Source organism: Cydia strobilella, chromosome 2 (assembly GCF_947568885.1).
Source record: "Cydia strobilella chromosome 2, ilCydStro3.1, whole genome shotgun sequence".
NCBI classification, from domain to species: Eukaryota; Metazoa; Arthropoda; class Insecta; order Lepidoptera; family Tortricidae; genus Cydia; species Cydia strobilella.
In genome coordinates, this window is record NC_086042.1 from 20771409 (window position 1) to 20909001 (window position 137593).

A 137593-nucleotide genomic window follows, 5' to 3' on the forward strand; every position below is an offset into this window, starting at 1 on the left:
TTGTTATTGAAAGTTAACGAGTTCATTAACTGCATTGGTCAGCGAAAAACGGGGCGACGCATAATGGATGTGCGGTTATCAGTGCTGGTAATTTACTGCATGATAATGCTCGTGAATCGTGAAATTACAGAGATAGTGTTGCGCGCTGTGAGTAGGTAGGGCTTTGGTAGCGACGAGGAAGTTTATAAATATGCACAATATCAGTACCTATGATACTTGAAGTGAGTCTTCACTCACTATGCGGATTCCCTATGTTTGTATGCTTAGGTAAACGATAATTTAGGACAACGAATATTTATAGAATTATTCGATTTAGAACCTTCTGATTTAAGTAAGTATCTACACAAAAAGTTTTTTATTAATGGATACGTCACAATTGCAACTTTTAATAGATACCTAAGTTATTTAGTTTTAGGGACACGGTCACAGATGTGATAGGATAAACGTAATAAAAACTTGTAGAATGTGGAGGAACCCATTGGTCACGCCAAGTAGGTATTCGAGGTAAACCGCTAATTTGCCATGCCTACTAAATTGACGCAAAATATTAATAATAGTCAACAAGTATCGTCATTACTTAGTTTATAAATCACAAACACGTCAAGCTATTTCTATGACCTAACTAAGCTCTCATCATTGTTCCCTTACAACAAAACATTTGCATTTTCATATACATTTTTATTTATTTGCTCAACTTTTTTTTATGATGCGTCTAGACATTTCTACCGACATTAATTAGATTCAAACTGATTCCCTAGACACTACAGTGCGTACCACCATTTAAGACTAGATTTTTTTCAATAGGTATGCATAATAAATAAATATATGAAGTCAAGACATAATATAAAATATATAGGTAGGCACTTAGCATAAACAGGCTGAAGATACCTTAGGTGGAATAGGCAGGCAAGGAATAGGCTAATGCCCTGTTACAATACAAGACTCCTGTAACAACTGAAATCATTTCGTCGTTAAAATATTTGGAATGCATAAGAATGGAAGTAACTAGATCACTCCTCGTATCTACGTCGCGTACTAAATACCATGATTAAGATGAGTCACTCGGCAAACAAAATGATTTCCGTCAACTTCCGCCTGACCTTCAATGAGTCAGGGGTTCAAGTCATCAGTCGGTGAAGAACTGAATCACACGTTTTATCGTATATTTTGACGTAATTTTACTAACCGTGCAAGTTTGCACTTTGAATGGTTTTATTTTGATCGCACAATAAATCAATCTGATATAGGTACTTATTTCAATAATTTTGACTATTTATACTTAGCCAGATAGTGGCAATGTGACACAAATCATATTTACAGAAATAGGCGTTAGGTAAGTATAGGTATCTCTAGAACGAGGCTTAAGCCGGTCTACTTTATGCGACCACTTAATATCCATACATGGTCAGAACCACATCATTAAAGTATTTCGTTGTCCATCAGACTAAAGTAATAAGTATATTGAAATAATTTAAATCTTTCTACAAGCAGTGTAGGTAGATTAATATACCTAAAAAAATATTGTCCTATAGATAATATTTTTTTAAATATAAAGTCTAAGAAAGATTCGTGCTTCGCATTATCTGATGTAGATGGCGCTGTATGGCAGTTACTATTAAAACATATGGCGCCTTTTACAGCACCATCATCTTCAGCTGTCAAATTCTAGGGCATTGTTTTTTCTCAGACTACACATCAAATCAATAAAAAAATAATATATTAGAAACTTTTTACAGTATACATATCCGAGTTTCCTCATAGATAAAAAAAAAACAATATTTATTTCAGTATTATATTTAGCAAAGATAGATGTAACTCCGTAATAGATGGATACAATCTAAGGAAAAAACGTGCCTCGAAAATCACGAAAATTTGATTCTCGATCAGATGGCGCCACTAGTTTTGGCCTACTCTCGTACAGAGGGCGTTGACTATTTCGTTTGTTATTTATAATTTTAACGCATACCAGTGCAAGAACATGGGTCAAAATCATATAAAAATAATTAATGCAAATAAAAAAAACATTTATCCACATTTAAATACATTTTAACGTATTTTTATAAATCTTCATTTTTAGTTTTAAAGTATGTCGATAGATGGCAGTGAACTTACAGTGGTTACATGTCGATAGATGGCAGTGAACTTACAGTGGTTACAAAATTTACTATGACAGTACCGCTCTATCTTATTATATCCTCATTGATATTAATAAACATTTAGTAAAATAAAAAAATTGTGAACTTTTAAATGTAACTACTTCTAAAATAAAACTATGAAAACGGATTATATCGCGTATATTGAATTTATAATACATCCCGACGTTTCGAACTCTTTACAAATTCAATATACGCGATATAATCCGTTTTCATAGTTTTATTTCATGAGTAACTATCGCGGTAACCGAAGACAATATTATAACTACTTCTAATCAAAAGCTTTCTGTCTCTTGGACTTAGGTTCAGTCGCCATCAGATATATCAGAGATATCTGAACACGCCTCTATTGTTAACGCGGTAGAGTGCCTTAAGTAATTATTTTATTAGCCATAATAGAGCACACAGTGTCAAACTTTTGAATAGCTTCTGAATTAATTTTGAATGTAATTTTCATTTAATGAGCATTTTCGTGAGATTCAGTGTACATTTTGTACCAACCATAACTATGTGTGAAAATGCCCTTTTGGGTACGTTGCTGACAATTTTTGGGATTACATGCGGGCTTCCTCTAAAAAATTAGCTTATTTTTCTATGAGTTACAAATTCGTTCGTTCGTTACGGTCTTTACATATTATGTGTTAATTAATACTTAACAAATATTAATTTTTGTGCTTACTAATGGAATGGACTTAATGGTACGCTTCTAGGTACCTGTATCTTGGCCTTGGCACCAATTTCTTGAGCCATTAGGTAAAATCAAACAACTTTGATACGCTACTTTTAAATTGACTAGATAAAGTGCTTCATAATACTGTTATTTACTATCTCACTATCTGGTTCTGGAGTGGCGTCCGCGTACCGGAAGACGAACTGCCGGTAGGCCTCCAACGAGATGGAGCGACGACCTGGTGAAAGTCGCGGGAATTCGGTGGTTGCGAGCGGCACAGGATCGGTCGGAGTGGCGAGCCTTGGGGGAGGCCTATGTCCAGCAGTGGACGTCTATCGGCTGACATGATGATGATGATGATGATGATGACTATCTCACTTTCGTATATCTTACATTTGCAAAATGTTAAATTACCTACCGTAAAATTTGCCTATTTTCCTTCAAAATTCGAAATTTATAATATTAAATTGTGGTATGTTGATATATACGGCGATATAAAGTAGACCATTACTACTATCATGCTGTAACACAGGTTGTGCTATAGTTTTTACTAGCTTCGCACGGGTCACCCTTAACAAGTTATACACCTAAACCTTCCTCAAGAACCACTCTATTGATAGGTAAAAACCGTATGAAAACCCGTTCAGTAGTTTTCGAGTTTATCGCGAATATACAGACAGACGCGGTGGGGGACTTTGTTTTATAAGATGTAGAGTTTTAATGTATATATATAAAACCGGCCAAATGCGAGTCGGACTCGTGCACCGAGGGTTCCGTATTTTTTTGTTTTTGTTGTTATAGCGGCAACAGAAATACATTATCTGTGAAAATTTTAACTGTCTAGCTATCACGGTTCATGAGATATAGCCTGGTGACAGACAGACAGACGGACAGCGGAGTCTTAGTAATAGGGTCCCGTTTTTACCCTTTGGGTACGGAACCCTAATAAACTACTGGAACACAATTACCCAGTGGGGAGCAAGGTAGGCACATTTTACTGTAAGTAATACTTTATAAAAGAAAAAATAACAATTCTTAATCGTAAACAATGATATTAAATTTAACAATGCAAAAGATACGTTTTAATACTGTGTATACATTATTTTCCAAATCTAGAATCAAATATACTAGTAAACATAATGAAAAACATCCAGCACCTCGGAGCACGCGTTATACTCGTCAAATAGCGATCGACAGCGTGTCATGAAACTCATATTCAGAGTTCCCTTTAGTGATTGGACAAATATATTACTTATTAGTAATTTTTTTGGTATAAATGCGTTTATATTTTACGCATAATTGCAAATATGTTAATGTTGTCCACTAAAGGGAAAAGCACGAGAACTATGTAGTTATTCACCTCGGAACATTCGGCCGCTCCGCTAGCACAGCGCATGGACCCCTAGATTCGTAACAACAAATGTTAACATGTTCCCTGTCCGGGTGCCCGCTTTTTTCAGGAATCCGCGCTTTCACTATGGGTTCTTATGAAGACAAAGTGGAAGCAGACTTGGACGTGTGACGTTGTCATATCACTTTGTATGGAGACAGTGAACGTGTTGTGAGATCAGCGAGAGTTGTGGCCAATCTAGAGCAGGATCTCTTAGTGAAATAGGCTGGTGGTAGAGCTATGATTTTATTTGGAGCTGTCGTAACTGTCGTTGAGCGGCGGGAGGCTGTGCGCGAGCGTGCTGTCGAGCTTGCGCGCCTCGTGCTCCAGCGTGTACGAGTCCAGCGCCGGGTCCTGCGGAACAATTCACTATTTTACAATAAAGCCAAGGAATTCCTAATACGTAACAAATGACAGACCTTCCACATAGTCTGGCAAGCCAGCTTTGTCAGTACAAACGAAAGAACGACAATTTGAAAATTTTGCATTTCGCGCCTTGTTCTACTTACGGATAAAGTCTTGCCAGAGGATATTTAGATTTTGTAATAGGTCACCCACCAAAGCTTGGTGGGCAACAATTAATCCAACTAAATTACGTAGGTTTTTTTGGTATGTTGTCAGGAATGTTTAATCGTATTTTTCATTTCGGGTTCTGTCCTTCACGGGTGCACGCGTGTGGCAACTCTGTTAAGTAAGTACATAGAGATACTTGCTTTGACCCCCTGCGTACAAACTTCTAGGTAAGAGTAAGTACCTGTAAATATGTCCACTTACGTTTAATAACGCACATTACGTTTAATGACACCGACTTTATATCCATGACAATAGTGTATATTAGTATCTGAATGTTTTCATGCAAAATATATACCTGCGAAACAGTCCGCAGCGAATCGCCAAGCGCGGAGCGGAGACGCTGCACGTCGCGAGCGGCGCGCCCGCTGCGCGCCACGTAGCTTTGCCGCCGCCGAATCTCCGCCGACAGCTGGCTGCGCAACTGAGATGCCTGACACAAATATATTGCTACGCTACAGTTAAACTCACTTAATTTTATGGTATAACTTTACTATGAAAATAATAAGTAAACACTTTCACATCAACTCTGAAATGATATATGTGGCTTTCCACCTCAGAGGGGTCCTGATGCTTCATCTGTAATTAAGGACGTTACTATCAGAATTTCTGTTGAGATATTAGATGGAAACGTCCTTATTGCCCTTGAAGCATAACGACCCTTCTGTATTGGAAAGCCACATATTTACTCTTTGAATTTAATTCCGATAATTAAATCCAATTATTATTATATATATTAATTAACGTGTAATATGAAATATTATTATAAATAAATGAGTATGAGTATGAAATTAGTGCACACAAGTATTATAATCGTTTTAGGCGTTTAAATTGAGTGATACATATTTAAAAGCATTAATTTGGATTAGCTGTGTAATGTTCTGCATCTAGTTGTTCTGCTCATCGCAGATAAATTTGTTTGTTTTTCGGGCCTTGAAACCCTCAACGCTCATAAATTAGTTATTTTCACCTCAGTAGTGAGAACATATTAAAGGTTATGTAATTAGAATTACACAGAATAATACAAATAAAAAGTATGAAGTGGCAGTTCATGGCCTTCACTAAATTAAAAAGCTACTTTGTTTCACTCCCTGGAGTGACGAAAGTAGGCTTGTTCTAGCTGCTGAGGTGAAATGGTTATTTGTGCAACAAGAGAGGAAAGTTGGTTTTTCTTGCGAGTGTTTATTTTGAGACCCGAGAAAGCGAAAGATTCTATAATTGAATCACGAGCGAAGCGAGTGATTTCTAAGGTAGAATCTTGAGCGTAGCGAGGGACTCAAAAACACGAGATGTAAAATAACTTTGCTCTCGTGTTGCACACATAATTTTTCACCTCAGTAGTGAGAACATATTAAAGGTTAAAATGTATTTCGAATTACACAGAATAAACAGAAAAAAAAGTATTATAATATGTACGATACGATACGATACGAGACGAGACGAGACGAGACCGGACCGGACCGGACCGGACCGGACCGGACCGTACCGTACCGTGCCGTGCCGTACCGTACCGTACCATACCATAAAAAAAAATGTAATAAAAGTATGAAGTTCATGGCCTTCACTAATGCTTAATATTTTTAGAACTTAGTTCAATTTAGCAATGTTCCGCTAACTTCGCTTTTAATGCTTATAAGCGTCGCACAGCATAAGTACCTACGTAACGCGTATTTTATGGTAGGCACAGTATTTAGAATCCTGTTTAAGAGGCCTTATTCCTACAAACGAGCGTATTCGGCAAAATGCTTCCTTTTTCATTCAACATTACGACGTAACTATTAGTATTTATTCAAAAACTGTTAACGTTCTTAAATAATCATTTCCTAAACTAGCGGCTGAAATAGTTAAAGGGTGCATTTTCTCTTTTTAAGCCTAAAATAAATGAGTTTTCCTGGGAGTATTTTTCAAAATTTGCAGTGAGAAGTGTCGTTTCGGTTGCCAATTTTGCAGTAAACAAGAATCATTTGGTCCATGAATGATTACAATTCAATTCACCATATCTTGTACGAGGGGCTGAAATGATTGAAGATCAAAGATTCATTTAAAAATATTGATAAAATACCTTCCGAGTTTTCTTCATTTTTTCGGTGAAAACAGGGTCGCATAATATTTTTTTATCGCAAATTGTACTTATATTTTGCCCTCAAAATAATATTATAGCAAACTTTAACTATAAAAAAATCATAACTATAGGACCTATTTTGCCGTAAATTTAAATATTTTTAAAAGACGTATAATTCACGCTGCACGGACGCTCCGCGCTCAGTCTCCGCCGGGCGCGCTTAGGGGACGGACCTGTGCTCGATCGTCAGGCGTTTGTTGCGTTCGTAAACCAGCGAGCTAGTTCCGAGAAATGGTGTATACTGCGATTAGAAAATCTTGATCCTTAGGTGATCAATGTAATCATAGGTGCATTTTATAGCACAAATATTAAATTTTTTCGCCTAGGTGATCGGGTCTGTTCAGGGTGCCTAGCCAAGATGCCAACCTTTTAGGTACCTATAGTTTACATTAAAACCAAATCTGTAGCTGGCCTCTGAATGGGTAGTAAAACCGGGTTCCGTATCTTTCCCTTTCCAGATGACCAAGGTGCCTAGCCAAGATGCCAACCGTTTAGGTACCTAGAATATAATTTACATTAAAACCAAACCTGTAGCTGGCCTCTAAAATGGGTCGTAGAAACGCGTTCCTAGTGTCTTTCGCTTTCTAGATCACCAGGGTGCCTAGCCAAGATGCCAACCGTTTAGGTACCTATAGTTTACATCAAAACCAAATCTGTAGCTGGCCTCTGGATGGGTAGTAGAAACGGGTTCCGTATGTCTTTCCCTTTCCAGATGACCAAGGTGCCTAGCCAAGATGCCAACCGTTTAGGTATCTATAATATAATTTACATTAAAACCAAATCTGTAGCTGGCCTCTAAAATGGGTAGTAGTAACGCGTTCCTTATGTCTTTCGCTTTCCAGATGACCAGGGTGCCTAGCCAAAATGCCAACCGTTTAGGTACCTATAGTTTATATTAAAACCAAATCTGTAGCTGGCCTCTAAAATGGGTCGTAGATACGCGTTCCTTGTGTCTTTCGCTTTCTAGATCACCAGGGTGCCTAGCCAAGATGCCAACCGTTTAGGTACCTATAGTTTACATTAAAACCAAATCTGTAGCTGGCCTCTGGATGGGTAGTAGAAACGGGTTCCGTATGTCTTTCCCTTTCCAGATGACCAAGGTGCCTAGCCAAAATGCCAACCGTTTAGGTATCTATAATATAATTTACATTAAAACCAAATCTGTAGCTGGCCTCTAAAATGGGTAGTAGTAACGCGTTCCTTATGTCTTTCGCTTTCCAGATGACCAGGGTGCCTAGCCAAAATGCCAACCGTTTAGGTACCTATAGTTTATATTAAAACCAAATCTGTAGCTGGCCTCTGAATGGGTAGTAGAAACGGGATCCGTATGTCTTTCCCTTTCCAGGTGGCCAGGGTGTCCAGCCAAGATACCAACTGTTTACGCTCCGTAGCGAACGAAACGCAACCGTCTCTGTCGCACTAATATGGAAGAGTGATAGAGAGAGATTACCCTATCGTTCGCTGCGGAACGAACGACTGGCATCTTGGCTAGGCACCCAGGTTTAGGTACATATAGTTTACATTAAAACCAAATCTATAGCTGGCTACTGTAATGGGTAATAGAAACGCGTTCCGTATGTGTTTCGCTTTGCAGATGACCAGGGTGCCTAGCCAAGATGCCAACTGTTTACGCTCCGTAGCGAACGAATCGCAACCGTCTCTGTCGCACTAATATGGAAGAGTGATAGAGAGAGATTACCCTATCGTTCGCTACGGAACGAACGACTGGCATCTTGGCTAGGTACTCTGATTATATGGAAAGCAAAACACCCATTATATTATTATTATTACCCATTTCAGTGGCCAGCTACAGATTTGGTTTTAAGTGGTTTTAACGTAAACTGTAGGTACTAAACCCGAGTGCCTAGCCAAGATTCCAGTCGTTCGTTCCGAAGCGAACAATAGCGTAATCTCTCTCTATCACTCTTCAATATTAGTGCGACAGAGACAGTTACGTTTCGGTTCCTACGGAGCGTTAACGGTTGGCATCTTGGCTAGGCACCCTGGTCATTTGGAAAGCGAAAGACATACGGATCGCGTTTCTATTACCCATTTCAGAGGCCACCTGCAGATTTGGTTTTAATGTAAACTATAAGTACCTAAACGGTTGGCATCTTGGCTAGGCACCCTGGTCATCTCTGGGTACAAATATGCATATTTTCTTAACATAATAAACTGAAATTACTACTACCATGCATATAAAATAAAATAAAAGAGTGGCTATAACAATAAAAATAATGTTACTTGCTATTGAAATCGACAAAGATCAAGATTATTCTTCTCTGCGTTCAAAACGCATTATAGTTGCCGGCGCTCGCGTACCGCGCGTCAACGCCATCTATTGAGTGTTATTTCGTGAAATCGATGAACGCTCCAGGGAATAAGGGCTCTTAAAGGTTTCTGATGTTATTTCCTGATTCGAACCAGAGTGAATGATATATTTGTATCGAAGTGTGGTCTGTATATTTCCTTAAAATGATGGGCCCCTGTAGGTAATAACAATACGAATTCCTATGTAAACACGTCATAGATCAGAGGTAACGTAACTACCCAGTGCTGTCGGGACTGGGAATTGAATGCCTGGTGGTTTTAATGACATAGATAGGTCACGTTCGGAAAACAATAGGATGATTGATTACAAGTGTGTATTTTTTAAATAAATTCTAGTTAAATAGATAGAAAATGAGCAATTTATCAGAGTAAATTGGACACTTAAAAATATATGGCAATGATAAAAAAATACATTTTAGGTTTTTTTTTAACTTCCAAAACAGGAAAAAATAATGGTACTATTCGATTCCTTACATTTTATTTTATAAAAGACTAGCGACCCGCCCCGGCTTCGCACGGGTAGTTCAACTAATTTAAACAAAACCTTTACAAATTATACATATAAACCTTCCTCTTGAATCACTATCTATTAAAAAAACCGCATCAAAATCCGTTGCGTAGTTTCAAAGATCTAAGCATACATATATTATGTTTGTACTAACCCTAGATTTAAGTATTAGTATGTATGTTACTAACACATTATGGACTTATTTGTTCGAAATAAATTATTATTGATTGATTGATATAGGGACAGACGGATGGACAGACAGCGGAAAGCGACTTTGTTTTATACTATGTAGTGATTGTAAGGCAACTATATAGGTACATAAACGCAATATTTTACCGACAAGATCGCAATTTCCTTGTTTTCCATACTTCAAGACGGCTTCTCGGCAATAGTGACGTCACAATTGCTTGTATATGTGTGAGGATAGTACGATTGTCAGACTTTAACTATCATTTCTGACTTTTGTATTGCTTTAAGAGTCCCCGGCAAGCTCGGCCTAATTTCACCTTCCCATACAAACGGAGAGTCGTTCTCATTTTAAAACTACGTGTTGGATTGTAACGAAACTTTGCATATACAATGACATGAGGTATATCTAGGTCTGTAATTAGTTCATATAGCTCCAGTTTATAAAACAAACGAAATAGAGCGAAAACAAGTTTGAATGAATACCTTAAATTTGCTGTATTTTTTTTTACTAGGGTAACTGTACTGTATTTTTTTTAAATGAAGCTACATAAACTAATTACAAACCTAGATATACCTTATTCTATTGTAAGTAGAAACTTTCAGAGCAATCTAGCTAGTCGTTTTAAAATGAGAGTGTAACTACGTTTGTATGGAGAACCGAGCTTGCTGCGGAGTGCGGACTCTTAATGCAATGGGTGCCATATAGACATTTGATCCTCAAAACAAACCTGATCGATTACCATTAACCTTTTGGACGCCAATGGCGGCTATATCGGCACCGCAGGTCCAACGCCAATGACTGATTTATCGGTCAAAGATCACAGAGCAACATAGACCTTCGTGCATGTGCATAAAGTTCAATTTCAGTTTTGACACTTCGGCGACTCGGCGTCCGCGTGACAGCTTTAGTGTTTGACACGGCGTCGAAAAGGTTAATAAATACTTGTCATCCAGCCTATAGAATACTTATAGGCATTAAATGTAGTAACAGTTTCCATGAAGCTCTGTTTTATATCGTAGCTAGTAGCGTGTTCTATAAAATCAAAAACGAAACTACTTCACCTGTGGTTCTTACATTTTGCAAACCTTTTTCGGACGTAGGACGACAACGTATTTAAAAGGCAAAATATTGACTTAACTCTGGGTGTTTGAACCCTTTGACCGCCATAGTCTACAACTGACGCGCGCGGCTACAGTGTAATATAGACCTTCATGCATTCCAATTAGGTTTACGATAGGCGATAGGAATATTTAATAAGCGTGGCGTGAAGGCGACGAAGCTGCCGCGAAGAGTTAATGGCGTTTGTGAATGTACCTGGTTCTCGAGCCTGATGATCTGCTGCCGGTGACTGGCCTCCCTCGCTTCCAGGAGGCGCTCGGCTTGCAGGGCAGCCTGTCGGTAGTGATCGATATCTTCGCGCCGGTGCGGCGATGCCGTGGACAGGTCACTGAGGTAGCGAGTTCGCGCCAATTTCAGTTCTGCCTCCTAAAACATTAGGTATATCAAGACAAGGTTCAGTGGAAAATGTAACTTTTAAGACAAGTTTTCATTGCAGACTAGACTATTCTTTGTATTCACACCACTCATAATTAAAACAAGCCAAAACTAGATGGGTTTGTTACGGCCATCTCACAGCTCAACGATTAGCTCAGATTTTTTTCCATTGCATAAAATGCCGTTTTCGAATAAAAGGATAGTCAGGTACTAGTCTTATCGTGTTATAAAATAAATTTCGGTTGTATACTGTAGGGGGCAGCACAGGAGCCCCCTACTTATTGGCGCGAAGTGTAAATGTCAAGTTTAAGTTTCCAATGTAGCCCACAAGGTGCCAGAACCTACAATGCACAAGAAAACGTACGTGAACTGTAGAGGGCAGCACTTGCTTTGGCGTCAAGTGTCAATGTACAGTTTATATTTCCGATTCAGGCTTCAAGATGGCAGATACAAAGCGCACGGAAGGGCACGCACTATTAAGAGCCGACAAATCACGCTAAGCGCTCAGATTCGAGTCCTTGTAGCGCATCGAGTCTAGTTGAACCGGGACCTAATCAAAAATAATATTTCCGCCATGGATTCACCTTATCAGCAAGCTCCTTCTCCATGCGCCGAATCTTCATCTTGAGCTCTCTGTTCTCAAGCTCCAGCAAGGTTAAGTCGGCGCGGAAACTCTTGTCGTTGCATCCCGCGCTCAGATTAGAGTCCCTGTAGCGCATCGAGTCTTTAGTTGAATCGGGACCTAAAAGTGATGTTGGTCAGAAAAATAAACAGGGTTGACATATCGTAAGACTTCAGCTAACCCATGGGGTACACACTTATGAAATATGTATGTGGAAATTGCAACAAATATTCCCTTACAGTTATACAGGGTGGCTAAAAAATAAGTGCATTACCGTGGCCAGGGAGGTTTTCGGATTAAACTGAGTAACTTTTACTATGGGACCAACCACGAAATCGCGAAAATAAAAATTACCCTCCCATAGAATAGGGTTCATCCATTAATTACGTCACACGAATTCCGAGGTTTTTTTACCACTTCCCCCTCCTTGTCACACTTGGTCACATTTGGCAAACCCCTCCCCCCCCCTGGTGTGACGTCACATTTTTTCAATGAAATCGCCAAATCGAATTAAGTGTTATTAATATTTTTGACAAGAGAAATATTAATAATTTTATAACCCAAAACAGATTAGGAAAGAACATTAAACGATTAAAAACGATTATCGTTCCAAAAATTTGTTATTTAACTGTCCAGCGAAAAACATAATTTAAATAAGTTAAAGTGACGTCACAAAGTTTGTGACTCCCCCTTCCCCCTTGTCACAACCTGTCACATTTTCTTGACCATTGACATTGTAACGCTAGTCTTAAAACTCGAAATAAGCAGCAGTAACGTGTCAAAGTGGCGCGCGGACCTGTCTATGGGTCCAGGAAAACGCATAAGTGTAAAGTATATGCTACTAATAATAACCGGAGTCCAAATCCGAGTAGTAGACAGTCTTCTCGGTCCTGTCGTGGCTCTTGCTGCGAAGTGCCGAAGTCCTGTTCAGGCGGCGATCTGCCTCCACCTTACGGACTGTCTCTTGGAGAGCATCGTTCTGAACAACAAATTATTAGGTTAAAGCTTTTTCTATTGCATTGCAAGACATCGTAAATGTATTAATAGATCGTATTTTTTTTAAATTACCTACCTACATATGAAAAGGAAATTTCTGATATCCTATAATTATTATGCATGATTTGGTATGTTTTACCCTATTTATTGATTTTCCTGCTATTAAGTGATATTAATATGTAGTTGAAAAGAACTACAGTACTACCTACTTTAATTTATGAATTATTTAGTTCCATAGTCCAGCATATGGACATGGTAGAAAAAGGCATAACTAGAGAAGGTTAAAACTGTTAAAACAAGATGATCAATGTTTTGAAAATCTCAGATTTCAATCTGCCGTATCTTGAAAATTGACCGCGTGGTTCCCAAGAACACTCATATACCTATCTCTTATATTGTCTGTTGATATCCCTTCACAGCCCTATTTAGATTTCTAACTGCCTGCCCGTTTTTTTCCATCTGTATTAATCAGAAAGGGATGAGTAGTTTATCTCGTGCATGAGATACTGTCGCGACGCAATCGTGTTAAGCTTGCTGTATACATATGTATATATAAACGCTTGCCTTGGCCTTCAGTTCGTTACGCTCGCGCTGCAACGCGTGCAGTTCTCGCTCGAGCTCGCTGTCGGCGCTGTCCTTTCCGTCCCAAGTCGTCATACGTAGCTGCGACTCCAAGCCTGACCTGCTCACAAAATGCACATCATTTTTATTTCGCTGAGCGGTCTTGTGCCATCCATACGGCTGTCGGCGTAGGTAAAGTACCTACTAAAAATGAACGAGCCAGCCCTCTGACCACCGATGGAGCAGATGAGCCATTGTTTACCATTTATTCTTGTTTGTAATACATAGTATGGTTTTTATTATACATGTTTGTAATTGTATGGTTTGATGAAAATCAAATGCAAACCACTTTTAATCGAAAAATACCAGTAAATTCACTTTTCGACAATCTGATATGCACTATATGTATACCTTTGCACTTCCACGTTGGCTAGTTGCGTCGTAAGCCTGTGCACTTGATCCTCCAGTGTGCAGTTCAATCTCTTTAGCTCGCTTAGCGCTGACTTCGCGCTTTCTAACTTCTCGCTCAGTACGCGTCGCTCGTTCTCGCAATTGGCTGAAATAAATTAGGTAAGTCATGCTAGGATACCGCACACAGTTTCTTTCCGCGTTCTCATCCTTTTTGCTATCATAATATATGCTTAGTCCTAGTTACATTTATCAAATTGAATGAATAGAGAAGAGTCTAAGATATGAGACTTAATCTTAAAGGGGCTCACTGATTACCAGTCCGCCGGACGATATCGGCCTGTCAGTTGTTCGGAACTGTCAAATTTTTGTTTTAACTGTCAGGCTAATATCGTTGGGCGGACTAATAATCAGTGGGCCCCTTTAAGATTAAGTCTTATATGTCCTAAAGGGGCCGACTAATTATCAGTCCGCCGGACGATATCAGCCTGTCAGTTAGAACAAAAATTTGACAGTTCCGAACTGACAGGCCGATATCGTCAGGCGGACTGATAGTCAGTGGGCCCCTTTAGTCAGCTCCGCTTTGTACTCGGTTTCGCGTACTTTTCACAGCGATAGTGACAAACCTACATTGAACCCTTTATAGAAGCGCAACAATCTAAAAGGGCTTTAGAACAGGGTAAAACTTGGCCTCGATAATAAGCATGGCTGGGTTGCTCAACTCAGCTCTAAGTTCGCTCTCGGCAGAGGCAGCCTTTTGAAATGAAATGAAATTCTTTATTTTCAGGCAACTATTAGCCCATAGATAATTACCTTAAAACTAGCATACATATTATTATAAAATATATCTTAAAAACAAAAACACACAATTATGGCTGCGATGCAGTTCGCAACTCCGGTCTTGACACTTCGGCCAGAAGTCCTCATTGGTGAAGGTCGCTAGATGTTCAGTCGGAACGCTCACCACAAAATAATTAAAATTCACACTGTGTCGAGATTCCAACTTCACGACCCTCAGGATGAATCCGGACTTGACTCGTACGTACTTTACGAGCTCCTCGACCTGCGTAAGGTAGTGTTACCGGGACACATACAGCAGCGTCGTTGGTGTTGCAAGACACCAACCTGCCTGTCTTTTGAAGCGACGTGGACAGCTGTCTTATAACTAAAGCTAAAGACAAAGGAAAACTTACCGATGTTCTTCTGAATCTGTCTCAATTTGTCCACCGCATTCTGCTCGTTGTTTTTTGCCTCGTTGAGCATGCGCTGAGTCTTGCTCAGCTCCGCTCTGAGCTCGCTCTCGGCAGAGGCGGCCTTTTGAAGCGACGTGGACAGCTGCTCGACCGTGCCCTTCAGTGAAGTGCATCGGTCTTCTAGTGAGGCTATGGTGCGAGCGTAACCTTCACAGCGCTCTTGGAGTTTCTGGGAAATGGATTACGTTGCAGATTTAAAATGCATAAGAATATACAGTGCGTTACTAGCGATTTAAGGTTCAGGTAGACCAGTAACGAATTAAACGTTCGGAAATTAAATCTCTGAGCATTTATTTTTGCCTGCGTAATGACAAGCCGCCCCCGCCCCTTAGAAATCTTGGCTAATGAGGGCTACTGTTTTTGTGGTCACCAGTTGGCGCACTGTAGATGTAGGTCCAGAAAAACAGATCTCAAAATTCTTCTACGCTTATTTTTATAAAATTAATACGTTCTAATATACACTAAGGTATTTTAGCGTCTAAAGAGATCTACTGGGCCTTACTGAAAATCAGCGTCGCGGAGTGTGCCATGTTGGCTCACACCGTGACACCAAGCTGAGTAAGGACCATTTAGCGCAACCTCATTCTGTGTATATTTCTAGTTTTAGTGTTATGTTATGTTGTGCTAATAAATGCTTTTTCTTTCTTCTTTTTTTTCTTTCTAAATTGCCATTTTTTCAAACTGTTTAATTTTGCATATATTTTATTTGGCACTTTTTTTAAACCACTAACATTTATTGAGGTATATCTATTGTTTACCATGATTAGTCAAAGATGGACAAAGATTTACCACAATTATGAGTAAGGAGCAGGGACCGGACAACCCTTTCCGCGATAAAACCCTTTCAATGGGCGACACTTAAACACGGCTAACACATTGAAAGACTTTCCCTTTTAAACTGCAAGCCCATTCATACCCTTACCTTTGACTAACCCTTATTGAAAAGCTAACCAAATATAAGGCTAGCTCTTAATAAGGGTTACCCTTATCTTTAAGCGCTTTTTATAAAGGTTTCCCTTTGCGTGAAAGAGACAGGATTAGTATATATCTACGGTAGTGTATGAAAAGGAAAGAAAATACGTGCCTAGTCAAAGAACGCCGCCGTCGCCGCCGACGATCGCTCGGATTCGAAGTAATGTGTGCTTTATGAACAAGGTAGACGACTTAAATTAGCACGCTTATATGCTAAAAGGGAAGCCCTTTATAAGGCTAACCCTTATAAGCAATATGCAAGGTGTTGGTGAGCGGATGATAAGGGTTTTGTAAGGGTATTTGGGCTACCGATTACTCAAATGTGGTAGCTTTATATAAGGGTTTTTAAAACCAAAACAAAGGGTTTCGTCTGGCAAAGGGTATGGTGAGTTAAGCCTTATGCAATACCCTTATAAAACCCCGATAAGGGATAGCGGGCCGGTCCCTGGTAAGGAGTGAAAATTCCCGATAAAAAAAGCTTGAAACCCCCAAAACTTCTATGGATATGGATATGGACATTTTGAAAGACCTCCATCTACACTAGCGCCCCTAGCGGCGAAATTAAACGCGCCCTCATTCGGACACGTTGTCACTTGTTTTTGCCCGCAGGCCGCTCATCTATTTTTGTTCGAAATTTGAATAGTCGTTGTAAATAGATGTACCCCTGTTTAGGCTTTTTGTGGTCAAAACTCGTTTACCTTGAGCGCCTGGTCGCGGTCCCTCGCCGCGACGGCCGCGCGCTGCACGTCGCCCTCCAGCTGCGCGCGCCGCACGTCTAGCCGCGCCGCGCGCCCTGACAACATCCCCAGCATTTACCTTGAGCGCCTGGTCGCGGTCCCTCGCCGCGACGGCCGCGCGCTGCACGTCGCCCTCCAGCTGCGCGCGCCGCACGTCTAGCCGCGCCGCGCGCCCTGACAACATCCCCAGCATTTACCTTGAGCGCCTGGTCGCGGTCCCTCGCCGCGACGGCCGCGCGCTGCACGTCGCCCTCCAGCTGCGCGCGCCGCACGTCTAGCCGCGCCGCGCGCCCTGACAACATCCCCAGCATTTACCTTGAGCGCCTGGTCGCGGTCCCTCGCCGCGACGGCCGCGCGCTGCACGTCGCCCTCCAGCTGCGCGCGCCGCACGTCTAGCCGCGCCGCGCGCCCTGACAACATCCCCAGCATTTACCTTGAGCGCCTGGTCGCGGTCCCTCGCCGCGACGGCCGCGCGCTGCACGTCGCCCTCCAGCTGCGCGCGCCGCACGTCTAGCCGCGCCGCGCGCCCTGACAACATCCCCAGCATTTACCTTGAGCGCCTGGTCGCGGTCCCTCGCCGCGACGGCCGCGCGCTGCACGTCGCCCTCCAGCTGCGCGCGCCGCACGTCCAGCCGCGCCGCGCGCCCTGACAACATCCCCAGCATTTTTGTCACAACCCTACGTTTCATGTTTAGTATAACGGGGGTTATAAGACTAAAACATGACATCATTTTAACATCATGTTTATTAAACATGATGTTAAAATATTTTCATTAAGGAAACTGTAAGTCTAGCTTTAAGAAAATTTCCAGTGTTATGTATAACTATAGAAGACTGTTTGTTTCTTAAATAAATAAATAAAATAATAAAACCACAGAATAACTAATAGTATGTTGTACTACCGTACAGAAAATTCACTCGTTCACAAAAGCCAGATTTAGGTATAAAATTATGCCTACACTCGCCGCTTGCAAGCAAAATTGAAACGTATAACCGCGCACGAACCGTGAATCTTCTTTGCGCGCCGCAGTTTTATGACCGAGCTGCGAGTGTCGGCACGGGGTTGTCACTAGACAAGTTTTTGTACCTATACCTACTGATTTATTATTTAAGATAAATATGTAGGAATTACAAACGTTGATTCTGTAAACATACAATTTTTAGCCGGAGATAGTATGTCTGATTCTCACGGAAGTAGGTATGCCACAGAAGTACTTATTCCTTTGAAAATATGTCGGTCAATATAGTTCGGAATTTAAAAAAAAAAGTTTTTTCTGCTTCCTTGTTCTTCCGTTTATTCAGACATCCGTAAACAGAACATTATATTTTATACAGATTAGATCGCGATTTAGGTTTCGAAGCCATTGCGTATTTACAATTTTGCGCGAGCGCCACGTGACACGACTATCATGCGAGCCGAGCGGCAGCCCACTGCCATACTCCTTCCCGGGCGGTGCGCCGGCCAAATATACCTAAACTGCGCAGTGACACCACCCTGCTAAAACCACGACCCGAATGGAAGCGGAAGAGCCAAAAAAATTTTCACTTCAGCAGCTCGAACAAGGGTACTTTGCTACTTAAAAACAGTGAGCAAAATCGCATTTTGCTCACTGAGTGAGACAAATTGACATCAAGACACCCTTATATTCAAATGTCATTTCAACATGCGGGGCCTAATACAAGTTCGAAATGCTTGGATTCTATTCTCTGTCCCTTTCACGTCGTTAACAAAAAGAAAGAGACAAAAAAGTTAAAAAGTTCAGTTTATAATAGATCCCCGAAAATCGTCAGAACGCAGCGTTCAAAACACGTATGAGTATGAATTTGGTATGAATTCTCAATAAATAATTAATGAAAATGAAGTTTAAAATTTGATAAAAACACAATATTTTGCGTATTTTATTTTACAATGATTATCACGCAAAATAAAGAATTCTACTTTTAGCAATCTTTGCTATACTAGACTTATAAACTCTAATCTTTACTATAGTTGACAAATGATACTTCCTAAAAGATACTTCCCTCCCCTCTCAATTCCATTTTCATCACGTAATTACAGAAAGAATAGCTTTCTATTGCGAGCTGGTAAAAGTCTAAATGAACTAACGAAAGAGTGTGATATTGACGTTTTTAATAGTAACATCACAACTATAAGACGGATTCTGGCAAACAAATGACCTAAGTGAGCGAGTCGTATGCGATAGCATATTCATAATAATATCACTGTATCGATTGATGTATTTTATTAATAAGTTTTGTTTTTCTTAGCTCAGTATATTAAGAGTATTGAATTGTGGGTATTTGATAAGTAGGTATTCACATTTTGAAATTAGTATTAGTTGAATACGTTGTAAAATTTTAGTGCTAACCACCAATTATGTGTTAACTTGTTGCTATTGGTGGGAACCTATAATTGGCTTTTTGTTATTTACTTATATAACTATTGTATAATTGATAGCTGTTGGTTCTTCGAAAATAAATAAATAAATAAATATCCGTATCCGCAATTCGGACCGTATCTTACAAAGCTTTTTTTTTTACAAAAAAAAGTTGTCGATTGAAGTGTCAATTGATATTCGTTATTTCCATAGACATAGTATAGTAGTTATAGACATGAAACCGAGCGACCAGGGGTAAGAAAAAGACATATTCATGTATTGACAGGTTAATGTATGGCAGCATAATCCTTTTTCTCTTTCACTCTTATAAATTTCGGTATTTCGCCATGGCCTCCTACCTATGCTGACCTGCTATAACCCGACCATGAAAAAAAACCCGGTCGGTGATAAGGACAAAGTATGGCACTATTTTCTCTTTCCTCTTATAGGAATCGCAATAAGACTATCTTTCTCTATCAAAGAGTGCCAGGCCCTTGGTTATTTCCATATTATTTTACTGAAATTTATTTCGTTTTGATTTTTTTGTATGCGGTAATAAAACTTAACTGTTAGTTAGAATATAGAACTTAAGAAAACAGGAGTGAAGTGATTTAGAAGGATTACATTTTTCAGGTTATCTAAGTTACGTTTTCAGGTAAAAAGTTGTGTGTACTACACGAGATCAAAGTTATTTACATCCTTGTTCTAGATGGACCTTATCATACGATTCGCTGTCACCACATTCCATTTTACTTTGACCAAACTAACTTTACTGGTACTATTAACAGTAGTTAATTAGTGATAGTACCTTCAGCCGCTGCCAGCGCCTCCCTCAGTTGGCCGACTTCTTGCACGCGCTCCGCTAACTGTACGCGCAAATTCTCGCCTTTGTTCTGCAAAAACCACTCCAGTTATGAACTTCTAAAACTACATATTCGAATTGAATGTGTTTTTAAAATTATACATACACTCCAACAATAAAAAAATACGAAATTTTTACATATCGATCTTATATTTATCGAGCGATAAAGATTGAAACAACTTTAATTTGACATTACTAAAATTCATCATTTACTAATTAACTGCTACTTGCATTATTACTCAAGATTTACCTCGTTCTGAACCTTCTCTTCGGTAACGGAGCTAAGCGTGGCTTCTAGGCTCGTGATCTTGTCCCTTAGGTTGCTGATCTCCACAGTTTTAGACTGGACTGATTCATTCTGAAAACATTTTAATTTATCAATCTCTTTACCATATAATAGTTTTAGCTAGTTGAGATATTAGTGACTGAAGCTCGGTCGAATTTAATTGAAAAACAAAATATAGTAAAGTTCAGTTGACCGTGACAGTTTTCCCGTTTACATTTGTGATCACTCTTGCCTTACAGTACCTAACTTATGATGTTTTTAATCGGTTTACCAGTCCAGTAAGCTGCGCGTCCTTCTGTCCCAGCATGTTCTGCAAGCGAGCCTTCTCTTCCTGCACTGTGCGGAGGTTGGAAGTAATCGACTGCAACTTGTTGTCGCCCTTGCCTTGCTGCTCGCTCGCGTCTTTGAGTTGCTTCTTCAAGGCGGCTACTTGAGTTTTATAGTCATCCTATTACAGTGATATAATTTTTTAATTTATTAAAAATTAAGTACAATCGGGGACATTCCCGGTGAACCACTTCAGAATGTCATACATGTCGGCGGCCGATCGTAAAATCAGGCAGATCATGAAATTCCTAGACATATCGTGAATCGTGAAAATATTTGTCTCGTTCCCTGAGTCGACGGAGCCCCGCTTTTCTGGACAGTTTACCCTTCGGGCATCTGAAGCAACGAACCTACCCTACCTATCTATTGGTTTAATATGGCTAGTAACACTACCATCAAAACTTTACTATCGGCCTGATTTTACGGTCGGCCGCCGAAATACATATGTTGAAAAAAAGAAAGAAGGAGAGAACAACAGCTACAGAAAATATCCCTTGACATGACCAAATAATTCTCTTTGACATGACTAAAGTACACTAGAAACAGTCACTCTAGTGTTTCGATAACGAATGTGAGTAACTTACCTTCTCCCGTTCAATCTGGCAGACTTCGTGCATCAGGTTGCGCACGCCCTTCTTGACGAGCTCGGGATCCACGTCGATGATTTCGTTGCGGTCTTCGGAGTGGTCGCGACCTGTGAATCGTACGTTCTACATAAATAATTGATACTGGATCGCGTAAAAACTTACGTTTCTTTATGGCCTGACGTTTCGAACGTGGTTACGTTCGTGGTCACAGGCAGACTGACACAGTGGAATGAGGGACAGGGGATTTCGTCTTCGTGGAATCTCAGTGATTAGCAAATGTAAGGGGGGAAAAACATCCCATCACATACCATCGGATGGCGTGAGTGTTGTGTGTAGGCAAAGTGACAATCCTAGCGTACAAGTTAATAATCAAGATCAAATGCAAATGCTGTTGATACAATTCCTCGCCAGTCTGCCTGTGACCACGAACGTAACGTTAGCTCAAGCAAGTGTCGCTTATGCGCAAAAAACGACAGCTGAGCTTTTTTCATTTTCGTTGTCTCTCTTAGTGGCAAATGAGCTTTTTTCGAACCGTCAACTAAGTCCACAAACGATCTTCGTGTCTATCCGATCCGAGGAAGTGGAAGAGTTGCGCCGCGTCGGGCACCGGGTACGGGTTCCCTTACCCGACGACCACGCAGCGCATACTCAGATCGTCAAAGGGCGCGAGAGTGCACGCTCGTGACTCTCGGAGCGTGCGTTCCGTGGCCTCGACATCGCAGTTCGTGTACAAGAGTACCTCGGTGCGGGCTGTAGCGGCGCGCCGGGCTGGCGAGGCGGCGGCGTGCGGCGGCGTGCACGGAGCCGTCGGGCTGCACGCCGCACACGCGCCGCAGAGTGTGCGCGATGGACGACAGCTTGGCCTCGGCCTCGCGCTTGCCGTGCTCGCACTGTGCCAAGGACGCCTCCAGCGCGCGGCAGCGCCCTTCGCTGCCGCCGAGACGGGCCTGCACACGATTTCACATTCGACAAATATTCATCAAAATTACGGGCGTGAAAATCGGGTCAATAAAATCATGTAAAATGGAAAGTGTGATTTATAAAAAAATACCTTTAACTCCTGGATCTGCTGTGTCGCGTCGGCTAGACACACTTCAAGATTATGTTTAAGTTCCTCGAGACGACGCTCCTTGGACCGGCAGTCTTCCAAACGTAGAACGAGTTCCTAGAAATAGTTGAAATTATAGAAATCTGGTTTGAAATCTCGGAAATAATTGATAATTTTTACACGAAATACGCGGCGAAGTCGGCGCGCGCGGCCCCGAGCTGCGCCTCGAACTCGGCGCCGTGTGTAAACACTTACACCTGGTCCCTGGCGCGGCAGGCCTCCTCGAGCTCGGCGCCGCGCTGCCGGCCGGCGGCGAGGTCGGCGCGCGCGGCCCCGAGCAGCGCCTCGAGCTCGGCGCCGTGTGTAAGTACCTGGTCCCTGGCGCGGCAGGCCTCCTCGAGCTCGGCGCCGCGCTGCCGGCCGGCGGCGAGGTCGGCGCGCGCGGCCCCGAGCAGCGCCTCGAGCTCGGCGCCGTGTGTAAGTACCTGGTCCCTGGCGCGGCAGGCCTCCTCGAGCTCGGCGCCGCGCTGCCGGCCGGCGGCGAGGTCGGCGCGCGCGGCCCCGAGCAGCGCCTCGAGCTCGGCGCCGTGTGTAAGTACCTGGTCCCTGGCGCGGCAGGCCTCCTCGAGCTCGGCGCCGCGCTGCCGGCCGGCGGCGAGGTCGGCGCGCGCGGCCCCGAGCAGCGCCTCGAGCTCGGCGCCGTGTGTAAGTACCTGGTCCCTGGCGCGGCAGGCCTCCTCGAGCTCGGCGCCGCGCTGCCGGCCGGCGGCGAGGTCGGCGCGCGCGGCCCCGAGCAGCGCCTCGAGCTCGGCGCCGTGTGTAAGTACCTGGTCCCTGGCGCGGCAGGCCTCCTCGAGCTCGGCGCCGCGCTGCCGGCCGGCGGCGAGGTCGGCGCGCGCGGCCCCGAGCAGCGCCTCGAGCTCGGCGCCGTGTGTAAGTACCTGGTCCCTGGCGCGGCAGGCCTCCTCGAGCTCGGCGCCGCGCTGCCGGCCGGCGGCGAGGTCGGCGCGCGCGGCCCCGAGCAGCGCCTCGAGCTCGGCGCCGTGTGTAAGTACCTGGTCCCTGGCGCGGCAGGCCTCCTCGAGCTCGGCGCCGCGCTGCCGGCCGGCGGCGAGGTCGGCGCGCGCGGCCCCGAGCAGCGCCTCGAGCTCGGCGCCGTGTGTAAGTACCTGGTCCCTGGCGCGGCAGGCCTCCTCGAGCTCGGCGCCGCGCTGCCGGCCGGCGGCGAGGTCGGCGCGCGCGGCCCCGAGCAGCGCCTCGAGCTCGGCGCCGTGTGTAAGTACCTGGTCCCTGGCGCGGCAGGCCTCCTCGAGCTCGGCGCCGCGCTGCCGGCCGGCGGCGAGGTCGGCGCGCGCGGCCCCGAGCAGCGCCTCGAGCTCGGCGCCGTGTGTAAGTACCTGGTCCCTGGCGCGGCAGGCCTCCTCGAGCTCGGCGCCGCGCTGCCGGCCGGCGGCGAGGTCGGCGCGCGCGGCCCCGAGCAGCGCCTCGAGCTCGGCGCCGTGTGTAAGTACCTGGTCCCTGGCGCGGCAGGCCTCCTCGAGCTCGGCGCCGCGCTGCCGGCCGGCGGCGAGGTCGGCGCGCGCGGCCCCGAGCAGCGCCTCGAGCTCGGCGCCGTGTGTAAGTACCTGGTCCCTGGCGCGGCAGGCCTCCTCGAGCTCGGCGCCGCGCTGCCGGCCGGCGGCGAGGTCGGCGCGCGCGGCCCCGAGCAGCGCCTCGAGCTCGGCGCCGTGTCGGCGCGCCGCCGCCGCCTCGTTACCCGTCCTCTCCCGCTCCTCGCCCTCGTTCTGAAGTCTACGAAAATAAAAAGGTGACCGAAAGCAGTCTACTGCGGATCTTACTATACTACTAAATGCGTCCATTATTTTCGGACCCCAAGGTCAATCTCTAGGGGGAGAGCATAAATAAGTTTCTCCGAGAACCAGTTTTTGAAGGAGTAGCACAAGTACTCGCAAAAGCGTCTCAAATCATTTTTAGGCTTCACATATTGGCTCAGCCTGACAAGCGCGTAGGGCGCCCGTAATCAGCGGGATATAATGTGTACATATGCGCGTGTCCAATGTATTTATCATCGCGTTTAAAATGTAACATACTAGAACGATAAACTTCCCTTCTCTCGTTTCCACAAGTCGCATCTGCAAACTAAGAAGAAACAACCGTATGTACCTGGACTGAAGCTCCTTTATGTCATGGTTGGCTTGCTCCAGCGCGACGCGTTCTCTCTTCAACTGCGCCTCGGTAGCTCTCAACTCTCGTGTCACATGTTCCCCGCCCGTTTCAGATTCCTTCAGCATATTCTGAAGGCGTGAGAGCTCCAGCTCCAAGGATGATCGGTTTTCTTCGAGCGCTGGAAGATAAAGAATGTGTGATACGTGAAGTTCAACGTCTCTAATCACTCAAGCTGGCTCGGTACTTTAAACGCCCGAGAATGGTAACGCAAACAACGATATGAAGATAAGATTAATCTGCAAAGTTAAGACCTTAGTCTTCGGTTGACGCTGGGTGGGCAAAAAAAAGAACAAAGACCAAGAAAGATAGATTTATACTCAATTGTAGGTCAAAAGACGGGACGAGAGATCCCCAGGTGAATTCATCCAAGGGATTGGAAAAACAGTGGGGATAAATTACAGGAAAAAGGCATAGAAAAAGAGTGGACAGCGTACATGTCAAATGCTGGAAAAGGACAACACTCACTGAGTGCCCACTGGCCACACTGTGCACTGCCTCGTCGCGCGCGCGCCGCCTCGCGCCGATCGTGCTCGGCGCGCTTCACGTGCTCGCGCAGCTCGCGGCAGCTGCTGTTGTACTTGTCGCGCTCGGCCGCGCAGTCGCCGAGCTGGAGAGGGACAACAAGACAAACACTCACTGGCCACGCTGTGCACGGCCTCGTCGCGCGCGCGCCGCCTCGCGCCGATCGTGCTCGGCGCGCTTCACGTGCTCGCGCAGCTCGCGGCAGCTGCTGTTGTACTTGTCGCGCTCGGCCGCGCAGTCGCCGAGCTGGAGAGGGACAACAAGACAAACACTCACTGGCCACGCTGTGCACGGCCTCGTCGCGCGCGCGCGCCGCCTCGCGCCGATCGTGCTCGGCGCGCTTCACGTGCTCGCGCAGCTCGCGGCAGCTGCTGTTGTACTTGTCGCGCTCGGCCGCGCAGTCGCCGAGCTGGAGAGGGACAACAAGACAAACACTCACTGGCCACGCTGTGCACGGCCTCGTCGCGCGCGCGCGCCGCCTCGCGCCGATCGTGCTCGGCGCGCTTCACGTGCTCGCGCAGCTCGCGGCAGCTGCTGTTGTACTTGTCGCGCTCGGCCGCGCAGTCGCCGAGCTGGAGAGGGACAACAAGACAAACACTCACTGGCCACGCTGTGCACGGCCTCGTCGCGCGCGCGCGCCGCCTCGCGCCGATCGTGCTCGGCGCGCTTCACGTGCTCGCGCAGCTCGCGGCAGCTGCTGTTGTACTTGTCGCGCTCGGCCGCGCAGTCGCCGAGCTGGAGAGGGACAACAAGACAAACACTCACTGGCCACGCTGTGCACGGCCTCGTCGCGCGCGCGCGCCGCCTCGCGCCGATCGTGCTCGGCGCGCTTCACGTGCTCGCGCAGCTCGCGGCAGCTGCTGTTGTACTTGTCGCGCTCGGCCGCGCAGTCGCCGAGCTGGAGAGGGACAACAAGACAAACACTCACTGGCCACGCTGTGCACGGCCTCGTCGCGCGCGCGCGCCGCCTCGCGCCGATCGTGCTCGGCGCGCTTCACGTGCTCGCGCAGCTCGCGGCAGCTGCTGTTGTACTTGTCGCGCTCGGCCGCGCAGTCGCCGAGCTGGAGAGGGACAACAAGACAAACACTCACTGGCCACGCTGTGCACGGCCTCGTCGCGCGCGCGCGCCGCCTCGCGCCGATCGTGCTCGGCGCGCTTCACGTGCTCGCGCAGCTCGCGGCAGCTGCTGTTGTACTTGTCGCGCTCGGCCGCGCAGTCGCCGAGCTGGAGAGGGACAACAAGACAAACACTCACTGGCCACGCTGTGCACGGCCTCGTCGCGCGCGCGCGCCGCCTCGCGCCGATCGTGCTCGGCGCGCTTCACGTGCTCGCGCAGCTCGCGGCAGCTGCTGTTGTACTTGTCGCGCTCGGCCGCGCAGTCGCCGAGCTGGAGAGGTACAACAAGACAAACACTCACTGGCCACGCTGTGCACGGCCTCGTCGCGCGCGCGCGCCGCCTCGCGCCGATCGTGCTCGGCGCGCTTCACGTGCTCGCGCAGCTCGCGGCAGCTGCTGTTGTACTTGTCGCGCTCGGCCGCGCAGTTGCTGAGCTGGCGGCGCACGTCGGTCAGCTCCTTGCGGAGACTTTCGGACTCGTTTTCCACTGAAATATAAAACACACGTATCTAATACCTGCAGACTTTCATCAACTGTCTATTTTGAAGGATGGCAAAGAGTCACTTCTAATATTTTTCAAGTAGATTTTTTTTTTTTTTTTAGAATTTGACACTTTCCTACCAGTGGAATATTAAATGTTACTGAACTGATTTTGAATAGCAATGCGAATGCAGCGATTAGCAATTTCTTTTTTTTTTTTTTTTATTATTTATTGAGAAACAAACAGTCTTAAAGTAAACATAAGCAACTTAGCTAATAGCTACAAATTGATTTTTTATAGACCTATAGTTTCCTAATTCACATATCGAGGTACAATTAAAAAGTAATGATAAGTAGTGCAAACTTGTAGTACCTAGTAGTTGTACATAATCAAAACAATAGTATACCAACTAATACAATAGCATATAAATGCATAAACAAGAGAAAAGACTTATACTTACACTTTTCACTTACTTAGACTTAAAATTACTAAGATTACAAGTACTTACTATCGGGTTGCTTGCAACATTTCACCCTTATTTTAATAAAGAATATACAGTTCTTTTAAACAAGCCTAATGAACTGCTAAACAAATCTGCGTCCATACACTTTTCATTGTACTGCCTACACGCGCGCCCAATATACGAATGCCGTGCGTGTTTTGTTCTGCTGTTAGGAATGCTAAATAATGCCTTAGTGCGACAACTACGTTCTCTCGTTCTACGTTCAACTACGTTTCTCTACTAAACAACTGAATGTGGTAAGGGTAATGAATAACAAATGAGAAGTGAACTGTAAAAATTGCTTTAAAAGTGTTTTTTTTTTACATAAGTAACTGCTGTACTACTGCTGGTACTTATACTCACGTTCTTTCAGCTTCCTAATAGTATCCTGCAGCTGCGTGTACGCGTTGTCATACTTGTCTTCAGCCAACGAGAGCTGCGCGCGAACCTCCTGGCACTCGCGGTTGCTCGCCTCCTTCTCTAGGTGAAGTTCCTTGATGCGGTTCTCGAAGCGGGCGCAGTCATCTTCTGCTGCCGCCCTGAAGCAAGAAAATGAGAAGTTGTTCGAGAAGGTTTTTAAGGAACGTAACTTCGAAAAGGACGAAATTTAGGGAAGTTATCTTAAATACAGCGAGCTGTCTATAAGCTTCAGCGCTAGCTATTCTTAGTGACCTTTTGGAAGTTTATGCGTAGCGAGCTCGTATTTCAACCGGTTGATGTATCTAGATACTACTGGCCGAAGTACGAAGAACTGGCGCTACTATCTGTTCTGAGGACGCGCTACACGTCCCCTAAGTTCTATATCATACTCTACGAGTACAACTTATTTGAAGTCTGAGAGATCTCGTCTTTCGACCGATGTGTCCGCGGAAGATCGCGGACCTCTTGCCTCCTTGTCGCGCTCGCCAACCTCTTAGTCGGAGCGGCGTCTTGCTTCACGCACTCTCGTTTGTTCTAGGAAAAATGTTAAACTCGCTTTATATCCCTGAAGTTTCTATCATACTCCACAACTTACTTGGCCTCCTCAAGGCGAGTCCTTAGCGCAGCCAGCTCATCTTTCAACTGGTTGATGTGTCCGCGGTCCTGGTCAGAGCGCGCAGCAGCGTCTCGCTTCACGCGTTCTAGTTTGTTCTGAGAACAATCTACAACACGCTTCGCTTCTTCTAGGCGTTCTAGCAGTGCTTGTTGCTCTTGGTGAGCTGAAATAGACGAGATTGATTAGAAATCAATTAGGGGTCTAAAAACACAGTTATTAGAAATGTATAAAGCACTTTAAACAACTATTTTGCAAAGAGAATTTCGAAAGTCAAAATGGAAAAACCGGCGATCGGACCACGATCTGAAGTCCAAATTCTGCGTGCTTAGTGTCCTTACTTTACAACTTATCTCAGGCGGTTGGTAAAGAAGTTGCGCGGTGAGTTTTTAGAAGGAGGGACTAAACCTAGTTTGTATAAGTTCCTACTTATTACATTTTTACTTAACACAGTAAAAATCTACTTCATGCAGCCAAGCCCTCAACCAGTCCGTAGCTGACAACAATAACTTCTTAATAAAACCTCCTCAGTTAAACAATAGACCTACAACTGACAATGTTATACTGACCCATAATCAAAGCCTGTTGTTTGTCGCTCTCGGCTCGCAACATCGCTTCATCGTGCTGCAGTATAAGCTGATCGCGTTGTGTCAGTAGCTTTTTCTCTCGCTCGCGCGCGCCCGCCTCGCAAGCTTCCTTCTCGCTCGTTAGCGCTGCTATCGTTTGGGATAGCTTTTGCTCGAGAGTTTGACGAAGTTGTTCCTGTAAGGTGTAATTGTTTCATACATTTTGGCTGGTCTGATGTTGATATTTGTATGGTTCCATAGTAAAAGTTGTTCGGTGACTATAAAAATATCTTGTATGTATAGTGTTTTTATTAATATTGAACTCTAACAAAATTTTGGTGGTTTGGTAAAAAATGCCCACCTTTTACCAGTGGTAACTACTGGGAAAAATAATTCCCAGTAGTTACCACCAACTCGTTTTGGTGGTACCTACTGGAATTTTTCTTTCCCAGTACTTTCCAGTTGTAAAAGGTGGGAATAAAATTCCCAGTAATTACCACTGATAACAACTTGGTGGTAACTCATATTAACATTCGTCGACCGACCCAGTGAACGACCTAGTGTGACGGCACGATATGATGTTTCATTCCGTTCGCCTATTCAGCTGTCTGTGAAATAGACGTATAAATTTAATGTTATTCCAATCGTCACCTTTTCTTCCTTAAGCTTGGTGATGTTCTCGGCCGTCGTGCGGTTGATGTTGGTTATGATGCTCTGGTACTCGGCTTCTTTTTTCCCGGACGACTGCTGCATGGAGCTCTTCGTTTCGCGGAGCTTGCGCTCGCTGCTCTCCAGTTCTTTGGTGAGACGAGCTATTTGACCTGGGGTACGAGAGGAATTATTAACGTTTGCGGTTTTAAAATTACTCGCCTAAAGCAGAAAGGAGTTAGCTTTTTTAAGTCAAACAGAGGTTGGACCAAGAAAAGAAGTACTGTTAAAATGAAGAAGAATCGGGTCATGAAAACAGATTAAAAAATTATCTTAGGTTTAAGCAGAAAAAGCATTAATTTACTTTCATATGTCAGCATCGATTTTTTCAATCCAATATTTAAAAACAAACATACATTGTGGCACACAAATCGTTACAAACAAACCTTTGTTCAAAAAACTACAATACCAATAATAATTAAACAACAATTTAGCCAATGCCCTTTACTTCAATTAATTTTAATTGGCTGGTTTTAATGTACAGGTCGTAAATGTGAACCCATTTAAAAAACTGGTCGCGCTCAGAACGCTATTTGTGGTGCCCGCGAGCGTTCTATCTAGTAGTTAAATGATCAGAGTTCAAAGCACGTGTTTTACACCAACCTTTGTGATTCTCCTGCTGAACCATCGCGTCCTGCAGTTCGCGGTCGAGTTTAGCTCGACGCGCCTCCGCGTCGTCCAACATATTCGCCGTGTCGAAGAGTACGGCCTCCAACGCATCTTTCTCGGCGCGGACGCTGGCTAACTGCTCTTGTAGATGCTGCTTGTCTTTGTCCAGACTGTCTATGACTATCTGCCAATGTAATTAGGATTGTAACAGATAACATAGTTTAACTTAGATTAAGAACTCCGGACCTATGATAATGAGAGCAACGAAACCGCTCAATTTGCTAAATAATCCTTATTTCTAGATCCGGGCGTCAGACGCCTGTTCATCGGTGGAGGTCACAATGACAGGCCATCCAAACTTTTCTGTTGGAATAAAGGAATGCCAAGACAATCCCAAAATTGTCTCATTCATAAGGCCGGTCCTCCTATATTTTAGCAATAGATTACGCGATAGCGATGAATAACGTTAAACATCACCTGGCAATTCCGCTATGAATACAAATTTCAAGCCTGACGAATGAGGCCTAACTATTTTCATATCTTTCAATTTATATGCAGTAAATACGCCTCCGTGTCCCTCTAGTATCTGCGCACCGGGTACATTAAATACGCCTCAGGGCCCCTCTACTACTTGCGCTATCAGCACGCTAAATATGCCATCGAGCCCCTCTACAACTAGCGATACAGGGATCGAACCAGTAAATACGCCTCTGTGCCCCTCTACCATTTGCGAACCGGGTACATTAAATACGCCTCAGGGTCCCTCTACTACTAGAGTCAATTATCAAGGCTCGCCGGCGTCGAGTGGCAGCCCTCAATTAGATGCCCTAAAAAATACAGTAAGTGCGCCACCAACATCTCAAATCGTCCACGCTCAAGGCTCTGAAGATGCGGCAAGTCCACCAAAAGCGTCAATGAATAGCAGCCCTCAATTAGATGCCCTAAAAAGTGCAGTAAGTCCGCCACCAACCTCTCAAAGCGTCCACACTCAAGGCTCAGAAGATGCGGCAAGTCCGCCACCAGCGTCGTCAAATGGCAGCCCTCAATTAGATGCCCTAAAAAATGCAGTAAGTCCGCCACCAGCATCTCAAAGCGTCCACGCTCAAGGCTCAGGTGCGGCAAGTCCGCCACCAGCGTCGTCGAATGGCAGCCCTCAATTGCGAGTAGGCTCAAATAATGCAGCCAGTCCGCCTCCAGCAAACATCGACGACCAAGGCTTGTCATTCACTCATACCAATGTCACTTATCGTCGTCGGCCGGTATTGCCGTCAGACGCGTCCTGCTCGTCACCTGAATCTTGCTACTTGAATAAAAGCCTACAATCCGAAATGGACCTTATGAATGACAGTGTCTACAGTATGCCAGAGTTTTCGATAGATAATGAGGAAATTGAAACTTTGAAAAATCAAGTACAAGGTTTACAATGCGAATTACAAAGTGCTCATGAAGAAATATGTACGTTATCATCAGAAAATAATGCATTACGCATACAATTAGAAACACTTGTGAAGAAAAATAACACATATAAAAAAGTCACTCTTTCACTTACCAGTCCAACCTCAATTAATAAGAGCAGGAGAAGCAGTACACCGGTAAAAAAAAACACATCGTTGACCAGCATAAAGCACAATACACATACCAATTTAAAACCCACTCCGTCACCTCAGCCTGCCAAACAACCAGCGAGCTGCAGGACCACCACTGATCATATAACCGATGGAAAGAGCTACGCTAACGCACTCAAGAATAAAGTATGCGCACGGATACCCAATGTAATTAAGCCCAAACTGTGCATTTTAGGTACTGAAACAAATCACAACACGTTAACTATCATGAAATCTAATTACGAAAACTATGACTGGTATCATCACTGTATACAGGGCGCTGGAGTATTAACACTATTAAAAAATATTGAGACTAGACTAAAAAGTTACACTCAGAACGATTACTGTGTTCTGCTTATCGGAAAACATGATTTTTTAACTACAGCCAACTACATAAAAATCGTTCATGATATTAAAATGAAATTAGAACGAATAAAACACACGAATGTCATTATAATTTCGCCTACTTACATATGTGGAGCACAATTATATAACTGTCGAGTAAAGTGGTTTAACCATCTTCTACACCAAAACACTGTTCACTTCGAACGTGTTTATTTTATCGACTCGAACTTAGACCTTAATTACACAATGTTTTCATCCTATACAGGGAAGATTAAATATAACGGATTAAGACACATCCACAGAAACATAAGACAATTGATACACGAGGACTTCGGAAATAAGAACATCGCGACATCGCCCACTCCTGCAACCGTGGTATCTACTACACAGCCTACGAGAAGACCCTATACGCAGACCATGACTCCTACTGCTCATGCTTCGTTACAGAGAGACGGCACAACGGTCAAAGAGTCTTATACGCAGACGACCCCCAGGACCCCCCTGAAATTAAAAACAAATCAGGATTTTTTTTCTATACCTCCATCTACGTATTGCATCAGAACATAGCGGGTTTAATAAACAAAGCAGATGCGTTGTCAGTACATTTAGATGCATTTGAAGGGAAACAAAGACCTATTGATGTAATATGCATTTCTGAACACTTTATGATGGAGGAGTTAGGGGACCTGCTAACTATACCGAACTTTAAACTAGCGTCTTCTTTTTACCGCGACCAGCGTAGGGGCGGCGCCTGTATACTGGTTAGATTGCAACAAGAGTATAATGAATTAACCGATGTAAAAAAACTATCCGTAACAGGTTTAATGGAATGTTGTGCAATTGAATTGGTACGTCATAAAATTATTATAATATGTATGTATAGACCTCCGCAGTCAAACGTTACTATTTTCTTTGAACACCTTGACAAATTACTTAAAAAAATATGCAATAGTACAAGTAAAAGAGTAGTATTATGCGGTGATTTAAATATTAATATTTTATGTCGTAATAAAAACTCCCTAGAACTTGAAAACCTTCTATTAAGCTATAACCTTCAATTAGAAATAAGGGAACCGACTAGAATATGTAGTAACACATGTCTAGATAACTTCGCAGGCAATATTAAAGGATGTAAGGCAGAAGTTATAGACCTTGGTTTGTCGGACCATACTGCTCAATTACTAAAATGCCCAGTAAGGAAAACTTGCTCCATTAGCACGTGGCGTATTCCTAAACGTGATTTTAGTTCAGAAAATATAGAAATGTTTAAAAAATGTCTTGGTAGTCTGTCTTTTTCTGAAGTAGCGGAATTGAGCAATGTAAACATGGCCTTTGATTCGTTTCTGGATACGTTTTCTTGTTTTTACAACGTATGTTTCCCAATGATGAGTATAAAACTTAAATCTACTCGAAAATTGAAGTGGATATCTCATGGCATCAAGATATGTAGTAAAAAGAGAAGGTCTATGTTATGGGAATACCGTTTATGCCCCACCGCCCAGAATAGAGATAGGTTTAAATTATATAATGCTAGATTTAAGAAAATTTTGACTCTAACGCAACGCTCACAAAATGATCACTTCATTAAATCTGCGAGTAATAAATCCAAGGCAACGTGGCAAGTAATAAATAAAACCAAGCAACAGTTACCTAAGGAACCGATTCAAAAAATTGTTAGAAATGATGATACTATTGTTACAGATCCAACAGACATAGCAAATGAGTTCAATAACTTTTTTACTGATCATACACCATCAGAAGGCACAGCTCGACGAAAATATGACATAAATGTAAACTGCATTCAGTCTATGTACATGAAACCAACTGTCCCTCATGACATCTTCACAATAATTAAGTCTTTGAAAAACACTAACAGTGTCGGACATGACAACATATGCACTAAAGTTGTAAAGGAAGTTGCGCATGTAATTGCTGTCCCTCTTACCTATATTATTAATTTATGTATTGCAACTGGAGTGTATCCCGATAACTTAAAAACTGTTATTGTAAAGCCATTACATAAAAAAGGTGAAAAAACAGATATAAAAAATTACAGACCGATTGCACTGGCAACTATTTTCTCAAAAATCTTTGAAAAAGTTATATACGAGGCACTACCTACCTCCTACCTGGAGTTACCTAGATAAATTTAAACTTTTTGCAACAGAACAAAAAGGTTTCCGAAAACAGAAGACAGTAGATATGGCCATATTTGACCTTGTACAACCCATCATAGAGGCTATGGATAGACGTAATTATATTTGTGCAGTTTTCATGGACATGACCAAGGCCTTTGATTACGTAGACCATACGATTCTCTTAAAAAAACTTAATGCGTATGTGTTAAGACCTATCTTAACAAGTAGCAGATAAGTAGGTATTAGCATACCTAAGTACCTAATACGAGGAAATGTGTTGGACTTATTCAGGTCATACTTAAGTAACAGGGATCAATATACAGAGCTCACTCAAATTTGTTTAAGAACTAAGCATCAAAAGTCTTTTCAATCAAATAAACGTAAAATAAAGTATGGCGTGCCGCAAGGAAGCGTTCTTGGCCCTTTGCTGTTTTTACTTTATATCAATGACCTTCCACGAAACGTCAAATATCCCATGGTCCTGTTCGCTGATGACAGTACCGTTATAATAGAATGTAAGGATATTTATAAGTATGAGTCCGAAATTAATAATACAATTGATGACATAGTTAAATGGCTTAATATAAATAATTTATTGATAAATCTAAATAAGACTAAATTATCCATTTCTACCAACGGATAATACCTCCTCCAATTTGCTGCAAATATGAAGGTCAATGTATAGTCTGTTACCGACACAAAGTTTTTAGGAGTACAAATTGATGAAAACTTATCTTGGAAAGCCCATACGGAGGAAATGTGCAAAAAACTTAGTCAGTATGCCTACGCCCTACATATATTAGCCAAAAAAGCAAGCCCTCACGCAGTCTTAGTAGCATATCATGGCTTTGTAGCTTCAAAGTTGCGGTATGGTATTATCTTTTGGGGAAATTCCACAAATAGAGAATTAGTTTTTAAGGCACAAAAGAGGTGCATTAGAGCAATGTGTGGAATCAAAACACCCGACAGTTGCGTACCGTATTTCAGAGAATTAAAAATTTTGACGATGCCCTCGCTTTTCATTTTTGAAGTAATAATGTTTGTAAAAAACAATGCAAGTTTGTTCAAAAAACATGCTGATATCTCTCATAGAAATCTGAGAAACAAGCATATACACAATCTTTGCACAATTCCTGCAAAAACATCATTGTTGCGAAAAAGTACACGCTTTTTCGCAACAATGATGTTTTTGCAAATTAAATCTAAATAAGACTAAATTATCCATTTCTACCAACGGATAATACCTCCTCCAATTTGCTGCAAATATGAAGGTCAATGTATAGAGTCTGTTACCGACACAAAGTTTTTAGGAGTACAAATTGATGAAAACTTATCTTGGAAAGCCCATACGGAGGAAATGTGCAAAAAACTTAGTCAGTATGCCTACGCCCTACATATATTAGCCAAAAAAGCAAGCCCTCACGCAGTCTTAGTAGCATATCATGGCTTTGTAGCTTCAAAGTTGCGGTATGGTATTATCTTTTGGGGAAATTCCACAAATAGAGAATTAGTTTTTAAGGCACAAAAGAGGTGCATTAGAGCAATGTGTGGAATCAAAACACCCGACAGTTGCGTACCGTATTTCAGAGAATTAAAAATTTTGACGATGCCCTCGCTTTTCATTTTTGAAGTAATAATGTTTGTAAAAAACAATGCAAGTTTGTTCAAAAAACATGCTGATATCTCTCATAGAAATCTGAGAAACAAGCATATACACAATCTTTGCACAATTCCTGCAAAAACATCATTGTTGCGAAAAAGCGTGTACTACTTGGCCAGTAAAATATATAGTAAGTTGCCGACTAATTTTAAGTCACTAAGTATACTAGAATTAAAAAATAAGCTAATGACATTATTGATTCATAAATGCTATTATTCCATTGCAGATTATTTAAATGATGACTTAGAATGATGTGTATTATGACAATTTTTTTTATATTTTTAATAGGCATCTAATATTAATAATAATAATCTATATTTTATATTTTGACATCTACAATTCTTATAAACTATGTACCTGATATTCATTATTGATTTGTCATAGCTGTAAGTAGGATTACAAACTCGTACTTGTTGAGCATGATAGTTTATAGTTTCTAGTATTAAGTTCAATGTTTTTGTACGCCGTTTGGTAAAATATAGTGAAACTGTACATAATTATATAAACTGACCACCACTGTAATTGTACCTATATTTACAAACAAAACACTTACTTACTTACTTACTTACTTACTTACTACACATTATAAATTTTTCTTCTCCCAATATTTAGCAAGACATTTGCGTAATTCACAGTCCAGCCTCCGCACTCCTAAGTCCTCCTTAGGGCCACCCCACACTAGCGTCGGCGTCTAGACAACTCTATGGCTGATGCTCGACGCAACGTTTGCGCAACTGCGCAGCGACGCCATTCCATAGCGCTGACTAGACAGTAAGACGCCGACTCTCAAAAGACGCTTGTGTGGGGTGGCCTTTATTCACCTGTTTCTCCTCGGCGTCCTTGACGTGGTCCTCGAGGGTACGGTTGAGTCGGCCGATAGTCTCACTGGCCTGTTCGAGTCGCTGTTGCAGTCGCATGATTTCTTCGTTGAGCGACTCCTTCTTGCGCACCACTGCCGTCAGCTGTGAGCTTAGCTCGCCGCGTTCTCTGTTTTAAACGTCCATATTAGATACCTACCTACACATAAAACGAGTTTTGTTTTATGACTAGGCTTGCACTCAATAACAATTAGGAACGGAGTTTTTTTAACCCATAAACGCCTGAGACAGTTTCCGCAGTTTAGCTATGTAGATAAAGCTATACTTACTGACATATAGGGACCACGCGACTTGGAGTGTGACACCTTCTAAGCTTAATTGAAAACTTAAACTTTTTACTTCACTCCAATGCGCAGATGCTGCCACATAAATACTGTTCACCCGCACCATGCGCATTGGAGAGACAGAAACGTTGTGTCCTAATTAGGTAACTTCGTATCGACACTTCGCACCAATAAACAGTGGGCAGCTGTGCTACACTCTACAGTGCCCGCACAAATGGTGTGTTAGGAGTGCTAATCCCAGCTGCGTAGATGACTTTCTATATTGAATGTATAGTCTTGTCTTACCGGACCACCTGCCGCAGCTCCAGTTCGACCTTCTCCCTGTCCTGGTCCAAGAACTGGATCTTCTCGTGCAAGGACGACTTGTCAGCTTCGAGTTCCATACGCGTCTGCTCGGCCGCGAGCAGCTCCTTGCGCAGAGAGTTCAGATCGCCCAGTTGTTCCGAGGACTGATTCGATAGGGAGGATTTTTCGTCTTCAAGCTATAGAGAATTTAAAAGACAGAATTAAATTATATTTGTTCCTAATCTCTTTGGGTAACGTTCGTTAAATGGTTGACTTGTTATGGTAAGTTATAGTTGGTTAAGCAAATCTTGTCAGTAGAAAAAAGACCCGAAATTAAAATTTTCTATGGGACGATATCCCTTCGCGCCTACATTTTTTATTAAATTTGCCCCCTTTTTTTACTGTCAAGATTTGCTTGACCGACTATAATTGTATTTTATAATGTGTCAATGAGTTTTTTTTATAAATTTTTGACAGATGATAAGATAGAGTCAGACGATGTTAACTCGGCAACGATTTTTATTAGCACAGACTGTGCAAATGTTATTTTAAATGTCAACTTCTATTAAATTATGGCTTTTATAGTAACACTTGCTTGGTCTGACTCTATTACCGTTCTATAAAACTATTTAAAAGATAATACAAAATTTGAACCTTAAATATATGATAGTAAGAAAATGTCATCTGGTAATTTAAGATTGTATTATAAGATACCTACTACTGACAAAGGTATCACAATATTACTGGATTAAACTTACGTGTTTGACTTCTTCATGCAATTTCTTCTTATCCGTTTCAAGATTTCTTATAGCCGCTTGCAACTTATCTACCAGATCTTGCAGGTCACCTCTCTCTAGTAGCGTTCTCTCAAGCTCTACTTCCAAGTCATCTGAAAAAAGACAGTTTTCTCTCAAATTTGAAGGTCGCGGGAATTCGATGGATGCGAGCGGCACAGGATCGGTCGGAGTGGCGAGCCTTGGGGGAGGCCTATGTCCAGCAGTGGACGTCTGTTGGCTGACATGATGATGATGACTCTCAAATTTTACAATAACAATAAATATTGAAATATTATCGATATCGATATTTGATTATAAAACTCCTGTGAGACTCGAATATATTAAAATTATTTTAAATTTCGAAGTCGAATAAACGCTCAACATGATTCGATCCAACACACACGCGCGACACACGTGCTCCATGAAAAAGATCCTCGAAAATTGGATCGTGACATGTCGAGCGTTTATTCGACTTAATAATACGTGAGTAACCCGTTTAAAATAATTTGATTATATCGATACTTGAATTAGATAAGCGGCGCATGCCTAGAGAACTAAATGTTAAATTTAAGATAAATAAAACTTTTATTATCGACAGTTTTTAACCCAATTGAGCTTAGTTTCCTTACTCCTGTGCTTCTCCACCTGCGACATGATGGAGTCCGCCTCTATCTTCTGCTGCTCCAAGGTCGCGCGCCAGCGAGCTCTTGTGGAGCTCCTCACGAACGGTCACCAGTTCCGAACATAGCCGAGAAGAAGGCTCTATGACACTACATGATAGTTGAGGTTATGTTTCCTTACTCCTGTGCTTCTCCACCTGCGACATGATGGAGTCCGCTTCTATCTTCTGCTGCTCCAGCAGGTCGCGCCCCAGCGAGGTCTTGTTGAGCTCCTCACGAACGGTCACCAGTTCCGAACATAGCCGAGAAGAAGGCTCTATGACACTACATGATAGTTGAGGTTATGTTTCCTTACTCCTGTGCTTCTCCACCTGCGACATGATGGAGTCCGCTTCTATCTTCTGCTGCTCCAGCAGGTCGCGCCCCAGCGAGGTCTTGTTGAGCTCCTCACGAACGGTCACCAGTTCCGAACATAGCCGAGAAGAAGGCTCTATGACACTACATGATAGTTGAGGTTATGTTTCCTTACTCCTGTGCTTCTCCACCTGCGACATGATGGAGTCCGCCTCTATCTTCTGCTGCTCCAAGGTCGCGCGCCAGCGAGCTCTTGTGGAGCTCCTCACGAACGGTCACCAGTTCCGAACATAGCCGAGAAGAAGGCTCTATGACACTACATGATAGTTGAGGTTATGTTTCCTTACTCCTGTGCTTCTCCACCTGCGACATGATGGAGTCCGTTTCTATCTTCTGCTGCTCCAGCAGGTCGCGCCCCAGCGAGGTCTTGTTGAGCTCCTCACGAACGGTCACCAGTTCTGAACGCAGCCGAGATGAACGTTCCTCTTCAGCCCTATAAATAAATAAAGATACTAGGACAATCTTACACAGATCGACCACAATCACCAAACTAAAGCAAAGCTTGTTGAGTGCTAGGTGACGATATATCTACTTATATAGATAAATACATACTGAGATACATAGATAACATCCATAACTCAGGAACAAATATTTGTGATAAACACGCAAATAAATGCCCTTACCAGGATTCAAACCCGGGACCTCCTGTTTCGTAGGCAGAGTCGCTAGCGACAAGGCTAGGAGGCCGTTAATAATCACAATCGTTTATTTCGAACATCGAAGCTCATACATGTACTCGTGGCTATCAAGCTTTCCACTCTGGTTCTGGTCCGTACCCTGCGTAGGGCATCATGTTTTATAGAAATATTGTTTTCCTATACAATGTTCCTGTACGTGGCGTAGGTGTCAACTGCAGGGGTCCACACATCAGGGATCTTCTGTATATGACAAGCAAGAAACAAACGCATCTCAGTAAATTCGGATACAAATATTTCGTGCTTTATCGATAAAATATATGATAAAATACAGTGGAGCCCGCTTTCGTGCGTTGTTATTTAAGACTCACATAAATCACAGTCTTTAACTACACTCATAGACAAATTTAGAGGAACGCAAAAAAAAAAGTTTAATTACTAATTTTGAAATTACTTTAGGTGCTGTAATCCAGTACTTACTTGAACCTTTTTTTTAGCGTTCCTCTAAATTTGTCCATGAGTGTATTTATATTCGCTACTTTAAGCCTTTAAGCTTTTTTAGGCAGATGTAATTCCAAACTTGAACTGACCTGAATATGGACTCTCGATTGGTAGACTCGGGGTGCAAATATTCCACTTACAAGTTAAAATTACGCTTATATTATTTTATGAGGGATCTCACCTAGATATATTAGAATTGATTCCAAACATAAACAGACCAATCAATATAGACTCTCGGTTGGTAGACTCGCGGTGCAAATATTCCAACTTAGAAGTTAAAACTACGCTTATCCGTCTCAAGCGCGTTGATTCTTTGAAGCTTTTCGTAATCTAAAATGATTGATTCCACCTGTATATATGTTAGAATTGATTCCAAACATAATCCGACCTCAATATGGACTCTCGGTTGGTAGACTCGCGGTGTAGATGGTCCAACTCCGAGTTCAGATTTCGCTTGTCGGTCTCTAGCGTTTCGATCGTCTTCTCTAAACGCGCGTTGATTTTTTGAAGCTTTTCGTAGTCTGACGTCAATGACTCCACCTGTATAATACAAAAACAAAACAATGTGAGAACAATAAATGTAAAATAAACCACCGGCAGTCGATAGTCTAAGAGAATAAATGTGTAATAAATCTATTATTAAGTGTTTTTGTGTTCATATCTTCATTCCTACTTTGTTATTAAAAAATACACGTACGAGCTGGGGATAGAGTATATGACCCCGCCTGCATACAAGAGCACTTAAACAGTGACTCGTCAGAAATATTTTTTGATATGGAGATTTGAGACTTTCATTCAAATAGTTATCATTAGTAATTAAATTCTGCCAAGAAGATCCCGGCTCCCGTGGCGAAATGCCTAGACAACGCTAGGTAGATGATGATGAATAATTATTTTCAGTCCTTAAATAAAACATACCATGGCATTTATCTCTACGCGGTTCCTCTCGAGGTTGTTTTTGTCAATGCGCAGAGACTCCACAGACTTCTGCAGCGACTCCTTGTCTTGTACCAGCTGGTTTAGGTCCGTGTTCGCCTGATCCAGGTTAGCTGCCGAAATACGAACAATAAATACCTAATAAGTTAAAACACTGATTGTGTTTTATTGTCAGAATGATTACTACTTACTACTTAGTCTAGCCATAAATTCCGTTTTAACGTAAATTACACATAACAACTATAAATTAAAAGTTATTGAAACTAATTTTATAGGTATATCAAATAGACAAACCAATGACGCATTTAAAAAAACATAATGATTATTTTTGTCATCTCTTGCGTATTTACGTGCTTTTTAACATCTCGTGTGCCGGGTTTTTTTTTTTCAAATAGTTTCCTCGTACGCGGATCCGCGTTCCGGCATACAAGGGCTTAATGGAGCAACGAAGTGCCCTAAAAATACGTACGTATTTCACCACCTCCGTCGGGAATTAGTACCTCCGTAGCTTAATTTTTTTTCTTTAACAAACTATTTGTATGTATTGCGTAGAGCAGGCCTTGTTCTCTAAGATACATAACTTTTTTTATTCAGTGGATCAAACATTGACTTGCCGAGAGTCGGTTAGTTGCCTCTATAACCTTGGTAAATTAATCCATAGTCAGGTTTGGGAAGTAAGAGCTAGGTTACGTCTTTTAGGTATGAGCTTTAACAAAATGTCAATCTTTTATCATGGAATACGGTGTTGCAAATAGGTTAAACTTAAGCGTCTATTACGGTATTTTGTTACACTCGTGCACGTGTATTCACTAAAATGGATAAATTTTTCGCAAAAATTGGAGTTAGTGACCCTTTTATCTGGGCCTGCTCACAAAACCATAAAATACACGAGATGACAGTCTCGCATCACTTTGTTAACTACATCTGCCGCTTCCTTAGATCTGTATAATAAGGAATGCGGAAAATTGTAAAAAATTTAGTCACTTCAATATTTTTTTTCAGAACAAGAATGTCATATTTCCGCAAAAAATGGTGCGTAAATTAGGCCCTCTTCGCTCGCTCCTTAAAAGGCATGGCAGGCCTGCAAGGCATTAAGGTGAGGGTTGGCAACATGGACTAATTATAAGGCATTTTTTATTCGTTATTAGTCCCTTTATTAGGTATATACACTTTATTAAATGACTTTAAAATTATAGTCTCTAGAGACAATTAATATTGTAACAGAATTTTTGGCTAGACTAGGTAAGAAGATTGGGCGGAATATGTACCTAATACTATCATTAGTTCCTTTGCCAAACTGGTTCTTCTATTACTTTTACTATGATTTAAGTAGCAGTAAGAATGCACACAAGCACTATACTTATACAAGGCCCTATATTCCCAATAAGCTCCATACTTTATGTAGCACTTGGCGTAGTCCGACTCTAGTCAGATTTCCTAATGACGCTTAGTTTTTGCAGCATTCATCGCATTTTAAACTATAATTTTATTAAACGATAGCTGAAGGAATTAAAAACTCGTACCGATTTGGTGATAAAATGAGTACTCTCTCGTTGGTATTTTTCTCTCTCTTTTAATCATCACTCCACTATCAATCATCGTTTTTGAGTTCGGTCATATCCAACCACTTTTGTAAATGTTAGGGTACCTTGCAGATCGTGCACCTTGTTCTCCAGCGTGAGTATGTTGGCGTCGGCGGCCTCGCAGTGCTTGCGGCTCGTCGACAGTTGCTCCCGCGTGTTCTGGAGTTTCACCTGAGAACAACGTGTTATGATTATGATGCCTCTTAATTCTCAAAAAAATAAGACGTGGTTTGCGGTGAACCTAACAATTGCTTTGTATTCATAAGTACGCTGTGTACGTGAATTGGCCAAAAAGAAAATGGAAACACTATACCTGCAGCTCGTGTATTTGTATCTGGTACTTGTGCAGGGCGGCCTGCACGGCCGAGATGGTGCTCTCCGCGAACGCTGTCGCGTTGGCCGCCTGCGACACTCCTCGACGCGGGGACCTGCTGCTGTCATTACAAACATCGGTTTTTAGGGTTCCGTACCCAAAGGGTAAAAACGGGACCATATTACTAGGACACCGCTGTCACCAGGCTGTATCTCATGAACCGTGATATATTGATAATTTTCACAGATGATGTATTTCTGTTGCCGCTATAACAACAAATACTAGAAACAGAATAAAATAAATATTTAAGTGGAGCTCCCATACAACAAACGTGATTTTTTTGCCGTTTTTTGCGTAATGGTACGGAACCCTTAGTGCGCGGGTCCGACTCGCACGGTTTTTAATATTTATTTAATCAAGTTTAACATTAGGGTCATTCCAGCGAAAACGACACCACATGTGAAAAATTCATAAACTGTTTTACATTGAAATCTAGAGTTAAGTTCATGAACCATATTTTTAGTAATCAATAAGTTTGATTCGAATTTTAGTCGTGTTTGCATTTTAATCATTTTTGAACGTGCCTATAGTAGTAGTTCGTGCTGTCACAAGGTGCTGTCCCACCCGTCACAAGCTATGATAGGCATTTTTTTTTATAAATTTCATTGCATAATTATACATGTAGTTACCAAATTCAGACAATCTCAGAAACAATATATAACTAGTAGTTCGCCCCGCACTGAGAACTAGCGGTTCACCAAAAAGTTAGATCAATTGAATGCACCTACCCTACCTAGTCGGCAATGGGTCGAAAACCGCGTGCGATTTATTGCAAGGTCTGTGGAGCCATAGTGAGCCCTTGACTGATGGATTTAAGTCACGATAGAGATTAAAATAAACTGTAGGTATCGGTGGTAAGTCATAATCCTTCTTGTCAAATGTTAATACCTACAAAAAAACAAGTTAAGAAGTACAAAACGGAGACCATTCCAAACGAAGACGCAAATTCGCTCCAGTTTTGCCTCACTGGCATTATTATGGCACCCTTTGGAGTTTAGACTTAATACCTTTTAACTGATTTTAATCCCATTTTAAACACTGATACTTAAATACCTATCAGCCATATGAAGATGTTGCGACGGCACATCAGCCTCGGAGTCCTGTATGAGCGCTCGAGCCACTTCTTCCAACGCGGATCGCATGGCGTTCGCTTCGGAACACATAGCTTCCGCAACCTCGTAACGTTCCTCCTGTAAACCGGTCAAAATATAAGTCCTTCAACACAAACTGCCATTGTGCTGACAGTCCACACGGAGCATGATCTGAAGACATATTAAGTTTCTTATTTAACCGTGTGCGGAGCGTTATCGTGAACCTTGTTGGAATGCGCGAAAGTTGAAATTGGGCTGTAGCCGCGCGCGTCAGTTGACGTCTTTGGCAGTCAAAGAGTCAAGGGAACAATGTCATGCGCTGGTGTAAACCGTATCTTATCACTGTGCAGACACTCACCAATCCCTGCAGCTCCCCTAGCAGCCGTTGTATGCGCGCGTCTCGCTCGCGCAGCTCGGCTTGCGCCGCGTCGCGCTGTGACGTCACTTCACGCAAATCTATTCGCAAAGTCTCCACTGTTATGTTCGGTGTTAACGTCACGCCTGGCGTTGAGTGGTGCTCGGTTTGAGGCTATACAGAAAATAGTACCATATTAGTATTAAAGAGTGGGATTTACTGAGTTTCCTCAAGAGCACTCGCGTTGCCAATAAAAACCGGACAAGTGCAAGTCGGACTCGCGTTCCAAGGGTTCCGTACATTACATAATTTAAACAATGTATTTTTATATGAAATGTGTTTAAAAAACCCGTAGGGGTCGGATCAAAAACTAAGTAATTAAGTCCGACTCACGCTTGACTGCACATTTCTAATAGGTTTTCCTATGATCTAATTTGTGTATTTTTTTCAAATTTTTTGACCCAGTAGTTTCGGAGATAAAGGGGGGGATGGTAATTTTTTTGCCTATTTTCTTGAATAACTTCTAAACTGTTTATCATAAAATTATAAAAAAAACTATATTGATAAACTTTATTTTTTAATTTTCTCAATTAACCCCCTTCAGTGGCCCCCGTGTTTAAAATTCATTTGTTTACGTTACATGTCCGTCTTTGGGTCACAAACTTACATATGTATACCAAATTTCAACTTAATTGGTACAGTAGTTTCGGAGAAAATAGGCTGTGACAGACGGACAGACGGACAGACAGACAGACAGACGCACGAGTGATCCTATAAGGGTTCAGTTTTTTTCCTTTTGAGGTACGGAACCCTAAAAAGACATAAATGGTAAATTATAGACATAACAACAGTTATATTTATCCATATAACAGGAGTAACAGATGCCTTAAGTTATGCAAAGAAACTTAAGTGGAAGTGGGCAGGCCATACAGCAAGACTAACAAGAGACAGACAAGAGATGAACATTGAAATTCACGAAACGGAGAGGCCCCCCTGGCAAAAGAGGCCATGGCAGACCACGGATGCGTTGGGAGAAAGACTTGGGCGATTAAAAGCCGTTTTTCACTCGATGCAGATCGCGCTCCGTGGTCGAGTGTAACTCATAGAAGAAGAAACAAGGGGAGGTAAGAAGAAAGAGACGGTTACTCCCACTCCCTGAGCATACGCATTAATAATGTATCCACTCAGCGTGCCCACAAGCTCACGTTTAGCCGACTCGAAGTCATTCTTCACTCGATACAGATCGCGCTCTGTGGTCGAGTGAAGCTTGGAGAAGAGACAAAAGACAGATAGGTAACAGGAAAAAGACATTTACCCTTACTCCCTGTGCATACGCATTAATAGCGTACCCACTCAGCGTGCCGACAAGCTCGCGCGTGGCCGACTCGAAGTCAGTCTTCACTCGATACAGGTCGCGCTCCGTGGTCGACTGTAACTCGGAGAAGAACCGCTTCACGGAGACCACCTCGCGCCAGAGGCTAAGCAGACGGTTGTGCTCGCTGGTGTAGTAGTCGTTGAATGCCTGAAACAGGTAAACAAAGTTACAATTTTACAACTGGCAACACTGGGCAAAAGGCCATTGGTATAGTCGTTCGATTTGTAGCTGGCCCCAAACGGCTATCACATCAATGTTGCATTTTAAATTTGTGACTTGTCACTTCATAAAACAGGGGTCATGTGTATGCCTGTAAGTGTAAGCTGTTCAACTAGAAATAATGAGTTTATACAGTGGCATTATAAACAATGGTTTTACGAGTAGTTTGGTTATAATAGAATGCAGAATATAATGTGTAGTACCAACTAGGGAATGCTCCTGGGACTGACTGTATGACGAGAAAACCGTAAGATGATTTTTATCACATTAATTGTCCAGATTTGTCAAGTGCATGATAATACTAAAAAAGCTACTGGTGTGATGAAATTCCATAAGTTCATTAATTTAAAATCAAACCACAACTGATTAAATTGGATAACTAACCTGTTCCTCATCTTTCCACTCGTCCTCTTTGACAGTCATCTCGTCCCGGAGAGCCTCCCAGTCGTTGGTGAGCTTCTGCAAGTCATTAGTTAATGCCTCATTCAGCTGGTGGGACTCCTCTAGCTGATCTCGGAGCAGGTTATTCTGGTTCACCAGCTTTTCACACCTAAACAAGAATGCAAGTCTTACAACAACATAATATATATTATATATTACATGTACTGTTGCAAAACTATTAGCTTAGCACTTTAATTTTCCTGATTGTACATTTGCTACTGATCAGTTCAATAAATGAATGCAGTAGTAGCCAAATACAATCATTAGTTATTTCCTCAAAACTGAGGACCACAACATTTATCATTCATTCTCTAGTAGGGGGACGATCCCCGAGGCGTGAGGCCTCTTACATTACTATCAACTAATGAACAATTGAACATGCTTATGTTGAAATGAGAGATGGGCCGAATATTTGGTAATTATTCGGTATTCGGCATATTTTTCAATGTTCTTATTCGGCCGAATACTTCAGTTCGCAATGCCGAATATTTACCAAATAAACAACTTTTTTTAAGGGTGTCCGCTAACTGGAGCGGGTGCACTTCGCGATCAGAGGGCCTACCACGAAGACCGAAATTGCGGGCATCTTTCTGCGGGTGACAGAGAAAGATGCCCGCAATTTGTGAACTTCGGTGTTCACAGTAGGCCCTCAGGTATGAGACGGTTCTGTTTCTTTTACAAAAATTTCCCAGTTGGTTGGAAAGGGAAGGATTAAAAACACGTGATGAGTGCAGACCACGGGCCTGTATGAACTTGTTTTTAGCATTTTAGGCAGTTTTAGCCCAACCGAATATTCGGTTCGGTATGAGCTGAAACGAATATTCGGCCGAATATTTGTATTCGGCAAAGTCCATATTCGGCCCATCTCTAGTTGAGATATATATAATAACTTCAGGACATGTCTATTTTAAAGGATAAAAACTATTAAGTAACAACACATTCATTTAACTCCCGGCCCTCTCCCAATTTGTGATGCATTTGTCATTGCTATTGGCAAAACTTCACTTGAGCAGAGCCTCCCTCGCTATCCTCTCATTCAGTCCGCAACAAACTTACTTGCATTTCTCCTCATCCAACCGCCTCAGAGCCGTTTCCAGATCAGCGATGCGCTCGTCCCGGCGAGTGTCCGAGCTAGAAGCGGACGGCAGAGCGGCCGCCGCGATGGCGGACGCAGGCTTCGCGCGGTAGCTGTCGCTGCGTGGCGTCGTCTCCTGCATCTGCTGCTCCAGCTCTGAGCAGCGCTGCTTGTATTGTAGCACCTGCAGACCAAATTACAAAAAAAACTATGGGTGGTGTTAAATACATCGACTCACATTGGAGATTTTAAGTATTTCGTACTTATTTGTACTCGACATTAAAGAAGTTATTCGAACTATGGCAGCACTGCTGTGATTCTATATAAAAATTAGTTTTAGTAATGTTAAGTTTATAAGAATTTATTTTGTTTAATAAATTCAACACTTACTTGATTTTAGCGTAAGTTTTATGAAGATAATAGATCATAGTTGTTAAATTAATAATTACAACGTGAGGTAAGTATATAAAGCAATTTTCCGAAATAAATGAAAAAAACATATATCTGTTTTAGCTTAGCAAGTAGAATCAAAACAAAACATGAAAACGATTAAACGATGAAAACAAACATAGCTTTGTAAAACGTCAACGTGACGTTTTAATAGCTGTCAAGACTGTACGTTCGGAAATAAATACAACAAACATTTATACAAAAATGATACAAAATATAAAATAAATCTCGAAATTTTAACAGTCGTATTAGGAACCAAAAACATTCTTCATTATTATTTAATATAGTTTTATAAATATAGAGCCGGTCAAACAACTTTGCTAGTAGAAAAAGGCGTGAAATTCAAATTTTCTATGGAACGATTTCCCTTCGCGCCAACATTTTTTAAATTTGCCGCTTTTTTCTACTGACGGAAATGGCTTGACCACGAATTAATGGCTTGGCAGACTTTACCTTTGCTTGGAGTCTCGATACCAACGCTGCCTGCCCTTGCTGCGCGCGGCGGTATGCATCAAGCCGACGCCTATGGTCCGCTGTTTCGCCGGCCAAACGAGCGCGAAGCTCATCATTCTGACGGCGCAAGTCACTGCTTACGCTGCCGCCTGGGGAATCCATCTCAGGTGGACTCTCTAGCGATTTCTGAACGAAACATAATGACGCCTGCTGTAAAATAATAGCAATCTCTCTTTTCTTGTATAATTTATTATGCAGGCGTAATTATTTGCTTATATATCTATGATTAATTGATTATGTTCACCATCAATGGTGTAACTAGGCGGGGGCGAAGTGGGCACTCGCCCAAGGTCTCACACTTAAGGGGGCCTCGCCTCGCGGAAGCTAACTCTTTTTAGGGTTCCGTACCCAAAGGGTAAATAAAAAAGGGACCCTATTACTACTGTCCGCTGACTCCGCTGTTTGTCTGTTTGTCCGTCTGTCACCAAGATGTATCTCATGAACCGTGATAGCTAGACAGTTGAAATTTTCACACATGATGTATTTCTGTTGCCGCTATAACAACAAATACTAAAAACAGAATAAAATTAAATATTTAAGGGGGGCTCCCATACAACAAACGTGATTTTCTGCAGTGTTTTGCGTAATGGTACGGAAGGAACCCTTTTGTTTTTATTATCTTGGGAATAGGTACACATTGAAAGAAAAGGCCATCACAGATGCGACTTCGCCTACGGCTGGATTTAGTTTACGCTACGCCACTGTTCACCATATTACTTTAACTGCATCTATAAAAACTTCTAAAATACTCTAAGAACAAATTAAATTATTTTCTATGAAAATATTTTAGTTTTGTGGTTTTTCAAGTAGACACACTACTATTTAAACTATAAACTTCTAAAATGTTAGTAAGCAATTTTTTTCTCACCTCCCTTTTTAATCGCTGATGTGGGAGCGTCCCAGTCCTCCTCGCCACCGGAGCCCGAGCGCTCCGTGGCGTTGTCAAACCTTCCCTCGCAGGCAACTGAATAACAAACAAGACATTACCTTTATAATCGCGTGTCGAAACCTAGCTTCAACCCGAATTAAAAGGCTTTTAATTACCAAAAACGTCACTTCCTTTTTTATCTTCCTTTTGTGTTTTACTTCAAAAAACAAATGCCGGGATTTATACTCGTAAGACATTTTTGGACAAGAAACGTTTTCAGCCAAGGTTTTTGATGGCGTTATGATGGAGCCGTAGCGTAGTCTGTAAATGCGCTATCCCGGAAGTTAGCGGGGGTTTGTAAGGCAAGGCGGTCGCCACGGCTATCGGGCGAGCCATCTAATTACTGCCCGCCCACTGCAGTTACACCGTGGTAAACCCCATACTTCATACTGTACCGGCATAAGGTGAATAAACCTGTCTCTCTTCAGCACGGAATTTATCGCTACGTTGGCAATTTTAACACGTAGAGAAGGGTAGGTAGGTCAGTATTTAGATTGTTATTGACTATTGCAGTGTGATGGCTTATAATGTACAGTGTGGAGAAAATGTATGGTCCATGGAGGGAAAGTGCCTTATTAAAACCTTAAGTTGGCTCATTATACTTAAAGGTGACATTATTTTATTTTTAAAAAGAAACAAATTGAGAAAAAAGACATATATATATTACTTCGTAAAGACCGGCCTTACGAGCACTATGAATTGGTGTAAACCATTGGTGTAAACAAAGTATAAGCGTATGCATACAATTCCGACCGAACACCGACGCCTTTCCACTGCGCAATTCGCCACACGACTAAGCGCGCTGGTGTAACTAAATGCGATTTTGACTAAGTAATATCTATACGTTAAACGCAGAAAATGGCGGACACCTCGCGGACAGAATTTGTTCTCGATCGCCTGTCTAGTACGTACATATAAGTCATTGGGGCGGATAGCTTCATCAGGCGACACATGAAAGGGGGCTCCAGCCTCCAGCGTGACATCAACAGGCTTGGCGATTTTGGCAAAAACCCACTCAACGCCACTGAACTTAAAAGCCCGCAGCAAGCTCGGCCGAATTTCACCTTCCTATTCAAACGTAGGTTCGTTCTCATTTTAAAACTACGTGTTGGATTGTAAACTTTGCACATACTATGACAGGTTTATCTATCCCTGCAAATAATTTATATAGCTCCAGCTTATAAAACAAACGAAATAGATCAAAAACAAGTTTTGTATGAAAAACTTAATTTCTATGTTTTTTTACTATGGTATCTGAAGCTACATAAACTAATTACAGGCATAAATATACGTTATCCTATTGTAAGGATAAAGTTTCTATTAATGTGATTGATTGATCTCCAACTAAGAGTATCATTAAAAGAAATTAATTAGGAGCAAATTTAAGTCTTTTCTGATTGTAAACAACTGAAATGAGGGCACATTAGGCGGCTTTTGACTTCGTAAACAACGTCATTTACGTAACAGGTCAATTACCCAGCAAAATACTATACCTAATGACTGGGTGAATGCAATTGTCTTAACCTTGCTCGGCACGCTATGCTAATAGAGGTCAATACAACAGTACCTATTAACTGCATCACTACATAGTATAAAACAAAGTCGCTTTCCGCTGTCTGTATGTCTGTCCCTATGTATGCTTAGATCTTTAAAACTACGCAACGGATGTTGATGCGGTTTTTTTTTAATAGAATGAGTGATTCAAGAAGGTTTATATGTACAATTTGTAAAGGTTTTGTGTAAATTAGTTAACTACCCGTGCGAAGCCGGGGCGGGTCGCTAGTAGGTAATAAATAATACCTTAATAAGACAAAGAGGATAGGCCCAGATAGCATTAGGTACTTGTACTTTTAATTATTGTACCTACCTAAGCATTAAATTGAGAGCATTAAAAATGGAAAAACTGCAAATAAATAGACCTATTTAATTTTAGGGTTCCGTACCCAAAGGGTAAAAACGGGATCCTATTACTTAGACTCCGCCGCTGTCCGTCCGTCCGTCTGTCACCAGGCTGTATCTCATGAACCGTGATAGCTAGACTGCTGAAATTTTCACAGATGATGTATTTCTATTGCCGCTACAATAACACATACTAAAAACAGAATAAAATAAATATTTCAGTGGGGCTCCCATACAACAAACGTGTTTTTTTGCCGTTTATTGCGTAATGAGTGTACTGACGGAACCCTTAGTGCGCGAATCTGACTCGCACTTGGCCGGTTTTTTTCCGTTAACAAGCCTTCATGTATGACTCATGGTTGGCAGAACGATCCTAAGGGGCTACATACCGCGAAAACCGAAATTCGCAAATTGCGGGGATCTTTCTCTTTTACTCCAATGAAGGCGTAATTAGAGAGACAGAGACAGATGCCCGCAATTTGCGAACTTCGATTTTCGCGGTTATAGCCCTGGTCCGGGACGACGCGTCCGACACTTCGTTTTCTTTCGAAAGCATCATTGATGATCAACGACATATTGAACGACATAAATAAAAGTTTCGTACGGCTCGGCTCGGACCCGGACCGTTCTAGCGTAAGTCATCCTTTAATCGTTAAGCAGTGAATTTTCCGGCAATACAGACCGCATTTCATGTTATTTTTCACATCATCTATTCGGAAAAGGGCTTTTTCTTCCCTGCTAGGAGGGATCAAAGTAGTAGTCTAATCCGTTCGTATAAAAATACCGCAAATCGATGTACAGGTTAGCCGTTTGGCACACACATACTAGAGGCCAAAACAAAATTTTTGACCCGCAGTTCCTAAAAAAATTTCGCTGCGGGGGAGTGGTAAAACATTATTTTTTTTGTATGGAAAAAACATTTTTTTTTTTCAAAACCTATCGAGTGTGGTATCATACGAAAGGGCTTTTTGAGGCGATTCTAAAAATATATCACATCATTACATTTCGGGCATTTTTTTTAATTAAAACAAAAAGAATTTTCGAAACATACCAAGTTTGGGCTCCTCCAGACACGATATGGCTGATTTTTTTTAGTACAATATACCACAAATGATACGTGATATCCTCATGTCTAACCCCAAGAAAGCAATTTTGAAAATAATATCATTAGCATTTTTTTTTTAATTATTCAATTTTACAAAGTGACACAGTTCTACTTCAATACCTATTTCACGAGACTTATTCAACTATACTGCAGATACAGTACATATTAATCATAAAATGATACGTAATATCCATATATCGAACGAGAAATACCTCTTTAACCCTTTAACTGCGCCTTTCATCAGTTGGTATAGTTTGTTTAGTTTTTGACACAAAATATCAAGATTGTATCCTTCAGATACGATATACCCTATCGATTTTTCTTTGTACAATATACCACAAATGATACGTAATATCTTATTATCTAACCCCAAGAAAGCAATTTTGAAAATAATTTCATTTAGATTTTTTTTTTTCTCAATATTGTAATATTGAAAAATTATACACATGAAATAGTTATTTGTTATACAAGGGTGCAAAGTTGTATTTTACCCGCGAGTGTGTAATTGAAACACGAGCAAGCGAAAGGATTCTATAGTTGAATCCTTCTAAAATAGAATCCTGAGCGTAGCGAGTGGTTTCAACACACGAGAAGTAAAATACATTTGCACCCGTGAGTAACACAAAACTTTTCCCCTCACTATAGCGAGGAAAGTGCAACATCCACACGCGTTAGATCATCTTCATCAATGGACTCACAATTTTTTTTACGATAGTACGATATTATAGCAGAAAACTCTGGAAGTTGTGTATTTTTACGTGTCGTAGTCGGCGAGAAAATTTTTGTTGACAATGTTAACATTTCTGACAATGCGTTTTGAAATTGCATCGACTCAACTTGTGCGTTCAGAATTACATTCAACATCATTTAAAAAAACAAATGTTTCTTATGGAATTTAAGGTTTATGACTTAAAATAATTAAATAAAGCTAAATTTGGTATTTTTTATTAAATTCTCAAACCATTTATTTAATGATAATTAATATCGAATGAACCATTATTATGAGCGTTTTACGTTTTGTTATCTGTCAAAAGCTACTTAAACACGCTCCATCCAAGGTCAAATTACTTTCCCCACTAGTGGAAAAAATGCGTTTTTCCCCGCTTGTTTTATAGGATAAAAGACGGCTTTCCTAGCTAGTGAGGGGAAAAATATTTTAAAAAAATTCTTAAATAGATTATTTTCAAAATTGCTGTCTTGGGGTTAGATATCAAGATATTACGTATTATTTATGGTATATTGTACAAAAAAAAATCAGTAAGGTACATATATCGTATCTGAAGGATACAATCTTGATATTTTGTGTCAAAAACAAAACAAACTATACCAACCGATGAAAAGGCGCAGTTAAAGGGTTAAAGAGGTATTTCCCGTTCGATATATGGATATTACGTATAATTTTATGATTAATATGTACCGTATCTGCAGTACAGTTCCATAAGTCTAGTGAAATAGGTATTGAAGTAGAACTGTGTCACTTGGTAAAATTGAAAAATTAAAAAAAAATTGCTAATGATATTATTTTCAAAATTGCTTTCTTGGGGTTAGACATGAGGATATCACGTATCATTTGTGGTATATTGTACAAAAAAAAATCAGCCATATCGTGTCTGGAGGAGCCCAAACTTGGTATGTTTCGAAAATTCTTTTTGTTTTAATTTAAAAAAAATGCCCGAAATGTAATGATGTGATATATTTTTAGAATCGCCTCAAAAAGCCCTTTCGTATGATACCACACTCGATAGGTTTTGGAAAAAAAAATTTTTTTTGATACAAAAAAAATAATGTTTTACCACCCCCCGCAGCGAAATTTTTTTAGGAACTGCGGGTCAAAAATTTTGTTTTGGCCTGTAGTATGTGCGTGCCAAACGGCTAACCTGTACATCGATTTGCGGTATTCCTTTGAAATTGGGGTCGAGCGGCTTCCGCTATAGCACTTTTCTATTCTAGGAAAGTTTATTGCCAATGTAAAATATTAACATAATGAAATATGAAAATAGTAAGTAATTGCACATAATTGTTTACAATTTGTTTTTAATCAATTACGTGCATACAATTTCTAAGTTTAAATATAATTTTGTAACAATAATATCCTCTTGTGTTGTGAAAAGCAGTAGGTACCTATGTGTCACATTAGCAAAATTATTTCCACCTTTGGCGTAAACACTTTAATCCCTCAGGATTCGCCCACGCCATAAATATGTAATTTTGCTTCCTTGAGACACAATCTACTAAAATCGCCATCACAGTTACTTTCCAAAGAACAAATAGGTACCTACGTAATTTATGCTTATTCGTATTGCATTTCTCACTAGTATATTCAAGTCTGAAAAGAAGTGTTGAACTGTTAATTTAATACACTTTTTTGCTAGCTCACCTGTTTAGTGTTGTCCGCAATGATTCACCAGCACTACGCGGTCGCCTAGCAACGCAATCAGCGTAGCGTTGTCCCTAACAACAACAAACGTTCATCGCAACCACAATGCAATATCAAATAATATACACTTAAATAATTCTAGAGATGCCTGAAACCGCTAATTACGTACGACTTGCTTTTTAGCCTAAGGTTAATTTAACATTCACCACTTGCCTACTTGAGAAGCGTTATTCAACTTGTTTAATGATAATTAATGACACGACGATTATTATAGTTACATTTGTTAAGTGTATAATTTCAATATTCCAGATGCATGATTATCTTGTTCATTTCTATAGGTATATATCACAGGCAGTAAGTACAAGATTTGATGTCTGAATATTCAAAGTATTTTTAGAAGTTAAAATCATTAGGTACTTTTGCTGAGTACCTACCACTCCTACCAGCATAACTAAATAAGGCTATGTGTTACATATTTCTAAAGTAACTGAACACATTTTAAACCACACTCCCGTGTATGATACCTGCGGGGTAAACAGCTGTACTGATTAAATATTTAGTCACTGTGTGATGAGGGTGCCACCGTTTCGCTTCGGCGGTCACCCTTTAACGCTTGCAATGTGCTGATAACAATATCAGTAGTTTTTATTGATTTAACAAACCATCAGTCTTATGCAATGCATAATGCCATTGATTTTCTTAACCAGAAGTTGAAAGGTACAAAGTACTTACAGTAAAAATATTTTGGTGCTTCGGCGAACTGTCAGCGTGCTTAATAGTTATTACCCAATTAAGTTAATTGTAGATACTTACGTAAGTAGTGTAGGTAGAGTTTATTAGCAGATACTTTTCTGGATATTAGAGTATTTTCTGGTGTATCTATGGGAATAGGTGCATTCATAAAAATCATTCCCATATACATAATTATTATATACATTATATGTAGGGTATACTAGTCAGATGACAACCAAAACTCACTAATTGCATAAAAATTATTAAACAAAAATTAGAGATGGCGCTGCCAATCAATACTGTTAGAAGTATTAGAACAAATTAAATTATTTACGGAAAATACTTTAATTCTCTCTCGCTAGCTCGAAATCACATGGATGATTCAGTTAGAAGGTCGAACCATACTGTTCTACCTTAGGGATGGCCAGGGGGCGCCTTAACCTTCAGTAACAAGTGCATATACTTGGAAAATTTCGACCTATGCCGCTGTGGCCCAGTGGCCGAATGGCACAGGTACCTGCCGCGACACGATATAGGAAGAAGGTAGCTCTTATCAAGGTAGTTTCTGGCGATATATATAATTAAAAAGAATGTTCTGATGTGTACAGTACATAATTCATTACATAGATAGATAGATAGAGAGATTTATTATTCCAAAATTATACATACAATTTATACAGTTTCCTGCAAAACTGTTGTTCACAGTTTGCCTGCAGGACTTGCTATGCTACTTAACGATAAGACCGCCTGTTGTTACCTACACCGTTAAATTCCAATGTATTCTCTGTAACCTTTATTTTGTAGTGTGCAATAAAGTATTTTATTATTATTATTCTCTTTATTTATTATTTTTCTTATGTTAGGTTTTTTATAATATGCATATAAAAGTAAAATATAAAAACACTTACAAAACAATACAAAATACATATAAACAAATTATAAAAAACCTAACCTAGGGTGCCGCCAGCAGCGGGGCAGGGCCCAAGCTGCCGGTGGTCAGGGCCGCAGAGAGAGGAACCGGCGGACTATCCGCGCCGTGTCCAAGATCACCGCCTTCTGCATCTGACCCTTGATCCAACCACCTAGCGAGAGTCTCTCAAGGTGTTGGTCGAGACTCTTCGCTATGAGACCGTTCGCTGAAACGACTATCGGGACAATGATCGTCGAATCAACATCCCACATGGCGGTTATCTCGTGAGCCAAGTCTAGGTACTTACTGGACTTGTCCTTCTCGGCTTTCACGAGATTCTCATCATGGGGGATGGCGATGTCGACGAGCACGGCCCGGCGCTGCGATCGATCTATTATCACAATGTCAGGCTTATTGGCTACAATAGTCCTGTCAGTGATGATAGATCGATCCCAATAGAGCGTGGCACGACCATTCTCGAGAACTGGCACAGGTAAAAACTTGTAGTACGGTACTTCGCGGTCCACAAGGCCGTATAGAAGAGCAAGCTGCTGGTGAATAATCCTGGCTACGAGATTATGTCTGTGCAAGTACTCGCCGTTAGCAAGATGAGAACAACCGGAAATGATATGCCTGAGTGACTCTCCGGGACGGCGGCATGCCCGACAAATGTCGACCGTACCGTCCTTCAGGATATATTTCCGATAGTTGTTCGTCATCATAACTTCGTCCGCAATTGCACAGGCAAAACCCTCGGTTTCTCCGAAGAGGTCCCCGAATCGTAACCAGTTCACCGATGCGAGCAGGTCTACATCAGGTCCATGAGGGCCTTGTAGAACCGTTCGTGTAGCACCTTACTCTCCCATACCGCCCTGCGGTCCGCAGCACTTTGTACCACAGGTTTGTGCCAGTTCTCGTTTGCCAAGGAGAGCGGCGTGAAGTTCCTGTCCACTGCCACCACATCACGATGCACACCACACTCGTTGTTAAGGAAATAATTCCTGAGATTGCACACCTCGCGGTTGTGGAGATCTTTGGCGTTAAGGAAGCCTCGACCTCCACACTTCCGTGAGATGTACAATCTCATAACAGACGAGCGTGGGTGTAGCATACGGTGTGTGGTGAGCATTAGACGGACCCTCCGATCCAGGGCGTCCAGCTCGGTCTGAGTCCACCTTAGTATGCCAAAGGAGTATATGAGTATGGACATTACCCAGGCGTTGAAGGCGCGCACTTTGTTGCCTCCTGACAAAAGACTGTTAAGGACTTTTGTGAGCCGACTGAAAAAGCGCTCCTTCACCGACCGTCTAATACCCTCGCCCTCAATACCCAACGACTGTGACATACCAAGGTATTTATAGGTTTCTGATTCAGAGATAGATCTGAAAGACATTGTCTCAGAAAGTTGTAAATTTGTTGAATTTACAACCTCCCCCAGCTGTACATGCATAACCGCACACTTATCGACACCAAACTCCATTCTGATGGCGGTACTGAAAACTTCTGTGGTTTTCAATAGCACCATCAAGTCTTGGTTATTTGGCGCAAATAGCTTGAGGTCATCCAAATGACTTCACCCTCTCTCCGAAGCTGGCAACCTAACCCTGAATCCTTCAGCAGGGTGCTGAGGGGATTCAGAGCTAGGCAGAACCACAGGGGACTCAGACTGTCACCCTGAAATATTCCTCGCTCGATCCTTATAAACTCCTGCGGGCCAGGGCGGTCATCTCCACCTCCTGGTTGACGAAGGACTGTGATCCACTGCCTCATACACGCACTTAGGAAGGATATTAAAGCTTATTATTATTATTATTATTTGTATCTCCTTGGATATCACGGGCCTATGCATCCCGGTCTTTTGATAGGCTTGCGTAGGGATATAGATCCAACACGTAGAGGCCCCTTGGAGAGCTTTATTAATGTCATGTAGAACGCCTGCTGGAACCCGTTCACAGGCGCAACAATAGACACCCATGAACCGGTCGCAGCAGGCATTGGGACTATCGTTGAAAAAGTGAACAGTATACCGGTCTATGGATTGAAGTTTGGGTGGACAACGAGACTGGGCTATTATAAAGAAGTCCGGACACCTGCCATAACAATGTTAAAACACGTTATCGAGGCAGGCGGTGTCTTGCCGCTGACTAGATGGGCCCCTGAAACTGCCGTCGTGAAGACGACCAGGAGCAACACCGGTGTGAGCGGCTCAGGGGTGTCGAGAGGCGTGCGCCGCTTTCTACCCAATGGCTGTTACCAGCCACTGTGCCAACTCGCGTCTTATGCATCTTTCACTTCCACCCCTGGAGCATATAGCTCTTACGACTCCCCTCTGGACGGCCAATGAAGGCAAGCCAGAGCTGAGAGTCCTGCGGGTCCCCTTGGGGTCCACTCCGACCGACGAAGACACGCCGGAGACGGAGACCCTGACCGACTCTCTGGAGCACTCGGGTCCGTGGGGTCGTCACTCCCCAACAGCTCGCCACAAGCTGCCCTGCGGGCTTATTATTAATATTATTAACTTATTGCTTATGAAATAAAACTATGAAAACGCATTATATCGCGTATATTGAATTTATAATACATCCCGACGTTTCGAACCCTTTACAGCGTTCGTGGTCAACGGGTGACTGAGGAAAAATTACAAAATGCAAAAATACCCACATACTAAAATAATGAACAATCATAGACTATAAACTTTAAGGCTGTTTGTACATGCAAAATCGGTTCATAAGGCTAGTTATACACTACGCGATAAAAACACTACGCCGGCTCCAACCCTACACCACGGACCCGAGAAGATTTAATTCCCTCCTAAATTGTAGGAGGGTATCCCAGGGGGTTTTTTTTTATCGCGTATATATATATATATATGTTTTTACTTGAAAATAATTGTAGTGTATAACTAGCCTTATGAACCGATTTTGCATGTACAACCAGCCTTAAAGTTTATAGTCTATGATTGTTCATTATTTTAGTATGTGGGTATTTTTGCATTTTGTAATTTTTCCTCAGTCACCCGTTGACCACGAATTAGATATGCTTGGCGTACACGCCTTCTAATTCACTCCCACCTCGAAGTCACTTCAACAAAGTCGCTTGCGTCAAACATTTCGGGTCGTTGACCGATTGCACGTTTCGTGATAAACACTAAAATTGAAACCTAGTTCACAAAGCTTGTCCCCAGCCTAACTTAACCCTGACATTCGTAACAGTTTTGCGTAATCGTGGGTCAGACTTAAAATGGTAATTTGAAATGATGCGCCCTGTAAGCGTTGTCTACAATAGTGGTATTAGTGACGACTGATAAGTTTTCGTTATCTTCGTATTCATTTCTAAATAACATTTTGTAGCGTCTTGCGTTTGCCGCCTGCTAATGAATCAAACACTAATGGGATTGAACGTTAAATTCACAATATTATACATCCATTTAATCATAGGAAAGACCGGGGCTGGAATTAACAGGGGTATCTACTAACAAAAGCCTTTTTTTCAAACACTGCAAACGCTTCGCATCGATGCGTCAAATGATTCCCCATAAATGTGAACTAGGTACCGGTTAAGGGGTTCTACTAACCGAGATGACTTTAATTCCACCCTAGCAGCCGGCTTCGAAAAACAAGAGCTGTGTTGATCAAGTTTTGTCACTCACCAACCACATAGAAGCCGGATTCCAAAAACACCTCAAGTCTAGCGTAGTGTTCATCGATCTCACGGCTGCCTACGACACAGTCTGGAGACATTGGTTTGTTTGTTAAAAATCCCGCGCTGCCGGTTCATGACGAGTTCTGCCATCCACCTCCCCAGCGATTAAAATCCCGAACTCCACCCTGTTCTGCAGTCCAGACTCTGTCCCCGTTTAACCGACCCGACAAAAAAAACCAAAAGGGTTTGACATCCCTCGCAAACTTTGGTGTCGCCTAAATAGGCTGAGAACCGGGCATGGCCGCTGTAATTCGCTAACATACAAATGAGGTGGGAAAGATTCTCCACTGCGAATGCGCCTGCGGTCGAAACGAGCTTTGATCTGTTCTTGGTAGGTATGTGCTCGAACTGACGTTCGATAAGTGCCAACGTGCCTAAGAAATAATTAGTCGTTATAAGTTCTATGTAGAGCCCAAGCGCGAATTGGTTTGCATTGATTGGCTTAATGTTGATCGTATCGTAAGAGCTAGCTGACATCTAGTGTTGTAGTGTAATTTGGAAGGTACTCCAGTTCGTCCCCTCGGTGTTCAATTTATATGTAGACGTTGAGGGTTTCTTTACTTTTTTCTGCTTTAAAAACTAGTTTGAAAGAATGGGAAAGTGAAAAACAATAAAAATGCTATTACAGTACATATGGTGCAACTTTCTCGCACTAGTGCGTAAAGTGCACTTTTTGTGCATATGTCGAAAGTTTAAAGGGCCATATGTACTGTAAAACGTTGTTCGATACACGTGCGAATAGGTAATTCGCAACTCGTGTCGAATTTCCTCTTTTCCGCACTTGTATCGAAAATAACTATTAACTATTAAAATTTGATTAATATGAAAGTTTCTTTTTTTTCTCGCAAGTGTGTTGAAAAAGTCGTATGAAACGCGTGTGCATTGGTCATTACACACATCGGCTTTCTTATTGCGCGCTCGCTAACAGCTCGCGCGCACAATATCGCCTCGTGTGTAGTGACCAACTTAGCACACTTGTATCATAATGTACTATTACGGTACAAATACGGTGCTACTTTACCGCACTAGTGCGATAATTAGCACATTACGTAACTATGTTGAAAAAAAAAAACAAAAAAAAATGTTGAAAATAAAAAGGGCCATATGTACTGTAAAACGTTGTACGATATACATATTATGTGCGAATAGCGAATATGTGTAATTCGCAACTCGTGTCGATTTAAAACACTCCCTTCGCTTCGGTCGTGTTTTAATTTATCGCCACTCTAATGTACTATTATTTAATTGGAATGCATATTCTTTTCAATTCCCGACATTTTCAGGACAGCCCTATAAGGGTCGGTTGCACCAAACTATTTGTCATCGTTAGAGTTCGGTAAATTTTATTGTATGGAAAGTTTCATAGTAAACCGCCGCGGCGCGCTGGGTGACGTTGATCGATCTGTTAAGTGCGGATGGTGCAACTGGCACTAGTAAGTCTTCTGCAGCTAAAGTTTATTCTAAATCCAATGCAAATGCGGTGTTTAGAGTAGAGTGCCTAACGAGCATCAGACGATAGTCCAGTATTATAAACACGTTGATATTATTGTGACGGAAGGGCCTAATATGCTCTTGGCCGATTTTTAGGGTTCCGTACCCAAAGGGTAAAAACGGGACCCTATTACTAAGACTCCCCTGTGACCTGTTCGTCAGTTGAAATTTTCATAGATGACGTATTTCTGTTGCCGCTATAACAACAAATACTTACTTACTTACTTACTTCGCTGGCTCAACGACCCGAAGTGGATCTTGGCCTCCGATACTAGATTTCGCCATTCGTTCCTATCCTGTGCGATCCGACGCCATTCAGCCGCCTGGACACAACAACAAATCTAAACCAGTATAATAAATATTTAAGTGGGGCTACTGGTACGGAACCCTCCGTGCGCGAGTCACTCGTACTGGGCCGGTTTTTTTTGTTTGTTTAATGCTTGGGTGGTTGCGCTAGTTTATTTAGGCCCCGTTATTTAAAAAAAATTACTGAAGTTATGGAGCCTGAAAAATATTGTAACTATTTAGCTTGGCACCGCATTTTTAGTGTTTCTTCATCTGTCTGGCCAAACTGTCACTAAAAAAAATTGCACTTCGGTTAAGTTTCAAGTTCCAAGGTCTGGATGTAAGCTATCAAGATTTGAGGAGTTGGACCTCATGGAACCCATCATCAGAACTAGACCTTAACACAAAATGTTCCTTCAGAACTTACTTGTGCTTAACAAATATAACGAAGATGACTTAAATCGCCAAAATTGAAATATGCGTTGTTAAAGAGTCCCGTTCTGGTCATCATCAGTAGTTCCACTTCATCAACTGGTAATGTTTTAGATGAAAGTGCTTGGTTTGTTGATGAAAATACTAAAACCGGTATATGTATGCTTATAAGATTTGAAGAGTTCCCTAGATTCCTAATGGATCCCTTCATCAAAACTGGGTTTTTACAAAAACGGGACCAACTAGGGGCTATATACATTCAAACAAAAAATAATCTTCCAAATCGGCTCAGCAATGACGGAGATCTGAGGTAACATACATACAAAAATTCCTCCTTTTTTTGAAGTCGGTTAAAAACACCCATTACTCACTCAGGAAAAAATATTTGTGTTCACACAAATAAATGCCCTTACCGGGATTCGAACCCAGGACCAGGACCATCGGCTTCAGAGGCAGGGTCACTAGGTCCAGATGGAAAGAAAGGTATTTATTATTTAGATAATGCATACCATGTGGTACTGCTTATCTAAATGACTATTACGTCAAATATTAGGTCTAGAAACGATATGGATTAGATGTGTCAGTGTCAAAAGTGACGTTTTTATTTGAAGAAAGACCTAATATTTGACGTATCTTAAAGTTCGAATTATGGATGGTATAGAAAGGATCCCAATCTCTTATGGCAGAACTGTTGCAAAAGTGACCGCTTTCAGCTTTAAATAATAGTTCCTAATCTCTCCGGTGGCGCTAGTTAGGCTCTGGGACATGAGTATAACATGTAAGGCAACAAATAACCCGACCAAATTCAGTTGGTTGTTTTTTGTTAGTATTTAGATTTCGGTGTATGGTGGCGCCGCCTAATTACTGTTTTTTGATGGACACTTTTCATACATAGAGATTTGGCTCCTTTATATAGTCTCCATGGTTCGAATCGGGCAGTATTAGTCTTAATCTTCGAGAAAGTTGTTATCAGTCGTTACACTTAGTATTATGAGACCGCATGAGATTAGGTAATTTTTATCAGCCCGCATCGTCTATTCGAGAATCGTACTATAAACATAATAATAAAACTGGCTTGCTTTTAGGGTTCCGCAGTTAACCACGAGGATTGCACGAAGTAGGTATAAGGTACTTATCGTCTCCTTACGTGAATGTGTTTATCACTGCACTTTGATCTCATTATTTTGGTTACCAATACATTTATAATTCCACGGTAACCTTCACGGATAACGAAGTTCAAGGTTAAGTTGACAAATAATTTTAGTTAACAAACTAAAAAGTTTGGAAAGTGGGTCTATACCTATACTCTATATTATGTAAACTTGTTTAAATTTAATAGGTACGTACGCTTTACTTTTTTTACACAAGTCCTTTATAGGTACATTTTGTCAGGATCAATACGCTTTCTCGACTATCATGCGCCATGTTGCGGAATTTCATTGGAACTAATTTCTTACAGTGGCAATAATTTTAATAATAGGTTGTCAGTGTCATTGTAGCGGTTTACTTGAATCATACATAAGTGGAACTTGGGGTGATTCCTTTGAGTCGCCATTTTGTTCCATGTAAATTTGTATTCGTTTCATTATTTATTTCTATACTCGAATTTCTATTCTAATCTTTACCTGGTTTGTATACAATAATAAAACATGACACTGGCTATTATAATAAAAGCCATTAAAAATAAAATAAAATAAATACATAAGTGTTGAATATTAAACAATAAATGACAAAAAATGCCCAATACTATACATAGTCAAGAAAAAGAACGAAATATTGTAAATAATGTTAATAATAAACTGCTGGAAAAGAACCGTTCGGGAAATTAAAATATTTCGCTACGAAACATTTCAATATTAACATCAGAGTTGACAGGTAAACAAATCAAAGTTTCTTTATAGTCTGGTTATTACGACTTGTTTATTGTAGTGCTATGTTATACAAGCGAGGAAATAAATACAGTAACAAAAAACCGGCCAAGTGCGAGTCGGACTCGCGCACCGAGGGTCCCGTAACGTGAGTGAAAGGTAAATTGCGGTTTACGATTTATGACGTATTCAAAAAAACTACTTACTAGATCTCGTTCAAACCAATTTTCGGTGGAAGTTTTCATGGTAATCATATATTTTTTTTAGTTTTATCATTCTCTTATTTTAGAAGTTACAGGGAGGGGGGGACACATTTTACCACTTTGGAAGTGTCTCTCGCGCAAACTATTCAGTTTAGTAAAAATTACATTAGAAACTTCAATATCATTTTTGAAGACGTATCCACGAAAGGGTTTGATGAAAAAAAATTTTTGAGTTTCGGTTCTAAGTATGGGGAACCCCCAAAATTTATTGTTTGTTTTTTATTTTTGTGTGAAAATCATAATGCGGTTCACATAATATATCTACTTACCAAGTTTCAACAGTATAGTTCTTATAGTTTCGGAAAATAGTGGCTGTGACATACGGACAGACAGACAGACAGACAGCCATGACGAATCTATAAGGGTTCCGTTTTTTGCCATTCGGCTACGGAACCCTAAAAATGAGTTTGTGTTAAAAAAACGTGTTTGGAGACGACCAATTTTGTTCATTGACAATGTATCAGAAGAATGAAAGAAGAATGTGTTACCTAAGATGTAAGGTTACGGAATATACCTACCATGTAACATGATCATCATCATCATCAATCATCAACATCGTCATCATCATCATCATGGTGGCTTTTTGGTGATCCAATCTTGGATGTAGGCAGACGCCTGTAGGGAAGACTCTCTTGGATATAGTAACATGATAGACGAAATAATTTTCCAGCTATAGAGCTGAACTGAGCTGATGATCATCTGGTATGTTACGACTAAATTAAATATAAGTATCTGCAGTAATTATAGTCATTAATATAATTTCTAGGTAAATCGTTCGTTTCGAGAAGGTCGTTCGTCCTTCTCAGGAGGAACGACCTAATATCATAGTTCTAACCTAACCTAACCCAATGTTCTGATAGCATTTCCTTTCTGTAAGGGTCACAGTTCTAACCTAACCTAACCCACTTTTCTGATAGCAGTTCGGTTCTGTGAGGATCGCAGTTCAAAAAAAAGTCCAGGTCCAAGTTTGGATCTGGGTTCATAACGAAGAGAATAAATCGCCAAACGTGAACTATGTGTCGTTGAAGAGTTCCATTCTGATCATCATCAACAGTTCCACTTCATCAAATGTCACTTTTTTATGTAAATGCTGGATTTGTTGATGAAAATACAAAAATCACTATATGTATGCCTTTCACATTTGAGGAGTTCCCACAGTTCCTTATGCATCCCATCATCAGACCTCGAGCTTGACAAAAATGTGTCTTGAAAACGTAACTTGCTTAACAAACATAAAAAAGAAGACAAATCGCCAAACGTGAACTATGCGTCGTTAAAGAGTTCCATTCTGATATTTCTGATCATCATCAGCAGCTGCATTTCATCAAATGTCACTTTTTTAAATGGAAATGCTGGATTTGTTGATAAAAATACAAAAATCACTATATGTATGCCTTTCACATTTGAAGAGTTCCCTCGATTCCTCATGGATCCATCATCAGAACTCGAGCTTGACAAAAATGTGTCTTGAAAACCTAACTTGCTTACCAATCATAACGAAGAGGACAAATCGCCAAACGTGAACTATGCGTCATTGAGGAGTTCCGTTTTGATCATCATCAGCAGTTCCACTTCATCAAATGTCACTTTTTTAAATGTAAATGCTTGATTTGTTGATGAAAATACTAAAATCACTATATGTATGCCTTTAACATTTAAGGAGTTCCCTCGATTCCTCATGGATCCCATCATCAGAACTGCGTTTTGACAAAAACGGGACCAATCTGTATGTATATACTTACAATCAAAAAAAGAATTTTCAAAATCGGTCCAGAAATGACGGAGTTATGGAGTACCAAACATAAAAAAAACAACCGAATTGATAACCTCCTCCTTTTGAAATCTTGAAGTCGGTTAAAAAATGACTTAAATCTACATCCAAAGAGTGTCAAAAATATCAAGAAATATGTTGTTTGAGAAAAACTGGGGATTAAATCATTACAAATGAAGATATATTATTATTATTTTTTAAATTTTGTTCATATACGGGTATTACTTTTGAGCTTACTAAACACGTATGTATGTATCTGAAGGATACAACCTTGATATTTTGTGTTAAAAACTAAACAAACTATACCAACTGATAAAAAGGTGCAGTTAAAGGGATAAAGAGTTATTTGTCAAGTGTCTTCAATAAGATTATTGAAGACACTTGTACCTAAGCATATCAAAAAGAAGTACGAAACAGACTATTCCCAACTTTTCAAATACTGTAATTTACTCCCAGTTCAAAATATGTGTAAACTAGCCATACTAACAGAAGAATATCACCATGTTACTAAACTAAAAGAACACAAAAGATGTACAAAACTAAGATGTCTACAGAACCAAAACAAATATTGTATACCCAAATATAACAACATATATGGCACTAGGCTGTACACATATATATTACCTAAAATATTGAATGATCTGCCAGAAGTTGTTTGTGCTAAATATTTAAATGGTAAACATATAAAAAATGTCGTTAAAATGCACTTATTAAAAACTAACGACACAAGCTATGTATACTAAGAATCATATTTATGATAAGATATAGGATATAATATTGTTTTTCTTTATGTTATTCTCGAACTCCCCATCGGCACACAAACCTCCATAAGGTTTTGCCTACGATGGGTCTTGTAATGATCTAAAAAACTGTAATTTGCTTCCTTATTCAATAAATAAAAAAAATAAAAAATCCCGTTCGATATGTGGATATTACGTATCATTTTATGATTAATATGTACCGTATCTGCAGTACAGTTCCATAAGTCTCGTAAAATAGGTATTGAAGTAGAACTCTGCCGTGTCAGACGTATCTCTGCTATCTTTAGATAGCAGAGATACGCCTAACCAGTGCAAAATGAAACTAGACACTATGCTTTATATAATACTTAAACAAAATTTCAAAAAATGTCTAGTTACTGAGATATTTCATGTTTTAAGATAGACGTTTTCGAATTTTTGGACATTGAGTGATGCGTATCTCTTCTAACTCAAGTTAGAATAATTATGCGTAACTCTTCGCAGTTTTTTTACGGCAAACTGGATATCTACTATCTCGAGTTATCATAGTTTCGCGTAACCACACGCAGGTAGTACGGCGATAGGCGGCTCGCGGTGAGGCGGGGCGCGGAGGGAGCGGCTCGTCGCTCCTTGCCACGTGTATTTGTTTATTTGTGTCATTTTCAAGCAAAAGGTACCACATTGTCGCTTATCATAAGGACATTCTGACAGGTTTTTCGTATAAAGATACAAGCAATTTTCGTCCTTATTTTACCTTAATATTTTTACTAGGTATCTTCTAATACCCACAATAAATTTACACCAAACCTGAACCAAAACCTGAGTTCCACTAGGTACAGCCGGGGTTCAGCATCAGCTCTATCTTGGGTAATGCTCTCCCAAGTGCTCATCAAGGCGTGTCGGATGACCAAAACAGCGTTTGCCTACGTTGCACCAAACCTGAGTTCCAATAGGTACAGCCAGGGTTCAGCATCAGCTTTATCTTGGGTACTGCTCCCCCAAGTGCTCATTAAGACGTGTTGGATGACCAAAACAGCGTGTGCCTATGTTACACCAAACCTGAGTTCCACTAGGTACAGCCAGGGTTCAGCATCAGCTCAGCTCTATGTATACTAAAACCTTCTCCAGAATATAACAAACACTTTTCTGAAAACCGCATCAAAATCGGTTCAGCCAAACGCGAGATAATCGCAGACAAACATACGGGTCAAACTGAGAACCTTTTTTTTAAGGCGGTAATTTTTTTTTTGTAACTGACCTGCCGTTAATTCCGCCTTTTACACTTACTGGGATTAAATATTAAATAAAGTACATACAAACAAACACATACATACATACATACATACATACATACATACATACATGCAATACATGCATACGCTATTAAACATAAGGCTCTTTCCACCAATCGATTGATCTACTTTATAACCAATGATGTAAGGACTGATGGAAATCGGGCTCCTTGTATGTAATGTGAGTTAGCACATTATAAAATGGATTATCTTGTGTAGTCTGGTTACGCGTTTTACTAGGAGCACTAATACAACGAACTCTTACAACTTAAGATAAAAGAACTACGCGTGACCACCTCAATATTCCCCATGCCCTGGTTACACGTTTTACTAGAAGTTGATACAATGTAGTCTTCTAACTTTAGATAAACGAAAACCTCAATAAGCCCGCGAGCCGTGGCCACGCGAAATATTATGAGCGCTCATACAACGAACTCATCTAACTTTAAGTTAACATAGTTACGTGCAACCACCAAATATATGAAACAGTGGTTACGCCAAACTATGTTTATGCGTTTATTTCAAAAACTATGTACTTTTACAAGAAAAAAGTAAAGAAATATTATTCTTCACGTCTATTGAAACACAAAACACATATTAAAAATGACAACTCAATAAACTCACGAAATATATGAGTTTATTAGTTTTTCACGCTCACCAAAAACTTTACAGTCTATTTACTCAAAACTGTGTTTTTTGAGATAGCAGAGATACGTCTGACACGGCAGAACTGTGTCAGTTTGTAAAATTGAAAAATTAAAAAAAAAATGTTAATGATATTATTTTCAAAATTGCTTTCTTGGGGTTGGATATGAGGATATCACGTATCCTTTGTGGTATATTATACAAAAAAATCAGCCATATCGTATCTGGAGGAGCCCAAACTTGGTATGTTTCGAAAATTCTTTTTGTTTTAATTAAAAAATATATGGCCGAAATGTAATGATGTGATATATTTTTAGAATCGCCTCAAAAAGCCCTTTCGTATGATACCACACACGGTTTTGGTTTTTTTCCATACAAAAAAATAATGTTTTACCACTCCCCCCGCAGCGAAATTTTGTTTTGGCCTGTAGTATGTGTGTGCCAAACGGCTAACCTGTACATCGATTTGCGGTATTCCTTTGAAATTGGGGTCGAGCGGCTTCCGCTATAGCATTTTTCTATACTAGGAAAGTTTATTGACAGTATAAAATATTAACACAATGAAATATGAAAATAGTAAGTAATTGCACATAATTGATTACAATTTGCTTTTAATCAATTACGTGCATACAATTTCTTTAGTTTAAATATAATTTTGTAACAATAATAACAACATAACAACAATAGTGTAGTGCTCAAACACGGAACAATAGTAGAAGTACCTAATCAATTAACATTGCAAGTACCATTGCGGATGTGTGCCAGATACAGCCTACTTAGTCGCATTTTTTTTTCAGTCCGACTCACGATTAAACCTAAAGGCGCGCCTCTCTCGGACGCTTCTGGAATTAGGTCCTACGCGGTGGTCGGTCGGCCTTCGCAATTAAGATATGTGCTTGGACCATTACTTATTCTGAATCTCCCGCAGCTGAGCCTTCGGCTTCGCTTATAGGCGTGGCCGTGGCGTGCCTCTCCCGGATGCTTCGGCCCTTCGGCCTTCGCATTTAAGAACGTCAGTGGAATTTTCAGGAAGCATGCACAGGTCGGACGCTCCGGGCCTTCGACTCTAGGCGGAGCCACAGTGGATCGAAATGACAAAAAAATGGACATTCGCATAATTTTTTTAAAACCCTATTTTAAAAAATGCTTTTCGGTTGAAAATGATGTAAGGAATAAAAAAATTTATATAAAAATTTTCAAAATAAGGCTTTATTAAAGCAGAAAAAAATAAAATCTTTTTTTTTTTTTGTATGAAACTATAAATAGGTATCTTATTATGAGAAAACCATTACCGATCCCGCTTTCTCACCTTTAGAATATTATTTTCCTACTTAAAAACAGTAGAAAATAGTAAACAGCTTATCTTGGTAGGTGCCCGTTTTTTTTATAGTCCAGTCAAAAGTCGGTAAAAAAACAACATTTTTCATTTTTTTATTTTCAATAGTTTAATGGTATATAAATGATAATTTAGTGTAAATACGACATATTTTTGACATTTTGATAAAGATAAAAACAGTTTTGTACAAGAAAATAGCTAATAATTATATTTAAATACAAACATTTACATACAATTGAATTAAAAAATGTATATTTTATACTTGTTGATACAAACGATTAATTGTGGTGTTCTTAATAACTATGTTAGTAACAAAAAATCCTAAACAGTAAAAATGTACTCTAGAAATCAAACTTTACAAACTTTTCCATGACAGTATAATAGGAATATTATCAAAGCATTGTTTTCAAGAAACTAATTATTTGCTGAGTAAATCTTCATTTTATAGCTAATTGAACCCCCATTTAAACACTTACTCTGGGATTAACCCTTTACGGTAACCTCATTAATGCTAATTAACGAACGATAATGAATATTATCTGAGTAATTAGTATAAATGCATAACTTGCATTATGCCGAGGTTGCTAATGTACCTATTAATTAATTACATATTGTAAATGTTAGTATTTTTAAGTAATAAGTTAGTGAAACGATTTGAACTTTGATTTTATTAACGACATTATTATTTATTAGCATATTGTGAAGGTGATAACTATTTTCCATGTTTTTAACTTAGCGTAATCATTTTACTTAGCAAATGTTATTTTAGTTTATTGTAGTGCCTAATATCTCAAATTATTATGCTAATTTTGATATCAACCGTGAAGTTTTATTGTACAAACGGTAACCATACAATATTTTTGTATAATCTATGAATACACAATCTCACAAGTTTAATACGTTTCATTCATAGGTCACTTACTTTCATGTTTGCTTGTATTTAAAATTTTCATAATTTTCTCGTAAGTATAAAATTATTTTTTCTTTGTCATAGTTATAAAAATGTCAAAAATATGTCGTTTTTACACTAAATTATCATTTATATACCGTTAAAATACTGAAAATAAAAAAAATTAAACACTAAGAAAAATGTTGTTTTTTACTGACTTTTGACTGGACGATAAAAAAAACGGGCACCTACCGAGATAAGCTGTTTACTACTTTCTACTGTTTTTAAGTAGGAGAGTAATATTCTAAAGGTTAGAAAGCGGAATCGGTAATAGTTTTCTTATAATAAGATACCTACGTATTTTTCAGTTTCATAAAAAAAAAACAGATTTTATTTTTTTCTGCTTTAATAAAGCCTTATTTTGAAAAAAATTATATAACATTTTTTATTCCTTACATCATTTTCAACCGAAAAACATTTTTTTAAATAGGGTTTAAAAAAAAGTGCGAATGTCAATTTTTTTGTCATTTCGATCCACTAGGGCTCGGCCTTCGGACATCGAATTCAGACACTTGTACTATTGTCCTTTGTCTGAGCACTGACCTCCCGGAGCCCGATCTTCGGCCACGGTCGCGAGTAGGCACGCGTCTTCGGGACGTTTCGGGCCTTAGGCCCTAAGCGAGTCTCAGCCTTCGGCCTTCGTAATATAGCTGTCTACACCACGTTTCACGTAAACCATTGCGGCTGTGTCCCTATTAAAACAGCCTAACTGCATTTTTGTTCTTAAATCCGAGTAATCCGACTTAAGCCTGACTGTTGATTTTTAATAGGTTTTCCTGTCATCTTTAAGTAAAGAACTATTTTGTGTATTTTTTTCAAAATTTTGAACATAGTCGTTTCGGAAATAATAGGGGGGAGAATAGTCAATTTTTATCCTAAAATTCTCCTATCTAATCCTGAAGAAAAAATTTTATTTTCTCATTTACCCCCCAAAAGCGGCCCCTATATTTAAAATTCATTTGTTGACCTTACATGTCCGTCTTTGGGTCACAGACTTACATATGTGTAACCAAATTTCAACTTAATTGGTCCAGTAGTTTCAAAGCAAATAGGCTGTGACAGACGAACAGACAGACGCACGAGTGATGCTATAAGGCAGGGTCCGGTCCGTGGTATTGACTGCAAAAAGTTCAAGAAACCCTGCTATAAGGGTTCCGTTTTTTCCTTTTGAGGTACGGAACCCTAAAAACTATCTTTATGAGCTTCCTTGGTAAGTGCGTGTTCAGTCAGAACTGGGTCACTAGAACGTAGGCATGTCTTTAATGATAAGCCATTTTCAAAATTTCTAATAAAGGGATGGGACTTATACATAATTTCCAATGTGGATGTTGAGACATGGAAAGAGTAGGTACGAATGTATGTGTATCTATTGTATAGAACTTTACTTTCTAATTTGTTTGTTTTACAGAAAACTATGCACATGCACTTGATTGAAACTCCAATCAAGCAGTGTGGGCGTACTAAGCAGCAAAATACGACTTACGATAAGTACCGCAATATATAAGCTATTATTAAAAATTTAAAGGAAAATTATCAAAACCCGGCTCGTACCAATGAGTTTTTCGGAACTTATGTACGAAATATCATTTGATATTTACCAGTCGCGATGACGGAAAACATCGTGAGGAAACCGGACTAATCCCAACAAGGCCTAGTTTCCCCTCTGGGTTGGAAGGTCAGATGGCAGTCGCTTTCGTAAAAACTAGTGCCTACGCCAATTCTTGGGGTTAGTTGCCAAGCGGACCCCAGGCTCCCATTAGCCGTGGCAAAAATGCCGGGAAAACGCGAGGAAGATGATGATGTACGTTCTCATATTTAATCAATAAGTTCATATATACGTATAAGCTTACATTACTTTTACTTTAAACATTAAAACTGTGGAATTTTATGGGCATGGGCAATTTTGGGCAAGTCAAATAAAATAATCCAATAAACATGTTCTATATGTTACTGGAAACTAAAAACATTAGGTAGGGTACTCTCTCTTTTTTGTCAGTTGAGTAATACTATATGTATAGCAGTTAAGGACAGCTATAAAATATTTAAATAAACAACTCAACCATCAAGTTTCTATTTATCACGAATTCGACCTCTTTGGCTTTTATCGAAATGATAAACGAGCTAAGTAATTAAGTATGATAGTTATACTATCTATAAAAACAAATAAAAAGAAAAGTACGGACGCACTTACTTACAATTATCATGCTACAATAACATTTCACGCAAACTTACCTAAGAATAACGTGCGTCATAAAAAAGACTACAAATTGTGCTGTAAGCTCGATAAGTCGAATCCTTTTTAATACATTTCCATGAATCGAAATCGTTCCTGACGATGCCGTGTTTCCGCGGTTCGTGACATTCTCGCATGTCATCCCGCGAACTTCCCGCTCGTAAATAAACGTTTTATGTCACGTGTCTAAACGGCCATCTTGCTTTACCGGTAAATTTTACCAAACATACGTTTGCCGTCACGATCGGCCATCCCAGGATTCGGTACGTTACCCTACAAGACGCAAAGTTTAGAATCGCGTGATCATGTTTTTGGACTGGCAAAATTTCGTGTACCTATAGGCTTTATAAAAATGGGAGTGCTTGTCTACATATTGATTGTGCCAACTGGTGCTTACCTCCGATCTCGATTCGTCTGCTATCGGTACGAATAGAGTGATTGCTACTTGAATTGTATTGTATCTAGATTTATTTGGTAACGCGAATTGAAACTTCAGCTGTTCCTTCAATAGGTTTTGTTCTTTAATGGCTTGAACAAACTACCGGTTACTAGAAATTGATGGTTTTAACCAACGGTAGGCACTGTATATAGTTAGTGAAACCAAATTGTCAGTAAATAAGAACAAAAAAAGCTATACTCATCCTTTTCTTTTGGGTGCTAGTGTAAGACAAAGATAGTATGATTTTCTCTGTTAACTCGCCAACAAAAGAATTGAGATCTATATAGGTGCCAAGTTCTGTGCTGTGTAGAAAATCTTGAAATTATAAAGGATCTGACTTGGCTAGTTTTTAGAAAAGTAACATAGACAAATATAATAGCCTATACGTAAAAACTAGCCACGACAAATCCTTTATAATTTCAAGATTTTCCACACAGCACAGAATTTGGCACCCATATAGATTTCAAATCTTTTGTCGGCGAGTCAACAACGATACATATTCTTAATATTGAACTTGGCTCTCATTTTACATTTATGTTTTTGTTGGGATATTATTACCATTTGTAGGTACAGAAATTACTATAATATTCATCATGAAAGCAGTTTTGTCCAAGTTGAAAAGGAGACCCTCGCTAACGCGAGGTCAATTGTAAAAAAATATCATCTAGGCCATCTAGAAGTGGGCTAGGTTTTTAATCTATAAGTCTAAATTAATCTAATAATTATTAATATATGTTTTTTTTTCGTCGAATTATCAATAATTTTCAGTTTTCAGATTTTTCCCTCTATAGACACCTATGGGGCCCACTGACTATCAGTCCGCCGGACGATATCGGCCTGTCAGTTAGAACAAAAATTTGACAGTTCCCTACAACTGACAGGCCGATATCGTCCGGCGGACTGATAGTTAGTGGGCCCCTTAATAGTCTACCTTGATGCCAAATTTCAAGTTTGCCAATTTTTAGATTATACCTTTTCCATACTAATTAATAGTTATTTGTTATACAAGAGTGCAAAGTTGTATTTTACTCGCGAGTGTGGAATTGAAACATGAGCAAGCGAAAGGATTCTATAGTTGAACCACGAGCGAAGCGAGTGGTTCTAAAATAGAATCCTGAGCGTAGCGAGTGTTTCAACACACGAGAAGTAAAATACATTTGCACCCGTGTGTAACACAAAACTTTTCCCCTCACTATAGCGAGGAAAGTGCAACATCCACAGGCGTTAGATCATCTTCATCACTGGAATCACTATTTTTTTTACGATATTATAACAGAAAATACTAGAAATTCGATTTTTACGTGAGTCGGTGAGAAGAACAGTAAAAATTTTGTTGACAATGTTGACATTTCTGTTCTGACGTTCAGAAATGTCAACGATGCGTTTTGAAATTGCATCGACTCAACTTGTGCGTTCACAATTATATTTAACATCATTACAAAAAATCTAACGTTTCTTATGGAATTTTAAGGTTTATGACTTAAAATTATTAAATAAAGCTAAATTTGGTATTTTTTATTAGATTCTCAAACTATTTATTTAATGATAATTAATATCGAACGAACCATTATCATGAGCGTTTTACGTTTTGTTATCTGTCAAGCTACTTAAACACGCTCCATCCAAGGTCAAATTACTTTCCCCACTAGTGGATAAAATGCGTTTTTCTCCGCTTGTTTTAAAGGATAATAGACGGCTTTCCGAGATAGTGAGGGGAAAATATTATTTTCAATGTACGCTGCCATCTGTGTGTTTGACGTTGCTCGTCACCCTTTAAACATAACAATCTGGAAGTGGGTTAGGTTTTTGATCTATAAGTCAGTCAGTCACATAAATGCCGGTTTTTAAACGTTAATTTATCAATAACTATTTGAGCTACGTTTATGAAATTTTGTATTTTAGACGAGCTGAGGGGCTTGAATAAATGCGCTAAATTTCATGTGTGTAGGTTAAATAGGTTTCAAGTTGTGAAGGGGTCAAAAGTAGCTCGAAATGGTTCGTGTAATATTACACTTGGCAACTTGGCTAGACACGCGGCAGCGTGTCTAGAATCTAGATCTATCGATTTTTATCTTAGACGGAGGTGCTACGCCGTAGAGCAATACGTAGCACCCTCTACGAACGTCGGTAACATTTGATTCCACTCGTTCGCATACAGCGATTTTAACACTCTACGCAAAGGTATATATAGGTATATTCTTATACTTAAATTCAAGTGCGTCTGTCCGTATTTGGTATTGTAATAGCACCGTAATGAATGAACCGATATTTGAGTGTGTTTTTTTCTAAGCTGTGTTTGGCGGAAATTTGTCAGCAAAAATCTAAATTTTAATAAATGGTTATTGTAGCTATGGTTTCGCTATGTTCGCACTTGACCGTCGTCTCGATATATGTAGGTAGTCACGATTCAAACACAAAAATTAACGCCATCTCATCTCTTGAATTGAAACAATCGCGGATTTGATTCGGCTGTACCGAATTGGTTACACTGAGTATGAGGATTAGATACACCTCCGAGATGTCCAAATCTGCTCATTCTTTATAATTTATTTTTCTTTTGTAAGCCTTTTTCAGTAACTGCACTAATTCAATATTAACTTGGGACGTACAGTACAGACCACCAGTTTGACACTGACATATACGCGTGCGCTAGCGTCTGCGTAACTTGCTTTCTATGAATCTCGCTCACACTCGCATATTAGTGCGAGCGAGATTTATAGAAAGTAAGTTACACAGACGTTAGCGAATATGTCAGTTTGACACTGCTAAGGCAGTCGCGGTAAGGCTATACAAGTTATGTATAGGTTACTATTATTAATAAGATATAAGCACAGATCCCTGTTCATAAAATTACTCAATGTTATTGTACGGACTTATTTCAGTTCGGGCGGTAGGTTATTTGCTCTGACACGCACGGGTGGCACAAGTCTGCTGCTCATTTGAAAAGTTGTGAGTCTGATAATAACATTTATTAGTATGACTTTGCCTTTCTCTAAATAAGAAACAATCAGTACGGACACAGATTAATAAATAGTTACTACGTAACAGATACATCATTCCCATTCAAAAGCGAAAATACCTACGCTATAATAGCCTACAAAATCTTAATAATAATACCTGCTGCTCAGGACGAGAAGAAATATACCATAAGTACGCGCACAAAGAGTCGAGACTGCCTTGCTCGCCGTGCGAGCCACGTGCCAACGCGTCATCGTAAGAATGCGCTAGGGTTGTACTGTTACTTATGTTATTATTGTAATAAAACGAATGTTGCGAATCAACCATATTTTTATTAGTCAATCAAATATTTAAAAACAACACTTATAATACCTGACTCAAAAACTCCTTAATTTACGATTTACCTACTTATGTTCAAAGAAATAAATGATGACAAAATTCATAAAGATAGATTTAAAATACTACTTACCTTTCTTCGTCTCTCGGAAATGAAAAAAAACGACAAATTTTCTTCTTTTTTGACTTACACCCATCTACTGCACAATAATTACGTGGTTTCCGCATTTCGAAGCGTAGGCGCGGGAAACGTGCCGTGCGAGCGCTCAGGCGGGCGTTCGGCGGCCCTCTGTCGGTTGTATCGTCGACGATACGCCGAGCGGTAGGCATATAGCGCGTGGCCTTGAGCGAGTGAAGGAGGCCTGGTACGGATCTGTAGGCCGAGCACATGATTGACTCGACAGTATCTCGCCGCGAGATACCCTACCCTACCCTTCTTTTATTAACTGTATGAATTAAAGGGGGACGGGTAGTCTATATCGCGGCGAGATACTCTCGCGCCAATCATGTGCTAGCCCGGATGGTGGTCGTTCTTGTCTACGTGACAGCGTGATAAAACGGTATCCGTCACTTTCAATCGCGCTCTGTTAAAAAGTGACGGGTAATTTTGTCACGTGCATAAAGGCATCCATGATCTTTCGAATGATCCATGGAACATGGCGGATCGTGCTCCAGACATTTTATTTTATTTATTGCGTTCTGCTGTTTAATGTATAATTTTGATAGCATATTATGCAGTGAATGGCAAACGTGACGGGTGCAGTTAATGAAGAATTCGTCTGGAAATGCGAATAACCGATTCTTGGACATCATTCGGCGGTTCGTGGTCGCGGCCGCCATCATGCTTGGTAGTCTTTGTACTGCTGCTCCAGCTATCACCCAGTGCATCGTGAAGGCCTATTACCGTCATCATCATCATCATCATCATGTCAGCCGATAGACGTCCACTGCTGGACATAGGCCTCCCCCAAGGCTCGCCACTCCGACCGATCCTGTGCCGCTCGCATCCACCGAATTCCCGCGACCTTCACCATATTACCGTACATCATGCATTAATACTTTGTATTGTGAAATGTTTTTCTTATACTTATTCTGTATAGTCAAGGGCATAAATACATTCCCAAAGTTTCAAAAATATATAATGTGTACGCTCTTACACCTCAGACAATAAAGTCGTGTTCACATATTTTTGAGCCATTTGTCTGGATCGATATTTTTCCTTCGGCTGTACTTGACTTTGGCAAAGGCCATAGAGGCTGCCATTTCTCTAATAAATATTCTCTAATAAATGTAAAGCCATCCATAATAGGCCTCTGCAGGCTGCAGGTAACGCTACTGTTGGAACACTTTCCATGCATCAGTGACAATATTCGGAAGTGCCCTGACGACTTTTTATTTTTAATTTAGTAAGGCCTTTTAATTATGGCTTCATTTCATAAATATTTTGCCATTTTAATTTCAAAATGAAAGATATGTCCCGTAGTAGGCATTAAATCAAGTTGTGTAATTGTTCTTATCAAAAACTTTGTCTGAACGCCTATATGTATACCTACTTTAAATCCGGGATCTCTAATCGCACCTTATCACGCAGCATCCCCGTGCCCCGGTCTCGTGTCAAAGTCACGTTCACTGACAAATCACTAACGCTAAATAAGCACTTTGTGCCGGCTTATCACTGGCTTTAATTAGGGAATAGATCACTGTGTCATAAATAATACCTACATCACATAGTACAACCTCGACAAGTCGACATGATTGTCTCAGGCAGGAGGTTTGAAGAAGCTTTTTTTGGATATTTTATTATTTCACGAAATAAAATATGTATGTAAAAGAGAGAGAATGCGGAGCGGTGCTTTAAATACACTCAGCATCAAATAGTTTAGGGACGGCCAAAGTGGACAAATATATTGGGACACACCCTTATTCCTGTGGTAACAAAGGTGTGTTACGAATGTTACGATATATTCGGCCACTTTGGCTATTGAATGCTGAATCTACAACATCTCATTAGATAAGTACAATTAATTAGTTGATCAGTTTTAATTCAAGACACTCTTTCAACATTGCCGCAATGAAATATCTCTGTTACTTCAGTTTGAAAGGTTGAAAATGGTGGAGAAATTAAACCTTTTTAAATTTCTCCACCATTTTCAACCTTTCAACCTGAAGTAACAGAGATATTGGTAATACCTAATGGTACCTACCTACATTAATTAATACTGTAACGTATTACAATACAAACGTAAGATAATAAATGTAATTTATTCATGTTATGTCTCCTACTTCTCCTAGCGTTTGTGACACGAATATAGTGTTTCATTCATCATAATTTCAGGGCTTAGTTACAATTAAAGGATGACTCACGTTAGACCGGGCCGTGTCCGGGCCGGAGCTTCCGGCGCTTTGTTTTCTATGGAAAGCATCACATGATCACCTGTCATGTCATAGAAAAGTAAGCGACGGAAGCTCCGGCCTGGAGACGGCCCGGTCTAACGTGAGTCATCCATAACTGTAATCGGAGAAAAAAAATAGTCCGTTCTAGTCTTATCTAACCGTTGACCCGGTTCTTATCATTTTTCCCTTACTGGCCTTATATTTCAGTGCAATGTCCTTGATTGTGTTCTAAAAATATGCCTTCACATCACATCCGTCGATAACTGCATAAAAGGGAAATCGCATGCAATGTTATCTTAAGCTTTTTTACGTTTTTCGCGACTGTTATTACAAGTGAGTAGAGTGTAATTTGCTTTGAACTTTGTTTCAGATAGTGGTCACTAGAATGTCCCTAAACATAATTATTATCAGCTTTATAGGCAATATAGGAGTAATGACCAGTTTGTCCTAATTTGGTTGTCCGTCATTTAGCGCCTACTTTGTGCTCACTTTATGGAACCCGTGACGTACGTTTAAAGTAGGAAGCACATATTTTTAATACAGTATTTTATGTAAATAATTACTTAAGTTCATTAATTGGATTACACTCACTACTTGGCAAAATACGTTGTACAAAAACCTTATCCATTCTCTTAGGGGCCTTAGGGCAACAAAACCATATAGGATGTGACAAACCCAACCCAACTCATTGATTGATGATGATGATATAATGGATAAACTTTATTGCTACAGGCCCCGCGCTAGCTTAAAGGATGACTCACGTTAGACCGGGCCGTGGCCGGGCCGGAGCTTCCGGCGCTTACTTTTCTACGACATGACAGGTGATCACGTGACACGGCCCGGTCTAACGTGAGTCATCCTTAATCCGGCACTGGCAACGAGTGGTGATAAATTAAAACACGACCGAAGGGAGTGTTTTATACCGATACGAGTTGCGAGTCACCTATACGCACATGTAACGTACAACGTTTTACATACTCCCTTCGGTGGTGTTTTAATTTATCGCCACTCGTTGCCAATTTCCTACTTTTCGCACATGTATCGTAGAAGTTATACAAATTTGTATCAGTCATCTTGTAAACATATGTATTGGCATAAGATACGTTATATATGGTAGACCTTCACCGAGACGTCTGACGGATGAAACTTTTATTTTATGAAAACAAATATGTTCCTAAACATAAATAAATAGGGTTGCGTAAAGAAATATGGTGAAGGCTATTTTTAATAAATTTTTGAAAATATTTTTTTTTCTTCAAATTTCACCGACTTGTCTGACGAACGAAATAAGTTCCAATGGAAAGTATACCTACGACTTAACAACATGAATAAATTAGATAAAAATAGGTCTTTTAAAATAAATAGGGGTTTTAGAAAAACATTTTTTGATTAAGTGAATATTTTCGGAAATAATCGCTCTGAAAAAAAAAAAATGTGTGTGACAATTTTTTTTATCATTTCAACCCTATAGTATGGGGTGTTGTTGGATAGGTCTTTCAAAATAAGTAGGGGTCTTTGAACAAAATTTTTTGATAAAGTAAATCATTTCGGAAATAATTACTTAAAAAGAAAAAAAACACGGTTTCCTTCTTACTTTTGAACCATCCATCCAAAAAATATGAAAAAAATCACAAAAATAGTGCTTAATAAACACATTTGAAAAAATCGTGATCAGTTAAGCCGTTTTTGAGTTGTCGCTAAAAGTCTTCCCTTCTTATTTTATTTAAAAGCCTGGCAACCCTTATTTGTGACCGGATTTTCGCAGCTGCAGCTCAGCAGCACTGTATTTGCAATAAAATTACCATCATTTTGATGTATAATTCAAGCGTCAGACAGATGAGTGCAATTATCGATAAAAACTCACCTGTTTAAACACAGCAACCTCATAATAGTGACCGGAAAAAGATAGGCAACCTAATTTATTCACATTGTACAAGTTGTATATTTTCCAGACGATATAGACGACGTATTTCGTTCGTCAGACAAGTCGGTGAAATTTAAAGAAAAAAAAATATTTTCAAAAATTTATTAAAAAAGCCTTGACCATATTTCTTTAGGCAACCCTATTTATTTATGTTCAGGAAGATATTTTCTTTCATATTATCCGTCAGACGTCTCGGTGGAGGTCGACCATATAGAACATATCTCGATTCTCGTATCTCCTACTATATTATGTACATATACTAATAAATATGATTTCAAGATTACGACTTGCGACCCGGATGCGATATCTGTTTCGTTTATTTCCGCGCATTTTAGACACTAATAATTATAAAATAAACAATAAGGATTAATCAAACAAAAATAAATAAAATATTTTCTTCGGACCGCGATAGTTACTCATGAAATAAAACTCCTACAATTAAGGAGGGAATTAAATCTTCTCGAGTCCGAGGTGTAGGGTTGGAGCCGGCGTAGCTTTATCGCATATATCTTTACTTGAGAATAGTTGTATTGTATAACTAGCCTTATGAACCGATTTTGCATGTACAACCAGGCTTAAAGTTTATAGTTTATGGTTCATTGTTTTGTATGTGGGTATTTTTGCACTTTGTAGTTTTTCCTCAGTCACCCGTTGACCACGAACGCTGTAAAGGGTTCGAAGCGTCGGGATGTATTATAAATTCAATATACGCGATATAATCCGTTTTCATAGTTTGATTTCAAAAATAAACAAAATTGAGAGTTTATTAAGTAATGTTAAAGGACAAGGAAATCCTAATTATTAAATAACCTAATTTAATTACAGCCAGAGAAGACACGGGTGCGGTCACGTAGACAACACAATATCTGTTTACTTCAGACATACTCAATGTCTGAGATTACTTATCTGTTTTAATAATTATATTAAACATTCCGTACAAGGTAGTAGGCGAATAATTCCACAGTAATACCTACTTCTGATTGTATTTTAATCTTTATAGATCAGCATGACTGATACCTGAATGTAATCCATCCGAAGATCTGAACCCTACCTACGGCATACTTGGTTCTTGAACGCTAGAACCAATTTTATTAAACTTCGACTTTGGACATAAAGCACGAAAGATATTTTGATTTTACGCGACACGCGACTGACGAAGAAGGAAGAATTATTGGCGGCTTTATTTTTTATTTTTTTTCAAATCATTAAATCCATGCTTTAAACTTAGTAGGGAAATCATCCAAAATTTCCGTAATCAGTAGCTACTTCGTAAACTGGTAAGTAGATATATATATTTTAAATAAACAAAGGTTTGACTTCAAATGACACAATAAGTTGCATCTCAAAGTTGCACCTTGTTAAAGTTTTACAAATGTACCTATTTGGCCTCTCCTCTCCATACGTGTGATTTGAAATAGATTGAATTCGTCGCTCCTACATAGCCAGCAATTATCTAAAATCGCATGCCATTTTACATACTAATCTGCGGTCGCGTCTAATTACCATCACAATACAAAATAATAAATAGTTTAAGGATGACTCACGTTAGAACGGGCCGTGTCCGGGCCGGAGCTTCCGGCGCTTCGTTTTCTATGGAAAGCATCACGTGATCACCTGTCATGTCATAGAAAAGTAGGCCCGGACACGGCCCGGTCTAACGTGAGTCATCCTTTATTTGCCACCAAATCAGACCACCATTTATTAGCCTTAAGAGGCCGTAGTCGATTTTGGAGCAAAAATTTTAAATTGATAGATTTAGTCGTTGAAATTATACACGTTTTGTTACGTAATATCTAAATAACAAGTATTGGTTTCTATTAGCACGTCTTCTCATCTTGCCTTTTAATAATGAGGTCGCGAGCGTGCGACACCGGAATATATGAAAAGAAGGGGCAGTTTTTAAATATTCATCAAAAAATTATGGTGGTAAATTATACAAATTGATGTAAAAGAATAGTTTCAGCAAATGTTGTAGATTGTTTAAGTATCAAAATTACGTTGAACTTAAGTCGATTTTCAGAGAAATTGTCACTTGTTTTGAAGTAATTTCTGGAGAAAATTAATTTCGTCTAACTTTCATTTACACTACTTCAAAGTCATAATAATAAAAAACTTTTATTAAAAAAAAGATAAACCGACTTCAAAAAGGATGAAATAAAATATTATCCTTTTTAGGGTTCCGTGTTTAAGTATATGCGTTACCAACTGATATGTTTGAAGTCGGTGCCAAGCCAAATTTTAAACCAGGGATTTTGGTGCAATTCAATAAAGATGCGGCTATATAAGTATGTACGTTGGATTACCTAATGCAGCGTACTACGTAGGCGAACAACACGCGAATGCGAAGCGGCGCGGCACGGTGCCTTAATTAATCCTTTGATACCTATATAGAAGTGTCCTACGTGGGCGATCTCGTTGCGAACGCGAACGCATTGGGCCGGCCGCGCCGTGCCGCGTCGCTTCGCTTCGCGTTCGCGAGTGTTCGCCTATGTAAGACGCAGCGTTACACGACGACAATAAACGAACTTCCTGTACACCTCAGAACAGAACACACGGTTGAACCTTCTTGGCGCAGTTCGTACCATGCTTGTCGGCACGTTAGTGTAAATCTAATACGTTTTGTCGTCGTATTTTTTTAAAGAGCATTTCTTACTAATTCTTAAACAGTCATAGCACGCAAGTGTGGGATTGGGACTGAGTTATTTTCTGTCGCTTATCCAGAGGACTACATTTCAAAATATAAAACAATTCAAGGAACCTTCATGCAAAATTTCAGCTAAAGCGGTTCAGTTGTTTAGCCATGAAAAGGTAGCAAAGAGGCAGACATAATTGCTTTCAGGTTTATAACATTTGTACAGTTGTAATGGGATTTATAGACATTAAGCTGATTATTTTTGACTGGTATTGTTACTACTTGGAGTACTTGGCTTGGCACCGACTTCAAACATATCAGTTGGTAACGCATATACTTAAACACGGAACCCTAAAAAGGATAATATTTTATTTCATCCTTTTTGAAGTCGGTTTATCTTTTTTTAAATAAAAGTTTTTATTTTTCCATTTTTAGTTTTAAGACATTATTAAGAGCGTGACGCATGAATGAAAAACATAATCATGTTTATCTGTAAATTCGTAAACTTTATTAAATAATCAGAATTTTCCTCGAGTCCGTCAGGGAAATCATTCCTGTCAGTAAATCCATTCTCCGCCCCGCCACTGACCCAATCCCTCAAACCCCCCGATCACTCAACCTCACAGCACATCAACCCCTGATCACTGAACCCCTCAACCCTAAACCACCAACCCTTCAACCGCCGTTCCCCGACCCCTAACCCCAGACCCCTTAACTCCTAACCCTAACCCCCAATCCCACTCCCAACCCCTCAGTCTCCGACCCATCAACTCACCTCCCCTCAACCCCCAACCTCAAACCCCCCAAACACTAATACCCTCTACCTTCACCTCTCAGGCTCTTTGGTTGTTTCCAACACTACCTACATCAAAAATCATAATACACATACGAGGGAAGTTATCAGTAGCCTTACCACGAGTTTGACATTGATATATTCGCTATCGTGTGCGTAACTTACTGTTTATGCATCTCGCTCGTACTGGCGTATTAGTGTACAAAGTAAGTTACGAAGAATATTTAGTGCCAAACTCGTGGTTAGGCTACAGTTGCACTACATCAAATTGGTGGTTTTGGTGAGGAAATGCTTGAGTTACTTTAGAAAACACCGAAATTACCATACACGTGCCTTTAAAAATTAAGGAGTTCCCTCAATTCCTCACGGATTCCATCATCAGATCAAAACCAAAAATATTACGAAAACACCTTGGAGAGGTAACTTCTTTCAAACAGAAAAAGAATAACTCAAATCGGATCATGGGTGCCGGAGTAATCGCTGAAATCATTATCATCAAAACAATCATCATCATCAGCTCCACTTCATCAAATTGGTGGTTTTCGAGAAAAAATGATCAAGTTGCTTAAGAAAACGACCAAATCACCATACATGTGCCTTTAAAAATTGAGGAGTTCCCTCAATTCCTCATGGATCCCATCATCAGAACAGCACCAGATTAATGTGGAACCACCTTGGAGGTAGTTCCTTTCAAACAAAAAAAGAATTGTTCAAGTCGGACAACGGGTCTCGGAGTAATCGCTGAACATCCTACATTAAAAAAATCATCATCACTACCTTCAAAACAATCATCATCATCAAGTCCACTTCATCAAATTGGTCGTTTTCGAGAGAAAATGCTTAAGTTGCTTATGAAAACACCCAAATCACCATACATGTGCCTTTAAAAAATTGAGGAGTTCCCTCAATTCCTCAGGGATCCCATCATCAGATCAGAACCAGATTAATATGGGACCAACTTGGAAGTAGCTCCTTTCGAACAAAACAATAATGACTCAAATCGGACCACGGGTCTCGGAATAATCGGTGAACATACATAAAAAAAAAAAAAAAAAAAAACAAAATAGCCACAACCGAATACAGAACCTCCTCCTTCTATGAAATTGAAGTCGGTTAAAAATGTAGTCTGATAAACGTCAAGTACAGGATATGTGTAATACAAAATTACCATGTTTAGCCGTCCAAACTTTACGAAATTTACAAATAAGAGCGACAAAATCAGTGCTTTACGCGCGTTTACCTAAACGTCCATCAGAAAAACAAACATTACTAATTTTGTGTCTGTTTTCAAAAAATTGATCTGATAAAAGGTAAGATAAGAAGACGTGCTAATAGAAACCAGTACTTGTTATTTCAATTAGGTAACAAAAGGTGTACAATTTCACCGACTAAATCTATCAATTTTACATTTTTGCGACTAAAATCGACACCGGCCTCTTAATAAGATGGATGTTATAGTCAGCATCAAGTAATAGTTAGATCCACTACTTTTGGTGCTGACTGTACGATTCATTATCAGAAGGCATACGGGAAAAGCACGCACCAAGTAACCTAAAGCCTGTTCCGCCAAGCTACTATTACAAAAAAAAAGTGAAATTTACGTCATCTGATACAAAGATGAGACTGGTGGCAACAGATAGGAATTTATATGTAGCTTCAGAAACCAGTCGTCTGCCAGTTCCTGTATGGCCAGAAGTGCGTCTGCCGGCACTTTAAAGGTACCAAAAAGAGTGGGACTTACATCATATGATACAAAGATGAGACTGAGGGCAACAGATAGCAATTTATATATGTAGGTTCAGAAAACACTCGTCTACCAGCTCCCAAATGGCCGAAAGTGCATCTGCCGACCACTTAGGTACGAAAAAAAGTGGAATTTACGTCATCTGATATAAAGATGAGACTTGTGGCAACATATAGCAATTTTATGTAGATTCAGAAAACACTCGTCTGCCAGCTCCCGAATAATGTCATAGCATAGAATAGAAATATGTACCGGGGTTGTTCACTTCCCAGCACTGCCATGTCAAGCTAACATTAGATGCGATGCCAAACGCAACGCACCATTTCGCCTATCCATCCCCGCTCAAATAACTATCGCAACTTTAATTACCTTCAAAACTTTGGGAAAATAGGTAAATTCAAACAACTAATGTCACGAGGAAAAATTTGATTAAATAAACAAAATCCAGCATTCTCTAAAAATAAGATTATTCTCTATGATAATTTATACCATTAATTAATAGTTACCTAACAACATATATGGCAAAACTTGAACACAAAAAAATTTTCTCTTTGGAAAAATTAAAATTCCTGGCTATTTATCAGACAGATTTTCCTTATTTATTTTAATAAAGAAAAGCTGTCTGATAGAGCCGTATTTAGTTTTGAAAGTAATATTCTCACATTAGCAAATATAGCCTAGGATAAGATCGTAACGTAACAGAAAAGATAGTGAAGGAGTCAAGTGAGTCGCGCACAGTAGTCAGTGATCATATAAGTAGTGATCATTATGGCTGTGTGGAAAATTTAATAATTTAATTTTATGCCAGACGATTGCCATCCCTGAAAATCTTATCTATTGTCAGCTTCATCTGAAATCTAGATTAAATAAAGTATAAGCTAGACTTACCGGCATGATGTGTTCGATGCCCGCGTAGTGTGCCCTCCGCGCCCGCCGCGCGCCGCCCTACTGCCAGCGTGCCCGAGCCACTGTGCCAGCTCACCACCTGGTCCGAAGCCTCCTCGCGTGACTTCAACCCTCACTAGCCTTACAAACCCCAAAATCTACCATTGATTCATACTCACAAGTCTCAAAATTGTCTGCGTCGCGTTATCACGATTTACATTCAGATTTGATGTTTCAGCATTGTCTTCGGTAATAATTGTAGGGATTACTTTGACATTAGTGTTAGTTTCTGTGCCGAATTTGGTTTTCAGGGAATTGATGATGGCGGCTCGGGCGGCCTCAAAATTAGCCCGGGATTGTGCTTTACGCCATCTTTTGAGAATCTTGTCCTTGGGGAGTCGAATTTCTGTAATATTTTTCAGATAATTAACTTATATCATTTTATTAATTTGTGCATGATATTAACGGCGCTTCATAAGATAGCATGATAAGCAGGTACCTATCTCAGAACAAGGACGTGATTTACAAATTTTCAAAAACACAGAGGCACAACCAAATGATATCAAAACGCACCAATTACCTTTAAACGCATGTAAGTACCTGCTCGTATCTCAAACAGTCATCTTCCAAACAACCTACATACATACCTTTCACAGCCGTCCCATCGGTAACTGTAGACTTATCAGTAAGAAACTTTTCTTTTTGACTTTCCCTTTCATTTTTCTCCAAACGCTGATGTTGTTTGAATAAAACAGATTCCTGGTCTGTGCTTCCATAACGATCCCACCACTTTACTCCCGCCGTATCAATGGGAGCCCTCGACCTGGCTGAATGCGGACTCTTTGGTACTTGCATCTTGATTTTTTAAGGTGTAGTAAATATGCTCAGGGAACTGAGTATTTAAAAGTCGTAGCGGTTTTTTAGATCATAATATTCATAACACGGTTGCCAAAATTGTAAGTGTAAGTATACAAATACGAGAGCTCTTGCCCTATGCTATGAATCCTATGATGGTTTGCTTAAGGTGCAGTAGGTTCAGCCACCAGAATTTTTGATAAATTGTAGCGCTTTTTGAGATCACAACACAATACAGTTGCCGAAATTTTTATTAGCAATCTTGAGGCCTTTCTCTAGAAACTTCAGCGATTATAATTCTGAGTTTTTGACTTTCGCTCGATAAAAAAAATCACGAACTAAAATGCATTAAAAAAATTATACTAGGTAATAAATTGAGGTAATGGACTCAGCGATTACCTACTTTTTATTATTATTAAAACACTCAAAAAATTAAAATTTAAAAACATGATATCCGCGGTCCCGAGCACGCACATCCATCTCGCTCACGCTTACGCTCAGTGAGAGTGAGAGAAGAACACGAACCTACTGGGCCTTAAAAAGAAAAACGTGCTCATGTTTTAGACTTTGAAGCAGTCCTCTCACTATGACGCGTTTTGTACAACTGCCTAATTTTATTTTTGGTATACTGATGCTACACTGTAATGCAAGTCATATACCTAGAAGTAATTTACAAATTTTCTTCGTAATGAAAAATGTTTTACCTCTCTTTTTCATCCATAAAAATAAAAGAAACAGAATGACGAATTCCTATTCAACGAATCTGTCTTACAATTTGGAAATAGCTTTACACGGGTGAAAAATAGAAGGTAAATACAATGGCTTTTGTGTCTATTTTCTGTTAGTAGGGCAGTGTAACCTGCAAGTCATTTAAAGGCATTGTATTCATGATTCTTCATTCAACAACAATTTAATATGACTTGCGAAATTGTGTCCATATAAGGTGCCTTTTTTGAGACACAAGTACCCGTACCATGAGTCACTGACAGTGTCAAAACTAACATGTTCGCTAACGTCTACGTATCTTACTTTACTATACATCTCGCTCTCACTAATATGCGATTACGAGCGAGATGCATAGAAAGTAAGTTTACGTTCTCGATAGCGTTTATGTCAGTGCCAAAACGGTGGTAGCCACACAGCTGACACAGTTAAAAATTAATTATGGTTTTTTTTTCACATTTTCCTTCAAAAGTAAATTTTTTTCACCATGAATTTTTTTTTGTGATTCGAGCTCTTTAAAATGATATCCGACTCGACCAAGTAACTAGACTTTGAAATTTTGCCCCTTCTTTATATTGGGCATTTTCCATAATTAATTAAAAAAAATACACTTCAAATGTGTTTGGGTTAGTGTTAAAAAAAAAAATGTTTGGGTTAGCGTTGTTCATATCTATTCCAAATTTTGAAATCGATAGCTTCAGTAGTTCTCGAGATATTTAGCGATGTGACAGACGGACAGAGTCGCACCATAAGGGTTCCTTCTCCTTTTGTACCTTTTTGGTAGGGAACCCTAAAAAGACAGGCAATACCATTGCAAATACCTAACTCTCAATTTGTTTAAAATACCTAATTAACTAGTACCCCATTTTCTATAACCGCATGATGAGGAGTTGGAAAAAATTTGTTGATAAAACTATTTTTTTTGGACTACTTACTGCTTGCCGAGCAGGGTTCCGTCTACTGTGCAGTTTACCCTCTAGTGTTACGTACTTACCTATTATTATTCAAACCTCTTACAAGCCAGTTTCCTTTTTATTTTATTTTTGTTATCAATACAATCTTTATTTTATCTTTGTTTTTCAGGGGGCCTCTTTCTCTTACTCTTTTGTCAGGGGGTCTTAAGGGGCCCACTGACTATCAGTCCGCCGGACGATATCGGCCTGTCAGTTAGAACAAAAATTTGACAGTTCCGAACCACTGACAGGCCGATATCGTCCGGCGGACTGATAGTCAGTGGGCCCCTTTGTAATAGGTAGGTATTTAGATGTGAAGCGCCATAACATAAATATTATCCGCTCTTAAATAATTGCCTCATTTAATTTAAGACACCTCAGGTCATCACCTTGTCTGCACATAAGTAAACCTAATTAACCCATATGTTATCAGTGTCTGATTTACAGCTTACGACCTAAATAATGATGCAATCATATGGAATTAAGTTCCGTGAGCAGGGGTTATCGGAAACATGGATTAATTTAGTGCAAGAAGCGGATATCGGGTACAATAAGCTATTTTATAAACCCTTTATAAATATTTTAAAGATTGATTTATGAAAATGTTGTAGGTATCTATGAAAGTGTTACAATCGGAATACCTATATACCAATAAGCCGGCGAATTCTACGGCGATACCATGTCGGGTGATGGTGATCAAGTGATGCTTTCTATAGATAGGTAACTAAAATGTCGGACGCCTCGACCCGGACCATGACCGTTCGAGCTTTAGATTTACCAGTAGATTTTTGTTGATTACCAAACATGTATTGGCGCGAGCGAGACGCATGATAACTAAACACTAGCGTTTTACTAGGTCTATGTAACTAAATTACATCTGATGTCAGTGTACGTTCAAATTGGCCTGTAATTTCGAATACCTATCGGTTCTATACTAGGAGGATATAACCAACGGAGCCGCCACGTCTGTAATTTGCTGTACAAAAAAGTCTGCCAATTTTTGCGGGGGAGGGGAACAAAGAATATAATACTCACTAGGGAGGGGAACGTCAAATGTATTCGTAACGTCAAAATAGTCATGTCAGATAAACCTTAGTCCTTAGTCCATATATTGTGTATGATCATTAGCCGACTATTTTCGACAGTTTAGTTATATCCTCGTTCTATACGTCTTAGCTGCTACGAAATCTTAAACCTACACAAGTAAATTATTTTAGTAGCTACATATAATACTGGTATATTTTTAAGAAAAACTAAAAAAAAATACAAAAAAATGGTGCCGGTGCATGCTGAATAGGTACTTAAGTAATTGGAAAATTTAAGATTTTTGGTGACTTATCTATTAATTCTCGATCTTTGGATCAGTCACATGATTGATGTAGAGTGTAATTTATTTTTAATATACTAGTAACTGCCCGTGATTTTGTTTTCTTCGGGTTGGTTTTGTAGGTATGTACCTACCTATGTCCCCTTCTTGTCTAAGTAAGTAAGTAACTACCTAATACAATAGAACTAGGACAAAGCCTAAAATCTGTTGAACAGTCCTGAAAGGTATGCAATGTAATAAAACTACTATTCCAATGTTACAGTAGGTATGTAATGTGTTTTTGTGCCATCCGAATCATATCATGTAGAGACCCAAAGGAGCCGACATGGTCTTCTATTAGTTCTATTAGACAAAGGTCCCAAACCCAAACATTATTTTAAAAAAACCGTGACTACCAAACGTAACATAACCTAACAAACATACAAACTGTCGCGTAAAATTGGAAAGTGTGATTATTCTATAACAACTGTCTTATACTTCATAAAAAGTACCTAAATATCACGTGAACTCTCATTATGTTAATTATTCATCCCTATTATCCTGTTTAGGTACTCGTAAGTGAAACGTTAATTGTTAATGTTTATTGGTGTGCAATCAATAATGTAGGTCGCTGTCTGCGCCCAGAACTTTGAACGTCTGGTGGCATTGACTCCGTCCACGCACCGACAGTCTGGTATAATAGCAACTTCGTATTTGTAATTACGTAAAATAACACAGTGAGATAACACAGGAGCAAGGGAGCGGCGAACTTAATTAGACTCGATTAAACCAAACTTAGCGCCTATTTGATTCACCAGTGACGCACCACGCATCTCGTCGTCGTTGTCGTGCCGCCAGATATGTAGTATAAGGCTACACTCTACAATCACGGCTACATTAAAAGCCAGCGTAGGCGAACAACTCGCGAACGCGACGCGATGTGGCGCGGCGGCTGACAAACTGTTGATACGTATAGGTGTGTCCTACTTGAGCAATAGGTGGTTGACACACTGCCGCCGCGTCTCGTTGCGAGACGCGGAGCAACGGACTCGCATGCGGAGACAACGCACCAACGTCCGAGCTTTCTCCGCATCTCCGTCCGGAGCTGCGATGCGCGACGTCCCGCGTCCCGCGTTACTTCCGTCTAGCGTTCATTTCACATTCGAACGTTAAGGTGAAAACAGTTCCTATTTGTCGATAAAATGGAAACGGAACTTATTCAGAACGCTGCGGTGATACTTTCAGTTTGGTTTTTAACCGACTTCAAGATTTCAAAGGAGGAGGTTCTCAATTCGTTGTATGTTTTTTTTTTTTTTTATGTTTGTTACTCCATAACTCCGTCATTTCTGGACCGATTTTGAAAATTCTTTTTTTGATTGTAAGTATATACATACAGATTGGTCCCGTTTTTGTCAAAAAGCAGTTCTGATGATGGGATCCATGAGGAATCGAGGGAACTCCTCAAATGTTAAAGGCATACATATAGTGATTTTAGTATTTTCATCAACAAATCAAGCACTTACATTTAAAAAAGTGACATTTGATGAAGTGGAACTGCTGATGGTGATCAGAACGGGACTCTTCAATGACGCATAGTTCACGTTTGGCGATTTGTCCTCTTCGTTATGTTTGTTAAGCAAGTTAGGTTTTCAAGAAACATTTTTGTCAAGCTCGAGTTCTGATGATGGGATCCATGAGGAATCGAGGGAACTCCTCAAATGTTAAAGGCAAACATATAGTGATTTTAGTATTTTGATCAACAAATCAAGCACTTACATTTAAAAAAGTGACATTTGATAAAGTGGAACTGCTGATGATGATCAGAACGGAACTCTTCAATGACGCATAGTTCACGTTTGGCGATTTGTCCTCTTCGTTATGTTTGTTAAGCAAGTTAGGTTTTCAAGAAACATTTTTGTCAAGCTCGAGTTCTGATGATGGGATCCATGAGGAATCGAGGGAACTCCTCAAATGTGAAAGGCATACATATAGTGATTTTTGTATTTTTATAAACAAATCCAGCACTTCCATTTTAAAAAGTGACATTTGATGAAGTGGAACTGCTGATGATGATCAGAACGGAACTCTTCAATGACGCATAGTTCACGTTTGGCGATTTGTCCTCTTCGTTATGTTTGTTAAGCAAGTTAGGTTTTCAAGAAACATTTGTCAAGCTCGAGTTCTGATGATGGGATCCATGAGGAATCTAGGGAACTCCTCAAATCTGAAAGGCATACATATAGTATTTTTTGTATTTTTATAAACAAATCCAGCACTTCCATTTTAAAAAGTGACATTTGATGAAGTGGAACTGCTGATGATGATCAGAATGGAACTCTTTAATGACGCATAGTTTACGTTTGGCGATTTGTCCTCTTCTTTATGTTTGTTAAGCAACTTAAGTTTTTAAGACATATTTTTGTCAAGCTCGAGTTCTGATGATGAGACCCACGAGGAACCGAGGGAACTCCTCAAATGTGAAAGGCATACATATTGTGATTTTTGTTTTTTTTATCAACAAATCCAGCATTTACATTTAAAAAAGTGACATTTGATGAAATGGAAACTGCTGATAATGATCAGAATGGAACTCTTCAATGACACATAGTTCACGTTTGGCGATTTGTTCTCTTCCTTATGGACCCAGACCTAAACTTGGACCCGGACTCGGACCCGGACCCGGGTCTGAACATGGACCCCAACTCGGACCCGGATCCGGACCGAACTCTGACCCATACTTGGACCCGGACAGCCGGACACGGACCTGGACTCTGATCCGGACCCGGAAATGCTAATAGGTGGGTCACAGAACAGAACTGCTATCAGAAAAGTAGGTTAGGTTAGAGCTGTGACCCTTACAGAAACGAAATGCTATCAGAAAAGTAGGTTAGGTTAGGTTAGAAATGCGACCCTTACAGAAACGAAATGCTACTAGAAAAGTGGATGGTTTTACCTCCTTTTCTACATTATTAGGCAACAGATGCTGTCTTTTTCATTTCATTGTCTGGAATCTAAGAGTGCACCATCAACAATAAGTGAACTTTCAGCGGCATCCCCCATTGAAGTCGGTTTTTTTTTTCTTTAAAATTATATTGATTGTACAATTGTGTCATAAAACGCAGAAGACACTGGGTACATCCCTATTTACAAACCAGACCTATAAATGGGTCTTTTGCTAGAGATTACCAAGATTTAAGGCAATACGAAGAAGTAGTACATTTCGATGCTAGTGCGGAAAGTATGTCATTACTTGTCATTACTTTACTTGAAGAATGACATATCCGCACGTATATCGAACGACGTTTTTTAATACAGTTGCGAAAAAATAAGAAAAGCAAGAAGTAAGGAATGGAATTCGAAACTTTTATATTATTAATTCTGTGACACTGACATCATTGACATTGACATTATGAAGAGGTGTTTTTCTAGCTTTTATTCGACTAGAAAAGATTTTGTTATTATTATTGAACCCACTTTAATGAAAGTTTTTTTTCAAATGCATGTTCTATAAGACAGAAACAATTGTAAATATTAAAACATTGTACTATTATTACCTAAATATCGTTATTTACGATTATTTGTGTATCGTATGTTGCCGTTGCCTTTGAAAACATTCTTGCAGTAAGAAAATACGCCTCTTCTTTGACAGGCGTTCCGTTCCATTCAAATAACTTATTAAGAACGGTTTTTGAACATTAAAAAATAAACGTGTTATAATACTTATAATGATGAAGAGGTAGAGGATAAAATATTAAATATGCATAATTTCGTATTCTTACATTAACAGTAGGTTTTTATGTTGATTACGACGTTTAAATGAAACTAATATTAACACTCATCAATAAGTAGTCATGAATTGGAACAAGTAAACATTAAAAAAAATTGGAAAAGTAAAAAGCACTTTTTCGCGAAAACCAACTTTCCGCACGCTAAACAGCCACGAAAAGTAGCACTTTTTTAGCAACTGTATTAAAAAAAATTTTTTACTGCACCCGTATGTCAACCGCGTCATTTGATTATTTGCTAAGCTAAATTGGAGTGATTATTACTGGCGCAGACACAAATTTTCGACGTTCTATTACAGCGGTAGAAAAACTTTGGCTTACACTTAAGTAAGTAATAATCTACTACTTCAATCTTCAATTATACTTTTATAAGAATTCTTTATATTTAGATTATGTTTAAACCGATACTATAAAACTAAATAGATTTGGAATTAATTTTGGAATTTCAAACATAAACTTATCGAAGTCGATATCCATTGCGCCTACTTCCTTCTTGCACTAAAATCCGTACGGCACTGCGGAGCTCGGTGTGACATACCCTGCGGCACGCACCGCGTCTCCGTCCGAGCGCGCGAGTCGTCGTGCGTCTCGCTACTCCGCGCGTCGAGGCGGAGCCAGTGTGTCGTACCGTCGTACCATGCGACTTTTCTATACAAAATAAAGATTCTACATACAAAGTTAAAAACGCATCGACGGACGCCGCTGCGAGATGCGGAGCAGTGTGACGACCGCCTAAACGCGAAGCGGCGCGGCGGCCCACGCCAAGCGAATTTATCGCGAATGCGAAGCGGCGCGCGGTGGGTATGATGCTAACTTCCCTTCCCTTTTTAACTAACTTATTAAAAGCTTTATGCGCATTTCATGTAAAGTCTTGGCAACACTTTACATGAAATGTTTTTGGTGGGATTTCATATACAGCTAAGGAGCGATGCAGGTTCGACCAATGCTGCATGTAGCGACTATCGAGCCTACCCGCTATCACACTGGATACTGTTGCTACTGTCAAGCACTACGCGTCGCGGCGGCGCGCTTTCTTATTGTAGCAAAGAGTTGTGTTTTGGCTAGTTTTTGACCCACCTCCTTCCCCATGGTGATATTTGGTGATATTTTCAGGACCCCCCCACCCGCCTATCCAATATGACGTGTAATTTTTTTTGTCAACTATAATCACACACAAGGGTGTTGAATTTAAAAAAACTTATGATTTTGTCTTATTCATTAAATACCTGGTCAAGTGCAAGTCGTACATGCGTCCCATGAGCTCCGAACCATGGCACAATTTTTTATATTTATATTTTTCTTTTAAGGCGGTTCCCTGAGCCAGAAGGCGAAAAATCTCCGTATATGATCATATTTTTCTAAGAGACGTTGATATTCGTAGACGTGGAAAAATTATATTCTGTAGTTCTTGATTATATTTATTATCTTTAATTTAAAGCTTCCGATACACGAATTATGACACTTCGCTCGATACAATTAATTCCCAAATTAAATTTTAATCCAACTTTACTCGGTTATTAATTATGTGACACTATAAACAAAAAGAAGAAGAAAAAACAATCTTAACTGAAGTAAATAGTAATTTGACCGCTTTTGAATTTCGATATTGTAAGGCAACGTTTTTAAAATAAATAAGAATCGACAAAATTCGATCAAGATTGACACTTGACGCGCATGGTCTTTCCCGTTCTTTCTTGCGAAATGTGACAGTGTTAGCGGCAAACCGATGGAACGCGACTAAGGTACGCTTGACCAAGATCCAGAGGTGGGCTCGTTTTAGGGGGTATCCATGTGGGGCACCCCACTAAACCCACATTGGTGTTTTCCACAATGTGCCGTTTGGAGAGGCGCCCTGGGATTGCGAACGTAAATTATTCTTATTTTTATTATTCTTCGAGGTGTAGAGCAAAGAATATAATACTCACTAGGAGGTGTAGAGGATTCAACGCGTAGCTCGCTGACCGCCAGATCACGAAGAAATCACGTTTTTTTTCATGGAAGCCGCCTTAATTTTTACTTTGTATTTTTTTTCAAATGTCCCATATAACCGTTATTGAGATAAAGCCCGCTTACAGAAATTGGGCAAGAGTATGGAATTTGACATAGGGTAAGTCTTTCTACTATTATTCTTTAGTCTAGGCGCATACTGTCAGCATAGCTCGCACTGCCACGGCTTCCCGAAGATTACCTCGGCATCTTTAGGTACACCTCCGACTGTTGAAGCAACCTGAAGACTGCCGAAGCTTCCCAGCTTACAGCCAGACAGCCTAGGCGTCTTTAGATAAGTTACTCTGCTGAAGTATCCTGACGACTGTCAAGGTTAGGCTCCTTAGGCATGCCGGAGGTGCCGAGCTGTGCCGCGCTTTCCAAAAAAAAAGCTGGGTTCGAAGAATCTTAGTTCTATTTTGAGTAAGTATGTTGACTGGGCTCGAGAGAAGTGAAGAGATTGTATATATTCGATAAAAGACCGACGGTTCTGTCATTTCTCGATTTCTTCGTGTAGTGTTCCATAAATAAAATAAAATGAAATAAAAAAAGCCTTTATTATTCCAATTTCAATTGTTACATGTCATGCAATATTTTATTATCAATAGTTTACTTTGATCACATTTTTTTATTCTTTTTGAAATCGCATGCCTTTAATATATTTATGTGGTGTTCTAACAAATAATGTTGAATATAATTTATTATTTTAATTCACATTTGTGCAATTACATATTATAATTTTTCATTGTTTATAAATTGTTCATTGAGATATTGAGATGAGTAATTATTAATTAGATATTGTTTTTAAAATTTGAACATTTATTTAGGTGTGGACCCCTCGACGGGTAAAGGCCTCCTCCAGGCATTTCCAATTGTCTCTGTTAGACTCTATTTCCCTCCAATTTTCCCCGGCTATCTCTACGATCTCGTCTTTCCATCTTCCTTTCGGTCTTCCAGATCTGCGGTCTCCGTCTGGCCCTTTCCATGTAGTCACTCTCTTTGTCCACCTGTCATCTTGGTACCTAACTACGTGACCTGCCCACTCTTCCATTTAAGGTCTTGGGCGTAGAATAGAGCGTCGAGTACTTTTGTTTGCCGTCTAAGTTTGCTGTGTCTAATCTTATCTTTTAATTTTATTTTTAACATGCTTCTTTCTAGTGCTCTCTGAGTAGTTAGTATTTTATTTCTGTCTTTTGAGAAGAAGAAGAAGAAAGACATTTATTCCATAAAGCACACATACACAGGACAATACAATGAAAGAAAAAAGATGTTTAAAAAAGGGAATATAAAAATAATAGCAAAAACAAAAACAAAAAACAAAAAATTATTATTATTTACTTTTGCATCAAATAACCATGTTTAGCAGCTAAGGCATGGTATTAGGCACGTATCCATGATTTTTTTTTAACAGATGGGTGTACGTTGGTCTTCATTACCTTTTTAAAGCTCCAGTATTTCTTCCATGTCAGAGCGATTCGTCTATCAACTTCTATTTGGTTCCTGTCCTTGTGGAATGACACTTGCTTGCCGAGGTATATGTAGTCGTCGACGTAGTAGATTGAGGATCCAGCTACGTGAATTGGGTCTTGGGTGTGGTTTGTCATAACTTTCATTTTGTTTACGTTGAGCTCCAATCCGATGTTGCTACTGACAGCTTGAAGTTCCGCCATCATACTTTCTAGCTTTACGGCGTTTTCCGCGAACAAGACGATATCGTCCGCGAAACGAAGGTGGCTGAGATATTTGCCGTCTATGTAGACGCCTTCATTTGACCACGGCAGCTCTTTCATTATGTTTTGGAGGACCGATACGAATAGTTTTGGAGAGAGTGGGTCTCCTTGTCTTACTCCTCTAAGTATATTTATTTTGCTGCCAGTTCGGTCGAGCTTGACTATGCTTGTACTATTTGAGTATATGTTTTTTATTATTCCAGTGTTCCATATTCACGCAAAATTTGCTTATTTGGAAATATTCCCAAAAGCCTTTGTGAAATATTCCTGCTTCACGTCAATACATGAAATTAATGTAATCACTTGTACATACTTCATCATGTAAGACATTGGTAGGTTTGTAGGTAGATGTGTGCTATTTAGACTTAGGTACACCTAATCGTCCTAAGCTCTTTTTGGGATAGTTATAGTAGCACTTGGTAGCACCCATGTAAAATTGTATAAAGCGTTTTGAGCCTAAAAACGATTTTCATACAATTACAACACATTGTTAACGCTAAATACTCTAAATCGCTAAACGTACTACACTTTTAGGCTTGGCCCAATTTAAGAAAAAAACCGGCCAAGTGCGAGTCGGACTCGCACACCGAGGGGTCCGTACTTTTTAGTATTTGTTCTTATAGCGGCAACAGAAATACATCATCTGTGAAAATTTCAACTGTCTAGCTATCACGGTTCATGAGATATAACCTGGTGACAGACAGACGGACAGCGGAGTCTTAGTAATAGGGTCCCGTTTTTACCCTATGGTTACGGAACCCTAAAAAATACACGTCGTACTTCCTTAGAACCCCCCCCCCACCCCCTCCCCCCATGATGATCATTCGTGATTTTTTTCAGACCCCCTCCCGCCCTTACTTCGTAAGTTCGTATGACGTGATTAATGAACGCCCCTTTATTTCTATCGTTTGTAGTTTCGGCTCTGTGTTGATGAATCAGTCAGTCAGTCAGGACACGTAGTGGATTTATATATATATAGATAATAAAATCAAAACACTGTGGACTTCGGGTTGCCTTGACACAGACCTGAATTTCGTCGTATCAGGTCTTATCTGTTGTTTTATCGAGACTCTAGACCCACCTGCCACGAATTAAGAACGTGCTTTTGTTATTTATATTTAAGTGGTGTAAAGAAAGTATGTATGTGCCTACTGTAGTGCTGCTATGTCTTGTCTCTGGCGAATCCCGTAGTATAATCCTAAACTTCTGGGTGTCCTACACTACAAATGGAGACGAGGATTAAAATCGTAAATGATAAAAATATTATGAAAAGGGGAAGGGGACATGATCTCTCCCGATTTGAAATAAGTTATTATGCTAGTATCAGGTATCAGGTACATTATGTTAAAAAAAAACTGAAATGACCGTTTCATTCCCGTTTTTTATCTCTATTCACCGGTTGTCGGCTTAGCTTAGACCCATTAAATAAGTATTTTTATACTTGTGATGATTCAAAGTCCTTGGTACAATCAATTACTTTTATTTTAAGTACTTCATGTTCTTCCTTCAACACTTTCGACACTCAAACAATCTTAACTTAACAAGCAGTAGCCTTCGTACTAAGTGTTACTGGTTCCAGCGCCATAGCGAGAATGATTCCTTTACCCCATATGGTACGTTATATTTATACTTTTTTTTTTATTGGCGGGTAGGAGAGAATAGTTATTTGTTATACAAGGGTGCAAAGTTGTATTTTACCCGCGAGTGTGGAATTGAAACATGAGCAAGCGAAAGGATTCTATAGTTGAACCACGAGCGAAGCGAGTGATTCTAAAATAGAATCCTGAGCGTAGCGAGTGTTTCAACACACGAGAAGTAAAATACATTTGCACCCGTGTGTAACACAAAACTTTTCCCCTCACTATAGCGAGGAAAGTGCAACATCCACAGGCGTTAGATCATCTTCATCACTGGAATCACAAATTTTTTTACGATATTATAACAGAAAACACTAGAAATTCTGATTTTTACGTGAGTCGGTGAGAAGAACAGTAAAAATTTTGTTGACAATGTTGACATTTCTGTTCTGACGTATGAAATGTCAACGATGCGTTTTGAAATTGCATCGACTCAACTTGTGCGTTCAGAATAATATTTAACATCATTACAAAAAATCTAACGTTTCTTATGGAATTTTAAGGTTTATGACTTAAAATTATTAAATAAAGCTAAATTTGGTATTTTTTATTAGATTCTCAAACCATTTATTTAATGATAATTAATATCGAACGAACCATTATCATGAGCGTTTTACGTTTTGTTATCTGTCAAGCTACTTAAACACGCTCCATCCAAGGTCAAATTACTTTCCCCACTAGTGGATAAAATGCGTTTTTCCCCGCTTGTTTTAAAGGATAATAGACGGCTTTCCGAGCTAGTGAGGGGAAAAGGTCATTTTCGCGACTGACAAGAAATATTCGGGTAAACATAAATCACATTTTTAATTGGTCATTTAGTTAGTTATACGTTACATTAGTTTAACGTAACTCAACACAAAATAGTTATCGTTTATTCTTGAAATCTTATAAAATATCACATACTTAGTTGCACTTTGAACTAGATACCCATATTTACTATAATACCTAACCCTATACTTAGTTGAACTTTGAACTAGATACCCATATTTACTAAAATACCCATCTATCTGGCAGCACGTGAATGGATATCGGAAATCGTAATATTATTAGATATCTACCTAAATTATCACGTTAATCGCGACCTTCAAAGGGCCGCCCGTCTGGACTGAAACTGCGCCGTAACCTTATCATCGATTACGGAGAATTATTTAATAGTTTCATGTAAAGCTAATACGATTGTCATTGTAATGTAACATTACCAGTAAACAATTTGTGAGCCAGTCAAAGTATGTTACATTCTATAGGACCTTATCATCTTAATCGTTTTGGTATACCAAAAGCACAAAGAATTTCTTAGTGATTATTAGGTCACTGTGGTGATTCGGGGAACGCTACGCTTATCTAATTAGGGAATTCCTTATGTTGCCCCAATAAGCATATGTACCTTGTATATTAGAGATGCAACGGATAGTTGATTGGCTGGATACTGGATGTTCGGCCTGGCCGGATACCTAATATTCGGCCGGCAGAACTATACCTACATTTCGGTTTTTCAGGTGCGCATTGTGCAGGTTTTGACCTATTTCATACAGGGACCGGACAACCCTTTTTGCGATAAAAGCCTTTCAATGGGCGTCCTTTAACACGGCTAACACATTGAAAGACTTTCCTACCTTACCTTTGACTACCCGTTATTGAAAAGTTTGGCCAAAAATAAGGCTGGCCCGTTAATAAGGGTTACCCTTATCATTAAGAGCTTTTTATAAAGCTTTCCCTTTAATAATGTCGTAGTTCATCCTTGTATGAAAGAGACAGGATTAGTATATACAGGGTGATCAATCCAAATGGGTCAGTATGGAGAAGTCGGAAACTATGAGAGATAGCGAAATCTGTTCTTAGCATGGTTCCTAAGAATTTTAGATTTAATAATAATGACATTCAAACTTTTTTTTTTACTCATACATAACCGGGAATCGAACCTGGTCAATATTCTTTATGTAATCGCGTGTAGTTATTTGTTTGTATAATTGATCCTGAAATTTGAAAAAAATATTAGAAAAAATTGAATGCCATCATCATCTTGACAACGCGAGGTCCCGGCATTTTTACTCGGCTAATGGGAGCCTGGGGTCCGCTTGGCAAACCAATCCCAAGAATTGACGCGGGCACTAATTTTTACGAAATTCGACTGCCATCTGACCTTCCAACCCAGAGAAGAAACTAGGCCTTATTGGGATTAGTCCGGTTTCCTCACAATAGTCACGATGTTGTCACCGAAAAGCGACTGGTAAATATCAAAGATATTTCGTACATAAGTTGAGTCGAAAAACTAATTAGTACGAAGCCGGGATTTGAACCCGCGACCTCCAGATTGCAAGTCGCACGCACCACCAGCGCTGTGAAAAAAATAAAAATAAAAATTACTGAATGCCATTATTATTAAATCTAAATTCGAAACCATGGTTCCTAAGAACAGATGTCGCTATCTCTCATAGTTTCTGACTTCTCCCTACTGACCCATTTGGATTGATCATCCTGTATATCTATCAAAGAAAGAACTCAAATGGGTTAGCTTTATATAAGGGTTTTAAACGCAAAATGAAAGGGTTTCATCTGGCAAATGGTATGGTGAGTTAAGTCTTATGCAAAACCCTTACAAAACCTCTGTAAGGTATAGCGGGCCGGTCCCTGGTTCATTGGGAAGTGTTATAATGTTAACCGTTTGTGAATTAATTGCTGAACAAGAGTTGCAGCTCGATTTTTATTTCTTGCCGGCAACATATTTGTATGCTGCCCAAATGTTTACCGTCTACTTTTTTTTGCAGATCAGTTTTAAAAATGGCTGTACATTTAATTACTTCCCCTTCATATTTACCTGCTGCCAACAATCCTGTATTTTTTATTATGGCTCAAAAACTGAAATTTCCGTCACCCCTTGCAGTTCAAAGCCACCGCGTTTTACGGTAGGTAGGCTCCATTTTGTTGTATAAGTAAATTCTGTGGTACCTACCTAAATAGGTAGGTATAGATACATAGAGTGTTTATAGTTTTAAGTTTATAAAATGTACCTATATGATGTTAATCTATAAGGTATTTGTAATATAATATAGGCCTAGTTGCCTGATTTATATATTTTAATAAAAAATAAAATTTGTAAAAAGGCTGTAAAGGGTTCGAAACGTCGGGATGTATAAATTCAATATACGCGATATAATCCGTCTTCATAGTATTATTTCATAAATAAAATTTCGTTCTGTTAAAGTCGGTGCAGAATTAACTTAGACGAACTTTAACGCGCAAACTAACACCTAGCCATGTTGGCAGACAATGTAATTCCATTTTAAAACAAAACAACAACGCGCAATTCCTGGTATCGTTGATAGAGTCTGTTCAGAAAGAGAAGAGTCGTGGAATTGCGCCCCATACATTCCACGACTCTTCTCTTTCCGCACAGACTAATACTCCTCCGCCGCTCTGTCCCCTATCGTCTAGACTCTAGACTCTAAACGGGCCAAGCAAATAAGAACGCAGACTTGAGGAGTATGTCAAAGGTGAGTAACCGGATATTGCCTACATCTTAATGATTCTGCGAAAGAGTGGAATTTGCTCCCGAAGTATTTTTAGGGTTCCGTACCCATAGGGTAAAAACGGTACCCTATTACTAAGACTCCTCTGTCCGTCTGTCTGTCACCGGGCTGTATCTCATGAACCGTGATAGATAGTTGAAATTTTCACAGATGATGTATTTCTGTTGCCGCTATAACAACAAATACTAAAAAGTATGGAACCCTCGGTAGGCGAGTCCGACTCGCACTTGTCCGGTTTTTTTGATAGGGCCAGGATGCTTCGTTGTTATTATAAATACTTTTATTGTTGAACCGATCAGCTTTATCTATACTAATCTATGGGCATTATCTCTGGCCGTGTTGTAATGAAGTGAAAAAATGGTTACAACGTTTTATGTACCTAAGTAGGTACGTAGGTACATAAACATAACAGTTGCAGTAAAAAATTAAAATATTAAGAACATAATACTTAGATAGAGCCAACTGCATTTCACTTAAAACAAAGGATGATTACACTTAAATTTGGCACTTACATAGTCGTAACAGATTTTCCTTTAAAATTTCGAGAGCTTGAAAGGGACAAAACGGTTTTTGCGCCTTAATTGTATAAAGCGCCCAGCCGTAACTCTAAGAGCGTTTTACACATTGTCCGATCCGATGTCGGATGTCGGAAGGAAGTAAATAAAATATGAGATATATATGTGTTTCTCTGTATTTATTTATTCATTTAATAAACATAATTTTTTGGGTATTAAAGTCGGTAACTATTTTTAGGGTCCCGTACCTCAAAAGGAAAAAACGGAACCCTTATAGGATCACTCGTGCGTCTGTCTGCCTGTCTGTCCGTCTGTAACAGCCCATTTTCTCCAAAACTACTAGACCAATTAATTTAAAATTTGGTACACATATGTAAATTTGTGACCCAAAGACGGACATGTAACGTAAACAAACGAATTTTAAACATGGGGGCCACTTTTGGGGGGTAAATGAGAAAATAAAAATAAAAGTTTTTCAAACTATATCGTGTTACATATCAAACGAAAGAGCTCATTTTGTGAATCTCAAATATATATTTTTTTGTAATTTTAGAATATTTTTTTATTTACGTAGTTAAGTACATAACAACAAATATAAAAACCATTAAAACTACATATAAAGTAAACAAATTAAATCTAAACTAACATTAAAATAAAGAAAGATTTAAAGAAGAGGCAGAGGAAGACCGAGACGTGCGTTTTTAGACCAAGCCAAAGTGAAAATCAACGTAGTGACGTATCAGGAGCTCAAAACAGTGGCAGAAAGAAGAACGGAGTGGCGGTTACTCCACCGACAGGAGCCAGGCTCTTAAGAGTTATGATGATGAACATTAAAATAAAACTACTTAAAAAATAAACTATGTAATATAGAAAAAATACCCACCTATGAAAGGTCCTCCAAGTCTGTCTCCATCAGCGGAAGGGTGCCCATGAGGCTTAAGATTTTTTTAAATAGATGCTTTGCTACGGCTCGTGGCAAGATATCGCGGTACTCGTGAAGTAATGACATACTTTCCGCACTATCATCGAAATGTACTATTATCGTATGGCATTACTGTTACTGGATTTTAATCAAATATTATTCTAGAGATTGATGTTTCGATACTCGATGGCCCTTTCACTGAGGTAAGACTTTACACTCACGCTTTTATTAGGCTTTTACATTACACTCACGTTTCACATAAAAAATACATTGTTAAAAAAAATTTAATGTACGGAACTCATGGAACGCGAATCCACCTCGCACTTGGCCGGTTTTTGATATGGAAAGACAGAAATTACCTAGTAGAAGCGTCAATTGCGCATCGCGTCTTTCACAATATTGGCTCAAAAATCAAAGTCGAATAGGTACCACTTCTCCAATATGTAGCGTACCAAACGTTTGTTAAACCTTTTAGTTTTAGCTAAGCTTAACTATGAATAATTTTTCCACGAGAGAAAGGTGTGATCTTTGGCCGCTCGTCTGTGACGTGACCCGGGCGGAGATACGATATCAAGTGCAGCACAAATAAGTAATGTGCTTCAGACATTATCGACAAAGCAAACATACTGCTCATTACGATGCATATATATTTTATTGCTTTATAGGATAGGAAAACCAAAATTTAGGTAAGTAGGTAGGTACCTAATTAGAAGGAAAAAAACAAAATCTACAAGTTCATATAAAACAAAAAAAATAAAAATAACGGTGGTCTTCTTTGGTGCAGGAACCTTATAGGTACCTTGTATATACATAAATAGAAATATTATTTATTACTTTAGTGCACAATTTCATTCCCACGAAAGCTCACCCGTTTTAAAAAACATAGAAGTTTCAGTTAACAAACACAAAATATCTAAGTAAACAATGGTAAGAACAATAAACTTTTTATTCTCTTCACGTAAACTATAATACAAAAATTGTTCGAGGTAAAACAGGTTCCCTTAGCTTTTCTACCTTTGCGTATATCAAAATTACCAATAATGATTGAATTGTCCGCTATCCGACACTTCAGTTTTCTATACGAGTAGAAAGCATCACGCTGTGTTAGTGCATATTTATTTTCCTTCGTATTTTCACGGACTACATCGTACAAAACGAAGTGTCACAAGCCCCGGCCCGGGCCCGGACCGTTCTAGCGTGAATCATCCTTAAGATTGTTGACAACCTCTTAAAATAAGGTGCTAAAATTAGACATCATTCAAATGAATAATATTGATATTATGACCTTATTTTGCACAAACAGTTACCAGTAGATAATTAATACCTACTCGTACCTATCTAGTAACTTAATTATTATGTTTATTCCCATATCTTTGTAAGGAAAGCGGATGTCTTATCTCTTGCCTAGGTCTATTATTAGACTACTTTTGTAATTATTCTAATCGATGAAGTTTCAAGATACAGATTTCAATTATGACTACCGCAAAAATTCGCGCAAAAAGGGTCCGTACAGCGCCACCTATTTCATCAGCTTGCGGCTCGTACTTTGCACTATGTTATGCGTCTAAAGTGATAATATTCGCTATATTCACCATACCCGCCCACGTGTTTTAATATTTTTTTTGTTATTATTTGGGTGAGATAACTACTTTATTATACTTTATTATACCTATATACTCGTACATGCTTATTACAGCCATTTTAAAGAACTTTGACTGTTTTATCTTACCGGATATATTTTTAATTACGTTTAGCGGGTTCAAACTCCTAATGAGTAATGACACGATGTCTAGCTCTTCCATTCACGCACATCAGCTAATTTAGATCGAGACTTACCCTTAGTACTTATTTCATGCATAGCATGCTGGAACCTAGAACTTAATTATACGAACGTATTTCCACAGGACAGGCGGACCAGTATAAAAACACCAACTTCTGAAAAGCGATTTCATTACATCGCAGATATCTACCACATCTACTAAATTGAAATACTTATAGTAGGTCAACCCGGTCAACCGCTATTGCAGGATTGGTTGCGTCGACTTGCGTGCAATAGTACATTTCGATGCTAGTGCGGAAAGCATGTCGTTACTCCACGAGTACCGAGATATCGGGACGAGTGAAGAATGACATTTCCGCACGTGTATCGAACGACGTTTTTTATTACAGTTGCGAAAAAATAAGAAAAGCAACAAGTAAGGAATGGAATTCGAAACTTTTATATTATTAATTCTGTGACATCATTGACATTATGAAGAGGTGTTTTTCTAGCTTTTATTCGACTAGAATAGATTTTGTTATTATTATTGAACCCACTTCAATAAAAGTTTTTCGTATATTTATAAAAACAATATCGAATGTTGCATTTGGAAACTTAAAACATTCTTGCAGTAAGAAAATACGCCTCTTCTTTGACAGGCGTTCCGTTCCATTCAGACAACTTATTAAGAACGGTTTTACAACATTAAAAAATAAACGTGTTATAATACTTATAATGATGAAGAGGTAAGTAATGAAATATGCATATTTTTCGTATTCTTACATTAACAGTAGGTTTTTATGTTGATTACGACGTTTAAAGGAAACTAATATTAACACTCATCAATAAGTAGTCATGAATTGGAACAAGTAAAAATTTAAAAAAATTGGAAAAGTAAAAAGCACTAGTTCGCGAAAACCAACTTTCCGCACGCTTAACAGCCACGAAAAGTAGCACTTTTTGAGCAACTGTATTAAAAATTAATTTTTCTACTCGTCGAGTATAATCTGTGTATTACAACTTCATATGCAACACTACAACCTTACTCTTTTCATCCGTCTATGGCACTTTCGACTTGAGCATAAGAATATGGATGGTATAGAAAGGATGCCAATCTCTTTAAGGCAGAATTGTTGCAAAAGTGATCGCTTTTAGCTTTAAATAATAGTTCCTAATCTCTCCGGTGGCGCTAGTTAGGCTCTGGGACATAAGGCAATAAATAACCCGACCAAATTACGTAGGTTGTTTTTGGTAGTATTTCGGTGTATGGTGGCGCCGCCTAATTACTGTTTTTTGATGGACACTTTTCATACATAGAGATTTGGCATTTTATCGATACGGTTTAGTCAAGTATAAAAATTTGGAAAATAGAACTTCATACATTTCGATAAAATATTTCTTGTTTAAGGAGACTCCATTCAATGCAAATTAGCCTACTTAAACACGCTGCGTCGCATCTGCTTTGTGATTGGTTGGCCAACAAAAACATTTTATTTTATGTTGGAGTAGAAACAATTGCTTCATAAGTCAGAAACGCGCATGTGACGCCCTTCATGTAGCAACATTCATACCCTACGAAAACCGCTTAGCGTTGCTTGTTAGTCTCCATAGGCAACGGTGGCCAAAATCGAGAAAAAAACTGTCTTAAAATTGAATTTAGCAAGGAGCAGGTACCAGGGCCTCATGAGTTACGAGGAGGTGTCGTTGACCAACCCGCCGGGGGCGCTAGGCCCGGCGGCCGGGGCGCGTACGAATATGAAGGTATCGCGGGCTGCGGCAGCTTGCGTATCTTAGCTGTATACTTTTGGTTTGTTTACCTATATGATTCTACTAGTTGAAAGTATTATTTTTTTGTCTCGTAGAAAAAGTATTGTATACAATAGTGATATAATCAAGCTTTTCAATCTCGTACCTTAACTTAAGCAACTCAGCAAGCTTCGTTGCTTAAACACGGTACTCGACTGAAAAGCTCTCTATTATATCACGATTGTATAAAATACTATTGTGTTATTTTAAGTAAGAAAAAATTAGATACCTACCCACTTAAAAAAGTTTTAGCCCCAAGACGTAAGGTACACTATAATTTTAGTTATTTCAGTTAACATCATTTAATTTGTGAACCTTTTTTTATTGTATTTTTCTTTTGTTGCGGTACATCTTTTGTAATGCATTTTTGTTATTTTTATATGACCTTTTGGTTTCTAAATATAAAAAAAGACTAAGCTACATTCAGTGTTTTCTAAAGTTGTAGATATATCTAACATAGAAGCGCTTTACACTTTGGCGACAGGCGACACACCTCAGTAACAGCAATGAGGATATAATAAGATAGAGCGGTACTGTCATAGTAAATTTTATAACCACTGTAAATTCACTGCCATCTATCGACATACTTTAAAACTAAAAATGAAGATTTAAAAAAATACGTTAAAATGTATTTAAATATGGATAATTTTTTTTTTTTTTTGCATTAATTATTTTTATATGATTTTGACCCACGTTCTTTCACTGGTATGCGTTAAAATTATAAATAACAAACGAAACAGTCAACGCCCTCTATACGAGTGTAGGCCAAAACTAGTGGCGCCATCTGATCGAGAGTCAAATTTTCGTGATTTTCGAAGCACGTTTTTTCCTTAGACTGTATCCATCTAGTAACAGTACTAACAGTTATAAGGCTTGAGCATTAAAGTTTCCCGAGGTTCTAGATAAGGAGATATATAAGTACCTATCTGCAATTTTCGAAATCGTCCCGTTTCCGAAGTTCAAAAACCTAGTTGTCACACCTCGCTGGCCCAAATTATACTAGTGTAGACCTACTATCTACTATCCTAGTGTTTTGTGAATTAGACCGTAAGCTTGTTTCGGATTTGATAACACGATCACATGCACATGCAAGGGGTTATCTTCAAACGATTGCAGCGCTGCGTGATTTCAGCGATTTATCGACAGGCGGTTAATTGTAGCAAAGAGAAATAGATAGTATAGAGGGTTATTGTCATAGACACACGATTAAAACTAAAATTGAAAATGTATAAAATTCAAAGAATGTATATACGTATATATGTATATATATATATATATATATATATATGGATAAATGTTTTGTTCGAACGCCATATGACTTTGGCCCATGTTTTTCACTGATAACTATGTGATAAAATTGTTAAATATCAAACGGTGTCATCAACGCCATCTAGCCGAGTATAGGCCAAAGGTGTGGCGCCATCTATTCGAGAATAACTTTTTCTTGATTTCCGAGGCACGTTTTGTCCTTAGACTTTATTTTATCTAGCTAGACGTAGAGAGAGTATGTATAGACTACAATGTCGATGTGCAGTGCATATATATATAATTTTGGGGATCGACAAATGAATGCAGTCGTCAACAGGCGGGATACTTGTAGGCTTAACGCTTAAAGGCCCATTTACATGGTGCGAGTTTCTCGCACGTTTTGGGGCGAGAAATCGTATGACATTATCGTATGCAATAATCGCCAGGCGAGTATCGTATAATAGTTATTTGTTATACAAGGGTGCAAAGTTGTATTTTACCCGCGAGTGTGGAATTGAAACACGAGCAAGCGAAAGGATTCTATAGTTGAACCACGAGCGAAGCGAGTGGTTCTAAAATAGAATCCTGAGCGTAGCGAGTGTTTTAACACACGAGAGGTAAAATACATTTGCACCCGTGTGTAACACAAAACTTTTCCCCTCACTATAGCGATGAAAGTGCAACATCCACAGGCGTTAGATCATCTTCATCAACTGGAATCACTCATTTTTTTACGATATTATAACAAAAAACTCTGGAAATTCTGTACTTTTACGTGAGAAGTTATTATTTTCGTTGACAATGTTGACATTTATGACGTATGAAATGTCAATGATGCGTTTTGAATTTGCATCGACTTAACTTGTGCGTTCAGAATTATATTTAACATAATTATTAAAAAACAAACGTTTATTATGGAATTTTAAGGTTTATGACTTAAAATCATTAAATAAGGCTAAATCTGGTAGTTTTTATTAGATTCTCAAACCATTTATTTAATGATAATTAATATCGAACGAACCATTATTATGAGAGTTTTACGTTTTGTTATCTGTCAAGCTACTTAAACACGCTCCATCCAAGGTCAAATTACTTTCCCCACTAGTGGATAAAATGCGTTTTTCCCCGCTTGTTTTAAAGGATAAAAGACGGCTTTCCGAGCTAGTGAGGGGAAAAAATGTTTACATTCATGCGAGAAATATAAACTCGCCTACGATTATGTCATTCGATACTCGCATGGAGATTATCGCTTACGATTTCTCGACTCGTCTAAACTCGTTCTCGTATGACATTTTTTCACGTACGTGCGAGTGTCGCACGAATCGGTCCGAACCCGAACCGATTTTTATATGAGTTTTGCCAGTCAACTTACGTGATTAGTTGCTAATCATTTACCACTAGGTATACGTATACCGTAAATATTCGTAATAATATTTCTTGTTTCTCACAATATTTTTACAAGCTTTTATTTAACTTGTAAATGTTTGTTTGTTTGAATATGTTTGTTCTGGTCAAATCTTGCAAATTTAACCCACTTCCCATTATTTGATTGAGCTTAAAATTCCTATACATATGTGAGTTGGGTGACAATGTAATATTATGCTACCATTGAACTGGTCTGATTATGGACACAGGAGGTGGCCATGGGAACTCCATAAAACCTAGATGTGTTTGGGTTCGTTAAAATTCTCTCAATGAGTATTAGTTGTCTGTTAAAGAAAAGTACAGTCAGCGATAATATCTTCTATCAGAAATGTTTTTTTTTTAACAAAAACAAATTAATTTAATGATTTTAATATAATTTAAGTTGCATTTATTTTAATATTTGCTCTTGGAGGGAAATAGTTAGCTGCATTTAAGTACCTATATTCAAAGAAAAAAAATGTTGTGCGTTTTGTAAATGAAAATGTAAAAATAAAATTTAAAACGTATAAAGTACCGACACAATCAGAACAGCCTCTTGCAATGCACTCATGATGACGACTGAAAAGCATATAAACTCGAAATACGATTCTCGCATTTAAGTTTTGTTTACACGGAGACATCCAATCATCAAAGGCGAGGAGATTATCGCCCCTACTTGTATGATATCGTACGTATAGTTTACATTACATGATGCCATATTTTTTCTCGTGCTACGATAATCGCATGGTCGAGGCGAGAAACTCGCACCATGTAAATGGGCCTTAACTCTATTAAGTACTCTCAGCGAGTGTTAATACTTACCTACACGGTGATCCTGAGATTTGGTCTAGGCCCATATTTTAGTCGAAAAAGTGCCGTACGTATTAGCTGCCATGTGTTAGCATGGCTGGTAAAAATTAACGCAGGCCGTCCGGTGCGGTGCATATGGCTATTTTATTACTGGATTTGTGACTTACGGTGATTTTACGTCTGAGCTAACTTTGCCATTCGGCATATCGCCTTATGGTCTGACGACGACGATAATAGTACATTTCGATGCTAGTGCGGAAAGTATGTCATTACTTCACGAGTACCGGGACGAGTGAAGAATGACATTTCCGCACGTGTATCGAACGACGTTTTTTAATACAGTTGAGAAAAAATAAGAAAGCAACAAGTAAGGAATGGAATTCGGAACTTTTATATTATTAATTCTGTGACATCATTGACATTGACATTATGAAGAGGTGTTTTTCTTCTAGCTTTTATTCGACTAGAATAGATTTTGTTATTATTATTGAACCCACTTCAATGAAAGATTTTTTTAAATGCATGTTCTATAAGACAGAAACAATTGTAGATATTAAAACATTGTACTATTATTACCTAAATATCGTTATTTACGTTTTTTTTTTATTTATTATTTATTGAGAAACAAACAGTCTTAAAGTAAACATAAGCAACTTAGCTAATAGCTACAAATTGATTTTTTATAGACCTATAGTTTCCTAATTCACATATCGAGGTACAATTAAAAAGTAATGATAAATAGTGCAAACTTGTAGTACCTAGTAGTTGTACATAATCAAAAATCAAAAAATTATTTGTGTATCGTATATTTATAAAAACAATATCTAATGTTGCCTTTGGAAACTTAAAACATTCTTGCAGTAAGAAAATACGCCTCTTCTTTGACAGGCGTTCCGTTCCATTCAGACAAATTATTAAGAACGGTTTTTCAATATTAAAAAATAAACGTGTTATAATACTTATAATGATGAAGAGGTAAGTAATAAAATATGAAATATGCATATTTTTCGTATTCTTACATCAACAGCAAGTTTTTATGTTGATTACGACGTTTAAAGGAAACTAATATTAACACTCATCAATAAGTAGTCATGAATTGGAACAAGTAAAAATTTAAAAAAATTGGAAAAGTAAAAAGCACTAGTTCGCAAAAACCAACTTTCCGCACGCTAAACAGCCACGAAAAGTAGCAATTTTTGAGCAACTGTATTAAAAAAAAATTCCTGCACTGTTTGGTTTTGTGACATTGCCACTTAGGTACCTATCTTAAATTTATTATAATGTAATATTACCTCGTCCCATGCTGTCACTGTCTCAATTCAAACGGGGGCCTACCCCGTTATTCATAAAACGCGCTAGGGGCCGTGCGCATTGTAGGTTTTGCCATCTGTCTGGCCTAAATCGGAAACTTAAACTTGACATTGACACTTCACGCCAAAGCAGTTGCTGCCCCCTACAGTGTACGCACGCTACCTTACGCGTTGTAGGTTTTGCCATCTGTCTGGCCTAAATTAGAAACTTAATCTTGACATTGACACTTCACGCCAAAGCAGTTGCTGCCCCCCTACAGTGTACGCACGCTTTGTAGGTTTTGCCATCCGTCTGGTCTAAATGGGAAACTTAAACTTGACATTTCCACTTTACGCCAATAAACAAGGGACTCCTGTGCTGCCCACTACAGTTCATGCGCGCTCCCTGTTAGGTAATAATCGTTTGTCTTTTTTTAAATAATAATCTTTGTAATAATCCGAAACTTCACGAATCGTATGGTTACAACAACAACACATGGTTTCAGCAAGACGGGGCCACCTGCCATACAAGTAACGCGACCCTGGAAGTTTTGCGTGAAATGTTTCCTCAAAAATTGATATCGAGGCGAGGTGACATTGCTTGGCCCTGACTTAACTCCGGCAGACTTCTTTTTGTGGGGTTACTTGAAGAGTAAAGTGTACTCCAATAATCCGACAACCACAGCAGAATTAAAGGAGAATATTCGTCAAGAAATCCAATCAATATCTCCGCAACTTCTAACGAAAGTCTTTCAAAATTTACAAGCAAGACTGGAAGAGTGCCGCAACCGCAATTTTTAAAACGTAAAATTTATTTCTTTATCCCAAATTCTAATTATAATTTTTATTTAAAAATATAAAAATTGTTTTTTTTTTTTTAATCACTGGCCCACCCTGTATAACTATATAAGTATGGAGTACGGATTAGTATGAATTTTTTGGTATTTTTATACATTTTAATTTCTTAATTTTATCGTGTGTCGATAGATGGCAGAAAAAATTACTGTGACTACAAAATGTACTATGGCATTAACCCTCTATACTATATATTTTCTTTGACCATGATAAGTCTGCAACGATTTTGATAGCACACGCAGTGCAAGTGTTATATAATAGTACTTTATGTGACTGCTACATAATGAAAGGCATTAATGAAAACTCGAGTGTGGGTTTATGAAACGAACGAAGTGAGTTTCATAATAGAATCACACGAGTGTTTTAATGCCTAATTATGTACAGTTACATACACTGCTTTATCTACACACATATAAACTTTCTATGATATATTCAGTAAACTCATATTACAGCCGACATTGGGGCATGGTTGCTCTCTGGCGGAATTCGCGGATATTAATATTATTAATTAGGTCATGGCGTCTCCGAAATATCTTTATCGCACATTTTACACGAACTTTTTGCTAGAGTTACTTTAAAAACAACAAAACAAATTATTTTTTTACTTACAAACTAATTAAAAGATAAACTGCACGTCAAATGGCGGTAAAAGAAAACTTTTTTCACGCATCCGTAGTTTTTTTTTTAATTCAGACAAACTAGATTGGGGGTCGATTGCCATATCGTTCGATACCAACTAACAAGCGAGATTTGTCAAAATTGTATGCAATTGACATTTCATTTGGAATAAAACGTCATCTGATATTAGAATAGAGGTCAAATGGGTCAAATCAAATTTCTTTGTTTCTCAGAGATGTTCGAAATTTGAATGAAATAATATTATCGAAATCGATGACATTTTCACAGATAAAAAATGTGTGTTACAAAACAGTTTATCTTAATGTTGGCCATTATTTACGGATTTTGACGGCATCGTAGAGGGTTTATTATATGTGTGTAGATAAACGTCATAATTTCATAGAAGTTTGACGTTTAAAATAACACTTGCACTGCGTGTGCTATCATGAACTTGAAATCGTTGCACTTTTCTTGGTCTCTCTATAAGTATTTGGTATTAGCAAAGACTTACTAATAAATAATAATTGTAGAAGAGGTGTAAAGTCTATGATAAAATCGCGCGCTCGAATGGAACAGCCGACCTAGATGGCGCTAATGTTTTGTTGTAAATGTCAACCTATGGCAACTAGAATTAATACCGGGCCGTATAGCGACATCTACTTTAGCTGTCAAATTCAACAGCACGTTTTTTAAACGCTACGAAGTCTTATTTATATTAATAACTCCTTCCTTTTAGGCTTTTTGAGGTAGGTAAGTAAGTATGTAGTTAATTCAATTTTTTGGGTACATAGGTACTTAGGTATTATGGTATTAAATATAGTTTAGATATACCTTTGTCTTAATGCTCACAGCCATTAACTTATGATTGTTTACAAAAACAGGTTTAGATAAATATACAGTCTTAATACCTATTACATGTCTACCACTTTAAATGGCGAGTTGCAGAAACCTGTTCAGTGGAAATGTAAGAAAAAAGGCTTATTCAGCACCTGCCCATTAAGTCGGGAACTGAGACAAAGATAGACACAACCGGTTACATTACAACACAAGGTAAAGGTCCTAACCTAACGTGTAATGTAAGGAATACACTGAAGATAAGTGTTCGTGTGAAATTTGGATAAATGGAATCCTTTTTTTATGATAAATAAAATAAATGGAATCCTTATAAACAATAATAAAAACGACGCTAGATGTCGACTACGAAAATAATAAGCGTTTTGGTAAGAAAACTGATGTATGGAGTGAGCACTCTATGCTCGATGTTATTATAAGAAGGTTAAGAATATCGTATGGAATTTTGTTTTTCGCTCCTAAATCTTATAATACCTAATCAAAAAAACTCAAACGAAGGGGCATAGCTATGGTTAATATACAATAAATTTAATTTTTAACAGGGAGGAAAATTAGGACTACGCTACGTTTGTATGGCAACGCGGTAGTCTACAAAGTCAGTTGCGTTTACGTTCGCTGGTTCCCTACTGCTCACCGGCCTGGATCATACCCACTATTTATAAACAGTTAGCAAGTAATTGGTATAGTGTAGTGCCTTTGAGATAGTAATCTCAGGAATTAGTGAAGCGAGACATTTTTTGCTCAGTAATTGCCGCCGTTAACTCGCTCTGTGGAATATTTCCAACCATGGAGCATGTGAATCCTCTGGAATAATAATATTTAGTACTTATAAGAAGCTTAAGCAGAGGTAGGTCAAGGAGGGAACAGTGGCTCGGAAAAAAATAGCCGGGTACAGTGGCTCATTCAACCTAATTCCAACATGATTAGAGGCTATTTGCTTCCCTGCCAATACAGCAGAAACATTCAGTAATCGAACAAAGTCAATTGGACGAGCAATGGTTATTCTAACGCGTAAGGGTGCTACAACAGTGTATAGCGATATTTGGGCGACTGAGCCACTGTTCCCGCCTTGACCTACCTATACACTGCTAATTAGTTTGTTTATATTATTTAGCTATAGTCAGAATATATAAGGTCGGTTTGCTACATGATTGTCCTATACTTTTATTTAAAAAAAGTTTTGAATAGGAAAGAATCTCATTAGAATCTCACCGGTTTGTTATGGTTTGTTATAATTGTTATTAATAGGTTTTGTATTTACCGACGACGCTGTTTGTTTGTCCCGATTACACTACCTTACGAAGGTCGAGATTGTAAAGTATGTATGTACGAGTCAAGTCCGGGTTCGTCCTGAGGGTCGCGTGAAGTTGGAATCTCGACACAGTGGGAATTTTAATTCGTTTGTGGCGAGCGTTCCGACTGAACATCTAGCGACCTTCACCAAGGAGGCGTTTTGGCCGAAGAGTGTAAAGTTCCGGCGGTTCCGCGGCCCCGCTCTTACTGGTAGATACCGATTGACTGTTAGTACTTTGCCTTATCATTAATTATGCCAACGCAGTAGGTATATACACATATAATATGTATCGCAAAGTGAATGGAATAGTGATTTATAATGACGACCCTTGGAAGCATAAATATGTCGGGCGTAAATAAAATATTGACTTTAGTCGACCGTGTTTTTATTCCTTTATCTTATATACTTACATATTTATATACTTAGTATAACTTAATAATAAACATTTGGTACGGGTATCTACTTAGTAACTTACTAACATATCGTATCGTCCCTGATGGTACCGTCCATCGGTAACGGGGAGAACAACAGACAGGCGCGCCTTTGACACGGCGTCAGCCGAACAGAGATCTCACTCACGACTCTTCAGGTACAGAGTGTCTTAAATTATTGTTATGCCAGCACTGATTTCACTTCAGAGAGGCACATTAGGGGGTGTCTTGCAGGGCTCCGGCGAAGGCGGACGGTGCTCCTCAGGCCGCCGGGAACGATAGTACGCGCAGTATGGCAGCGGGTCCCAGAAAGCGAACAGTGCTTCTCGAGTATCCAACACCGAATCCAGCAGCTTCCCCACAGTAGCTGTGTGCCCACATCGACTCGTCGAAGTTTGGCATAAATAAGGCAGCGATACTCCTACGCGAGCTGCCATCGCAACTATCCTATTCCCGTGCCCGTTTGTCGACACTTCTTCACGTACCAGTCTGAGTGACATGTGACCAGTCATGGGCTTCGACGGTGACAATGATGACACATATTTCTGCACCCACAGGTCGACCTCTTCGTCTTTCTGCGGTACCAGTCCTTTTCTCACGGAATCTACGCGACATGTCACGTTGTTCACCGCTCGGGATTCCTTTAAAGTCGTACAAGTTACAATTCTTTCTCCTTTGGGCTCCTTGATAATAACCCATGGCTTCTCTGCGCTTATCTCGCGTGTAAATCTGAAGTTTGATTTGTCTTCTGGCATAACGAATCGTAGCCGGTCTCTAGCACCTCGCGCTCCGGCACTAGCGATATAATACCGGCCTTCCCTGGAGGCGTAGTTCTCGTACCACGAACGAACATCGTGTTCGCTGGCCACTACCCAAAACTCCGGTGTCGCCAACCCGGCCGCGCGGCACACGCGTATCAACTCCAAAGGGTCATCCAAAGTTACGACGTCACGAGCACTAGGCACGAAACACTGACAGCCCATTACTTCTAGATATGGTTTGGCCAGTGCGTCATAATAAGCCGGGGTCGAGGAACTCACGGGTACATAAAACACCGCAGATTCTCTGTCCACTATCTCACGCAAGGCGCGCGCATAGGCTAACGGGTCCGCCGGGTTGGGTCGTGGAACTGTGTAGAATTTGTTGACGGCTGCGGAATACTTTAGCAAAGTAAATTGGCCCTCTAACTCGAAGGCGACGACTCTTGCCCCCGCTGAGTGGAAATTTCTCGCCAAGTGCAATGCTTGAACAGAACTTCCGCCACTGATTAGGACAGTCCTTTGCTTGGTGGTTTTTTCTGAACGGAGAGCGCGCGCAATCAATTTTATCACTCCTATTGGGCACTGTATGCACTTCCAGAAAATAAACAGCGACGCGGCGATCCAGAGTGTCGGCAATACCACGAGAATTTGTTTCCAAGCCGGGTGTGCGATGATACTTAGCAGAGCGAAGAGCGGACGGAAGAAGAGTCGAGGCCCCCAGGTGAGGGTTCTGATGATGCGGGGTAGCGGCAGCGGGCGCTCCGGAGAAATGGCACGTTCTTCCGGAATAAGCGAGAATGTGGAGGAGAAAGACCGTCGCAGCGCGGTGAAGGGCGGCGGTTGGTGCGAGCAGCGCTTGACGCGCGGAGAGAACACGAGCTCTGTGTTAGAGCGCGCGAGGCGGCTGTACTCAGGCGCGCAGGCAGGCATGGCGGCGGGACTGGCGCGCGCGCTCGCCGCCGCTGCATATAAACTACCTCGTTATCAGCGAGCCCGCCGAGCGCCCGCCGCTCATCTTTGCACCCAATTAACTACTACCTAGATTTGATCGAAAACAAACAAATATACTGAAAAGGAATTAGGATAATGAGTTGATAATTAATTAGGACGCGAATTCGGTGAATGGTGCAAACTGCAAAGGTTTGATATTTAATACTATAACTATTTATTGTTTGTGCGAAGGCGCCGCTAAATGGGCGTAATAATTATCGCTCAATGTTTCTGTAAGCAAGTTATACGAGTTATGGCCAGGTAGAGCACATACACAATTACTTAAGAAGAAGTTTTAATTTCTTTCACTACTAATAAATAACAACTTTAACTACCTATGGTTTTACAATATGATAAAACAACTGGTTCGCTGGCTCAGCCTTGCCTCTTAAACTATATAAATAACAAAATAATTCTAAGACTTAGCACTAAGTATTTAGCATGTACCTACCTGACTTGTAAAATTGTATTTTATGAATAAAGTATTGAATTGAATTGAATAACATTAATTATCTTAAAGTAAATATATTATATAAGTGTGCCATTAATAATAGTTATTTGTTATACAAGGGTGCAAAGTTGTATTTTAACCGCGAGTGTGGAATTGAAACACGAGCAAGCGAAAGGATTCTATAGTTGAACAATGAGCGAAGCGAGTGGTTCTAAAATAGAATCCTGAGCGTAGCGAGTGTTTCAACACACGAGAAGTAAAATACATTTGCACCCGTGTGTAACACAAAACTTTTCCCCTCACTATAGCGAGGAAAGTGCAACATCCACAGGCGTTAGATCATCTTCATCACTGGAATCACTAATTTTTTTAAGATATTATAACAGAAAACACTAGAAATTCTGATATTTACGTGAGCCGGTGAGAAGAACAGTAAAAATTTTGTTGACAATATTGACATTTCTGTTCTGACGTATGAAATGTCAAGGATGCGTTTTGAAATTGCATCGACTCGACTTGTGCGGTCAGAATTATATTTAACATCATTATATTATTTCTAGTTTAGTATTAATTTCGTGTAAGATAAAATGTATATTTTTGACGATGCAAAAGCGATCCAACAGATCCTACTTGAATAAATTGATTTTTATCTTTTATAAAAAAATCTAACGTTTCTTATGGAATTTTAAGCTAAATTGGGTATTTTTTATTAGATTCTCAAACCATTTATTTAATGATATTTAATATCGAACGAACCATTATCATGAGCGTTTTACGTTTTGTTATCTGTCAAGCTACTTAAACACGCTCCATCCAAGGTCAAATTACTTTCCCCACTAGTGGATAAAATGCGTTTTTCCCGCTTGTTTTAAAGGATAAAATACGGCTTTCCGAGCTAGTGAGGGGAAAAATCTATTTTTTATTGTAGGCCAAGCAAGAAGAAGGAAGGGAAATGCGAGGAATACAATATTCGACTCCGTAAATTTCTTTGGACTAGTTAGGAGGTAAACATATCAAAAGTCCCCGGTCGTAGCCCTGGTGCCGCGGGGGAGAGAGGGGTTTAAAGGTTCCATTTTACGGTTTTTCGATTATATCTCGGAAAGTATGCGTCTGAGCGACATGGCCACTTATACAAAATGAAAAGTGATTTATTTTGTTACAAGTTTTGTTAAGTCAAGTTTTTGGATACCTCGTATAGTTTTTGAGATATCCGCTCTTGAAGGTTTATTTGGGGCTCTCAATTTTATTTTGATATCTACATCAATGAAGCTACTAGGCCATGTTTGGTATCATTTTCGTATAAATCGGGAGTGCCAAATTCATTTATGGTATCACATTGACACCATTCCGAAGTAAAAACATATAAACTTTAAACAAATAATTAAGTCCCGAGACAGGACATAAGATAGTTTTTATCTTAAAAATCATACTTCGAAAGTGTGAAATTTGGTGTGAGGGAAATTCAGCTTCTTCGCTGAAGTTGAATTCCTGAGGTTAATACTGTTTAAATTTAGGTTTAATGTCATGTTTGGTATCGCTTTCAACTAAATCAAGCATGAAGATCATCCCAAATATTATTTATATCGGTTCAGCGGTTATTGATTCCCCATACAAACTTCCACCACAGAATAACTAATAGTACTACCGTACAGAAAATTCACTCCTTCACGAAAGTCAGATTTAGGTATAAAATTATACCTATACTCGCCGCCTGCAAGCAAAATTGAAACTTATAACCGCGCACGAACCGTGAATCTTCTTTGCGCGCCGCAGTTTTATGACCGAGCTGCGAGTGTCGGCACGGGGTTGTCACTTGCGGCAGCCCATTGCCATACGCCTGCCCGGGAGGCGCGCCGGGCAAATGTACCTAAACTACGAAGTGACACCCCCTGCTTCCACCCCACTTTTCACACCCTCAAAAGATAATTCATCTCCCATCTCTATACCAAATTCCAACGAAATCGGTTCCGCAGTTTAAGCGTGAAGATTAAAAAAAAAAAAACATTTTTTTAAATTTTGTTTTTACTTGGTCAAGGTGTCAAGGTTGATACCATAAATGAATTCAGCACCCCCAATTTATACGAAAACGATACCAAACCCGGCCTAGCAGCTTCACTGATGTAGCTAATCAAGATAAAAATGAGAGCCCTAAATAAACGTTCAAGAGCGGATATCTCAAAAACTATACAATATATCGAAAAACTTGACTTAATAAAACTTGTAACAAATTAAATCACTTTTCATTTTGTATAAGTGGCCATGTCGCTCATTCGCATAGTTTCCGAGATATAATCGAAAAACCAAAAAATGAAACCATCAAACCCCCTCTCCCTGCCAGCACCATGGTTACGGCCGGGGACTTTTGATATGTTCACCCCCTAACTAGTCCAAACAAAGCTACGAAGTCAAAAATTGTGTTCCAAGCATTTCCCTCTATAACCTTTTTTGGGCATTCATTTCCTGGCCTACTAACTATTCGTACATTTATTTTATTATATTTTTACTATATTCGGACTTATTGGACACGGTGTAATTCGAAGTTGCATATCCGGTTTAACCGAATTTGGCACTGATTTGAAATAAAGAGTTTTGAATAATCTGGTAACTTTCATTTATCAGTAGTTCATAAAAATATTACCTATTAGTATTATTACTAGTAACATTTAATAAATGAATTGTAGAAATGCTATTTGTATCAGAGCTATTTACAAATGTAAATAAGGAAGGTACTTGCTGCAATGTACCTTAAACATTTGATATCAAGAGCCCAAATTTTTTACAGCAATGCTACGAAAGCAAATACCTACTATATTTTATTACAAAGGCAAATGAACCGAAAAAACCGGCCAAGTGCGAGTCGGACTCGCGTTCCAAGGGTTCCGTACATTAGACAATTTATAACAATGTACTTTTTTTAATGTGAAACGTGAGTTTTTTTTTTAATACAGTTGCTCAAAAAGTGCTACTTTACGTAGCTGTTTAGCGTGCGGAAAGTTGGTTTTCGCAAACTAGTGCTTTTTACTTTTCCAATTTTTTTAAATTTATGTTTGTTCCAATTCATGACTACTTATTGATGAGTGTTAATATTAGTTTCCTTTAAACGTCGTAATCAACATAAAAACCTACTGTTAATGTAAGAATACGAAAAATATACATATTTTATAATTTAATTACTTTCCTCATCATCATTATAACACGTTTATTTTTTAATATTGTATATTGAAAAACCGTTCTTAATAAGTTGTCTGAATGGAACAGAATAGCTGCCGAAACGCCTGTCAAAGAAGAGGCGTTTTTTCTTACTTTGGCTTTCCTACTAAGAGGCGTTTTAAGTTCCTAAAGTTTTTATTCCTTACTTGTTGTTTTTATTATTTTTTCGCAACTGTATTAAAAAAAAAACGTCGTTCGATACACGTGCGGAAATGTCATTCTTTCCGCACTACCATCGAAATGTACTATTTAAAACCCGTAGGGGTCGGATTGAAAACTAAGTTATAAGGTCCGACTTACGCTTGACTGCACATTTCTAATAGGTTTTCCTGTAAAGAACAATTTTTTGTGTATTTTTTTCAAAACTTTAGACCCAGTAGTTTCGGAGATAAAGGGGGAATGGTCATTTTTTGTTAATTTTCTTTAATAACTTCTAAATTATGAATTTTAAAATTACAAAAAAAATATATTTGAGATTCTTTTAAATAAGGTCTTTTATTTAATATGTAACACGGTATAGTTTGAAAAACTTTATTTTTTAATTTTCTCATTTACCCCCCAAAAGTGGCCCCCATGTTTAATAGTAGATTGTGTCACAAGGGAGCAAAATGACATATTTACGGCGAGGGCGTACAATTGAATCCTAAACGAAGCGAAGGATTCTATAACAGAATCCTGAGCATAGCGAGGGATTCTAACATAGAAGTTGCTCAGCTTTGCTGACGATATGAAAATTTTTGCTAAAATTACATCACCGGCTGATGTATGTGCACTTCAATCTGATCTAAGAAGGCTGGATACCTATTGTAGTATAAACAAATTAGATTTAAACCCCTCCAAATGTTATACAGTAACCTTCTCTCGTAAATTAAATAACATTTGTACCCCATATTCACTAAAAGGTAGAATTCTTCAGCGAGTGGCAAGCATAAGAGATTTAGGTATTATTCATGACTCAAAACTTATTTTTAGTGAGCACATTGACAGCATAGTACGTAACGCTTCCAGGTCACTTGGTTTTATAATGCGTAATTCAGTTTGTTTTACCCGTCCCAAAACTCTTAAAATCTTGTATTGTGCTTACGTGAGAAGCAAACTTGAATACGCATCGCAGATATGGAATCCTCAATATCAAATTTATGTTGACAGGATTGAGAGATTACAGTCAAAATTTATCAAATTTCTGTGTTACAAAATGCGAGTCAACTATAGTTCTATCAACTACCTCAAGCTGTGTAAGAAACATCATTTGATCCTACTTGTTAAGCGCCGGGAAATTGCACGCAGGGACCGGCCCGCTATCCCTTATCGGTGTTTTATAAGGGTATTGCATAAGGCTTAACTCACCATACCCTTTGCCAGACGAAACCCTTTGTTTTGGTTTTAAAAACCCTTATATAAAGCTACCACATTTGAGTAATCGGTAGCCCAAATACCCTTACAAAACCCTTATCATCCGCTCACCAACACCTTGCATATTGCTTATAAGGGTTAGCCTTATAAAGGGCTTCCCTTTTAGCATATAAGCGTGCTAATTTAAGTCGTCTACCTTGTTCATAAAGCACACGTTACTTCGAATCCGAGCGATCGTCGGCGGCGACGGCGGCGTTCTTTGACTAGGCACGTATTTTCTTTCCTTTTCATACACTACCGTAGATATATACTAATCCTGTCTCTTTCACGCAAAGGGAAACCTTTATAAAAAGCGCTTAAAGATAAGGGTAACCCTTATTAAGAGCTAGCCTTATTTTTGGTTAGCTTTTCGGTAAGGGTTAGTCAAAGGTAAGGGTATGAATGGGCTTGCAGTTCAAAAGGGAAAGTCTTTCAATGTGTTAGCCGTGTTTAAGTGTCGCCCATTAAAAGGGTTTTATCGCGGAAAGGGTTGTCCGGTCCCTGAATTGCAGACATAGTGTACTTTGTAAATATTATTAAAGGTAATGTAGATTGTCCAAATTTGCTTAATAAGATCTCTTTTAATGTTCCGTCAAGGACGCTTAGGCATTTTCGTCCCATCAGTAATTACCAAGCTATTGCTAGGTATAGAAAAAACAGTTTCTTATGCAGGGCAAGCATGAGCTTAAATAAAGCTTTTATAAATTGTAATATCGACATATTTAGTGATAGCATATCAATAATAAAAAATAAATTAATTAGATGCTTTATGGGTGACACTGATTCTGGCGCAGGTCAGGGCTAATGTACTGTGGCTAAATGTACTACCTAACAGATTTTACCTTCTTTTCTACTTATTTTTTGTAATAATCGATCATATTCATATCGATCCTCTGTTCTTGTGCTGTATGAACTTGTACATGTGTAATTAAGTTGGCAATAAGCTTGTTATATTTTATTCCGTTTCTATAAGTGAAAACCTATAATTGGCTTTCTAATTCTATTATAGTTTTTTGATATGTATAGCGCTGTTGGTTTTCCATGTACCAAAATAAAATAAAATAAAATAAAATTGAATCCTGAGCGTAGTGAGGGATTCAAGTGTTAACGCCCAAGGTGAAAATAATTTTGCTACCATGTGACACATACTGCTTTTCACATCACCTATGAGGAAATTACATACATATATTAGGTTTTAAAACATTATTATTTTAAGCAAAGATCGATACGGACAAAGTGCCAAAAATATGCATACACGACCTTAGTATAGGTACATACTTCTGGCACTTTGTCCGTCTCGATATTTTCAGACGTGACTGTACTGACAAATTAAAAGTACCTACAGCTCATAATTATGTACCTAATATATTTTCAAAGACAGCAGCAAACACCTAAAATGATACAATGAAAATCAAGTAGGTACATTATTTTTGTAGATTTTTCTGGTAACAAATTAGCTCTTACCCCTTTGAACCAAATCTTCGGAAGAACACTATGAAGACTGATATCACTTATATTTATTATTATAAAGTTATTGATTTAAACTAAGTATTTACAAATTTATACACAATACAGAACTGCATAATATCAAAAGCCTGGAACAACAAAAACAATAAAATAACATGTAACAAGCTGTTGCGGCAAGCAAGAAAGCATACTCAATTTCATGGTAGATGGCGCTGCGCTGCACACATCGCGCGCTACGGGTTTCCTGCGACCTATATAAGCGCGGGCATTGTCAAGCTTTTTATTTTTGCAACACAATTATATTATTAATAAATTAAACGCGTATACATGTTATTTCTTTGAAGGATATTACAAAAATAAAAAGCTTGACAATGGCCGCGCTTATATAGGTCGCAGGAAACCCGTAGCGCGCGATGTGTGCAGCGCAATGCCATCTACCATGAAATTGAGTATGCTTTCTTGCTTGCCGCAACACAAGCAGATTGACTAACATTTAGTCAAATCACTAAAAATTGTTTTAAAATAAATGCCTTTCTGCAAGACTTCATCTATTGTTCAAAGTAGATTAGTAAGATTCAAAGAGTATTTTATTCTAAATTACTAACACAAATACATTTCAGAAATATTGTTGTTTTAGTCAAGTGTAACCCTAAAAATGATATAGGTATACATCATAATTGTTATGAAACAATTTGAAAAACATAAGTATGGGCTTAACACATGGTTCTACTACCCATGCTTTAGATAACCCAGAGATTATAATAGAAAATATAATATTAATATGATATGGATACCTACAATAGAGATCAAAACCAGAACACAGAAATAAAAGCTATAAAATCATATTTATATTTCTCTTTAATAATTTTTTTTTGTTCTAATAAATACAAACTAAAAATAAATAACAAGTTCTTGCATTTTCCATTAAATTATTATGGAATTGCAAACAGTAAATTTAGTATTAAATTACAATTATAAAATAAATGGTAAGTTAGTTTCCTTCAATTCAATTGAGCCATTCTTACACACTATGTGCAATTCATTATGTGGCTCTCCCTCAAACCTGAACCGCTTCGGGTGGGAGTCATCCATAAACCGCCCCAGCTTCATTATTTTCTCATCTACTTTTATTCTATCTGCTATCAGATTTGTGGCTGGCAAATTCTTAACAATGTCATGAATTAGTAACTCAACTTTACCCTTTTCATGTATGAAAATACTGCTTTTGTCTATCAACTGAGAAGCATGCATAAATACTTCTCCACTCTTTAAGGAAGCTTGCAGGTTACCCGAGAAACCTGTGATGCGCAGATTTCCTTGCTGTATCACATCTATGGTCACGGCCCTATGGAGATGGTCCAATGATATATTACCCATAGCAGTTGTGAAGTGGGACTTGTCACTGTAACAGGACTTTACGCTGATGGAGCCGGCGTGAGATGTGACGGAGAAAGAATTTGCCATAACATTGTTGCAATCAATTGCAGCATCCTTACCTGTTTTCAGCTCTATATTGCTTGCTACAAGTCTGCCCTCTGTCTTGACCTGGCCCTGCACACTCTCCACTCGAATATTCTGTGCCTTTAGATCCGCGACATTTACTGATCCTTTCTGAGTTTTCACCACAAACTCCTCTCCTTCTAATTTCGCCAGATGCACTGAAGCATTGTCAGTCGTAGTAACATGAACTTTTAATTGATATGGAACTTGTATCAGGCAGACATCATCTCTATCTGAAGACGTATTTTTATTTAGTAGCTCCAGGCGCTTAGAAGATTGTTTTACTTGAAAATCACCTGTATCTTTGCCTTTACTATACAATATCATAGTCAGTTTGTCGTGCGCTTTTATGTCGTTAACGTCAATTGGCTGCACTTTCACATGAATGGGGCTTTCCACAAAGATCTCAGAAGCTTTGTTATCTATTGTCTTTTCCACAGTTCTGACAATATTCAACTTATTCAAATCGGGCAAACTGCTATAATCAACAAAAGTTAACCTCAAAATTTTGAGGCACTTATGTAAGACTCGTTGACCCGCCGGAGAGAACATATTTGACTATTGATACACTTTCAAAATTATTAGAACATTATTCCTGTTATTATAATCGAATTAGTATATCGCTAATTTCATATTCGTTTTTATAATACTGACAGTACTCTGTCGGTCTCGGTCGACATCTGACTTTGACAGTGACAGCAGATCATAGACCTAGCATTACATAGATCAGCTATACGCGTGCGCCAGTGAAGTGCGGCGCGAAGCCGCGAACGCGAGTGTGAAGTCAATTTCGCTAATTAGCGAACTACAACTAGACTCCATACTCGCTTTCGCGGCTTCGCGCCGGGATTCGCGGTTTATTGTACTTAAGTACTTAATTATGAGTACCGTCCGTTAACTCTCAGAATGACATTCGTTTTTCGGGTAAAATCGGACGTAATCGCGTAATAGAAAATGACAGTCTCTTACTGATTTATAGTTGGTCAAACCAAATTGGCAGTAAATAAGAACAAAAAAAACTATACTCATCCTTTTCTTTTGGGTGCTAGTACTAGTGTAAGACAAAGATAGTATGAGTCTCTCTGTCTATGTTTGAAATGAGACAGTCCTTTGACAAACTATAGTTGCAATCCAACAACCAAACCAAAGAGTGCAGTCGTCTTTTCAGCCTTAAAGTATATAAGAGTAGTTAATACCACCATAACAATAATATCACAATTTTCCAATACAATAATAAATGTCAACTATTTACATGGGCACACATTCTTATCAACTAATGTCAAAATAAATATATATTTATTTTCCAATTGTATAATTTTACCATGTGATGGGGTCACGTTCGCCGGGGCGGGCGCGGCCTCATACACCTCCCTTGTTCCAGACGGGAGCAAGGGTTTCCTAGTTAGCTCAGAGGAGAGAGAGGGTGCAGAGTGAAGCAAGGAAACACAGGTTTAATGCTGTAATACAAATCGGCGGGCTTTTATGCCGGTTTATTATAAATTAAGATTCCTTAGGTCTAGGTATCCTAAACTAGGCACGACGCGGGGTGGCTTCTACTTATCGCAACGGTACGGCGCGGACCCTAAGCTACTCGCGGATTCGGGAACGGTATCCCCTAAGAGTGAAGGGGATGACGAGACGGGAAGGATATGCGAATCGGGGGGGAGCGCCTAGGGTGCCTACGCGTCTAAAACACGCCGGCTCGGACCAAGATACAGGGTAGGAGGGGTTACGTAATCCAGGTGCCTACGCGTCTGAAAACACGCCGGCTCTGACTGGGCTACGGGAAGCAGGAAGGGTCGGAGGGGAACCGGGTGCCTACGCGTCTGAAAACACGCCGGCTCGACCGGGAGATCAGCTGTCCTCACTGCAGAAGGCGGTGAGCCCAACTGACGCTGTTGTATGGGCGCGCGCTGCTTATATACGCTCGGCCCGGCGCGCGACGGGTGGGGCGAGCGGGCTGGCACTCGATCCGTGGCCGCGGCTCGATAGGTAGCTCCGCTGTCTGTCACGTGGCGGCGGCGTGGTGTTGTAATGCGCGGCTGTGCGCGCCATTACAACCATATGAATTGAAATATGTGACTGGTATTATCAACTCTATATAATTTCAAATTTGTTTTCGAATTTCAAATTCTGATTCTATTTTATTTAGATTGACAAAAAGTCAAATCGCAATATAGTCATCAACCGAATATTAAGCATAATGTCATTAAATTAGGGCTTATTTTACATTTAGACAATAGGTATCCTTAACTTCTTGCGGTAAGTTTAAAAGTTTTTGTGAGTTAATAAGAAAGCAGAACAGCAGTATCACCTTCGCGTGTTATCGCCGATACCCGATGTATCTTTCTAAAATCCGAAGGTCATTCTGAGAGTTAACGGCTCAGAATAATGACTAAAGCATAGAAGTAGGGCAAAAATGCTTCGCAAATATGTATACCCGTACTTTACTTCCTTACGAATTAGATAATGTGCCGAAAAGAGATGCATATATGCTTGTTATTTCTCATTTACGTACGGTGTCATAAGTTTGATAATTTGTTAGGGATGTAACTGTGTCGACTTTTTATATCGATAAATTATGCATAAGTTTATGTGCCGTGTAAAAGAATAATCACGAAATTGGCAAATTGATAATAGTCTGGCTAATGAAAGTTGAACCTGAAAAAACGCGGCAATTTCAAGAAATCTGTAGCAGGCGGCTCGTTGAAATGAAATTAAATGCGTGGAATACAAGGATTGCATAACTTTTATACTTTTTATAATTTTCATATTCTAAAAATCATTAAAAAGTATAAAAATTATGCAATCCTTGGAATCAAAGAGCCGCCTGATATGAGGATTAATGCATGTACCTAATATAGCTTTTATCTCATTTGCAGTCTACCACTCACAACCGTCTAACTATACCTCTCGTTTTTTTATCATTAGAAAGAAGGCGAGCGATCTTAACGTGTTGTTTTATCGAAAAACACTTTGAAAATAAGTCACAACAAATATAATATACGATAATTTACATACTTTTGCTTTCATAAGTAAAATATTGCTATATTTATAAAAAAACTTGTCAATAAAAAGACACGTGGAAATGGTTTACCGTTTTTTCTAATGCTAAAAGACTAAGTATAGTTTCTAGTCATGTACAGTCAGCTGCAGAGAAAAGGCACCCCCCCTGCATACAAAGTTCTGTAAATTAGTATGGACGTGGGGTACCTTTTCTCTGCAGCTGACTGTACCAAATAGGAAATGAAAAAAAAAAACGTTCGTGTAATATATTTTTTTTATTTAATAATAGGGAATATTACGCGAAACTCGGCGCCACTATCACAATCTGAGGGTCTATCGCGAAACAAGAAAATCGAACTTTCGTTATCTAACATCTCTGTCACTTGCGTATTCGAGCGATAAAGAGGCAGCTAGATAACGAAATTTCGGATTCGAGTTTTCCGGTAGGTCCCCTGAAAACTTGTCAAAAACCTGTTAAAGGTACAGTATAAATAAGTTACTCTACGGTGCACTAAAAAAGCTAGTGCTGCACTCTGGTGGCAGAACATTGCAGTAATATCCCCTATTCCTCGTCCTTTGGAAATCTGAAAAAAAAAGTTGAGTTTTGTGACCAACAATATTAATAAAAGGAACATTCATCAATGATCATTAATGTCTTTTTTATTAGGGTTCCGTACCCAAAGGGTAAAAACGGGACCCTATTACTAATACTTCGCTGTCCGTCTGTCTGTCACCAGGCTATATGCCGGATGTCCGGTTCAAACAAAGCTCGGTGCGCAAAGCACTTCTTTCCCTCGACACTCATAAGTCGAGTGGGCCCGATGGAATCCCTGCGGTTGTGCTGAAGATGTGTGCTCCCGAGTTGGCACCGGTCTTAACGCGTCTTTTTCGGCTCTCTTACTCTTCCGGCGTAGTCCCGACCTCGTGGAAGTCAGCTTTGGTGCACCCGATCCCTAAAAAAGGCGACCGCTCAAATCCATCCAACTACAGGCCAATAGCTATAACCTCCCTTTTCACGAAGATAATGGAGTCCATTATCAACTGCCAGCTCCTTCGGTACCTAGAGGACCACCAGTTGCTTAGTGACCGACAATACGGTTTCCGTAGAGGCCGCTCGGCTGGTGATCTTCTAGTCTACCTGACACATCGTTGGGCACAGGCGATCGAGACAAAGGGTGAAGCATTGGCTGTTAGTTTAGATATAGCGAAGGCCTTCGATCGCGTCTGGCACAAAGCACTTCTTTCGAAGCTACCATCTTATGGGCTTCCCGAGAGATTATGTGTATGGGTCAGTAGCTTTCTAGCAGACAGAAGCATAAAGGTCGTAGTTGACGGCGAATGCTCAGACTCCATGTCTGTGAATGCTGGTGTCCCCCAAGGCTGTGTGCTATCACCCACGCTATTCCTTCTGCATATAATGACATGCTGCAAATCAGCGGAATTCATTGTTATGCTGATGATAGTACGGGTGATGCCTCTTACACCGGCCACACCAATATCTCTCGGGAAAACGTCATCGAGAGCCAGAACAAACTTGCGTCTGAAATTGAGACTTCCCTAAAAGAAATCTCTGAATGGGGTCGACTAAACTTAGTCCGTTTTAACCCTACCAAGACACAGGTTTGCGCGTTTACCGCAAAAAAGTTAGAGTTTGTCGTGTCACCTCGTTTTGAGAGCACTCCCCTGACTGCCGCAGCCAGTATCGGAATCCTCGGCGTCGACATTTCGAGTGAAGTCCAGTTCCGCGGCCATTTAGAGGGTAAGGCCAAATTAGCCTCAAAAAATAAATAAGTAAATGTATAAATGTAACTTTCCGGCTTTCCGGTAGGACAACCGTAGGCTCATGTTTTTCTTTTATCTCCTTTTTATCTTTGCTGTTTAGTGTGTATGTTAACATTATGTACTTACTAATGAACCTCCAGGTCTGTTTTCTTAAGTATGTTAAGTACATTTGTACTTCAAACCCATTTGTATATGTGACTGTTTGTGTTCTAAATAAAGTAAAAAAAAAAAAAAGCTCGGTGTGCTCAACAGATCGAGACAGTATTTCACGCCGGCCCACCGCCTACAGCTGTATAAAGCGCAGGTTCGCCCACACATGGAATACTGTTCTCATCTATGGGCAGGGGCACCCCAATACCAGCTTCTCCCTCTGGACCGCATCCTGCGAAGAGCGACTCGAATTGTCGACTGCCAGCGTATTTCGGAACGGCTTGACTCCTTGGCGCTGCGTAGAGATGTGGCTTCGCTCTGCATTTTCTATCGTGTGTATAACGGGGAGTGCTCCGAGGAATTGTTCGGATTAATCCCTGCCGCTTCTTTTCGCCATCGCCCTACGCGACAACATTACCATCCTCACCACTTAGATGGTTGGCAGTCCTCAACTGTGCGTTTCTCTAGAAACTTCCTGCCTCGCACAGCTAAACTGTGGAATGAACTGTCGCCTGCGGTATTTCCGGACCGATATGACCTTCAAACCTTCAAGAAAAGAGCGTATTCCCATCTTAAAGGCCGGCAACGCACTTACAACCCCTCTGGTGTTGCGGGTGTCCATGGGCGGCGGTAATCGCTTACCATCAGGTGATCCGTCTGCTCGTTTGCCTCCTATTTCATTAAAAAAAAAACTAATTATTTCAATAGGTCGGCAATACCTGCAGATTTTCGGTGGGTCGTTGATAGCTGCGTTTACCTTACACCTGGTTTTTTCGAAATGTTCATGGATCTCTATTTTCACACTTTTTGCTAACAAAACAAAGATTATTTATACTTACCATGTAACTAATATGTTCTGAATTAATGCCAAACCAATTTTTCACTATCAGAAGTGGCACAAACAAGTAAAAGCTTTACTTTTAAAGGAAGTTTTGGAGCTCATATCAACCCCCATTTAACCCACAGACCTAAAATTTATGCTTACGCATATATCAACCATTCGTTGACAGACTCAATTTTAAACTGTTAGTTTGACAATATCACGACATAATCACGACTTTCATGTCTTTCCAGTGGTTCTATTATCAAAAGAATATAATCAACTATTATTTTCAATCGCAAGATATAATTTGTGATAGATATTTTCTTGTAAATAATCAGGCCTAGCCAAGATGACGATCGCTTGCGCTTCGTGTCTCTCTATAGGATCCTCTATGGGTCCTCTACACTCGTGCGCAAATCGCGGCGCGAAGCCACGAACGCGAGTGTGGAGTTTAGTTCGCTAAGCAGCGAAATCGAATCCACACTCACGTTCGCGGCTTCGCGCCGCGAACCACTAGAGTGCGCGCCGCGATTTGCCCACGAGTGTGGAGGGACCTTATGAGCTCATGAAAATTGGAAAAGTGCCTTAAATATGTCAAATTTATGAGGTCTTTGGCGGGAACTTGAAAAAAGTAGTCGGAAAATTTTCGCTCCAAACTTTTAAAATTGTGGTTTATTAGTTTAAACTAACTTAATTTGTATATATTTGATGTAAAATTTTGTAAATAATTATAGTTACTGGCTAAACAATGGGAGGAAACGAGGGGGGCGGGGAAAACCCGCCCACCCTTAAGCGCTCCAAAACCGACGGCCTAGGCGGCACGGACGATGGCGGCGGGGGTGAGCAATCTAATAGTACTAATAGTGCATATTTACCGTACTTTAAACCGGACTACAAAAGACTATACCCTGAGAACTCGGGAAAATTGGAGTTTAAAGTTTTTGTAGAGCATGTGGACCCAAAGGACAGATTGGGAAATAAAAGTCCAATATTTCTCAACCACATATTCACAAGTGGCATAAAAGGTGTAACGGCTATACAGCGCGTAAATGCTAACAAAATTGCGGTCGTTTTCAAGCAGTATAATACAGCGAACAACTTTCTAAACAACGCTACATTTTTGACCAAATATAACATGAAGGCGTACATACCGGCGACCCAAATCGAAAAAACTGGAATAATCAGATTTGTGCCAGCCAATATCTCTAACAAGGATTTATACACAAAGTTGAGCTCTATCTATGAGATAATAGCGGTCCGCCGCTTCACGAAAAAAGTCGGACAGGAACGTGTTGCTTTACAGACAGTGAGCATTACGTTCTTGTCGCATGTACTACCGGACAATGTACAGTACGATTTATTCTCGTACAGAGTCTTCGAATATGTGCCTCCACTACTGCAGTGTTTTAAATGCTTTAAATTTAACCATGCAGCTAAAGTATGTAACGGAAGACAGCGTTGCTCCATTTGCTCGGGCGACCACTTCTACAAGGACTGTGACAAACCGGATCAGTTATGTTGTGCAAACTGCAGCGGACCTCATTTAGCAATATCGAAAACTTGTCCAATAAAACTCCAAAAAATAACAGAAAAAAAAACTAATATCACATACGCCTCTAAAGCCGAAACTCGAAAAGTTGAGTTTCCGATACTCCTTGACAAAACTGTAAAACTTCCAGAAAAAGCAAATAAACCACAATCGCAGAAAAAAAATGTTTCTCCTACAGCTACACCAGCAGAAACACCGAAACTTGACCTTAAAAAAGAATTACTACAGAATGTAGACTTGTTGAACGCTTTGGTTAGCACTCTCATAGAATTAGCAAATAAGACCGATTCAAATCCAATCACTAACAGTTCTATTAAAGATATGCTTATTAAAAATATTAAATAATGGATTATACACATACTCGAATTGCTCAATTTAATATACAATCAGCCACAAATAAAAAACCGTTGCTAATTAATTTTTTAAAAGTTTATAATATTGATGTTTGTCTTCTTAATGAAACCTGGTTAAAATCAACTAATACTGCTTTTAGGATACCTGGTTATAATATTTACTGCAAATATGCTAAAAATGGACATGGCGGAGTTGCTATACTTGTTAAAAATATATATAAACATACTTTTATACACACTGACTTTTATGAAAATATTCAAAATGTAGCAATCTCAATTGTGACTGACCGAGGGCCTTTATCAGTTTTATGTGTGTACTGTCCTCCAAACCGTCCACACATAAGACTAAATAGACTTAAAAATATAATTGAGAAATTACCAACACCTATAATAATATCAGGAGATTTCAATGCACATCATACAGCGTTTGGTTGCGCTACTAACCAATCTCGGGGTAACACCCTGTTTGATATTATAAGTGACTTAGACCTATGTATCTTAAATGACGGAAATCCAACTACTGTTACTTACCCCAACCGAAATCCCTCAGCGATCGATGTCAGCTTCTGCAGTGCAAGTATAGCACCTCTGTGCGAGTGGCAAGTCCATGATGACCCTATGGGCAGCTATCACTACCCTACTATAATCAGTATATTGACCTCTCTTGAAAAATACCAAATAAATGATCCAATAGATAAATTTATATATACTAAAGCTGACTGGAATAAATATAAAGAGCTTTCAGAAGAGGTATTCTCGAATTTTACTTTAAATGAGAATGATCCTATACAATCTTATGACAAATTTAGTTCTGAACTCGATCTATTAAAAATACAATGTATCCCAAAACTTACTAAAAATACAAACTTTATTAGCAGACCGCCGGTTCCATGGTGGAATAAAAAATGTGAGGATAGTGTCATTAAAGCCTATGAGGCGTTAAAATATTACAGGGCCAATCCATCTTTAGAAAATTATATTGCGTACAAGAAACTTGTTGCTCTTAAAAAACGTACAATAGCAGAGGAAAGAACTAGTAGCTGGCGTAGTTTTTGTGCTTCTTTAAATCGATGTACACCTATTGGGTTAATATGGAATAATATTAAACGTTTTAAGGGGTTAAAATCTAAGCAGATAATCAAAAATGATGAATTTATAGAACCATTCATAACTAAACTAACCCAACGTTGTAGTAACGATCCTACCTCTATAGAAAGTTTATTTGAAAGTAACAATGATAATAATGAGTCTAAGTACCTTATTGAACCTTTTACTTGGGAGGAATTCATTGTAAGTCTGCAATCTAGGAAAAATACTACCCCAGGCTTGGATGACATACCATATTTGCTTTTAAAGAAACTGCATGTTAATGGTCAAAAAGTTTTATTAAGAATTATGAATTTACTTTGGTTACTAGGAAAAATACCTCAATCTTGGAAAACACAATGTGTAATACCTATTTTAAAACCAGACAAGCCTCCTAGTGAGGCAAACTCTTATAGACCAATTTCTCTATCTTCATGCGTTGGTAAAGTTTTTGAGAATATAATAAAGACTAGACTTGATTGGTATGTTGAGGCAAACAATATATTGCCTTCATTTCAAAATGGCTTTCGGCGAGGTAGAAGCTGTTCTGACAGCTTTATATCTCTTATATCGGATTTAAAATTGGCTAACTATAACAAGTCACATGCTGTTTGTATATTTTTAGATGTACAAGGAGCATTTGACAATGTTGATCCTACAATACTAGTAAAAGTTCTGTCTAATATTAATATCCCCGGGAAATTATGCAAATGGATATTTAATTTTTTAGACAATAGAGAGCTATATGTTAAATTTAACAACATATTACATGGACCACGACAAGTTTTCAAAGGCACAATGCAAGGAGCAACTCTGTCTCCTCTACTGTATAATTTGTATACTAGTGAGATAAACTCGTTTGTAAATACTTCTAATGTTAATATACTGCAATTTGCAGATGATCTTGTAATATATTCTATTAATTC

General features: G+C 39.4%; 3 protein-coding genes across 3 annotated transcripts; all 3 read right to left on the reverse strand.

Annotated features, from left to right (window-relative positions):
- Positions 1–3850: 3850 nt before the first annotated feature.
- On the reverse strand, positions 3851–88271 carry LOC134749701 (rootletin). Its single transcript, XM_063684723.1, has 45 exons — positions 88022–88271; positions 49648–49743; positions 48720–48905; positions 47798–48000; positions 46685–46850; positions 46022–46228; positions 44710–44880; positions 44314–44450; positions 43201–43321; positions 42953–43058; positions 41287–41417; positions 40757–40908; positions 39520–39665; positions 38181–38311; positions 37423–37619; positions 36797–36962; positions 30223–30412; positions 29563–29732; positions 28915–29107; positions 28328–28511; positions 27676–27851; positions 26572–26816; positions 26321–26437; positions 26158–26274; positions 25995–26111; positions 25832–25948; positions 25669–25785; positions 25490–25622; positions 24629–24809; positions 22723–24256; positions 22469–22582; positions 22157–22364; positions 21415–21524; positions 20775–20951; positions 20468–20575; positions 20164–20248; positions 17529–17623; positions 15209–15437; positions 14019–14163; positions 13611–13728; positions 12903–13029; positions 12013–12170; positions 11249–11419; positions 5082–5216; positions 3851–4567 (listed from the first exon to the last, which is right to left on the reverse strand). The coding sequence occupies exons 3-45, from the start codon at positions 48879–48881 to the stop codon at positions 4460–4462; spliced, it is 7875 nt and encodes a 2624-aa protein (XP_063540793.1). The 5' UTR covers positions 48882–48905; positions 49648–49743; positions 88022–88271; the 3' UTR covers positions 3851–4459.
- Positions 88272–118011: 29740 nt separating this feature from the next.
- Positions 118012–119933, reverse strand: LOC134753277 (uncharacterized). The gene has a single exon (XM_063689124.1). The coding sequence runs from the start codon at positions 119836–119838 to the stop codon at positions 118351–118353; it is 1488 nt and encodes a 495-aa protein (XP_063545194.1). The 5' UTR covers positions 119839–119933; the 3' UTR covers positions 118012–118350.
- A 7387-nt stretch (positions 119934–127320) lies between these two features.
- On the reverse strand, positions 127321–128595 carry LOC134753285 (uncharacterized). Its single transcript, XM_063689134.1, has one exon. The coding sequence runs from the start codon at positions 128468–128470 to the stop codon at positions 127391–127393; it is 1080 nt and encodes a 359-aa protein (XP_063545204.1). The 5' UTR covers positions 128471–128595; the 3' UTR covers positions 127321–127390.
- Positions 128596–137593: the final 8998 nt, after the last annotated feature.

Coding starts and splice junctions, on each gene's coding strand:
- LOC134749701 (XM_063684723.1), bottom strand. CDS start 48,881: ATGGATTCCCCAGGCGGCAGCGTAAGCAGTGACTTGCGCCGTCAGAAT. Junction 22,365..22,468: donor AGCAGATCCAGGAGTTAAAG/GTATTTTTTTAT, acceptor AATCGTGTGCAG/GCCCGTCTCGGCGGCAGCGA. Junction 20,249..20,467: donor AAGAGAAGGTTCAGAACGAG/GTAAATCTTGAG, acceptor TGGTTTTTGCAG/AACAAAGGCGAGAATTTGCG.
- LOC134753277 (XM_063689124.1), bottom strand. CDS start 119,838: ATGCCTGCCTGCGCGCCTGAGTACAGCCGCCTCGCGCGCTCTAACACA.
- LOC134753285 (XM_063689134.1), bottom strand. CDS start 128,470: ATGTTCTCTCCGGCGGGTCAACGAGTCTTACATAAGTGCCTCAAAATT.